Here is a 143,143-nt window from a genome sequence, read left to right as displayed (position 1 = left end):
AAAAATTCTTTATCCAGCAAAACCGTACTTCAAAAATGGGGCAGGGGTGTGGGGTGGGGGTACAACAATGGCTCAGTAGCAGAATTCTCACCTGTTGTGCCAGAGACCCTGGCTTAATTCCCGGTGCCTGCCCATGCCAAAAAGAAAAAGAAAAAGAAAAAAGAGAGAGAGGGAATTTTAAATATTCCCAAATAAACAGAAACTGAGAGAGTTCATCGACAAAATACCTGCCCTACAAGAATTATTGAAGGGAGTTGAAAGTAAAAGACAGAAGAGAGTGGCTTGGAGTAGTGTGAAGAAGTGAGGCTCTTCAGTAAAGGTAACTAAATGAGTAAATGCTAAACACAGTAGTACTGTATGCTCAATATACAACTTGTGCTGGTTTGAAAGGTTATGTCCCCTAGAGAGGTCATGCTTTAATCCTGATCCACCTTGAAGAGACAGCCATTTCTTGCAATCCCTATTCAGTACTGTAGGCTGGAAACCTGATGTGGCATCCCCAATTGTGGGTCTTAACCTTTGATTTGAAGGAGTTGTGACTCCACCCATTCCAGGTGGGTCTTGATTAGTTTACTGGAATCCTTTAAAAGAGGAAATATTTTGGAGAAAGAGAGAGAGAGTCACAAGAACCACAAGAGCCCATAGAGCCAGAGACCTTTGGAGATGAAGAAGGAAAACACCCCTGGGGGAGCTTCATGAAACGAGAAGCCTGGAGAGAAAGCTAGCAGATGTTGCCATGTGCCCTTCCAGATGAGAGAGAAACCCTGAATGTCATCAGCCTTCTTAAACAAAGGTATCTTTCCCCGGATACCTTAGATTGGACATTTCTATAGCCTTGCTTTAATTTGGACTTCTTCACAGTCTTAGAATTGTAAACTAGAAATTTGTTAAATTCCATTTTTTAAAAGCCATTCCATTTCTGGTATATTGCATTCTGGTAGCTAGCAAACTAGAACACAACTCTAGTCTTTAATTCCTAAAAGAGTCAGAATACAATCGAAAAGTAAAAAGTCATAGTTTCTGATAAAAGACACACAAAATATAAAGAAGGAACAAAAACAACATAAAAAGGGGGAAATGGAAGGATAAGGGAGCAGAGATCATGTATGCTATTGAACTTAAATTAGTATCTTCCAAATTAGTAGGTTATAGACATAGGTTATGTAATAAAAACCTCAGGCTAACCACAAATAAAGTACTTTTAAAGTATACAGAAACAGAAATGAGAAAGAGATAAGATCATCTATACAGAAAATGAGTCTGCAATAAAGGAAAAGAGAGACAAAAAAAAATATGACATATAAAAACCGAAGGACAAAATCATTGAAGTAAGTACTGCCTTTACTGTAATAATACTGATTATTAGTGGATTAAACTTCCCATTCAAAAGACAGATTGGTGGAACAGATTAACAAAAAGAGCGCACGACAACTGTGTGGTTACTGGGGACTCACAAACACAAACTAGTAATATGATAAGTGAGCTAGACAATTTTACAATAAAAAATAAAATAATAAAAACAAAAGAAATAAAATAAGAGGAGCTAAAATCAAAGACCTAACTAACTGCACACCTGTAGGAACTAGAAAAAGAACATTACATTAAAACCGAAGCAAGCAGAAATAAATGAAATAGAGAATTAAAAACAATAGGGAGCATTAACAAAAAACAAAAGTTGGTTCTTTGAAAAGATCAATAAATTGACAAACCTTTAGCTAGACTGACAAAAAAGAGGAAAAATGCAAACAACAAAAATCAGAAATGAAAGAAGATATTACTACTAACCCCACAGAAACAAAAAGGGTCATACTATGAACAACTGTATGCCAACAAATTAGACAATCCCAATGAAATGGCAAATTCCTAGAAACACATAAACAACCTACACCGACTCTAGAATAAAAAAAAAAGACTACCAGACCAATTACAAGTGAAGAGATTGAATCAAGCATTAAAACCCCCCAACAAGAAAGATCAAGGGTGATGGTGGAGCTCCACAGAGAAGGTAGGGTTTAGCAAACGAGTACGAATGCTGAATCATTATATTGATATTTCTTTTTCCTTTTAGTCTCCAATATCTTAGCACAACTAGAAGTAAAACCCTAAAATTGTGGAGTCGATCATTATATTGATATTTCTTTTAGTCTCCAATATCTTAGCGCAGCTAGAATGAAAGCCTAAACTTGTGGAATTGTAGCCCATACCAAACTCTGAAATCTATTCTACAACTAATTGTTGGGCTGCGCTTTGAATTTTATTGCTTTTTTGTATATATGTTATTTTTGTTTTTTTCACACACAAAAAGAAAAAAGTAATGATAAAAAAATATATATGTATATATATATATTCCTACCAGATGCAACCTTTCAGGCGCCCCTTAGCTTCTGCTGGGTCAGCGCGGTGAGGGACCCACCACGGTGCTTCATCGCAGCCACGCGGCCACTTGTGCCCGCGAGTGGCCTGAGCTCCCTTCAGTGTCCTCTGGTTGGAAGCGTCCAGGCACTGCCCAGACAGCGGACCCCACCTGACACGCGGATGGGGCCATACCCGCTCCTCAAGCAAATGGCATCATGAGGCATCTACTCCACTTCCGCCGCGGCCACTGATGTGGGCTACTGGTCATGGCTCCAAGCAGCTGGGCATCCCTACTGCTAACTTTCCGAACAGTAGTTGATAATCTTCCAATTGATCTATCCACTGGCATTTATTACGGTTGGGCCAGGGTTGGAAGTGGAGATGTCCATAGGTGGTGGTGAATACAGGATGGAGCCCATACTACAAGGATATGAAAACGTCCATGGAAACTCACATCACACGTACCTTCAAAGAGGACTTCCATGGGGAACTGCTCAAAGTGGCCATCGTTGGCTACCTCAGACCAGAAAATAACTTTGATTCTTTAGAATCACTTATTTCAGCAATTCAAGGTGATATTGAAAAAGCTAAGAAACTACTAGAATTGCCAAAACACTTGAAAGTAAGAGAAGGCAATTTCTTCCAGGTTCCTAAAAGCAAAATAATGAATGTTCACTGCTGAGAAAACATCTTGTTTATTCATTTACTGTTTTCTTGTATTTCACTGCTCATAATATCTCATGCTGGTGATATTTTAAAAATCAATCATTTTCCTGTAGCTGTAATTAAACAATGCAATGTAATTACTATATTTATGCTTCAGCTGTTAAATTAAACCCATCATACCATAGTGAGAAAAAGATTTCATTTAAAAATCAAGATTGCTTTTATGTAACATGTTAATTAACTCTTTCAAAGCGTTCTAAAATGTACTACTTAAAAAGGTCTTAAGTTTCTTATGATGGAAATAAAACATATATAATGGGTAAAAAAGTTTGAGATGAGACATGATTCTTAAAATACCAGTATGTCTGCAGGTACTTGTATAGCATGTGCTGCTAAACAGAGAGGCTTGAGAAGTAAATGCATTAAGCAGAGGCTTAGTAGTCTATTATAAACCTAAGAGGAAAAAATCCAGACTTCATATTTTTGATCATTGTGCATTGATTTTTTTATATTAATATGGTTTATTATAGGCATAAAGACTTGTGAAGTTTCATTTCAGTCATTTCCTTTATAAAATGAAATCATTGTACTCTCTGCTTCATTTATACACAAATCTTCCTCAATTCTAAATGGTTTTGACTTCCTCCTTCCACTATTTTTTTGTTGTATTTTAAATCAAAGAAAAATCTGTAGTTTTCAAATCTGTAGTTCTCATTTTTGTGTTGATAACATTTTTTTCCTTAAGAAGAGATACTCTTTTTTCTTCAGCATCTTTTTTGAACAGGTTCTTTTTTTCTTTAAACAGTTGTCAGTGTCAAAAGTTTTCATTTTGTTTTTTCCATTTAGATTAGCTTACAGCTGAACACTCACAGGAAATTGAATCTATCTTTACCATTCCATCCTTTCATCATATGAACAGTGATGATCATGCATTTCTGTATTGTACTTTTAGGAAAAAAAAAAACTTCTGTAGGTTTCTTCAAGATTTAGCCGAACATATAGCAGTTCATTTATATACCTATATACCAGTCTCTTAAAGAACACAAAATTCTTGGGACTCCTCTCCCCTGAAAATATTTTAGAGCCAGTTCAACTATGAACGAGCTTGAAAGTTATTCATTTTTCATTTAATTGCATGCCTGAAAAAGTCAAAGCTCTGTGGTTTTATATGTTCAGTGCCAGACTAAAGAGTGCCTGTAGCTTGGGGGGAAAGCATAAATAATAAAGTTCTAGTTAAATAATCTTTATCTCATACACTTTCTTTCCTGGTAACTATGTGGCCTTTGGTTGTTTGAATCTTTGTTTGTGTGGGCAGAAATTTGAAATTGATATTTGGGAAATTAAGATTACAAATTGCTTTGGGCCTCTGAAATACTACATTGTATCATTTTTCACTTTAGCCCTGGATTTGCTGGAAAGCAAAAGCAGTATATAGAAGGTAATTTTAAAGATGAAAACAACTCATTAGAAATCATTTTCCCTAATCTGCAAAAATGAATTAGAATAAAGTATATAGAAAAACATCTAATGTCATGTTGGATTATTGGGAAACATGGATAAATTCAGTTGGCTGTATTTTACTTTATGGTATATGACTTTGTGGCAAACAGCAGTATGTGTCATTTTTCATTTCTTTATAAAAATATTTAGAAAACATAATTTAATGTTAGAAATAAAATACTTGAACAAATATATATGCTCATTCTAGCCTCCAATGTTCTGGAGCAGCTAGAAAGAAACATCTGAGAGGATGGTATGGTAGCCCATGACAAACTCTGGGATCTGTCTTGTAACTACCCGTTGAAGAGTGCTTTGAAAACTATTACTTTTTTCTTTCTTTGCTTTGTATATATGTTATATTTTACAATTTTTAAAAGTTAAAAAAATAAAATAAAATAAAAGTAAATAAAAGCTCCCATCAAAAAATCCACAGGACCAGATGGCTTCACAGATGAAGTATTTTACCAAACACTCCAAGAATTAATACCAATCCTGCTCAAACTCTTCCAAAAAATTGAAGAGGAGAGAACCCTATCTAATTCATTCTTTGAGGCCATCCTCACCCTAATTTCAAAGCCATATAAAGATACTACAAGAAAAGAAAATTACAGATCAATTTATCTTATGAATATGGATGCAAAAATCCTCAACAAAACGCTAGTAAACTAAATCCAACAATATATTATACAAATTATACACTATGAATGTTTTAGGTTGTAAAATCTTCCAGAATGCAATATACCAGAAACAGAATGGCCTTTAAAAAGGGGAATTTATTAAGTTGCAATTTACAGTTCTAAGGTCATGAAAATGTTAAGGCAGGGTTATAAAAATGTTCAAACTAAGACATCCAGAAAAAGATACCTTGGTTTAAGAAGGCCAATGACCTTTGGGGTTTCTCTCTCAGCTGGAAAGGCACCTGGAGTCTGTTATCTTTCTCTCAAAGCTTCTTTAACAGTCTCCATGGTGGGGGTGGGGTCATTTCTTCATGCTTCTCGAGATGTCTCTGGGTATGTAGGCTCTGTTTGTTCTAAAACTTTTTCCAAAATGGATCCCTCTTAAAGGGCTCCTGTAAGCAACTCCACTTTGAATAGGTGGAGACATATCTCCATGGAAACCATTTAATAAAAAGTTACCACCCACAATTGTATGGGTCACATTTCCATGGAAACAACAAAAAAGATCCCACCCAGCAATATTGAACGAGGATTAAAGGACATTGCTTTTCTGGGGTACATATCTTCAAACTGGCACAGTGTTGAAGTGGGATTTATCCCAGGTATGAAAGGGTGGTTCAACATAAGAAAATTGATTAATGTGATACACCCTGTTAACAAAATTAAGTGGAAAAGCCACGTGATCATGTCAATTGATGCAGAAAAGTCATTTGACAAAACCCAGCATCCTTTCTTTATAAAAACACTTAGAAAAATATAAATAAGGGGAGTGCAAAGATATTTCAGTAGTAGAATTCTTACCTGCCATGCAGGAGACCAACGTTTGATTCCTGGCCCGTGCACTTCCCAAAAGCAAACAAACAAGCTAGCAAAAGAAAGAAAAACAAAGAAACAAAAATTCAACAAATGGGTGCTGAAATAACAGGATACTCATACAGAAAAAGAGTGAAATGTGACCTCCACCATAGATCATACAAATGTATAGTAAATAGAATTACCTCAATAAGATAAAGGTCATATATGAAAAACCCACTGCCAAAATCATATTCAGTGGTGAGAGACTAAAAGCTTATCCTATAAGACAAGGATGCCCACTGTCCTGCTGTTATTCAATATTGTACTGGAAGGTTTTGCCAGAGCAACTAGGCAAGAAAAAGAAGTAAAATGCATCCAAAATGCATTTACTTGGAAATGGAAAAAGATGATATGATCCTATATAGAGAAAGTCCTAAAAAATCTGCAACAAAGCTACTAGAGCTAATAAATGAATTCATAAAAGTAGCAGAGTACAAGATCAATATACAAAAATCAGTAGTATTTCTATTCACTAGTAGTGAGCAATCTGAGAAGGAAATCAACAAAAAAATTCCATTTACAATAGCAACTAAAAGATTCAGATTTCTCAGGATAAATTTAACCGAGGATATAAAGGATTTATACATGGAAAACTACCAAAACTTTACTAAAAGAAATCAAAGAGGATCCAAATAAATGGAAGGTCATTCCATACTCATGGATTGGAAGACTAAAGATTGTCAAGATGTCAATTCTAGCCAAAATGATTTGCAGATTCAATGCAATCCCAATCAATGTTCCAACAGCCTACTTTGTGAAATGGAAAAACCAATCATCTCATTTATCTGGAAGGGTTAGAGACACCAAATAGACAAAACTCTTGGAAAAGAAGAACAAAAATTGGAGGACTCACACTTGCTGACTTTAAAACTTATTACAGAGCTACAGTGGTCAAAACTGCATGGTACTGGCACAAGGATAAATGCATTGACCAATGCAATCTGATTGAGTATTCAGAAATAGACCCTCACTTCTATGGCCAATTGATTTTTGCAGTGCTGCCAGGTCCATTCAAGTGGGAAAGAATAATCTATTCAAAAAATGGTCCTGGTGCATACAACAGAATATTGAGTAGCTGAAAGACGGAAGTTGTGAGGCATAATGAGCCTTAAGGACTGTATGTTGAATGAAATGTCAGAAACAAAAAGACAAATATTATGTTTCACGCATATGGACTAACTATAACATAAAAACTCAGTGAAATGAAGTCAAGAGCATTGGTTATCAGGTTGGGGTCTACTGTAAAGGGCATTAAATTGTAAGCTGTTATAACAGGCACATATATTCAGGAGTTGTAACTATTATTTCTGAATTTGGAGATACTGAGCTGTTTGTACATAACCTGGACATTCTCAGAAACTTTGGGTATTTATGTGACACCTAAAACTCAGAGTTAGAGCTCTGAAACTGTAGAAGTCAGCAGTACCCCATTCAGGAACTGTTTAAAAGGTTGAAAAAAGGATCCAACTTTGATCAGATATAGGAATGAGGCTGATCTGGATAGGACTGGGGTAGATCAGAATACAGGATAAAGGATGATATCATCCATATTTTAGAACTTCAACTTCTGTGTGAGACCAAAGGGAGAGATGCTTATTTGGTGCAAAGCTTGTATTTTGGGTGGCTCATTACCTAATTCAACTTGTATGGTCAGTTTAGTTGAATGCCATAAGTACATGGAATCTTGAATAAGGCATGAGATCCTGTTGGTTTGTCCAGGTTAGTGTGATGCTCCAATATATCCCATAGTAATTTGGGCAGTGAATAAAGAAATAATTGCAAAGTCCCCTCGAGGGACTGGGGAGAAAGGAGGAAATATTCAACTTTCCCACTTGGAAAATTTCTGATATTCTCACAAGCAGTGGGGACAACCAAATTAATAGGCTGAGCCCTCAATCTTAGGGTTCACCCCCATGAAACCTATTACTGCAAAGGATAGTGTAAGCCTATTTAAAATTATACCTAAGAGTCACCCCCAGGAACCTCTTTTGCTGCTCAGATATGGCCTCCCTCTCTAAGCCAACTTGGTAGGTGAACTCACTGCCCTTCCCTCTTCATGGGATATTAATCCCAAGGATGTAAATCTCACTGGCAACATGGGACAGAACTCCCAGGATGAGCCAAGCCCCAGCATCATGGGATTGAGAAAGCCTTCTTGACTAAAAGAGTGAAGAGAGAAATAAGCAAAATAAAGTTTCAGTGGCTGAGAGATTTCAAATGGAGTGGAGAGGTTATCCTGGAGGTTATTCTTATGTATTATATTGATATCCCTCCCTTTTTAGTTTATAGTGTATTGGAGTGGCTAAAAGGAAGTTCCTGAAACTGTTGAGCTGTATTTCAGTAGTCTTGATTCTTGAAGATGACTGTATAACAATGGAACTTTTACAGTGTAACTGTGTGATTGTGAAAACCTTGTGTCTGATGCTCCTTTTGTCCATGGACACATCAGTAAAAATATATGGGTAAAGTGATAGGCAGTGGGTAGCTGAAGAGGCTTGAAGATATCTGCTTGTGAGGGAAAAGTGTCTACAAAACTATGAATAATATAAGAACTTTACTCAAAATTAATGAGTACCCTTGCGAAGCTTATGCAGGTAATGGAGAAGTTTAGACTGCCTGTAGGCATGCCTAAGAATTACTTCTGGAGGACATTTTTGTTGTTCCTCACTCTCTCTAAGCCCAACTCTGCTAGTGAAATCACTGCCCTCCCCCTACATGGGACATGACATCCAGGGGTGAAAGTCTCCTTGGCAACATGGGAGATGACTCCCAGGAATGAATCTGGCCCTGGCACCATGAGATCAACAACTCCATCCTGACCAAAAGGGGGAAAAGAAGTGTAACTAATAAAGTATCAGTGGCAGAGAGAGTTCAAATACAGCTGAGAGGCTACCCTGGAGGTTGCTCTTATGCAAGCTTCAGGTAGACCTTGTTACCTATCATAACCTGCCAAACCCCAACCAGGACCATTCCAGCTAATCCTAAAGAACACCTAGGGCAATATATAAGATTCCACAAGGGTTCCAGGCACTAGAGTAACTTTCCAGAAACCTACAACCTCCAGATGGGTCCCTGGTCCAGATAAGTCCTGAAACTTAGCTCAGTGTGCTGGTTTGAAAGGACGTATGTTCCCCAGAAAAGCCATGTTTTGATCAAAATCCTATTTCATAAAGGTAGAATAATCCCTATTCAATACTATATGTTTGAAACTGTAATCACATCATCTCCTGGATGATGTGATTTAGTCAAGAGTGGTTGTTAAACTGGATTAGGTGACAGCATGTCTCCACCCATTTGGGTGGGTCTTGATTGGTTTACTGGAGTCCTATAAAAGAGAAAACATTTTGGGGAATGGCGGATTCAGAGAGAGCAGAGAATGCTGCAGCACCATGAAGCAGAGAGTCCATCAGCCAGCGCTTTGGAGATTAAGAAGGAAGATGCCTACCAGGGAGCTTCATGAAATAGGAAGCCAGGAGAAGAAGCTAGCAGATGATGCCAAGTTCACCATGTGCCCTTCCAGATGAGAGAGAAACTCTGCCTGTGTTCACCATGTGCCTTTCCAGATGAGAAACTCTGAACTTCATCAGCCTTCTTGAATAAAGGTATCTTTCCCTGGATGCCTGAGATTGGACATGTCTATAGACTTGTTTTAACTGGGGCATTTCCTCAGCCTTAGAACTGTAAACTATTAACTTATTAAATTCCCCTTTTTAAAAGCCATTCTGTTTCTGGTATGTCGTATTCTGGCAACTAGCAAACTAGAACATCCAGCTTCTCCAGAACATCAGAGAGTTCCATCTCCCTACCCCATATCAGTGACAGACCCTTCCAATATGAAAAATTTAGACTTGCCATAGCCCACACACCCTTAAAGAGAGGGATGGAAAGATTAAAGGTGAAGGTGGAGTTACACAGTGCAGATAGGATTTAACAAATTAATATGAACGCTGAATCATTAAATTGATGTCTCTTATATCTCCAGTATCTTAGCACAGCTAGAAGTGAAAACCTAAAATTGTGGAATTGTAACCCAGGTCAAACTCTGAAATTTGTCCTACAACTAATTGTTGTGCTGTGTTTAAAATGTGTTGCTTTTTCTACATATGTTATTTTCACACACAAAAAAAAAGAAGGAAAAAAGTCAGTTGTGATGATAGAAAAAAATATTTAAGGCCTCTAGCCTCCTATTTTCTGGAGCACCTAGAAGGAAACCCTGAGATGATAGTATGGTACCCCATGACAAACTCTGGGATCTGTCCTGTAACTACTTGTTGAAGAGTGCTTTGAAAACTATTGCTTCTTTATTTCTTTGCTTTGTGTATACGTTATACTATACAATAAAAAAGGTTTTTTTTAATTAATAAGTGCCCAATAATGAGGCACAGAAAAACTGAGTACTAACTCTGGATGAATAGCAAGTAAGGTGGGTGAGCTGCAACATTTCATTTCATCAAGAACAAGGACACCAGTTATTAAAGAAGCATTTGGATACATTTCTTAATGACAAGAGTGGCCTCAGAATATTTTTTTCCTCTCTGTGGAAAAAGAGGTTGAGATGAGATGGTTTGCAGACCAGGGACACAGCGTAGGTGGTGTGGAGATCAGTGAACTTGGCATTTGAGAATTTTTTACAGAGCAGAACTTTTCTTAGAACCAATCTTTCAGTAGAACCAATTGGCAAAATTCCTGGAGCCAAAGTATTTAAGAGTTCTTCAGGCAGGGGCCAAGATGGCAGCTTAGTGAAGTATGGGATTTAGTTCATCCTCCAGAGCAGCTAGTAAATAGCCAGGAACAGTAGTACATAACAACTGCTGTGGCCACATCATGACCAGGTACACAGTGTACCCCAGTATGGACAAGTTGGATCAGCTGCAATCTGACCCAGAACTGTGAGTTCCCCAAGCTGCAGAGGCCAGCGCCCCTCCACCACAGGCTGGTTCCCAGAGGGGAAAGGAAAGAGACTTTACTAGCAACAGAGGCTGAGCAAAACTAAGCTTCAGTTTGTGGAATTAATTAACTAATTCTGACTACTAAAATAGGCCCCCAGCTCAGCTGCACCTCAAGTCAAAACTGAGGTTGCTGGTTTTTGCCCGGGCACAGAGGGGGCAGGGCTGTCAGAAAAAGAAAGAAAGGAAAAAAAAACAGGTTTTTTTGGATCAGACAGCTCAAAATACTTGAAAGGATCTCAGCCCTGAAAGAAAGGGGGGGGGGGGGGGAATGTAGGACCTAGAGATACAGAGCAACGTACCAATGTAAGCTCTTGATTGACAAACCCAAAGAATGAGGGTCTTGCTCTGAAAAGGATTTTTTTTTCCTTTTCTTTTTTGTGGCTGTGTTTCTATGGCTTGACTGCTCTTTGGATGCAACTGCAAGGTCTCTCAGGTTCCAACTGCCCCAGGCAAGGACAGAATTAAGCTTGTCAGAGAGCTTGTCTGGGAGGCTGTGCCTTCCCTTGAGGTGGGGGGGGGGGGTGCTCAGCTCAGGTGGAATCCCTCCCTCAAGGAATTCAGACCCCAGGGTCTGGAAAACTGAAGCTATTAAACCAGTCTACAACCTCTCCTCTGTCTCAACCACAATCCCAGCAGGGAGAGTTTGCTGAAGTTAAAGATACCACATCACCTTTTGCTGGTGGGACCCAAAGGGAGACAAGCACCACATACTGGGCAGGAGAAGAACCACATAAACTCTAGAGGCTTTATAGGAAAGTCTTTCAAAGTGCTGGATTTCACCCTCAGGGAAAACTGATGCAGGTGACTCTTTCCTCCCGAGAGCAGGCCAGTCTGGTCTGGGAAAATCTGACCGAGGTCTATAATACCTAAGTAGACCCTCCTAAGGGGGGAGAAAAGGCACCCTACAGGCAGGGCAAGAAACAAGAAAACAAGAACTGAAAATTTCTGATCTGTTAAATGAAACCTAAGTTAGATGTCTAGAATAAGCTGAACTGAATGTCAAAGAACAGATAGATAACAAAGTCATGCAGCAAAAAAATCCTAGGTAAAATAAAAAGTGAAAACAATCTCCAGAATAAGCTAATTAAGGAAAATAAATGCAGAGACACCAGCAAAAAATAACAAATCATACTAGGAAAATTGAAGATATGGCCCAATCAAAGGAACAAACCAACAATTCAAATGAGATACAGGAGTTGAAACAATTAATTTAGAATGTTCAAACAGACATGGAGAACCTCATCAAAAATCAAATCAATGAATTGAGGGAGGATATAAAGAAGGCAAGAGATGAACAAAAAAGAGAGATTGAAAGTCTGAAAAAACAAATCACAGAACTTATGGGAATGGAAGGCACAGTAGAAAAGATTAAAAAAAAAATAGAAACCTGCAGTGTTAGATTTCAAGATACAGAAGTTAAGATTAGTGAATTGGAGGACAGAACATCTGAAATCTGACAATTGAAAGTTAATATAGGGGAAAGAATGGAAAAATATGAGCAGAGACTCAGGAAATTGAATGGCAACTTGAAGTGCATAAATATACATGTTCTAGTTTTCTAGCTGCCAGAATGCACACACTAGAGACGGATTGGTCCTCCTTTGTCTGTTGGCAGCAAATAACTTGTTATGAGTTTTCAAAGGTCCAGAGCAAATGGAGAGAATTTAGCCTTAGGACAGACCATGCCTGTAACTGACTTGATGAAATTTTATACTGTCTTTAATTTTGTACTTCATTTGTATTGTTACTGAAAGGTTTAAGGTTCCTGATGTTGTTATGAAATTAATGTATTTTGCATATGGAAAAAACATCTCTTTTTTGGGGGCCAGAGGGTGGAATGTGCTGGTTTGGAAGGAAGTATGCTCCCTAGAAAAACCATGTTTTAATCAAAATATCATTTCGTAAAGGTAGAATAATCTCTATTCAATACTGTATGTTTGAAACTGTGATCAGATCATCTCCCTGGATGATGTGATTTAGTCAAGAGTGGTTGTTAAACTGGATTAAGGGACAACATGTCTCCATCCATTTGGGTGGGTCTTGATTGGTTTATTGGAGTCCTATAAAAGAGGAAATATTTTGGAGAATGAGAGATTCAGAGAGAGCAACAGTACGAAGCAGAGTCCACCAGCCAGTGACCTTTGGAGATGAAGAAGGAAAACATCTCCCAGGGAGCTTCATGAAACCTGAAGCCAGGAGAGAAAGCTAGCAGATGATGCCGTATTCGCTATGTGCCCTTCCAGCTGAGAGAGAAGCCCTGACTGTGTTCGCCATGTGCCTTCTCACTTGAGAGAGAAACCCTGAACTTCATCGGCCTTCTTGAACTAAGGTATCTTTCCCTGGATGTCTTTGATTGGACATTTCTATAGACTTGTTTTAATTGGGACATTTTCTCAGCCTTAGAACTGTAAACTAGCAAATCATTAAATTCCCCTTTTTAAAAGCCATTCTGTTTCTGGTATATTGCATTCCAGCAGCTAACAAACTAGAACAGATTTTGGTATCAGGAGTGGGGTGCTGCTGTGGTTTTCAAATACCAGATATGTTGGAATGATGTTTTGGATGGCTAAGGGGAAGATTTTGGAGGAAGTGAAAGAGAATAATGGAGAAGTCCTGGAGTGCTTGAAGAGACTATTGGTATAAATGGAACCACTGCCAATCTTGACAAAGGAGGACACAAAGCGGAGAGATTGGAGTTTGCAGAGTGAGAACAATGGAAGGTTGGGTCTGAAGCCAAGAAACCTTGGCCAGGAGAGTGGACCCACCCATATACATGGAGAGGGTGAGTTTACCATGAAGGGTAGGGTGAGTCTCCCCTCTCATTGCAGTGGAAGAGTTGTGCAGCCTCAGACCTTGGAAAAGGTGTAGCACACTCCTTGGGGGAGCTGCCAACCACATGGAGGGGTTGAGCGTGTGCCCTGGAAATGGCAGAGAGCCCAGGGGTGGCCCTGATACCTGGAAAGAGTGGAGCCAAAAGGTGGTCTCCTCCATGTTCCCCGAGGTTGATGTGGAAAGAGGCGGGCCTCTGCATAGGCCTTCGGAAAGGTTGGGACTGCCACTTTCTAAAGCCAAAAGATAAATGACTTTCAGACTTCGAAATCTAATGGCACTTGCCCTGCAGGTTTTACATCTGTGTTTCTTCCAATTTCTCCCTATGGAAATGAAAACCTGTATCCTGTGAATATCTTCCTTTGCATATTGGCACCAGACAACTTTTTTGGAGATTCACAAGTCCGGCAGCTGGAAGAGAATTTTTTTTGCACCTTAATATTGTTTAATGTGATGTGTGTAGTTGCCAAGTTGACAAGGGGTAGATGTGTGGTAGTTAGATTCAGTTGTCAACTTGGCCAGGTGAAGGCACCTAGTTCTGTTGCTGTGGTCTTGAGCCAATGGTACCTGAACCTCATCTGCTGCTAATTACATCTGCAGTCAGCTAGGAGGCATACCTGCTGCAATGAATGATGTTTGACTTAATTGGCTGGTGCTTAAATGAGAGAGCACAATGTAGCACAGCCTAAGCAGCTTGACATTCCTCATCTCAGCACTCGCAGCTCAGCCCAGGCCTTTGGAAATGCAGAAAGAAGTCACCCCAGGGAAAGTTGTTGGAACCCAGGGGCCTGGAGATAAGGCCAGCAGAGACTATCCTGTGCCTTCCTACATAAGAAAGAACCTCAGTGGAAAGTTAGCTGCCTTTCCTCTGAAGAACTAACAAAATAAATCCCCTTTTATTAAAAAGCCAATCCATCTCTGGTGTGTTGCATTCCAGCAGCTAGCAAACTAGAACAGTACAAGCTGTGGGTGTCCCAAAAGAAGAGAAGGGAAAAGGAGGAGAAAAACTAATGGAGGAAATTATCACTGAAAATTTCCCAACTCTTATGAAAGACTTAAAATTACAGATCCAAGAAATGTAGCATGTCCCAAAGAGAATGGATCCAAATAGACATACTCCAAGACACTTACTAATCAGAATGTCAGATGTCAAAGAGAAAGAGATAATCTTGAAAGCAGCAAGAGAAAAAACAATCCATCACATAAAAGGAGAGGCCAGTAAGTTTATGCACAGATTTCTCAACAGAAATCATGGAGGTGAGAAGATAGTTGGATGATATATTTGATACTAAAAGAAAAAAACTGCCAACCAAGAATTTTATTTCTAGAAAAACTGAACTTCAAAAATGAGGGGGAATTAAAACATTTTCAGACAAAAAAAATCACTGAGAGAATTTGTGACAAAGAGAGTGGGTCTGCAAGAAATACTAAAGGGAGCACTAGAGACAGATAAGAAAAGAGAGGAGAGAGAGGTATGGAGAAGAGTGTTGAAATGAAAACTATCAATAAAGGTAAAAAGAAGAAAAGTTAAATATGACATATAAAATCCAAAAGGCAAAATGGTAGAAGATAGTACTGCCCTTACAGTAATAACACTAAATACCAATAGATTAAACTCCCCAATCAAAAAACATAGACTGGCAGAATAGATAAAAAAAAAGGGGGGGGGGGCCTCTATATGCTGTCTACAGGAGACATATTTTAGACCCAAGGATAAACATAGGTTGAAAGCAAAAGGCTGGGAAAAGATATTTCATGCAAATAACAATCAGAAAAGAGCAGGAGTAGCTATACTAATATTCAACAAATTAGACTTCAAATGTAAAACAGTTAAAGGAGACAAAGAAGGACACTATGTGCTAATAAAAGGAGCAATTCCACAAGAAAACATAATAATTAATCATAAATATTTACACACTGAGCCAGAATGCTCCAAAATATATGAGGCAAAAACTGAAAAGAGAAACAGACACATCTACCATAAATAGCTGGAGACTTCAATTCCCCACTCTCATCAATGGACAGACTATCTAGACAGAGGATCAATAAAGAAACAGAGAAGTTGAATAATACAATAAATGAGCTAGACTTAACAGACATTTATAGAACATTATACCCCTCAACAGCAGGATATACTTTTTTCTCAAGTGCTCATGGATCATTCTCAAGGATAGACCATATGCTGGGTCACAAAGCAAGTCTCAAAAAATTTAAAAATATTGAAATCATACAAAACACTTTCTCAGATCATAAAGGAATGAAGTTGGAAATCAATAATAGGCAGAGTGCCAGAAAATTCACAAATATGTAGAGGCTAAACAACACACTCTTAAACAACCAGTGGGTCAAAGAAGAAATTAAAGAGAAATCAGTAAATATCTCGAGGCAAATGAAAATGAAAACACGACATATCAAAATGTATGGGATGCCACAAAGGCAGTGCTAAGAGGGAAATTTATTGCCTTAATGCCTATTTCAAAAAAGAAGAAAGAGCAAAAATCAAGGAATTAACTGTCCACTAGAAAGAACTAGAGAAAGAACAAAAACTAACCCCAAAGCAAGAAAAATGAAACAAATAATGAAGATTAGAGCAAAAATAAATGAAATTGAGAACATGAAAACAATCGAGAAAATCAACAAAACCAGAAGTTGGTTCTATGAGAAAATCAATAAGATTGATGGACCCTTAGCGAGGTTGACAAAAAAAGAAGAAGAGAGAGGATGCAAATAAATAAAATCAGAAGTGGAATAGAAGACATAACCACTGACCCCACAGAAATAAAGGAAGTAATGAGAGGATACTGTGAACAACTTTATGCTAATAAACTCGACAATATAGATGAAATGGACAACTTCCCAGAAAGGCATGAACAACCAACATTGACATGAGAAGAAATAGACAACCTCAACAAACCAATCACAAGTAAAGAAATTGAATCAGTCATTAAGAAGCTCCCCAAAAGAAAAGCCCAGGACCAGATGGTTTCACATGTGAATTCTACCAAACATTCTAAAAAGAATTAGTGTGAATCCAGCTCAAACTCTTAAAAAAAACTGAAGAGGAGGGAAAGCTACCTAACTCATTCTATGAGCCAGTATCACCCTCATACCAAAGCCAGATAAAGATATTACAAAAAGAGAAAACTACAGACCAATCTTTCTCATGAATATAGATGCAAAAATCCTTTACAAAATTTTTTCAAATTGAATCCAGCAACATACTAAAAGAATTATACACCACGATCAAGTAGGAATCATACCGAGTATGCAAGGATGGTTCAACATAAGAAAATGAATTAATGTAATACACCATATCAACAAATCAAAGCAAAAAAATCGCATGATCATCTCGATTAATGCAGAGAAGGAACTTGACAAAATTCAACATCCTTTCCTGTTGAAAACACTTCAAAGGATAGGAATAGAAGGGAACTTCCTCAACAATATAAACGGAATATATGAAAAACGCACAGCTAATGTCATCCTCAATGGGGAAAAACTGAAAACTTTCCCCCTAAGATCAGGAACAAGACAAGGATGTCCACTATCACCACTGTTATTCAACATTGTGTTGAAAGTTCTAGTCAGAGCAATTAGACAAGAAAGAGAAATACAAGGCAGAGAATTGGAAAGGAAGAAGTAAAACTCTTACTGTTTGCAGATGATATGATCCTATATGTCGAAAGCCCCAAAAAATCCACAGCAGAACTACTAGAGCTAATAAATGAGTACAGCAAAGTGGCAGGTTACAAGAGCAACACTCAAAAATCTGTAGTGTTTCTATACACTAGTAATGAACAATCTGAGGTGGAATCAAGAAAATAATTCCATTTACAATTGCAACCAAAAGAATAAAATATTTAGGAATAAATTTAACTAAACAGATGAAAGACATATACAAAGAAAACTATAAGAAATTGTTAAAAGAAATCACAGAAGACCTAAATAGATGGAAGGGCATACCATGTTCACGGACGGGAAGACTAAATGTACTTAAGATGTCAATTCTACCTAAATTGATTTTCAGATTCAATGCAATACCAATTAAAGTCCCAAAAACTTACTTTTCAGAAATAGAAAAACCAACAACCGAATTTATCTGGAAGGGCAGGGTGCCCTGAATAGCTAAAAGTATCCTGAGGGGAAAAAAAATGAAGTCAGAGGTCTCACGCTACCTGACTTTAAGTTTTATTATGAAGCTACAGTGGTCAAAACAGCATGATACTGGCATAAAGATAGATATACTGACCAATGGAATTGAATAGAGTGTTCAGATATAGACTCTCTCATCTATGGACAGTTGATCTTTCATAAGGCAGTCAAACCAACTCACCTGGGACAGAATAGTCTCTTCAATAAATGGTGTCTAGAGAACTGAATATCCATATGCAAAAGAATGAAAGAGGATCCATATCTCACACCCTATACAAAAATTAACTCAAAGTAGATCAAAGACCTAAACATTAGATCTAAGAACATAAAACTTTTAGAAGAAAATGTAGGGAAATATCTTATAAATCTTATAATAGGAGGTGGCTTCCTAGACCTTACACCCAAAGCAAGAGCACTGAAGAAAGAAAGAAAGAAATGGGAACTCCTCAAAATTAAACACTTTTGCACATCAAAAAACTTTGTCAAGAAAGTAAAAAGACAGCCTACACATGGGAAACAATATGTGGAAACAATATATCAGATAAAGGTCTAGTATCCAGAATTTATAAAGAGATTGTTCAACTCAACAACACAAAGACAGACAACCCAATTACAAAATGGGCAAAAGACTTGAACAGACACTTCTCAGAAGAGGAAATACAAATGGCCAAAAGGCACATGAAGAGATGCTCGACTTCCCCGGCTATTAGGGAAATGCAAATCAAAACCAAAATGAGACATCATCTCACACCCACCAGAATGGCCATTATCAATAAAACAGAACATGACAAGTGCTGGAGAGAATGTGGAGAAAGAGGCACACTTATCCACTGTTGGTGGGAATGTCAAATGGTGCAACCACTGTGGAAGGCAGTTTGGTGGTTCCTCAAAAAGCTAAATATAGAATTGCCATACGACCCAGCCATACCATTGCTCAGTATCTACTCAGAGGAAATGAGGGCAAGAACACAAATGGACATTTGCACACCGATGTTTATAGTAGCATTATTTACAATTGCGAAGAGATGGGAACATCCAAAATGTCCATCAACGACGAGTGACTAAACAAACTGTGGTATATTCATATGATGGAATATTATGCAGCTGTAAGACAGAATAAACTTATGAAGTATGTAACAACATGGATGAACCTTAAGGACATTATGCTGAGTGAGATTAGCCAGAAACAAAAGGACAAATACTGTATGGTCTCACTGATATGAACTGACATTAGTGAATAAACTTGGAGAATTTCATTGGTAACAGAGAGCATCAGGAGATGGAAATAGGGTAAGATATTGGGTAACTGGAGCTGAAGGGATACAGATTGTACAATAGGACAGAATGTAAAAACAGTAATGTAAATAATGTAAATACTACTTAACTGTAATACAATTATGTTAAAACACTGAATAAAGCTGAATGTGAGAATGATAGAGAGAGGAGGGCTGGGGGCACAAATGAAATCAGAAAGAAAGATAGACGATAAAGACTGAGATGGTATAATCTGGGAATGCTCAGAGTGTATAATGATAGTGACTAAATGTACAAAATTAAAAAATGTTTTTACATGAGGAAGAACAAAGAAATGTCATTTCTGCAGGGTGCTGAAAATAGATGGTAATTAATATTTTTAAATTTTACTTTATGTGTGAGACTAAAGCAAAAAATATTTATTTGGTACAAAATTTGTATTTTGGCTAGTGCATTTCCTAATATAACTTATGTAGACAGATTAACTGAACACCATAAGTACATGGAACCTTCAGTAGGACATGAGATTTTGTTGGTTTGTCCAGAGTGATACTCCAGTAAATCCCAGAGTGATTTGAACAGTGAATAAAAAAGTATTTGCAAAGTCTCCTTCAGGGAATGGTGAGAAAGGGGGAAAATTCAAGATCCCCAAGTTGAATTCTTGATATTCTCACAAGCAGTGCAGGCAACCAAAGCTACAGACTGAGCCCCCAGTCTTGGGGTTTGTTCATATGAAACTTAATCCCGCAAAGGATAGGCTAAGCCTACTTAAAATTAGACCTAAGAGTCACCCCCAAGAGAGCCTCTTCTGTTGCTCAGATGTGGCCTCTCTCTCTCTCAGACAACATGACAAAAAAACTCACTGTCCTCCCCCTCTCTATGTGGGACATGACTCCCAGGGGTGTGGACCTTCCTGGCAAGGTGGGACAGAAATCCTAGAATGAGCTGGGACTCAGCATCAAGGGATTGAGAAAAACCCTAGAATGAGCTGAGAATCGGCATCAAGGGATTGAGAAAATCTTCTTGACCAAAAGGGGGAAGAGCGAAAAGAGACAAAGTGTCAATGGCTGAGAGATTTCAAACACAGTCAAGAGGTTATCCTGGAAGTTTTTCTTACGCGTTATATACCCTTTTAGTTAAGGTATAACGGAGAGGCTGGAGGGAACTGCCTGAAAATGCAGAGCTGTATTCCAGTAGCCATGTTTCTTGAAGATGATTGTATAATGATATAGCTTTTGCAATGTGACTGTTAAAAGAATAAAAATAAAATAATAAGTCAGTCCACTCGAGGAGGGGCTGTCAGCTCTGCCGGAGAATCAGCCCCACAGAACGGCCTTCGGAGGCAAGTGGCCTAGGAAGCATGACTGAGACGTGCTCCCCCAAGCATCCACTGTCCATGGAGAGAAGTCACTTCCCTGGAAGTCCCCAGCAGTCTTTCCCTTCCATGTCATTGGCCAGAAGCACAGCTCAAGATTGGCTGTGGGGTGCCTGAGAATGAAGTCTGCAGGGTGGGAGGTCTCAAGGGCTGAGGGGAAGCCAACACCTGAGATTTAAGTTTCAGAAGCTCCCTCTGGCTGCTGAGTGGAGAAAGAACAGGACCGCGGGGTTGCGACTGGCAAGGGGCGAACAGGAGGAGGGTGATGAGTCAACAACGGGGATGGAAAGGGGGGGGGGGTGCAGTGGAAACGCAGTTTCCCGGGCCCTGGGAAGTGCTGGCGGTAGGGTCAGCCCTGAGCAGCAAAGGACTCAGGCTCTTCTTGCCCAGACTCCATCCAGGCGCCTGGTACTTGTCCCAGCTGTCGTGGCTAGAAATTGTTGCATGCCTGCCCTGCATCTCACTGATCCCAGCAACCCAGGGTTCGAGCTGTCGTGTGCCTGTGATGCTTTATCTTCCATAGGGGCTGGCCAGTGAGGGCTCGCCAAAAAGCAGCCCCTTCTTGCCTCGGGTCTCACTGCTCCTGCCACCATACCCCCACTCCCCAGCCATGCATTTAGCCTGACCACCTCCTCCAAGCCACGCCTGGATTCCCCACCCACAGAAAGAAGCTGTGGGATAATAGCTGTTCCTTCTTTTAAGTCACTGGTTTTGGGGAATAACTTGTTACATGGCAAAAGATAACTGACAAAAAAAAATTAAAAAAAAAAAAAAGATAACTGACACAGGGGGTGGGGGGGAGGTCCTGGCCTGTGCATGACTTGGAGGGACAGGAGGGCAAGCAGGGTGCACAGAAGAGCAGGTCCGGGGAGTTAAATGACCTGGCACTGGGCCTTCCCCACCCCACCCCTCACCCCCCAGGGCATAGACCCGCTTCCTTCAGGCTGGGCTGGGTTGCCAGGGAAACAGATTCCTCACCGGGTTTCTAAGCAACTCTGCCCTCCCTTCAGTGCACGTGGGCTGGCTTCACCCTATCAGGGCTTTTGAAAACAAGAATTCCAGTTCTGGTCAAGATGTGCAAAAGGAAGGGCTTTCTCAGGCTAAGGAAGTGAGTGCAGCCCCTGCCCTTTGATCCTCTAGGTGTGGGGGCTTCCTGCCCAGAGCTGCTGACAGCCGGCTGTGGCTCCCTCCCCCAGCCTACCCTGGCCCTGGGGCGTGGGACACGAGGGGACACTGGGGCCTCACCCTGCCTGGTCAGCCAGTGCTGCAGCCCAGCTAAAAGCTGAGAGGGTTCCTGCTCCCCAAAAGCACGGGGCCCTGGGAGGTAAATGAGCCTCACCCCTGTGGGGGCCAGCAATGCCCTCAGCAGACACCCAGGCGAACAGAAGTGTGTGCACACCCACCCGGGGCCAAGGGGTGGTCCCGCATGCCAGCAGGGGCATCACCTCCAAAGTCCGAGGGGGGCCCCAAAGCAGAAGCACAGAAAGGCAGAAGTCATCCTGGGAGGGGGGCCATGTCAGGGGGGCATTCTGTGAGGAGTCTGGCCACTCCATCCTCCCCAGGTCACCACCTGGGACCCTGCATCCACCACTGCCCATCCAGTCCATTCTCCCATGGCAGCCAGAGGGAACTCGGCAGACTACAGGTCACCAGGTCCCTCCCCTGTTAAAACCCACTGGGGGCTTCGCTCTGTTCTGAGAACTAAGTCAAGACCCCCATGAGGCCCCCAGGTGGCTGCAGGCCAAGCCCTGCCCCTCACCTGCCTCACCCCCCTCACCCTCAGCTCCATCCACTGTCCTCCTCCCAGTTTTTCAGACTCACCAGATTCCTTCCTGCCTCAGGACCTTTGCACAAGCCATTTCCTGAGACTGGAACAGCCTCCCCCCATTTTCCATCTCCTGGGCAACTCCTATTCATCCTGAGGTCCCACCTTCAATGTCCCTTCCTCAGGGAAGCCCTCGGGTTTATGCTCTCACAGCACTTCTGTTTTCTTCTGTAGACTCTATGGCCTCTATAGTTAAACACAGGGATGTGCTTGTTTGTTTTGGATCTGCTTCTTTTATTGGACCCCGAACTCCACAGAGCTGGGGGCTGTGTCTACTTGTCCATGGCTGTATCCCTGACCCAGGCAGAGATGCTCTATGAGGATTTCTTCTGTGAGTGAGGGTGTGGGGTGGAATGGATGGGACATGTCGGCCAGTCGCTCAAGGCTGAGAAAGGAGGGGAGTAGGACAACAGGGCAGATGGGGTGAGGGGGGGTGGAGGAAGTAGAGGAAGGGAGGGGGAGGGGGGAGGGGAAGGGAAGGACTCAGGGATGAAGTGCTTGGCAGCAGCCAGTGGTACCGGCTCGGTGCTCCGAGAAAGTATGTGCCCAGATCCAGAAGTGTCCGCCTGGGGAGGCCATTAAGGCCGCGGGAAATGTCAGGGTCATGGCGAGTGGAGGGAGAGTCAGGAATGAGGCACGCCCAAGCCAGAGACCGGAGGGAAAGGCCAGAGCCAGGTGCAGGCAGGATGAGAAGGGGAGCTGGAGGCAGGGAGCCCCGGCCTGGCAGGCTCCCGAGAAGCCCAGGAGGCTGAGGACGGAGAGATTGCCCTGGACTGGGCAGAATGGGGAGGCATGACAGGCGTGGCGCTGGGGAGGCTGGAGGGAGAAGCAGGAGTGGGGAGAAAGGTCCAGGTCCCCGAGGGGAAGGGAGGGACTGAGGGTGCTGGAGGGACAGGTCTTTGAGAAGGCACATGAGGATGGGTCGGCCTGGTCCTTGCTAGAGCAGGACAGCATCTCCATGGCAGCAGGATAAAGAGGCAGCGCTGGGGCAGGGCAGACAGGTGGGGGAGTGGGGTCCCAGGCCGAAGGTGGGTCTCCCGGCAGGTGGCTCCGGGTCACATGTGAACTGGAGTGAGGATGCAGACCCACCCCCTCAGCCAGGGGCTGTGACCAGTGTGGCAGGGGGCAAAGGGGACCTGGAAGCAGAGGTGGCAGCAGGTCTGTGCAATCAGAGTAAGAAAGATCGGGAAGTGGCATCACAGAGCAGGGATGTGATTTGAGGATTTAAACCCGACTTGATCAACCATGACATTATGTGTAAAAGGATGAAATGCTACAAAGACAAAAGGGTCCAGTGGGAAAGAAAGCCAGCCTCACAGTGTTTCCAAGAGAATTGAGTAAAATGATGTGGAAAACACACAGACAGCAAGCCGGTGTGGCTGTGTCCAGGCTTGTGGCAAGTAGAGGTCACCCCACAAGGGTCAGGAAGATGCTGCCTTACCTGCAGATGCCAGGAAGGCAGGTTGGAAATCCCAGCAGCTCCACAGCCCTAAGCCATCCCGGGAGGTGATGCACGTTTCAGGATTCGTATTTCTCAAACGTTATTACTCCTCCACAATCCCCTTCCACCTTTCCATGCAGAGTTTCTCTCTACCCCTGCTCTGACCCTGGGGCTCCTGGAAAGTAATGCCCACATGGAAAGCTGCGCTTAGCAGTGGGGGAAGTTGCCCCAGCTAGCACCCCACCACCCCCACCACACACACGGGCGTGCACTCACGCTGTGCAGGTGAGACCCCCACCTCGGCTGCGCGGGGCACCTCTCTTTCCGGCACAGCCCGGCTGCCCCCAGGTCCTTCCACTCCCCGCCCCCACCAGGTGCCTCGGGTGGACCTCCAACCACCCACCACGCTACGCCCCCTCTTAGGCCGCCTCCCCGGGACCTGGGGGTCCCCATAGAGCCCGAAAACCACCTCCCGCATCCTGCATGCCCCACCCGAAGGGCAGTAGCACAGCACCCCTCCCCACCCCACCCCACGCAGGCGTTGTTCAAGCCAGATAGTGTGAGCCGGCGGCCGCCCCTGCTCTCCACCGGAGTCTCTGGGCTGCGCACCGCGCTCTCCCGGCCTGGGGACCTTCTTTCTCAAGCCCCGGTCCCGGTGCTACCAGCTCAGGCTCCCACGGCGCAGCACCCCCCGGCCGGGAGCTGCTCTGTGACCCAGCAAGAGGCCACGCTGGTGGGAGCACGGGTGACACAGCGTCACCTTCCCCCAGGGATTAGGTCCTCCCTTGGTTCACCCCACCCGCCCCTCCATGGAAGGGGCAGTGACACCAAGGCCTCGGTGCCAGGGAGGACGTGGTGTGGCCCGTTCATTCCATGACAGTCACCAGCCCCAGCTGTCCACCCCCACCCTGACATTCTGTCTGCAAGGGAGAAACCCGGGCTCAGAGCGCAGGATGCTGACCCTTCTCAGGCCTGCCCAGGAGCCCCCGTGCCGCCCAGAGCAGCTTTCCCACTCAGACACTGGGAACGAGGTGGCGGGGGGGGGGGGGGGTAAGGGCATCAAATGCAAAGCCCAGGGCTGGGGGCACGGTGGAACCAGGGACGCTTTGCCACCTGGGAAGATGCTGCAGGCTGCAGACCTGGGCCAAAGCTGCCCCAGCTCCCAGTTCCAACCAACGCAGGGGAGGAGGGCAGGTGCAGGGAAAGGAGTCTAGGGTCCCAGGAGGGGGCCAGGAGGGGAACAGTAGCCCCTGCCCAGCCCTGGGACCAGGCCAGCCACCCACCGAGCCAGCCAGACCCCCTCCTTGGTAGAGGAGCCTGTGGCCTGGGGATCAGCAGACCATCCCCTGCTCTGAGAGGCCCCTCTGGCAGGCATGCAGGTGAGAGCTCTCTGCACGCAGATGGAGCCACCCAGCAACTGGACGTGGGCACTGGTGGCTTTTCAGGCCCAGAATGAAGGTAGAGAGAGTGAGAGGTGACAGCTGATGACAGGGCTCAGGCCTCGCTGACCTCAGCCCTTCTTCCCCCACATCCACTGTGGGCTGAGGTCATGAGATCCAGAGGTTGTCATGAGACCCCCTCCCAGGCTCTTTGGGGCAGTGAGGAGGGGTGAGGGGCCAGGCCCCTCCCCGATGGCAGGGCACAGATGGTTTTGGGGCCTGGGAGACCTGGAGACTCCGCCAGATGGCACGCAAATGCACCTCCATGCACACACACACACACACAGCTCCCGCTGCGACAATGTCAACCAACATAATGACATGGACTGAAAAGCAAAGCTGCCTCAGGCAAGGGAGTTGTGCCGGATGGGGAGCATCTGGGGGGTCCTTATGGGCTACCGTGAACAAGCCTCAGCCAGCAGGCAGGGCCTGGGAGAGGCTGCCACCAGGGTAGCCTAAGGGGAGAGAGGGGAGGGCAGGGGACTCCAAAGGGGAAGCCAAGCCAGGTGCAAAACCTCCCTCCCCAAGCCCGGAGTCCCCATCCTCCCTGCCTGAGCTCGGGAAGCTCGGGAGGCAGAACTGCATCCACAGACCAGGGACTCCCCTTTAATCCACCTACTTTCCCTGGGGGTCCCCAGCCCCCACTCTGCTTACTGTCCCCTCCAAACAGTTTATCATGTTGGTCAATAAACTGCACAGAAAAGAAAATTATTCCAGCAGCCTCAGAACATGGCATGGGATGAACGCTAGGACAAGAGGAGCCACAAAGAATCGTGTATTCATTCATAATCTTCTTATTGGTAATAAGGTGGTATTTCTACTTTTTTTCCTATTCTACATATATAATCAGAATTCAAAATATCATCACATTGTTGCATATTTGTCATCATGATCATTTTGTAGAACGTTTGCATCAATTCAGAAAAAAAAATAAAAAGTCATCAGAGAAAGAAACAAAACAAAAACAGAAAAAAAAGAAATTATACATACCATACCCCTTACTCTTCCTTTTCACTGATCACTGGCATTTCAAGCTAAATTTATTTTAACATTTGTTTCCCCTATTATTTGTTTATTTTTGCTCCATATGTTCTACTCATCTGTTGACAAGGTAGATAAAGGGAGCATCAGACACAAGGTTTTCACAATCACACAGTCACATTGTGAAAGCTGTATCATTGTTCAATCATCCTCAAGAAACATGGCTACTGCAACACAGCTCTACATTTTCAGGCAGTTCCCTCCAGCCTCTCCACTACATCTTGAATAACAAGGTGATATCTACTTAATGCATAAGAATAACCTCCAGGATAACCTCTCACTCTGTTTGGAATCTCTCAGACATTGACACTGTCTCATTTCACACTTCCCCCTTTTAGTCAAGAAGGTTTTCTCAATCCCTTGATGCTGAGTTTCAGCTCATTCAAGGATTTCTGTCCACGCTGCCAGGAAGGTCCACACCCCTGGGAGTCATGTCCCAGGTAGACAGGGGGAGGGTGGTGAGATTGCTTGTTGTGTTGGCTGGAGACAGACCTGCCCATTTTGGGGGGAAGGAAATGAAGAAGAGAGCCCACTCTACCCTTCTCTGCAGGAAGAAGAAGGGGCTCAAATGGTCAAGGGGCTGCTTCTAAGTGGCCCTGATGCCTGTCGGCCTTAGTGTCACCCTGTCTGTCTCCAGCTGGTCAGGTGGCTTAGCCATCCCCAGGGAGACTAGGCCAGTCCAGGCAGCCACTTCCCTCCCACCAGTGACCCGGAGCCTCCCAGCCCCAGGCAAGTTCCAGCCCTCAGCCTTTCCTCCTGCCTGGCATGACCCTGCCCCTTGACAGGCTCACCTGCACTCCAGATCTTATACTGACCCCTTGCCCCTCGAAATAAAAGATGTAATTTGAGATGGATTTTGAAGTGCATGATAGTATTTTGTTTTCCCCACTTGTGTCAAAACCTTCCGGGGCATGTTAGCCTGCAGTGTAGGGGGGTCTTCCCACTAGTATAAGGCACTGAGTTAGAGTAAAGCCAGGACTAGCTCACAATTTTGCATCCTAGCTATCAAAGTAGAGAAGTTGACAGGGGTTCCTAATGCCTTTGCCCTCCTTTATGCTCATTCTTTTAATGGAATCATAAGGGAATTTCCTTAGCAGGTGTGGAAATTGTAGGCACATACAGGCCAAAATGTCTAATTCTTGGCTATTAGAAGAAGTTGTTCCCAACTTAATGAATTTCCCAGCAGAATATTCCTTTACAATGATAGTTTCACTTGCTGGCTAAGTAGGGCTCTTAGACAGGTTTTGCATGGGTTTGTCTGTTTGACCTTTTGCTAATACTTTAATTGCATTGGTTATTTCTCAATGTTCTTCCAGGGATTTCAGGATTTTGGATCCTGATCTTTTATTTATTTGTTCATTTTTTAGCTAACATAGCTGTCACATTTGGTTTGGCCTCTGTCTCCCCCCACCTCTCACATTTCTTTAGTTCATAATTTTCAGAACTGGCAGCCTACCACCTCTATTGTTTTATCTGTCTTATTTAGTGTTCCTACAAGCTTGTTATTAAACAGGAGGTGGAAATCTGCACACTCCTTCTTCACTGCACCTTCAAGTCTTTTGTTTTTGTAACATGTGCTCCATTTCCACCACCATTTCCAGTAGTTCAGTTACATACACACTTAAAAGGAGGTCTACACAGTTAATCATCCAGTGTTCTCTCCTGACAGCAAAGAAGCAGGCCTCCCCAGGATTACTCCTGCTGGACCCTACTCTCTCTAATGCTGTGGACCCAAGAAACAAAGGAGTACTGAGCATCTGTGATTCTGTGCTGTTCTTAGTTTCAGTTCCCTTAGATTTGATTTTCAGGTCAGGGAAGATATTGGGGCTGGGTCCGATGGGCTAATATTTAAAGGATAGGGGGGCTGGGCTGGAGGTTGAGCTTGAGGAAGGGAGGAGAGAAGGCAGAAAGGGATTTTAGCAGCACTTTCAGAAACAGAGAAAAGCAGTCAGCACAGTCAAGGGGAGAAAACTGAAGCAGCCAGTGGAAGCACAAGCTTTTTTTTTTCATTTTACTGAACTAGGAGTGTTCTAGTTTGCTAGCTGCTGGAATGCAATATATTAGAAATGGAGTGGCTTTTCAAAAGGGGAATTTAATGAGTTGCTAGTTTACAGTTCTAAGGCCGAGAAAATGTCCCAATTAAAACAAGTCTATAGAAATGTCCAATCAAAGGCATCCAGGGAAAGATACCTTGGTTCAAGAAGGCCGATGAAGTTCAGTGTTTCTCTCTCATCTGGAAAGGCACACGGTGAACACAGTCAGGGCTCCTCTCTCAGCTGGAAGGGCACATGGCAAATACAGCATCATCTGCTAGCTTTCTCTCCCGGCTTCCTATTTCATGAAGCTCCCCGGGAGGCACTTTCCTTCTTCATCTCCAAAGGTTGCTGGCTCATGGACTCTGTTTCATGGTGCTGCAGCATTCTCTGCTCTCTCTGAGTCTCTCATTCTCCAAAATGTTTCCTCTTTTATAGGACTTCAGAAACTGATCAAGACCCACTCAGATGGGTGGAGACATGTCATCCCCTAATCCAGTTTAACAACCGTCCTTAACTAAATCTCATCAACCAGGGAGATGATCCCATCACAGTCCCAAATACACAGCATTGAATAGAGACTATTCTACCTTTAAGAAATGGGATCCATCTTAAAACATGGCTTTTCTTAGGGGGCATACTTCCTTTCAAACCAACACATTCCACCCTCTGGCCCCTAAAAAAGACATGTTTTTCCCATATAAAATACATTAATTTCATAACAATATCAGATATCCTTAAACCTTTCAGTAGCAATACAAACAAAGTATCAAATTAGAGACACTATAAAATCTCATCAAATCAGTTACAGGCATGGTCTGTCCTAAGGCAAAATTTTCTCCATTTGCTTTGGACCTTTGAAAACTCATGACAAGTTATTTGCTGCCAACATACAAAGAAGGAACATTCAGAGGATACACAGACACATTTCCATAGGGAGGAAGGAACACAGGGGTCACTGGACCCATACAGTTTTGAAAACCCGCAGGGCAAAGTCCATTAGATTTCAAAGTCTGAGACTCATTTATCCTCAGGGCTTCTGTCTAAGGCCTCATCAGAAGTGTCTTTAGAGTCCACATTTCTACCAACAGTCTCTTCAAAACATTCTAGGCCTTCTCTATCAAGCTTTTCACAACTCTTCCAGAATCTTCCCCATATCCATTTAAAAAGCCGTTCCAACATGTTTGGTATTTGCAAACTGCAGCAGCAGCACTCCACTCTCCGGTACCAAAATCTGTTCTAGTTTGCTAGCTGCTGGAATGCAATATATTAGAAATGGAGTGGCTTTTCAAAAGGGGAATTTAATGAGTTGCTAGTTTACAGTTCTAAGGCCGAGAAAATGTCCCAATTAAAACAAGTCTATAGAAATGTCCAATCAAAGGCATCCAGGGAAAGATACCTTGGTTCAAGAAGGCCGATGAAGTTCAGTGTTTCTCTCTCATCTGGAAAGGCACACGGTGAACACAGTCAGGGCTCCTCTCTCAGCTGGAAGGGCACATGGCAAATACAGCATCATCTGCTAGCTTTCTCTCCCGGCTTCCTATTTCATGAAGCTCCCCGGGAGGCACTTTCCTTCTTCATCTCCAAAGGTTGCTGGCTCATGGACTCTGTTTCATGGTGCTGCAGCATTCTCTGCTCTCTCTGAGTCTCTCATTCTCCAAAATGTTTCCTCTTTTATAGGACTTCAGAAACTGATCAAGACCCACTCAGATGGGTGGAGACATGTCATCCCCTAATCCAGTTTAACAACCGTCCTTAACTAAATCTCATCAACCAGGGAGATGATCCCATCACAGTCCCAAATACACAGCATTGAATAGAGACTATTCTACCTTTAAGAAATGGGATCCATCTTAAAACATGGCTTTTCTTAGGGGGCATACTTCCTTTCAAACCAACACAAGGAGCAATTTGTCAAAATATCTCATTTAGCAAATAATTTTAATTTGAGGGCTGTTAATGTTTCTCCTTGAGGTAATTCAATTTAACTTGACCAAAACATCCCCACAGGGGCTAAGTAATTTGGGGTTATTAGAGTGCACCCCTTGATTAAATAAGAAGAAACTTGCTATTGAATGAAGATACTAACAAGTAATGTTCTTCATATTTTGCCTAGTTTTAGTACTTTCAAATTTAATTTTCACAATCTATGAATCCAATTTCTTTTACCTACAGCATAATTTGTGCCTATCATTTTGTTTATTTTCTCTGAACTTTTTGGCAATCCCTGAAGACAGAAAATTACTACTCTATGAAAATCTGTTCCTGGCCTCAAGGAGCTTCTTCTCCCAGCCTCAGGGAGCCAATGGAGGGGCCCCTAGAAGTGGGTAGGGATCAGGAGCCAATGCTTCATCTTCAGGGTAAGGCTCAGGTGTCAGGGCTGGGCTGTTGCCTGGATCTGGCCCCTTGACCTTGAGCAAAGAGCTTCAAACGTTTGCCTGCTAACTCGTTTTGTAACTATTGAGTGCTTATTGTACAGAGGCATGGCCCTTGGTGCTGAGCGGTGAACAGTCTATGGGGCAGATAGCCAGACAGACAATGATTGCATGGAAAATGGAAGAATGAATGATTAAATGACTATCAGATGGTGCTGGATGCTAAGAGAAAGAGAATCAGTTGAGGAGACAGTGAGTGCTTAGGGTGCAGATTGCTGGGAGTTGATCTGGGAAGTCCTGATTGACAAGTTCACTCTTCGTGGGGCGACTGAATGACTTGAGGAAAGGAGCCCTATGGCTGCTGGGGAATGAGCTGACCAGGCTGAAAGAACAGCAGGCACAAAGGTCCTGGGGCAGGAACATGCTTGGAAACTCTCTGGGGATAATAGCTTTCAGGTCAAAGGGTCAATGTGCTTACCACTTAGTAAGTGCTCAGTAAATAACAGGAGTTATTGTTCCTCTTAACAGTTCCCAGCTGGGTGACAATCTCTGTACTCTGTGACTTTGGGCCAATGGCTTCATCTCTCTGGGCCTGGTTTCCCAAAGTTTAAGTTGCAGAGTGGGGGGTGGTTAACGGAAATGATCTCTGAGGGCCCGTTATTTAGAGCTGGATGATCTGATGGTTATGAATCACTAACCACACAGGAAAGTCAGTCACTGCAGTAGAGGTCTCGCTCAGGGGGTTCCTGAGCCAGGGTGGCCGGGGCCAGGCCTCCTCTGGGATCCTGAACCAGGGTGGGCTCTGCACATGCACCCCAGCACCACGCTCCCACCCAGCCTGCTCTTTGTCTCTCCCTCTTATCTCGGTCTGGGGTGACTTTCTCAGCAGTGATGTGGTTGACTTGATGGCTGGGTTCTGTCTCATCTCCTGTGCTCACCTCCAGAGCCACCCATGGGAGATTTGCTCAGACTCTCCTGAGAGCCTCACAGAGAGCTCAACCCTGACCCTCTGCAGACAAGGACACCGAGGCTCGGAGACATGAATGGCTTGGCCACGATCCTGTGGCTTCTGAGCATCAGGGCTAGCTAACTGCTCAGCCAGAATGTTCAGCTCCTGCCTCAGAGGGGAGCAGGACCCAGGCTCATCACCACTGCACCGCCTCGTAACCATGACAGAAAGTGCGAAACTTCTCTGAACGGGTTTCCTCCTCTGTGAAATCGGACTGAGAACAGTGACCCCCTCAGAGGTTTGGAGGAGATTAGATGAGTGAGTGCAACATAGATAGCATCAGGACATGCATCTGTTGCAGTGAACTCGGGGCCCCGACGGCCAGGGTTCAAATGGTGCTCTGCTGCTTCCTACCTCTGTGGCCCTCCCTGCACAGTGACTTTCCTCTTAGTGCCCTGATTTTCTGATCTGTAAAATGGGGTTAATAGCAGTGCATTACTTATTGTTGCCATATAACAAAACTTAGTGTCTTAAAGCAATTTATGATCTAGCAGTTTCTTTAGAGTCAGACATTTGGGTCTTGCTTAGCTATTGGGTTCTGGTTCAGGGTCTCTCGGGAAGTTTGCTGTTGAGTAATTGGCTGGGTCTGAAGCCATCTGAATGTTCACCCTGGGCCATGGTGGCTGCCTCTTACGTTGCTCCCTCACGTGACTATTGGCAGGAGCCCCTGGGCTGCTCAAGTTGCCTCAGACGTGGTGGCTGGCGTCACCCAGAGAGAGAAAGAGGCAAAGCTGCAATGCCTTTTGTGACTTACCCTGTAAAGTCACTGTCACTGCTGGTGTTCCATTGGTCACATAGACCCCGACACGTTGTGTCGAGGGTAGGCATCACAAGGTGGGGTCTATGGGGGCGTCCAGAGGGCACTGCCACAGACAGTGACTTCCTGATAGGACTCCTCTGGGGATTAAATGAAATTGTACGTGGAGAACCTGGAAGGCTGTAAATGCTCAGTAATCGGGGACTGTTAGGATATACTTGCTCCTCTCCTTGAAAACTTTAGGACCTGAGACCATAGAATGTTTTGTCAGATGTTGGGATTTTGACTTTGGGAAGAATACAGATTGAAACACAGAGTTCGAGAAGAGCCCCAACCGGGGGGTCAGGAGACCCAAATTCTAACACCACCCCCACCGCTCATTTGCTAGGTGGCCTCAGGCAAGTGTCTTTCCACCCTGGGCCTCAGTTTCCTCATTCCTGTGAGGAAAGGTGGGTCTTGCCTTAGGTTCTTGATACCTGTGAGAAGTGGGGGCACTCAGCTGTTTCCTGAAGGCCCTCCCCTGCCCAGCTTGTTTCTCCCAAACCCACCCCTGCCCTGGCTGAGGGGACAGTTCTCAGCAGACCCCAAAATCAATGACATTCTTCAGGCCTGCGCCATCCTCGCTACCTGGAGGTTTGCTCTGTCACTCAAGTCACGTGTGCCCTTCCTGGCCATGTTGGTTCCTCCTCCATGGAGGCCAAACAGGGCAAGACCTGTGGAACCCAGAGCATGGCCTGGCTTCTTCTCCAATCTGACAATCAAGGAATGCCTCTGAGCCTGCCTTGTACCTCAGCCGACATGCTTCCTGAGGGGCCTTTAGGGCCATTCCCTTGTTGCCAGCACTGCTGCCCCCTTGCTCCCTCTGGTGGGGTTGGGTGCTTCTGCCATGAATGTTTTTTCCTCGTCAAAGCCTTGGGCCGGGAGATTTCTAGGCACTTGGTAACAAGAGGAAACATCAGGAGAATGAGCTGTATTCTCTCATTCTGGACCACAGCTGGCTTCATTTCTGGCAGCAAAATGATACTTTTGCTGTAGTCGATCTCTCCCCAGTAGGCAAAACCTCGGGCCCATACCTGCAGCCCTGTATCCAGCTTGGAAGGTGGGTGTGTGAGAAACTTTTTGCTGGCTGATTTGTGAAGGAGGCAGTGGAGGTCAGAGGTTAGGGAATAGCAAACCTGTGGAGCTTAGTAATAATGTGTTGGATGGACAAGATAAGCAAACATAGCCCAGAGATGGGAGGTTCTTACCCAGTGTCATACAGAAAATTGGTGGCAGAGTCAGGTTCAGGACCCTTGCTTACTAGTACAGCGTGCTTTCTATATCCCTCTCTCTGTGTTCACATCTGCAGCTTTCTAAAGGAAAGACCAGTTCATGGTCTCACCTATATATTTGCCAATATGCTTCTCACATGGTGCATTTTGGCTTTAAATTCAAGACTCTTTCCATTCTTCCACCTCCCAGTTGCCTGCTCATATCTCCTGCTAGAAAGAGAGATGTGTTGTGGTTTCCTGATGAAAGATCTGGATAGAAGATGCTGTAAACTTGACTGGAGCTCCCAGAGGGGTTTCTCCTCAGCTGTGCTGGTGTGTTTGGGACACAGCTCAGTGTCAATTGCAGCTGAAGGCTATGGTTTGCCTCCCAGTCATGGAGCTGTCCCAGGGGCTGGGAAGATACTGCAGTGAATCCTCCTGTCTTATGCTCAAAAAATCCACTCCCAAGCCCTCTGCAGTCCCTGGCAGGGCTAGTCACCACTTGCAGCCAGTCCTGTGGCCCCAGCCAGGCTACAAGGATAATCCTGTGCAGCGAGGCAGGCAGGCAAACTTGAAAGCTTTGAACTAAAAGGCAACCCCCTTGGTGTCCAGCTCAGGTAGGATTGGGACTGGCCCAAGGCCACACAGCCCAGCCATAATTGAACAGTACTTTTAATATGGTGCATTTAGGCTTTAGGAGCAGGGAGCAAAACCAAGTGAGGAAACTGAGGCCTTAGCTGTAGTTGTTCTTAGCTTTGGTGAACTCTTAGCTGACAGTGTGGTTCCCAGATCCCCAGCCTTGAACCAGAGCTGTCCCAGGGCTTTGGGTGACTCTCGGATCCTTGTGGGGCCTCTGCCTATCCATTTTCTTCTTGCTTCCTGAGATGACTTGAGTGGATTTCCTAGCAGATTTCAAATGGGCAGGGTGAAAACATATTCAGTATTGTGAAAAAAGGGAGCAGAGGAACCTCAAGAACTTGGACTGTTTCAAGTACAGTACGGAAGAGGCAGGTTAGACTTGTGCAGAAACTTCATGACTCAGGAGAATTTAAACTTCATAAGGAAGTTTCCCAGATTCTTCTGTCGGCTCTTCCCAGAGATCATTAAAGATTCCCATGTTGGTTCCTAACTAGTGTAGCAATGGCACATTAAAACTTACCAGGTAAATATTATAAACATCTAATGTCTTCTTCAGCCTAGCTCTTTAAGGAGGATTAGGCAGGGATAATCATTTTGCAGGCCAGGGAACTGAGTCAGAGTTTATCGTGATATGTCTTCCAGATGCTCCATTCTTACCCTGCCCCAGTATCACCTCCTCTGGGGCAGAGACTACCTGGAGACAGGGGGCTGGATCCGATAGTCTTCAGAGGCCTCTTCTGGTTCTGGGGATCCTGCCATGGATGCAGTGACAAGGACCAGCCTTGTCTGCAGCTCTGCTCTGAATTGCTTTAGGCAAGAGAGTAGTGGAGTCTCATCCCTGGGCCATGTTCTACCTCCTCCTGGTCCTTGTTCAAAGCATGAGGCATTCAGTTCCCCAGAGAGGCCTGACCTGGTGATGTGGAGAAACCACGTGGCTGGGGCCCCGGCAGGGAGTGGAGCTCATTCCTCAGCCGGGCCTCAGGCCAGGCTGCTGCAGCCCAGAGCACAGGCTTGCAGAGGAGGGCCTCTGTTCCCAGCCCAACTGGCTGGGTGGGCATGCATATGCTAGAAACAGATGCAGCCAGACAGATGGGAGCAGATGGGGCACAAGCAGGGGCCACGTGTCCAGCTCAGTGCCTGTCTCTCAGAGATCCAGAAGGGCAAGCACTGGGGGCCCTGGTGTGAGCAGAACAGCTTGGTGGTGGAGGGAGGGGCAAACTGGTGGGACAATGGGGCCTTGGGTGTGAAGGCCAGGAGGAGCTCCTAGGGTCTTTCTGGCTCAGCCCATCTATGATTGTTCCAATCATAGGCCTGTTCCAGCACTTTCAAATCTCCTATCTTTTTTCCTAACCATTGTGCACTTAATTCTAAACCCTAGCTTCCCAGAGTTCATCTCCTGTAGCCCTCCAGAGGAAGGAAGACTGAAGCCAGTGACTGGGGGCCAGGGCCTGAGGTGGACCCAGTCCTCAGCATCAGTAATACGATCCCCTTTTGTGTAGTACAGGGCTCTGATGAACACTTGGGGCACTACAGCTTGCTCAGGTTCACTCTGTTTATTTGGTGTCCAGTCACAGCTAAGGAAGCAGGGTTAGGAGTCAGACTGCCTAGGTTCCAATCCCAACTCTGTTGTTCAACATCTGTGTGACTTTCGACAATTTCCCTAACCTCTCTGGACCTCAGTTTCCGCATCTCTAAAATGGATCCAATAATGGTGGGACCGTTCCATGACCCACTGGCCTACCTTTGGCTGCATTTTGTTCTGTATGAGTGAATCCTTTCGGATTTTGACCATTCTGCTGGGGTCTCCCTTGCCTATATCTCATTGGTGCCATCACATTGCTGCTGCTGGCTCTGTGCCAACAAGGGCTTAACTTCCCTGTATTCTCTCATTTCATGCTCATGGCATGCCCACTGTGCAGCAGAGAGAACTGAGGCTTAGAGAGACATCAGGTTGCTCTGGTTCCAAAGTCTCATAGGGTAGGCAGGCCTGGCAGCTGGGTCCTCAAACCAGCCTGGAGTGGCCTCTGATGCAGACCCAGGTGGTCGATACCTGTGTAGGGGCTTCTGGGTCTGAATGGGCATTGCTACCAGGGTGGGTGTCTAGACGGCACTGTCAAGGTTTCCATCATCTTGCCAAGGCTAGATGGAGTTCCTGGGCTGAGGCAGAAGCCCTCTATTACCAGGACTTTTCTAGGGCATGGGCTGAGCTGAAAGAGTTCTCTGAGATCTCCCAAACTCAACATGAGCAGGACAGAGGATCAAGTGGAGCCTGGGGTACCAGGCCTGCCCAAGTCACTAGAAATGACCTTCATTAGAAATGGGAAATTTTCTGTGATAATTTTCTCCACTAATCCTTCTCCTCCTCTTCCCTTCTCTTCTCCTTCTCAGATGCCCACCACGTGTATGTTCTGGGCTTCATGTTGTCATTCCATTCCCTGAGACGCAGCTCATATTTCTCCACCGTATTCCTGTGTTTTCTTTTGTATGAACTATTTCAGATATCCAATCCTCTAGTTCACTAATCCTTTCTTCTACCTCTTCAAATCTATTCCTGTAGGTTTCCTTTCTTTTTCTCCATCTCTTTCTTGTGCCTTTCATTCCCATAAGTTCCATGACTTGTTTTCCCAAACTCTTGATTTCTTCTTTATTTTGGCCAATGCCTTCTTTATATCCTCCCTCAACTTATTGATTTGATTGTTGATAAGATTTTTAAAGTCTGCTTGAATGTCCTCAGGTAGTTGTTTCCACTCATGCATCATATTTCACTTGTTGGTATGTTCCTTTGACTGGGCCATATCTTCAGTTTTCTTAGAACGACACGTTATTTTTGGCTGTCATCTAGGCAGTTGATTTCCTTAATTAGTGTATTGTGGAGATTGTTTTTTCCTCTTTTAATAAGATTTTCTTGCTGGGTGGCTTTATTCTCTGTCTGTTCTTTGACATTCAATTCAGCTTATTCTAAATGTCTAGCTTAGATTTCCTTGAGGGAGGAATTCCAGTTGATGTGGGCACCACCTTTCTGTTGGGGAAGGTGCAGCTTTCAGGGAATTAATTCCTTTCACCTGACTAGTTATTTTGTCTTTCTGAGGAGCTTAATTTTGCCCTCGCATGAGGAGCTGGAGGCTGAGAAACTGCCTCTGCCTTGATGTGTACTTTGTGTTTTCGAATCCCGTGGAACTGCAGACCTTGGAAAACTTCTGCCATAACTTGTCATCAGTACTCTCATGAACTCATATATCTTTCAAATCTTTGTAGCACTCATTTGGGGGTACAGAACTTCTTTGTGGATGGGTCCTCCTACTGGCATATGAGCAGCATGGGCAGCTTAACCAGGGGCTGTCACATGGTTATCCTAGCAAAACAAGTAATCACCCAAAGGCTCTTTGACAAGAAGAAACCCCCCGACCTCCCCTTCATCACTCTCAAGCCTTCAAAGAACTGTCCATGAATATCCCTTGGGGAAACAAGAGCCCCTTCCATACTTGTCTGAAGCTGATGGGCTTTTCCACACTGGTGAAGTATGTCTGCTATCTATGGAGGTGACGGGAGAGTTGGGGCTTCCAAGTGCCTGGACCAAGATACTTGCTGCCAGGAAACCCCAGCAGAGCCAAAGTATTCCAAGGATTCTCTTCTCAAAGCTTTAGGTGGGGAGGAGACCTGGCATGTTGGCCTCAGACCCAGCATGGGTGAAGGCATTGTAAACTGTAAAAAGCTGAGTACGATGGAGATGAACAAAAGGATCCGAGAATGTGAAGCCCCATTCATGGTCAGTCAGTAGGAGGGAAGACCAGAAGTGAAAGCTACCAGGGCCATAGCACACGTCCTCAAGAGCCCATGGGTTTGAGGCCAGGAACTTTAGGAACATCTCCACAGTCCACAGCATGATAGAAATTCCACTTGAGTCACCACTCTTGTTGCACATTAATCTCGCAGGCAAACTTGAACATGGGTCTCTGAAAGGGGGCCAGACCCCTTCCTGTAACTAGAGGCCTCCAAACAGTGAGGCCTTGGGCCACAAGTGTCCAATTCTTTCCCCAGGGGCCAGGAATCACCATTGAAGAAGGCAAGATCTGGGGTTTCCCCAGATCTGAGTTCTACCTGCACCCCAAGTGGAGCCAGAGGTCCTTGCTCTGACCACTGCCTGTGGAAGGGCATCTCAGCAGGATTCCAGATGAGTTCTTGGGCTAGGTCACTAAGCAGGGCTTTGTCCACCTCACATTAGAAGGTCTTCTATGACAGGCAGTGGTGATACAGATTGCCTGTCTTTAAAGACACCACCCTGCAGGGGGCTGCACGTTCAATAGTTACACAACCCTGATCTCAACAGCAGCCTGGGGAATTGACTACTGTTTTTATGGGCAGACTGGGTGATGTGGAAACATCCTGACTCTACTCACGTCTTGTAAGTGAAAAGAATGAAAACCCATCATCTTGAGCGCCCTGAGGATTTGGTCACCCCCTCCCTGAGTACATAGTCAATGTGCATGGAGGTTAACCTCAGTTCTGTGAGGCCACTGGCTGGCAAGACCGTCAGGAGGAGATGAGAGCTTAGGATAGAGGAGCTGGAGCTGAGGAAAACTTGATGGCACATTGTCTCATCTGCACTGAGTTGAGGAAATCAGCATTGAGTCCTATCCACTCCTCATCCAACTTCCTCTTCCCACTCTAATCCAGAAATTGGCAGGAGCCTTTGGTTCAGGAAACCAACTACAGTGAGACAGCTCCCCTGCCCTGCACTGATCTGTCTGACAGACACCCCCCCCAGGCATAATCCATGGGGAAAGAGGAAACAGGAGCAGAAACAGGGATTTATCCATGTGTCATTTGATTTAAAGAACAGACTTCGGGCCATGGTGGCTCAGCAGGTAAGAGTGCTTGCCTGCCATGCACAAGGACCCGGGTTTTATTCCCAGTGCCTGCCCATGTAAAAAAAAAAGAAAAAAAAAAAGAGCATAAAGAACAGACTTCATTATTTGGCTGTTAATACGTTTTAAATTGTCTTAAACATGTATTTCAACAGCTTTGATGAATTTTATCAGCTCAACCTTGCTCTGGTCATAGGGAAGACATAAAAGTCCTTGCCATGCATTGAGGGCTCTGAAAAGAAGAGGTGAGCTAAGAGATGGGAGTGGATGGGGCAGAATCCAAGGTAGGGGACCTCCATCCTGCCCCTGGAGGAGCATGGCAGAAGCTCATAAAACACAGGTGTCAATGGAACCAGGGCAGGTCAATGTTTTGTAGTACCTGAAGCTTTCATCACTTGGAAGGTACCACTTTGTTGAATGTAATGCAAAATTACTCCTGAAATCTTCCTGCAGCACCCTCTGGCAGTGGGTCACTGCATCTTAATCTTCATGTCATTTCTTTAGGTTCAGTTGTCTCCCTTCCTGGCTTTGCAGTCAAATATCATCGCATGAACTCTAAGGTCTGTTGCAGAACACATGTGCTTACACTGACCACGTATCAGTCGTATTCCCTCGATGTCTCTTGTCATCTCTGGGACAATACCCAGTCCCTCTTTTCTATAATCACCTCCAGGAAGCCTGCTTGGATTTTTGCACTCTCTGGAGAAGAAGCCTTTCTGTGTCCTCAGAATAAGTCCTCCTCATCTCTAGGTCAGCGTTTAGCATGTGGATATGCCACCTCTTCTCCCTCCCAGCTACAAGCTCAAAGAAGTCCAAAACCTGCCCCAAGGCCTCTCCATGTTGTTGGACCTGCAGAAAGTGTTCCAAAATTTTTAGTCGAATGACTGCATAAATGTGAGGCAGCTGAAAGGAAAGAGTTTTAAGTATCATTCCCATTATCTCCACTGAGCTGTTGGACATCGGGCAGCTCAAGTCACCCGTCTTAACCCAGGTGTCAGGATTAAGTGATTTAGAGCTGCGAGGTCTGTCTGGGTATGATGTTTCCTGAGCAGCAGTTTTGACAAGTAGTTCAACTGTGAGCATTCCAGTTAGCATTCCCATATAGGAAGAAGGCCACGGGCCGTCCTAGTCCATGCCTTGTGCAAATGAAGACATTGAGGTATGCCTCCTCTCCCATGGGTGAATGTCAAGGATGTGGGCTTCAATGGGATGGACATGTGCCCTCTAGAATTCCTTCAGGTCTGATTTGCTGAGGCTGTCATGAGACCACCTGGACCTTGGTCCTGTTTTTCATCCTCTTCTCCTCCTGTCTGACACAACCTGAATCCTGCACACCATACTCTGCGTTCTTCTCATAACATACTCCCTAGCCTGCTTCCTCCATGGCAAGCCTCACTGGCAGCATTTTCATTCTGGGAAAAGGACAAGAGTTTGCCTATCTGAAAGACACCCCTCCTGGAAACCACATTTCCTTGTGTGATTTCTCTTTGAGGCTGTGCCTTGAGAACATGTCCTTGTATTGTTCAACAAAGCTCATACTTTCGCTTCAGCTTGCCATAGGCTGTCCATAGCTGAAGCCCTTTTGCCCACTTGTGTCTGATTCTAATTATAGTGTAAAACCATGAGAAGATGTCATGCCACAGAGCCATCCTATGTAAATTCCAGTTAATTTCAACTTGTTCATGGTGCTGACCCAGAAAGGAATCTACCTTTCCAAGGATGACACAGCCACAGCCAGCCCTTATGAGTGAGGCATTCCATATTTTGGGGTGCTGTTGCTTCTGCATGTTAACTACTCAAAGACCAGCCATGGCTTTTACACTAATGATCTCCAATCCTCAATATGACCCAGGAAGTAGATGGTAGAATGACCCCATTGTGTAGGTGTGGAGACTGGGTGTGGAGATGAGAGTTACAATGACTGCACCATGGTCACAAGATTTCTAAGAAAGTTCATCTGTGTTAGAATTGAGTTCTCCCTCCTTGTGCATGGGGCCCAGTCTGCACCCAGGCCTTCCCAAGTAGCTGTGGGGAGTGATGTGTTGAGGAAACTTGGTCCAGTCAATAGGATAACATGTTTAAGGAGGATGAGCATCAGGAGGCATGAGGGCCTTCCTGGAGGACGTAACGGTTGAGAAGTTTCAGTTAAGGGGCTTCAGGAGATGACCTCACTTCCTTTGAGCTGCAGTCTAACAGAATGTAGAACCTTGGTAACCAGGCACCTAGATTCCACAACAGTCCCCCTACCAGGCTCACTGAGCTAGAGACGATCAACAGATCAACATGTTCTCGTGTTGCATTTGTAGAGCAGTAGGATCTGGCATGAGAAAACCTAGGAAGGAGACAGTTTTCAATAGATGTAGGCATTGGCTGAACCCTCCACCTCACCGCCGCAGTCTGTTGGTCAGGGTGTTCACGAAGGTAATTCGAAGTGGCTCAAGGTCAGAGAATTCAGAAAATGCCAGCATTGTTATCTTGCCTCTGTAGCCCCTTAATACTCCTCCTTTCAGTGTGAGGAGACATGAGGAACGGGGGGTCATCCATGGCCACGTTGGGAAACTTCATGTGCACTTTGTGTTCAAACGTGAAGTCATGGATGGCTGTTGGGAAGGCAAGTGGTGATGGTGAAGTAATCCCCATGCAGCATGTTAATCCTGGGCCCAAAAGTTGTCATCTCCTATCGATGTGGACTGGGGAAGTGTGCAGACACCTATTCATCTGATCAGGGTGGCAGAGGTAGCATGGGGTGCCCCCCTACTGTACGGCCAGGAAGCTTCTTGACCTGGGCCAGCAGTATGATCAAAGTGAGAGTAGTGTGGTGGTTTCTCCGACCCTGAGTCCTGAGGCAGCTGGGACATGTGAGAAGGAACAGATCTAAATGTGCTCTCCTCCCTGGGTGCCCACCCATGGATTTTCCATCTGATTTGCACAAAGTCTCACTGCCAAAGCCAGGTGGGCCTCCACCCCTCACCCACGCCAGCAGCTTCTATGGGCCTGCCCTTGGCTTTCTTTTGTTATACCATCTGAGAAGGGATGACGATATTCTTTTCACTTCTGGTAAGACCACGAGCTCCTTCACATTTGTTTGCTTTTTCTATTGTTACTTGTGGAAACCTGCTGTGCCCTTTGAGCAGTCAGCTGGATGGTACTTCCACACCTTCTCTACATCTTAACCATCTTGATGTTTTTGAGGGTGATTTTGACTCAAAAGGGGTTCATGCTATGACAAGAGTTCTGGTGGAAATTGTACACTGCCATAGCACACTCCCTTAATCTTCCAGGGTAGGAGCTATGGCCTTATCTCTACATCTTATTCCATAAGGGAAGCTGCCTAGAGGATAGGGCCTTTCCCTGCTCACAGGTCTTGAAGGGATTCCATTCTAGGTCCATTTAAGCCATGCAGTAGGGGACATCGTCTGAGTGTCCTAATGGATGGGTCACCCATTCCATCCCCCTGGAGAGAATCCACAGAATGGGATGGATGTGTCACGCACATACAGACAATGTTTAATAGTTGGAGAAACTGAGCCTCTGTAAGGCGGTAGCAATTCAGTGGCCACCAACAGCCTCTGACCGTGGCTACTTCCCTGCATCCTCCCGGTTCAGTTGTGAACATTCTCTAATTTTGGCTACTCTGGTGTTAGGGCTCAAAACAAAATCACTTCAGTGATTTGATTTCCAACTTCCCCATGCAAATGTAGCCCCACCCAGTTGTCAGGCTGCCTTTTGGATTTGCTCTTTTCGGAGGCTTCAATTGAAGTCCCCAGTCTGTGGGAGTATTTCTCACACCTGGATCCTCTCACACTTCATCTTTGGTCTGAGCAGGGATCACCATAGCTGCAGGATCTCAGAACTCCCTTTAAGGTAAAAGGCATTCAAGTCTTGTTATCAGCATGAAAACAAAGGTGTTCTCACCATCTTGGTGTCCTTGATGCACTGCCTCCACAGTAGGGAAGAATGAGATGTGAGCAGGCTCTTCCCCTCCATGTCTGGTGTAGACCCCTCTTCCACAAGATGGAGGAAAGATCATAAAGCTCCAGAGTGAATGCTTCTGGCTTCTTTCCTGCAAGAAGTTGAGTCCCACTTAAGGTTTCCTCATCTCATGAATGGGGGTGATTTGTGAGGAATCATGTGGATGAAGTGGTTTCCACGCATGGACAACTCCACATGACTTCATAATTCCCCCACCTGAGTTCTACTTTGGAGTGTGGGACCTTTTTCTGCTAGATGCATTCCTGCCCTACTTCTTGCCCCAAGGCACGTAGGGACAGGGAAAAGCAGGTCTTCATACACACCCAGCCCCAGCCCTCTCTTGGTTTCCAGCCCAGTGGCTAACCACCTGCTTCCGCTATTCCAGTCTCAGGGTGCAAAAGTGTCACCATTCCACAGTGACCTGGAGTACACCGGCAAGGTGGGAGCCTGGGATAAGTTCATGGAGTGCATGGTGGCAGCTGTTGCAGAGGGCGACCAGGCCTACATATCCCTCCTTGTGTTAAATTACCGGGGCTTCTTTTCCATACAGCAGGTCCTGGACAGGGTATCCAACAGGTGAGCACGGGTTCCTCCTCAATCTCATGATTGATCTGGCATGCCTGAGCTGAATGTCTGGGGAAGGTCATTGCAGCATCTAAACTCAGTTTCCTCCTCTTGCTAGTGGGGTTATAGGAGGACCAACCTGCTGAGGTCAGAGTCAGGATTGAATGATTCTGGGCCATGGAAAGTGTTTACCCATGCCAGGCTTTCTGGAGAGGGAGCTCGGTGGAGAGGGCTTGTCAACGTTGATAAATTTCCTTTCCACGTGAAGAGGCTCTGCCCCAAAGTGACCTTTGGGATCCTATATTCCCATTCAGAGGAGGTTTGAGATTGCATCCAACTGGATTCTGTCCTCAGTATGGCCTGAGTTGTCACTCATGCTGGGGGCTGGCAGAGGAGCCCCAGGCCTCACCAGTTATCTGTGAAAGAGCAGCTCAGGGATCATTCGTTCATCTAGGATATATGAAGAGTAATCTACGTGCAGGCTCTTTTAAAGGCACTTAGCCTACTTCATTGAACAAAACTGCAGAATTGCCTGTGTCCTTTTGCTTGCCAAATCATAGGGGGTCAGATAGCAGAACTAGATATCATTAGTAGGGGCACACCGAAGAAGTTACATATGACACCCCCATGCACCCTCTAGGTACGGAAATAGCTGCAATTTGAGACACAGGGATGGAGGAGGCCAGGAGTTCCTGAAAAAGTAAGTGAGTTCTGGGTGAGGAGAGAGGGGCTCCTTCCTCACAGCCCAAGATGGGAAGTGGGGGCCGGTGCCAGGAGAGATTGGGCAGGTCCCTGCATCCATCTCATGATTCTCACTGGAGTTCAGAGGTCTGGGCTCCATCCCCTGCAGGGTGTCAGGACTCTCAGAGACCCATGTGAGAGTTCCTGGGACACTGGGTGCAGAGTGCACCCGGAGGCTCAGAGCACACTCTACACGCATCCAACTCTGCAGCCCCTCCACCACGCCAGTAGCATATAGACACCGTTCAGGAGACGTGGGGAGAATGCAGCTCACACATCCAACCTCACTACCCAGTCCTGTGAGCCTGGCTGCGGGTGGCTGCAGTGGGGTGTGCCCGTGCCCTTTAGGGACCATGACAGTGGGAAGAGGAGAGCCTCACATGGCTCACAGAGAAGGAGGCATGACCTCAGGGCATGAACTCCAGACTGAGGTGACACGATGGCCCTGGGTAGGCTGAGGCGGGGTCATGCTCTGTTCCCTCGTCAGGCAATATATGCAGTACCTACTGTGTGCAAGTGCAGTGCCATTGGCTGAGCAGACACAACCCCTCCTTGTCTTCATGCTGTTTCTGTTCCAGTGGGAAGTTGCCCAGCAGATACAGACAGAAATAGTCTGGCTGGTCTTGCCCAGGAGCCCGCACCCAGGATGGTGGTCACCAGAGGGCAGTGTGGCAAGAACAGCCATTCCTCACTCTGCAACCCTGTCCACCCCCAGCACCTTCTCCTGCCTCCTGCTGACCTGGCTCCAGGAGTTTCCTGATGATTTCTGTGAGGCCCTGGACTTTTACAGCCTCAAGGAGCTGGTGTCCTTTGCGCAGGTGGCGTTGCCTGGGTCTACCCTGGAGAAGCAGTCTCAGGTCCTCCTATCTTGGTTGGAACCCTCAGTGCCCAGCGAGACCCAGACACAGGGTGAGGAGCATGGAGGTGGGGATGGGTGGGATGTACGGGAGGAGATGGGGGTCACGGGACCAAAATCTATTTTTGCCTTTGGGCAGGGAGTAAAGAGGGGCCTCAGCCCACACCCCTGAGCACTTGCAGTCTGGAAGACTTTGTGAGGGTGGTGTCCCTCGGGGAGGCACTGCAGTCATTTCTTTGTTGAGAAAGGTCCATAGAAAGCCTGTTCTGTTGTTGCATCTTTCACCTCTTGGGGCTCATATGTGAGACCCAGCATTGCAAACCACAGTGCTCCTTCCTCCAGGGTTAGTTCCATCGATGGCAGCAGAAATCTTGTCAGCTGCAGACCTGAAGACACCTGTGGCAGCACCTGCAATGCCACCTGCTGATGTGGAGCCACCGTGGCCTCCAGAGCTCCTTCTGCCTACTCCAACAATCCTCACTCCAGCTCCAGAGAGGGAGGCAACTCCGATGCCACCTGCCTTGCCACCTTCGGAGGCTGCATCATCCCCAGATCACGAGCCGAAGCTGGAGACATCACCTACTTTACCAGCAGAGCTGGTGGTGGCTCTGATACCACCTCAGCTGCCACCTTCAGGCCCAAAGCCTGTGGCATCTCTGGATCTGGCACCTGCTGCCTCACCACCTGAGGTACCCACTGAGCAGCAGGAAGCAGACCAGGTGCCACCTGCAATGCCATCTGTTGAGCTGCAGTCAGCGCCAGCTGTCACTCCACCAGAAGATCATTCTTGCTCCTCATGTGGGAACGGAGAGCAGGGGCTGAGGGAGGGGAAGGCCCCCCTCTTGGTGTTCCCTCCCAGGCTGCTGGCAGAGCAGCTCACCCAAATCAATGTGGTGAGCATCTGGGATCCTTAGTGGGGAATGTGGTGGATCTTTTCTGGCATCTGCTGTCCCTGATATGCTATTCCTAGACCTGGGGTCCAAAATCTGGGTACAAAACCCAGCTCCACCATTTTCCAGCCTGGTGACATGGGGAAGTCCTAATTCCTAAGGCATCATGTTCCCAGCCACAGAAGACATCACAGGACACTGCCCTGACCATGTGTGTCGCAGTGCAGGAGTGCTGAGAATAAACGTTTTAGGATCAAGGAGAGATGGACAGGGTCTAGCTTGTTGGGGGGCAGAGGGAAACATCAGGTGTGCAGCAGAGTCCAGGGCTAGCCCAGCCATCTGTCCCAGAGGCCACCACAGCCTCCACATACATTAGACGTGATGTGTCCTGAACATGAGGACAGGCTCCACACGAAGGTCCTGATGTAGCAACAGGGGACGTGCATGTGATTTAGATTAGAGGGAGTCCCACAGCTGTCAGGAGGTGCAGAACGTGCTGCCTGGGCTGTGTCCTCAGCATGTGGGGTTGGAGTCCCCGTGTTGTGCTTGGAGGTGGTGAGGAAGGGTTTGATGGAAATGCAGCTCTCTCCTTCTTGCCAGCATAAAGGTCCTGGGTTTTGCAAAAGCTGGGCGCCCTCAAGGAGCAGAGAACCAAAGCCAGAGGCCCCTTCATGGCCCAAACCACAATGTCCACCTGCAAAGCTGCTGCTTAGAACACTGGCAGTGGCCTGTGGATGGTGGGCTCTGCGTTGGGTGGCGCAAGGCAGCGTGACACTCCTGCTCTCCCCAAGAGCTGTCCAGGAAAGTGGTAGCTTTCTATTGTGTGCCTGCCATCTCGACCCTGCATTCAGAGAAGGGTGAGGAGTGCCTGGCACCCACCATCCATGCCACCATCACCCAGATGCACCTTGTCTGCAACTGGGTAATAACCACCTGCCTCGGCGACCAGAGCATGAAGGCCTCGGACAGGGCCAGGATCCTGGAGCACTGGGTAGAGGTGGGCAGGGTACGCTGTGGGCGAGCAGGTCCTCCCAGCTTCCTGGGTCCTGGGTGTCACTCTTGGCTTTGATCGGCTCTCAGGATTGGAATCTGTGGTCCAAGTCACTCCCTGGGCCCCAGCCCTGAGTGTCTTCTGGCACAGTCTTTACCTTGCCTGTCCCAGGAGTGGGGCACTCACTTTCTACCTCTTCTCCTTCCTCAGTTGGAGCTAATGCCCTCCTCCCTGAGTTGTGTCACGGGCTGGGCACAGGCTGTACCCTTGGGGTCTTTCTGCATGTCAGGGTCATCCAGAAGTGGAGATGCCACCTCATTCCCCCTTCTCAACTCACTCCTTTCTCCTTCCCCAGGAGTGCCGAGTGCTCCAGAACTTTGCATCCCTTCATGAAATCCTGTCTGTTCTGTGGAGCAACTCCATCCAGCAACCGACGCAGACATGGAAGGAAGCTTCCAGGTGGGCTGGCCCTCTCCACAGCAGCTGCTGGGGGAACCAGGGATCATGCCAAGGACAGTGCATTGTCCACCAAGTGTCCTTAGCCCTACTGGATGGTAGCATCTCCTGTGGCTGACAACGGCATGGGTGCAGGGTCTGAGTCTCCATGTGACCTCAGCAGTCCTACCTGCAATAGAGTGGCTGACCTGTCAAGTAATAGGCAAAACTTGGGGAAACCTTTTGAGGGTTTTCTCCAAGGCACTGCACTGCTTTGTCTAACCAAAATCAAAAGGAGGTAGGAAGGCATCTCATTTGACATGGGAAATGGGTCCCATATGCTATGGAGGTTTATCATCACTCAGTTTCCAACCCATTTGTCCAGGCCCCTGGGATCCCTGAAGTCTAAAATCAAATGGATTTCCACTCACACCCAGTCTTACCGCCCCCCAAATATTCTGTTCTTTCTCCTCCCCAAAGGGACAGCATTTGTCATTTGCAAATGATGAGTAAAACCTCCCTGAAAAAGAGAAATGCCAGGCCAGGTAAAGTGGAGGCAGGTGGTAGTGCCATGGTGGGAATATTCCTTGAAAAATTTCGGGCCTGTCTTGTCTGGACTAAGAGGGAGAGGGACTTGTTTGGCTGGGCACTGCTCAGGGGCAGTTCGCGGACAGGAGGCACTGCTCCTTAGGTATGGCAGAAGTAGCTGGGCCATTTCAGGAACAGATGGTAAACGGAAGGGTTTAGCAGGTGCCCTTCTTAGCAGTAGGACTATTCTCCTGTTGCCACAGGGGCAGTGACATATGCCCCAGTTTGGGATGAGAATTGTTTGGAAGATTTCTGAAATTATGTCCATTGCTGTGTGGACATAGAGAGTTCTGGCCAAAGGGAATTTCCTAAGGGGCTCCTTGGTGAGGACAGGCATCTGGCATGGCATTGGGCAGTGATGGGGGTCAGAGACTCCAGTGGGCTCAGGATGGCAGGCCTGGCCAACCACAGCTGCAGAGTCACCTCCTCCTCCTCCCTGCTTGGCTCACCCCACTGGGTTGTCAGCCAGAAAGCATGAGGGTGGTAAATCCACCCTGGGCAGTGGTGATGAGTGTGGGTTGACTGCAGCTCGGACCAGCTTGGCAGGGCCAACCACTCCTCGGACTCCCAGCAGGACCAGGGGCAAGTGACAACCCTGTGGGGCCTCTGTTCCTCATGTGGAAATGCTGTGAGACCACACTGTGCTGCCTTCCTCACAAGGGAGCCCATGGAGGTTCGAGAGAGTACAGGAATGTGGTTGAGCTTTCCTCTGGTTCTGATAGGAGAAGGCTCTGGAGAGAACCCTGACAACATTATGGAACACTCAGTTGTCTGGGGCACATTTCATGCCTGCACTTTGCACATGACACAGGAAATTCTGCGTGCCCAGCCCACTTGTTCAATGTCACACCACAGGGAGTGCTGCTGCTCGGTTACATCCCAGTCAGGGCTGGCAATTGGTGACAGCAGCATTTCTGTCTATTGACATCTCCAGGCGGTCCAAACCCCAGTCAGGCAAGTGGGCCGATGGGGTGAGGGGAGGATGGCTTCGCTGACCTTTTCCACCTGGGGAGGAGAGGATCTCTAAGGAGTCCACCAGGGAGGTGATACCAAAGAGAGAGCAAGAGAGGCCAATGTGGGAGAGAGTGAGGGTGCCTGAGGACACCAAGGGTCAGGGTGGGGTTGGCATCCATGACTGTACAGGGCTCACTCCTTCTTGCACCACTGGTTTCTGTGCCCCTAAGCCTGGGAAGCCTCCATTAGATGTGCCATCATCTGGGCCCTGAGATGGAGACTTGACCAGGTAGTATATAGGAGACCCTGATTGTTCGCAGTCAAAGGAAGGCGTTGGCAGAGCCCAATTGAAGGTGGATCTGGGTGAGATCGTTGAGCAACCTCATACTGTTTTGTGATGTGCCAAGAGCCATCGCTGGGAGGTGACTAGCAGTGCTCTTGCGGTCCAAGGGGTTGGAGGGGAACTCAGTAGGAGGTGGCTGAGAGCCCCAGATGTTGGCAGGGTGAGGTCTGGGTGGGGGAAGGGTGCTGAGGGAAAGAATTTTCAGGGTGGGGGCCTTGGGTGGGTTCCAGCAGGCTTCAGCACTCCATCCCACACCTGATGCCACTGTTTTTCCCCAGCCCACCGTTCCCCACCTGTGGACGCTCCTGTCAGAACTGGCCTCCCTTCAGTTAGCTCCCACAGACTATCAGGAAGTGAGTACGACTTGGGGCCAGGAAGAGGGTGGCGAGTTTCATCAGCATAGGGGAGAGAGCCCCTCACTGAGCCCTGCGCTCTCAGCCCAGGGCCCAGCTCATCCATAGGAGCCCTGGAGCTGAGGCATCATGGCCCATTTCCAGCCGCGGAAGCAAAGGGTAGGCAGAAGCCATAGGCCTTGTCCCTCTCCCACATCCCCTCCTGGCTGAGCTGGGCACAGACTGTCCCTCAGGTGTGGGCATGGGGGGAGAGTGGAGTCGGCTCCTCCATGGTGAGACTGCTGCTGAGTCCCCTCCTGCCTGACCCTCAGTCTCCCCATCTGCATTCAGAGAGGGTTAGGCTGGGACATCCCTACACCTCTGCCCAGGGCCCCCTGTTCTGGCGCCCAGATTCCTGAATAGGTCTGAGCCCTGTGAGGGCTGGCCTGGCCCTGGTGGCTCCTCCCAATAGTGCACAGGAGAGGGTGAGGGGGCTGGTCAGGGCCTTTTGGAGCCTCTGCTGATGGACCTGGCTTTGTGTCTTGCAGGGGAGATGGATAACTTACCAAATAAGACTGAAGGTGAGGAGCTGGGGGCATCACTGCAGGGTTGAGGTGCAAGAGGGAGGGTCTGAGACTCACAGGGCATGATGTCCTATTGCTCTGTTCACCTTTAGTTTCTCACCAGGAGAGTTTGTTTCACAGAAACGAGGTAGAACTTCCCCCACGAGGGTTGGGGAGGTGCTGGCATCCAGGACATTTCCCTGCAGGAGGGTCTGTGAGAATCCTGCGCTAAGTCAAGAGGACTTGGATGAGAGTACAGGGAAGGAGGCGGCTCCTGTGACCAAATCCACAGACCCCATCTCCAGCCCCTATCCCAGCCAGCAAGGCCACCCTGGCCTCTTCATCTTCTTCTTCCCTCTGCCCCAGGAATACAAGGTCATTTCCAGGATCGAGCGCCTCCACAAGGGATGAACCTACATCCACTTTTGGCCCATGGAGGAATTTAAGGCCTGGTTTGGGGCTGTGGATCAGCTCAGCGAGTCTGAGTGGTACGACCAAGGCAGAAGGTAGCAGCAGCAGGGCCCCGCCATGAGCTGTGGCTTTCTGTAGCCTCATAGCAGCCCTCTGCCCTGTAGCTACCATCTGTCTTGTGAGCAGGAGCCCCCGGCCCTGTTGGCCAGCAACACACTCGATGCCCCAAACCTCCCATGTTGTCAAGCCTCGGAGCGTGAGTTCCCTTTCCAGGCCGGCAGTTGCAGGTGCCTCGGGGCTCAGTGTCTTTTTGCACTCAGCATTGCCTCAGGGTGTCTACACTTTAGTACCGAGGACCTTTCTCCGCTCTTGACCAGCCCTGTGACAGCATCATGCCCCCATCGTTCTGGGCCTGGGTGTCCCACGATGGAAGTAGGAGATGCTGAGTGATCTGTCTGGTGCCTGGGGTTCAGGTCTCCCGTGGCCTGCAGGAGCCCTTGGCCGGGTGGCCCAAGCGCTGAGGGCAGTATGCACAGAAGGGAGCAGATGGGTCCCTGGCACTGGCCCCAGCTTAGGCACCCTTCTATCCAGCTCCCAGGAGCTCAGCACTGAGCCCAGCTGCAGCGGGGCCTCCCTGCCCAGTGTCCGGCTCCAGCTTGGGCGTGACCTCAACACTGGAGTCGCAGCTGTCTCACTCCCCGGACGTGAGGCTGATGCCTCCCAGTCTCACTTGGAAATGAGTGTGGGCCTCATCTCCAAATGCCCTGATGGCCAGAAGAAGCAGGTGTCTGCCCATTTTTTTTCAAATTTATGTTTATTTTTTTGTTTTATTTTTATTTTCTTTCCATTTATTTATTAATTTAAAAAATTAACACAGGAAATAAACATTAACATGGATAATCAGTAATTCACAATATCATCATTTAGTTGCATGTTCATCTTTTCTTAGAACATTTGCATCCATTCAGAAAAAGTAATAAAAAGACAATACAAAAAGAAATAAAATGAAAACAGAAAAAATAAGATTATACCTACCATAGCCTTTACCCCTCGCTTTCACTGATCACCAGCATTTCAAACTAAATATTTTAACATTTGTTCCCCCTATTATTTCTTTTTATTCCGTATGTTCTACTACATACTACAAGAGGAGCCACAAAGAATCGTGTATTCATTCATAATCTTCTTATTGGTAATAAGGTGGTATTTCTACTTTTTTTCTCATTCTACATATATAATCAGAATACAAAATATCATCACATAGTTGCATATTTGTCATCATGATCATTTTGTAGAACGTTTGCATCAATTCAGAAAAAGAAATAAAAAGTCATCAGAAAAAGAAACAAAACAAAAGCAGAAAAAAAAAGATTATACATACCATACGCCTTACTCTTCCCTTTCACTGATCACTGGCATTTCAAACTAAATTTATTTTAACATTTGTTTCCCCTATTATTTATTTTTGTTCCATATGTTCTACTCATCTGTTGACAAGGTAGATAAAAGGAGCATCAGACACGAGGTTTTCACAATCACACAGTGACATTGTGAAAGCTGTATCATTATTCAATCATCCTCAAGAAACATGGCTACTGCAACACAGCTCTACATTTTCAGGCAGTTCCCTCCAGCCTCTTGACTACATCTTGAATAACAAGGTGATATCTACTTAATGCATAAGAATAACCTCCAGGATAACCTCTCACTCTGTTTGGAATCTCTCAGACATTGACACTGTCTCATTTCACACTTCCCCCTTTAAGTCAAGAAGGTTTTCTCAATCCCTTGATGCTCAGTTTCAGCTCATCCTAGGGTTTTTCTCAATCCCTTGGTGCTGAGTCTCAGCTCATTCAAGGATTTTGGTCCACACTGCCAGGAAGGTCCACACCCCTGGGAGTCATGTCCCACGTAGACAGGGGGAGGGTGGTGAGATTGCTTGTTGTGTTGGCTGGAGACAGACCTGCCCATTTTGGGGGGAAGGAAATGAAGAAGAGAGCCCACTCCACCCTTCTTTGCAGGAAGAAGAAGGGGCTCAAATGGTCAAGGGGCTGCTTCTAAGTGGCCCTGATGCCTATCGGCCTTAGTGTCACCTTGTCTGTCTCCAGCTGGTCAGGTGGCTTAGCCGTCCCCAGGGAGACTAGGCCAGTCCAGGCAGCCACTTCCTTCCCACCAGTGACCTGGAGCCTCCCAGCCCCAGGCAAGTTCCAGCCCTCAGCCTTTCCTCCTGCCTGGCATGACCCTGCCCCTTGACAGGCTCACCTGCACTCCAGATCTTATACTGCCCCCTTGCCCCCAAAAATAAAAGATGTAATTTGAGATGGATTTTGAAGTGCATGATAGTATTTTTTTTCCCCACTTCTGTCAAAACCTTCCGGGGCATGTTAGCCTGCAGTGTAGGGGTGTCTTCTCACTAGTATAAGGCACTGAGTTAGAGTAAAGCCAGGACTAGCTCACAATTTTGCATCCTAGTTATCAAAGTAGAGAAGTGGACAGGGGTTCCTAATGCCTTTGCCCTCCTTTATGCTCATTCTTTTAATGGAATCATAAGGGAATTTCCTTAGCAGGTGAGGAAATTGTAGGCACATACAGGCCAAAATGTCTAAATCTTGGCTATAAGAGGAAGTTGTTCCCAACTTAATGAATTCCCCAGCAGAATATTCCTTTACAATGATAGTTTCACTTGCTGGCTAAGTAGGGCTCTTAGACAGGTTTTGCACGGGTTTGACTGTTTGATCTTTTGCTAATACTTTAATTGCATTGGTTATTTCTCAATGTTCTTCCAGGGATTTCAGGATTTTGGATCCTGATCTTTTATTTATTCATTTTTTAGCTAACATAGCTGTCACATTTGGTTTGGCCTCTGTCTCCCCCCACCTCTCACATTTCTTTAGTTCATAATTTTCAGAACTGGCAGCCTACCACCTCTATTGTTTTATCTGTCTTATTTAGTGTTCCTACAAGCTTGTTATCAAACAGGAGGTGAAAATCTGCACACTCCTTCTTCACTGCACCTCAATTCTTTTGTTTTTATAACATGTGCTCCATTTCCACCACCATTTCCAGTAGTTCAGTACATACACACTTAAAAGGAGGTCTACACAGTTAATCACGCCAGTGTTCTCTCCTGACAGCAAAGAAGCAGGCCTCCCCAGGATTACTCCTGCTGGACCCTACTCTCTCTAATGCTGTGGACCCAAGAAACAAAGGAGTACTGAGCATCTGTGATTCTGTGCTGTTCTTAGTTTCAGTTCCCTTAGATTTGATTTTCAGGTCAGGGAAGATATTGGGGCTGGGTCCGATGGGCTAATATTTAAAGGATAGGGGGGCTGGGCTGGAGGTTGAGCTTGAGGAAGGGAGGAGAGAAGGCAGAAAGGGATTTTAGCAGCACTTTCAGAAACAGAGAAAAGCAGTCAGCACAGTCAAGGGGAGAAAACTGAAGCAGCCAGTGGAAGCACAAGCTTTTTTTTTTTCATTTTGCTGAACTAGGAGCAATTTGTCAAAATATCTCATTTAGCAAATAATTTTAATTTGGGGGCTGTTAATGTTTCTCCTTGAGGTAATTCAATTTAACTTGACCAAAACATCTCCACAGGGGCTAAGTAATTGGGGGTTATTAGAGTGCACCCCTTTCTTTTAGAAAGGAACAAGAACTAGGACCAAAATCAGAAAACATCAAGTGAGAAGTCATCCTTTGCACATGTGCTTCCCCAGACTTGACTGCCTGATTATTTTTCATCATAGCACCAGAAGAACTGGAGAGAAATAATAGTGAATTCTTTTACATGATGGCAAGAAAACTCCATACCAGTGGGCCCGGCAAGATTTCAGCTTCACAAACAGATTTGACATTACCCACAACTCGGCGGGAGTTCAAAGATCCCAGAGGGGCTAGCCAAGGTGGTTGGACGTTAAACAGGAGAAGATGGAACACAAAGAATCCCTGCTAGTTCCAAGCCCTTCCCCGAGCTGCCATCCTGGCATCATCCCGGTGTTCACCTTTGAGACGCACTCTTCACATGCCCACTAAGTCCTTAGTGTTGGAGTTAATTTTTGATTGCTGGGTAAGAAATTACCACCACATTTCAAACAACACAAACTGATGACCTCAGGGTTTCTGCAGGTCAGAAGTCTGAGCACAGTGGTCACCTACTCTGCTCAGGGTGTCACGAAACAGATCAAAGTGTTGGCTGGCTGAGAGCTAATGGGAGTCTTTAGAAGGGAAGCTCCCACACCTTCTCTGGCTGTTGGTAGACACATTTCTTGGTGGTTAGACAACTGACTTCTTCCTTGTGTTGCCACTTGTTGACCAAATTCTGCTTTCAGCCCTAGAGGCCACTCTCAGAGCCTTGCCATTTGGTCCTCTCTATATGACCTCTCATATCTCCAAGCTGTGACCTCATGAAGGATCCAGTCCCCTTTCCAGGCTCATCTGATCAGGTCAAGCCTACCCCAGACATTCTGCAAACTGATGAACTCCATGTCAACCAAGTAGACACCTACTCATGGTAGTGACATCCCATCCAGTCATAAGCTTCTCATGCAGTAAAGGGTAGAAGACCATACAAGGATCAATCACCAAAGGATGGAAATAATGATGCCATATTAGATTTCTGTCTCCAACAGTATTTATAAGGAATACACTCTGGTGTGCCGAAAAGTGGATGTCAGGAGACTGGGGCAAAGCATTGCTGGGATTATTTAAGGAAAATGGGACAAATGTATTTTGCTGAACAGAAAAGTTGTTAGAAGAACAACAAAAAAGCAGTAATAAGATCATTAGGCTAAACTTCATCTGATGAGAGGCATCTGCAGAGTGTTTCTTAGGAGCTCACTGAAGAAGCCTTCAGGATTGGATTCAGACACAAATTGAAAGGGCAGGTGAAACCTCCAATTACCAACCGCCCTTAGCACCGAGGTGACCCCTCTCTTACCAGTTTGGAAAAGTTTTCATTTCTTTTGGGTGAACTCTCACCTCCTCATGTTTATTCAGAAAAGCTTGCTTCACAGCAAGAAAAGTGGGTTTCCTATGACTCTGCAGTTCCTGCCTTGGCCAGTCCTGGTGGGTTCTAGCCACACTGAGCGTTCTAAGCCTCTATTTAAGACCAAGCATTTTTGGCCGCGCAGATGCTCTGCTTAACACTCCCCCTTAGGCCTGCCTTCCCCCAGACTGATTAGGCCACAGCCTCTCCCCCAATCTGTCACCACCTCTTTTGCTGGCCTTCTCCAGGCAGTAGAAAAGCCCAGATTCTATTTTGTCCATGGAGCTGATCTAAGGTTTCCTCCAATCTCCTTATTAGTCAACGAAGCAATAAACCCTTTCTCTTCTCAAAATACAGATAGACTAGAAGTGGTTTCAGTGCACATCAGGCTGATGAGCTCACTTTTGGCAACAGCACAGGTCCAGAAAGTGCAATCATGGCTGGCTGAGAGCATTAGGGAGTATTTACCTACGTGAAAGGTGCAAAGGGTCAAGAGGAGCCATAGATTTGGGATCACTTCACCACCCCTTCTGCCCCAAGGGCAATTCCTCAAGGGCAAGTCAGTGTCCCCACTCTCTCCCTAAGACCCACCACATCACAGTTCTTAGTCTGCACAAAGTAAAATCTCAACAAATAACTGTTTAATGAATAATAATATGTGTACCTGAAATAGCACGTTGAGACATTATTTCGATTTCAATTGTTTTATGATTTGGACAAAACATCAAAGCTAGGTGCTTTCTGAGGAGTGATGTGTTCATGAACCTACTCCTTCAATTTTCTCATTGTTCTTATACTGCCAAAAAAAAAGGATTTGTCATGTATTTCAAAGGTTAAAGGCCTCCCCTTTCAAAGGATGGTTTCTACCGGATCCGTGCTTTCCTCCTTTCTCTCTCCGAGTTCGCTTATTGTCCCAGCCCTCTAAGACTGTGCATGAGAATTCCCGAGTACAGAGCACCTGGAGGCCTGAGTTAGAGATTCTGGGTCAGCAGTGTTCATGGTCCAACTGCCAGGACCAGGGACAGGGCGGCAGGCGCGGGGCCCTCCTGCACTGACTGAACTGAGCCCGCATCTGTGAACTGCCATCTCACCAGCCCAGGACCCTCTCAGGCCCCCACCGCAGCCCGCTCCCCGTCCCGCCCGGCCCCTCCCCACGCCCCCAGAGTCCCCCGCGTCTCCCCTGCAGGGGGCGCCATTGTCAAGATGGCCGCAGCCGGGAGCTCCGCAGAGGCGCCGCCATCGCAGCCGCGGGACCCGCTCAGGCCGCGCTCCTGGCGGTTGCCCAGGGGGCCTCCCACTGGGGCCCGACGAAGCAGAGACCGGGCACCGGAGCAGGAGGCGGGCAGCGCCGGGGAGGCCGGGGTCCCCGCGCCATGGCGGGAGCCTGGGGGCAGCGCCGTGGTGAGGCCACAGCGGGCCAGGGGCGGTTTGGGGGTCAGAGCTGGTCCCCCAGGGCTCAGGGGCTGGGGGCGGCTGGGGGCGGCACTTTCGGAGTCGGTGGGGTCCCTGCTGTGGGCTTTTTGGGTTGAGAAAGTGTTTTCTAATTGGGGTGTTTTTGTGGGCCCCATTGTTTTAAAAAGCAAAGCTTACACATTCCTAGTTTCTAACAGTCTGTTACAAATTTATCAGAGAAGGATGAACATATCAATGAAAAACAGAAACTTGACAGAAGGAAACCTATCAGTAAAGAAGAATTTGCCCTAACCAGTAAGTCCCAAAGAATGCATAAATGATCCAGGGACCAGTGAAAGCCAAATGAGGTAACATGATTTTACTGGCTGATTGAAGTAAAAAAAAAAAAAAAAAAATCAATGATCACTGGGGATGTTGTGAGTACAGTAAAAAAGATGCTCCCAGGTACATAGGTCTGTGATATATGCTTTTGGTAGCCCCTTGAGGGAAAGCAGCTGAGTGCCTCAATCAAACAGGTTTACTACCTCTTCTAATGGAAAATGTCCTCACAGATACATCCCTAAATATTCCATGTCGCTGTTCATTTCAGTATTGCTTTAAATTAACACAAAAGGATTGGAAACCTAAATACAAACTAGGGAGGAAATTTGTATATAAGTTTTCTTAAGATGGAATATTGTGGAAGTATATTCAAAAGAGATGTCTTTCTCAAACTATTTTAATGTGTAAGAACATACACAGAGTTTTAATATTTAGGGTAATATCATGCCATATAGAGACTGATCAAAATTATAAATCTTTCATGTTTTGAATGTCATATATAGTAAATACTATGTCTGCATGTAAATGTATCTTATTTATTAACCAAAATGTATTGAAAATAGGAACTAAATATTCGTAGTAGATGTATTCAATATTGGGAACATGGGTTGCTTTTAGTTTCTGCTTTTTGTTTCATAGATATCTTAAAGTATCTGTAGGGCTCATAGGATGCATTGGTGGAGTCAAAAAGATCCATCTTTAGAAACATAATTCAGTAAAATTGGCATTAGTTTTAACCCCAAACTACCACACTACCCTGTCTGGAATTTATTTTTCTTGGCATATGAAATATCTAAAACCCATTGTCCTTTTTTTCTTGTACCAAATAAACATTTTGCTTTAGTCTCACACGTAAGGTAAAATTTTAAAATATGAATTACCATCTATTTTCAGCACCCTGCAGTAATAACATTCCTTTGTTCTTCCTCATGAAAAATCATTTTTTAAATTTGTACATTTAGTCACTATCATTATACACTCTCGGCATTCCTAGATTATACCATCTCAGTCTTTATCGTCTATCTTTCTTTCTGATTTCATTTGTACCCCCAGCCCTCCTCCCTCTATCATTCTCACATTCAGTTTCATTCAGTGTTTTAACATAATTGGATTACACTTAGATAGTATTGTGCTGTCCATTTCTGAATTTTTACATTCCGTCCTATTGCACAATCTGTGTCCCTTCAGATCCAAATACCCAATATCTTACCCTACTTCTACCTCTTGATGGTCTCTGTTACCAGTGAAATTCCCCCAAGTTTATTCACTCATGTCAGTTCATTTCAGTGAGACCATACAGTATTTGCCCTTTTGTTTCTGGCTAATCTCACTCAGCATAATGTCCTCAATTTATTATGTTTTACAACTGTATAATATTCCATCATATGTATATACCAAAGTTTGTTTAGCCACTCATCTGTTGATGGACAGTTTGGCTTTTTCCATCTCTTTGCAATTGTAAATAATGCTGCTGTAAACATTGGTGTACAAATGTCTCTTTGTGTCCTTGCTCTCATGTCCTCTCAGAAGATACCTAGCACTGGTATTGCCGGATCATATGGCAATTCTCTGTTTAGCTTTTTGAGGAACCGCCAAACTGCCTTCCATAGCGGTTGTACCATTTGACATTCCCACCAAAAGTGGCTAAGTGTGCCTCTTTCTCCACATCCTCTCCAGCATTTGTCATTTTCTGCTTTATTGATAATGGCCATTCTGGTGCATGTGAGATGATATCTCATTTTGGTTTTGATTTGCATTTCCCTAATAGCCAGGGAAGTTGAGCATCTCTTCATGTGCCTTTTGGCCATTTGTATTTCCTCCTCAGAGAAGTGTCTGTTCAAGTCTTTTGCCTATTTTGTAATTGGGTTGGCTGTCTTTGTGTTGTTGAGTTGAACAATCTCTTTATAAATTCTGGATACTAGACCTTTGTCTGATATGTCATTTCCAAATACTGTTTCCCATTGTGCAGGCTGTCTTTTGACTTTCTTGACAAAATTGTTTGATGTGCAAAAGTGTTTAATTTTGAACAGTTCCCATTTATTCATTTCTTTCTTCAATGCTTTTGCTTTGGGTGTAAGTCTAGGAAACTGCCTCCTAGTATAAGATTTATAAGGTATTTCCTTACATTTACTTTTAACAGTTTTATTGCCTTAGATCTAATGTTTAGGTCTTTTATGCATTTTGAATTAACTTTTGTATAGGGTGTGAGATATGGGTCTTCTTTCTTGTGCATATGGATATCCAGTTCTCTAGGCACCATTTATTTATTTTTTTTGTAAAAAAAGTTTTTTATTATTATGTAACATATATACAAAACAAAGAAAAAAATAAAGAAAGAATTTTTAAAGCACACTTCAACAAGGAGTTACAGAACAGATCTCAGAGTAGGCACCATTTATTGAAGCGACTGTTCTGTCCCAGGTGAGTTGGCTTGACCACTGTATCAAAGATCAATTGTCCATAGATGATAGTCTATATCTGAAAACTCTATTGTATTCCATTGGTCAGTATATCTCTCTTTATGCCAGTACCATGCTGTTTTGACCACTGTAGCTTCATCATATGCCTAAAAGTCAGGTAGCATGAGACCTCCGAGTTCATTTTTTTTCTCAGGGTACTTTTAGCTATTTGGGGCACCCTACCCTTCCAGATAAATTTGGTTGTTGGTTTTTCTATTTCTGAAAAGTATGTTGTTGTGAGTTTAATTTGTATTGCATTGAATCTGTAAATCAATTTCGGTAGAATTGACATCTTAACTACATGTAGTCTACAAATCCATGAACACGGTATGCCCTTCCATCTGTTGAGGTCTTCTGTGTTTTCTTTTAACCATTTCTTGTAATTTTCTTTGTATAGGTCTTCTGTCTCCTAAGTTCAATTTATTCCTAAATATTTTCTTCTTTTGGTTGCAATTATAAATAGAATTATTTTCTTGATTTCCCCCTCACATTGTTCATTATAGAAACACTGCAGATTTTTGAGTGTTGATCTTGTAACCTACCACTTTGCTGTATTCATGTATTAGCTGCAATAGATTTGCTGTGGATTTTTCAGGGTTTTCAACATATGGTATCATATCATCTGCAAACACTGAGAGTTTTACTTCTTCCTTTCCAATTTTGATGCCTTGTATTTCTTTTTCTTGTCTAATTGCTCTGGCTGGGACTTCCAACACAGTGTTGAATTAACAGCAGTGATAGTGGACATCATTGTCTTGTCCCTGATCTTAGGGAGAAAGTTTTCAGTTTTTCCCCATTGAGGATGATGTTAGCTGTGGGTTTTTCATCTATTCCCTTTATCATTTTGAGAAAATTCCCTTCTATTCCTATCCTTTGAAGTTTTTCCAACAGGAAATGATGTTGAATTTTGTCAAATGCCTTTTCTGCATCAATCGAGATGATAATGTGGTTTTTCTGCTTAGATTTGTTGTTATGGTGTATTGCATGAATTGATTTTCTTATGTTGAACCATCCTTGCATACCTGGGAATAGTCCTACTTGGTCGTGATGTATAATTCTTTGAACATGTTGGTGGATTCGATTTGCTGGAATTGTGCTGAGGATTTTTGCATCTGTTCATAGAGAGATTGGTCTGTAGTTTTCTTTTTTTTGTAATATCTTTGTCTGGCTTTGCTATGAGGGTGATGTTGGCTTCATAGAATGAGTTAGGTAGCTTTCCCTTCTCTTCAATTTTTTTGAGGTGTTTGAGCAGAATTGGTACTAATTCTTTCTGGGATGTATGGTAGAATTCACCTGTGAAGCCATCTGGTCATGGACTTCTCTTTTGGGGGAGCTTCTTAATGACAGATTTAATTACTTTACTTGTGATTGGTTTGTTGAGGTCATCTATTTCTTCTCAAGTCAAAGTTGGTTGTTCATACCTTTCCAGAAAGTTGTCCATTTCCTCTACATTGTCATGTTTATTAGCATGAAGTTGTTCATAGTATCCTTTCATGACTTCCTTTATTTCTGTGGAGTCAGTGGTTATGTCTCCTCTTCTGTTTCTGATCTTCTTTATTTGCAGCCTCTCCCTTCTTCTTTTTGTCAATCTTGCTAAGGGTCCATCAATCTTATTGATTTTCTTATACAACTAGCATCTGGTTCTGTTGATTTTCTCAACTGTTTTCATGTTCTGAATTTCATGCATTTCTGCTCTAATCTTCATTAGTTCTTTCCTTTTGCTTGCTTTGGGGTTACTTTGCTGTTCTTGCTCTACTTCTTCCAAGTGGACAGTTAATTCCTTGATTTTTGCCCTTTCTTCTTTTTTGATATAAGCATTTTGGGCAATAAAGTTCCCTATTAGCACTGCCTTTGCTGCATCCCATAAGTTTTGCTGTGTTGCGTTTTCATTTTCATTTGCCTCACGATATGTACTGATTTCTCTTGTAATTTCTTCCTTGATCCACTGGTTGTTTCAGAGTGTGTTGTTGAGCCTCCACATATTTGTGAATTCTCTGGCACTCTGATTATTATTGATTTCCAACTTCATTCCTTTCTGATCTGAGAAAGTGTTTTGTATGATTTCCACCCTTTTAAATTCATGGAGACTTGCTTTGTGAACCAGCATATGATCTATCCTTGTGAATGATCCATGAGCACTTGAGAAAAAGGTGTATCCTGCTGTTGTGGGTTGTAGTGTTCCATAAATGTGTATTAAGTCTAGTCCATTTATTGTATTATTCAAATTCTCTGTTTCTTTATTGATCCTCTGTCTAGATGTTCTGTCCAGTGATGAGAATGTGGAATTGAAGTCTCCAACTATTATGGTAGATGTGTGTATTTCTCTTTTCAGTGTTTCCAGTGTTTGCCTCATGTATTTTGGAGCATTCTGGCTTGGTACCTAAATATTTATGATTGTTATATCTTCTTGTTGAATTGTTCCTTTTACTAATACATAGTGTCTGAAACCCATTGTACCTTTAAGATAAAAACAGATGTACCACCTGAATATTTTGGCCCTAACTCTCTATTTTAGTCCAATATTGCATTATGAGTGAGGCTATGTAAGTGAATTAAGTCAATGTGTCTTTAGAAGCTGAGAAAAAGGAACAAGTGATACAGTCTGACAGAGTCAGAATAAACACTGTTTCTTAATTCAACATCTTGCATTGAAAAAAATCAAATCACTCAGGAGCATAGTCCCAGGAAGTTCGAACAGAGAAGCTGCATTCATCTGATGCACTTGCTTTCCCCAGTCACACCAACAAGTTATCACTGAAACACACTTATAACAAGAGATGTTTTGTTCTTCCTCTTCATTAGAAATGAAATGATTCTCCTCTGGTTCTTGCATCCTTTATTATGTTCTATTATAATAACCTGTGCTTTTTTTCCTTTCTAAAGCTTTTCATCAGAAATTGTTGAATTCTTATCTTTTTTATTTGCTCATTTATTTATTGCTATTTCTGTCTTCTAGGTCCCATGAGATCTATAATAGCAGAAATTTGAGTTTTCTTGTTGACCGTCAATGCCAAGATCACAGCATAATGCTTGGCCTATAGAAGACACTGAATAAATAAGAAGAAACTTGCTACTGAATGAAGATACTAACAAGTAATGCTCTTCATATTTTGCCTGGTTCTAGTACTTTCAAATTTAATTTTCACAATCTATGAATCCAATTTCTTTTACCTACAGCATAATTTGTGCCTATCATTTTCTTTATTTTCTCTAAATTTTTTGGCAATCCCTGAAGATAGAAAATTACTACTCTATGAAAATCTGCTCCTGGCCTCAAGGAGCTTCTTCTCCTGGCCTCAGGGAGCCAATAGAGGGACCCCGAGAAGTGGGTAGGGATCAGGAGCCAATGCTTCATCTTCAGGGTAAGGCTCAGGTGTCAGGGCTGGGCTGCTGCCTGGATCTGGCCCCTTGACCTTGAGCAAAGAGCTTCAAACGTTTGCCTGCTAACTCGTTTTGTAACTATTGAGTGCTTACTGTACACAGGCATGGCCCTTGGTGCTGAGCGGTGAACAGTCTATGGGGCAGATAGCCAGACAGACCATGATTGCATGGAAAATGGAAGAATGAATGATTAAATGACTATCAGATGGTGCTGGATGCTAAGAGAAAGAGAATCAGTTGAGGAGACAGTGAGTGCTTAGGGTGCAGATTGCTGGGAGTTGATCTGGGAAGTCCTGATTGACAAGTTCACTCTTCGTGGGGCAACTGAATGACGTGAGGAAAGGAGCCCTTATGGCTGCTGGGGAATGAGCCGACCTGACTGAAAGAACAGCAGGCACAAAGGTCCTGGGGCAGGAACATACTTGGAAACTCTCTGGGGATAATAGTTTTCAGCTCAAAGGGTCAATGTGCTTGCCACTTAGTAAGTGCTCAATAAATAACAGGAGTCGTTGTTCCTCTCTGCAGTTCCTGTCTGGGTGAGGCTGTCTGTACTCTGTGACTTTGGGCCAATGGCTTCATCTCTCTGGGCCTGGTTTCCCAAAGTATACATTGCAGAATGGGGGGTGGTAAACATAAATGATCTCTGAGGGCCCGTTATTTAGTACTGGATGATTTGATGGTTATGAATCACTAACCACACAGGAAAGTGCAGCCACTGCAGTAGAGGTCTTGCTCATGGGGGTTCCTGAGCCAGGGTGGCCGGGGCCAGGCCTCCTCTGGGATCCTGAACCAGGATGGGCTCTGCACATGCACCCCAGGCACCGCGCTCCCACTCAGCCTGCTCTTTGTCTCTCCCTCTTATCTCGGTCTGGGGTGACTTTCTCAGCAGTGATGTGGTTGACTTGATGGCTGGGTTCTGTCTCATCTCCTGCACTCACCTCCAGAGCCACCCATGGGAGATTTGCTCAGACTCTCCTGAGAGCCTCACAGAGAGCTCAACCCTGACCCTCTGCAGACAAGGACACCGAGGCTCGGAGACATGAATGGCTTGGCCACGATCCTGTGGCTTCTGAGCATCAGGGCTAGCTACCTGCTCAGCCAGAATGCTCAGCTCCTGCCCCAGAGGGGAGCAGGACCCAGGCCCATCACCACTGCACCTCCTCGTAGCCATGACAGAAAGTGAGAAACTTCTCTGAACGGGTTTCCTCCTCTGTGAAATCGGACTAAGAACAGTGACCCCCTCAGAGGTTTGGGGGAGATTAGATGAGTCAGTGCAACATAGCATCAGGACATGCATCTGTTGCAGTGAACTCGGGGCCCCGACGGCCAGGGTTCATATGGTGCTCTGCTCTTTCCTACCTCTGTGGCCCTCCCTGCACAGTGACTTTCCTCTTAGTGCCCTGATTTTCTGATCTGTAAAATGGGGTTAATAGCAGTGCATTACTTATTGTTGCCATATAACAAAACTTAGTGTCTTAAAGCAATTTATGATCTAGCAGTTTCTTTAGAGTCAGACATCTGGGTCTGGCTTAGCTATTGCGTTCTGGTTCAGGGTCTCTCAGGAAGTTTGCAGTTGAGTTATCAGCTGGGTCTGAAGCCATCTGAATGTTCGCTCTGGGCCACGGGTCTGCGTCTAACGTTCCGCCCTCACGTGGCCATTGGCAGGAGCCCCTGGGCTGCTCAAGTCACCTCAGACGTAAGTGGCTGGCGTCACCCAGAGAGAGAGAGAGGTAAAGCTGCAATGCCTTTTGTGACTTAGCCTGTAAAGTCGTTGTCACCGCTGCGGTTCCATTGGTCACATAGACCCCGATACAACATGTCGGGTGTAGGCACCACAAGGCGGGGTCTGTGGGGGCGTCCAGAGGGCGCCGCCACAGACAGTGACTTCCTGATAGGACTCCTCTGGGGATTCAATGAAATTATACGTGGGGAACCTGGAAGGCTGTAAATGCTCAGTAATCAGGGGCTGTTAGGATATACTTGCTCCTCTCCTTAAAAGCTTTAGGACCTGAGACCATAGAATGTTTTATCAGATGTTGGGATTTTGACTTTGGGAAGAATACAGATTGAAACACAGAGTTCGAGAAGAGCCCCAACCTGGGGGTCAGGAGACCCAAATTCTAACACCACCCCCACCGCTCATTTGCTAGGTGGCCTCAGGCAAGTGCCTTTCCACTCTGGGCCTCAGTTTCCTCATTCCTGTGAGGAAAAGTGGGTCTTGCCTTAGGTTCTTGACATCTGTGAGAAGGGGGGCACTCAGCTGTTTCCTGAAGGCCCTCCCCTCCCCAGCCTGTTCCTTCCAAACCCACCCCTGCCCTGGCTGAGGGGGCAGCTCTCGGGAGACCGCAAAATCAATGACATTCTTCAGGCCTGCGCCATTCTCACTACCTGGAGGTTTGCTCTGTCACTCAAGTCACGTGTGCCCTTCCTGGCCATATTGGGTTCCTCCTCCATGTGCCCAAACAGGGCAAGACCCGTGGAACCCTGGGCATGGCCTGGCTTCTTCTCCAATCTGACAATCAAGGAATGCCTCTGAGTCTGCCTTGGCCCTTAGCCGACATGCTTGCTGAGAGGTATTTAGGGCCATTCCCCTGTTGCCAGCACTGCTGCCCCCTTGCTCCCTCTGGTGGGGTTGGGTGCTCCTGCCATGAATGTTTTTTCCTCCTTGTCAAAGCCTTGGGCCGGGAGATTTCTAGGCACTTGGTAACAAGAGGAAACATCAGGAGAATGAGCTGTATTCTCTCATTCTGGATCACAACTGGTCTCATTTCTGGCAGCAAAATGATAATTTTGTTGTAGTTGATCTCTCCCCAGTAGGCAAAACCTATGACCCATGCCTGCAGCCCTGTATCCAGCTTGGAAGGTGGGTGTGTGAGAATCTTTTTGCTGGCAGGACCTGTGAAGGAGACAGTGGAGGTCAGAGGTTTGGAATAGCAAACCAGTGGAGCTTAGTAATTGCATGTCAGATGGAAAAGATAAACAAACATAGCCCAGAGCGGGCAGGTTCTTACCCAGTGTCATATAGAATATTGGTGGCAGAGTCAGATTCAGGACCCTTGCTTACTAGTACAAGGTGCTTTCCACATCCCTCTCTCTGTATTCACATCTTCAGCTTTCTAAAGGAAAGACCAGTTCATGGTCTCACCTATATATTTGCCAATATGTTTCTCACATAGTGCATTTTGGTTTAAACTCAAGACTCTTTCCATTGTTCCACCTCACAGATGCCTGCTCATATCTCCTGCTAGAAAGAGAGATGTGTTGTGGTTTCCTGATGAAAGATCTGGATAGAAGATGCTGTAAACTTGACTGGAGCTCCCGGAGGTATTTCTCCTCAGCTGTGCTGGTGTGTTTGGGGCACAGCTCAGGGTCAATTGTAGCTGAAGGCTACGCTTTGCCTCCCAGCCATGGAGCTGTCCCAGGGGCTGGGAAGATACTGTAGTGAATCCTCCTGTCTTGTGCTCAGAAAATCCACTCTCAAGCCCTCTGCAGTCCCTGGCAGGGCAAGCCACCACTTGCAGCCTGTCTTGTGGCCCCAGCCAGGCTACAAGGATAATCCTGTGCAGCGAGGCAGGCAGGCAAACTTGAAAGCTTTGAACTAAAAGGCAACCCCCTTGGTGTCCAGCTCAGGTAGGATTGGGACTGGCCTAAGGCCACACAGACCAGCCATAATTGAACAGTACTTCTAATATGATGCATTTAGGCTTTAGGAGCAGGGAGCAAAACCAAGTGAGGAAACTGAGGCCTTAGCTGTGGTGGTTCTTAGCTGTGGTGAGCTCTTAGCTGGCAGTGTGGTTCCCAGCTCCCTAGCCTTGAACTAGAGCTGTCCCAGGACTTTGGGTGACTCTCGGATCCTTGTGGGGCCTCTGCCTATCCATTTTCTCCTTGCTTCCCGAGGTGACTTGAGTGGATTTCCTAGTGAATTTCAAACGGGCAGGGTGAAAACATACTCGGTATTGTGAGAAAAGGGGGCTGAGGAACCTCAAGAATTTGGGCTGTTTCAAGTGCACTACGGAAGAGGGAGGTTAGACTTGTGCAGAAACTTCCTGACTCAGGAGAATTTAAGCATCATAAGGAAGTCTCCCAGATTCTTCTGTCAGCTCTTTCCAGAGACCATTGAAGATTCCCACATTGGTTCCTAACTAGTGTAGTAATGGCACATTGAAACTTATCAGGTAAATATTGTAAACATCTAATGTCTTCTTCAGTCTAGCTCCTTAAGGAGGATTAGGCAGGGATAATCATTTTGCAGGCCAGAGAACTGAGTCAGAGTTTCTTGTGGTATGTGTTCCAGATCCTCCATGCTTCCCCTGCCCCAGTATAACATCCTCTGGGCCAGGGATGACCTGGAGGCAGGGGGCTGGATCCAATGGTCTTCAGAGGCCTCTTCTGGTTCTGGGGATCCTGCCATGGATGCAGTGACAAGGACCAGCCTTGTCTGCAGCTCTGCTCTGAATTGCTTTAGCCAAGAGAGTAGTGGAGTCTCATTCCTTTGCCATGTTCTGCCTCCTCCTGTTCCTTGTTCCAAGTATGAGGTGTTCAGTTCCCCAGAGGGGCCCGACCTGGGGAAGTGGAGCAACCATGTGGCTGGGGCCCTGGCAGGCAGTGGAGCTCATTCCTTGGGCCTCAGGCCAGGCTGCTGCAGCTCAGAGATCAGGCCTGCAGAGGAGGGCCCCTGTTCCCAGCCCGACTAGCTGGATGGGCATGTGTGTGATACAAGCAGATGCAGCGAGACGGATGGGAGCAGATGTCCAGCTCAGTGCCTGTCTCTCTGATTCTTCTGTCGGCTCTTCCCAGAGATCATTAAAGATTCCCATGTTGGTTCCTAACTAGTGTAGCAATAGCACATTAAAACTTACCCGGTAAATATTATAAACATCTAATGTCTTCTTCAGTCTAGCTCTTTAAGGAGGATTAGGCAGGGATAATCATTTTGCAGGCCAGGGTACTGAGTCAGAGTTTATCGTGGTATGTCTTCCAGATGCTCCATGCTTCCCCTGCCCCAGTATCACCTCCTCTGGGGCAGGGACTCCCTGGATACAGGGCGCTGGATCCGATAGTCTTCAGGGGCCTCTTCTGGTTCTGGGGATCCTGCCATGGATGCAGTAACAAGGACCAGCCTTGTCTGCAGCTGTGCTCTGAATTACTTTAGGCAAGAGAGTAGTGGAGTCTCATCCCTGGGCCATGTTCTACCTCCTCCTGGTCCTTGTTCAAAGCATGAGGCATTCAGTTCCCCAGAGAGGCCTGACCTGGTGATGTGGAGAAACCACGTGGCTGGGGCCCCGGCAGGGAGTGGAGCTCATTCCTCAGCCGGGCCTCAGGCCAGGCTGCTGCAGCCCAGAGCACAGGCTTGCAGAGGAGGGCCTCCGTTCCCAGCCCAACTGGCTGGGTGGGCATGCATATGCTAGAAGCAGATGCAGCCAGACTGATGGGAGCAGATGGGGCACAAGCAGGGGCCACGTGTCCAGCTCAGTGCCTGTCTCTCAGAGATCCAGAAGGGCAAGCACTGGGGGTCCTGGTGTGAGCAGAGCCGCTTGGTGGTGGAGGGAGGGGCAAACTGGTGGGGCAATGGGGCCTTGGGTGTGAAGGCCAGGAGGAGCTCCTAGGGTCTTTCTGGCTCAGCCCATCTATGATTGTTCCAATCATAGGCCTGTTCCAGCACTTTCAAATCTCCTATCTTTTTTCCTAACCATTGTGCACTTAATTCTAAACCCTAGCTTCCCAGAGTTCGTCTCCTGTAGCCCTCCAGAGAAAGGAAGACTGAAGCCAGTGACTGGGGGCCAGGGCCTGAGGTGGACCCAGTCCTCAGCATCAGTAATACCATTCCCTTTCGTGTAGTACAGGGCTCTGATGAACACTTGGGGCACTACAGCTTGCTCAGGTTCACTCTGTTTATTTGGTGTCCAGTCACAGCTAAGGGAGCAGGGTTAGGAGTCAGACTGCCTAGGTTCAAATCCCAACTCTGTTGTTCAACAGCTGTGTGACTTTTGACAATTTCCCTAACCTCTCTGGACCTCAGTTTCCGCATCTCTAAAATGGATCCAATAATGGTGGGACCGTTCCATGACCCACTGGCCTACCTTTGGCTGCATTTTGTTCTGTATGAGTGAATCCTTTGGGATTTTGACCATTCTGCTGGGGTCTCCCTTGCCTATATCTCATTGGTGCCATCACACTGCTGCTGCTGGCCCTGTGCCAACAAGGGCTTAACTTCCCTGTATTCTCTCATTTCGTGCTCATGGCATGCCCACTGTGCAGCAGAGAGAACTGAGGCTTAGAGAGACATCAGGTTGCTCTGGTTCCAAAGTCTCATACGGTAGGCAGGCCTGGCAGCTGGGTCCTCAAGCCAGCCTGGTGTGGCCTCTGATGCAGACCCAGGTGGTCGATACCTGTGTAGGGGCTTCTGGGTCTGAATGGGCATTGCTACCAGGGTGGGTGTCTAGACGGCACTGTCAAGGTTTCCATCATCTTGCCAAGGCTGGATGGAGTTCTTGGGCTGAGGCAGAGGCCCTCTATTACCAGGACTTTTCTAGGGCTTGGGCTGAGCTGAAGCAGTTCTTGGAGATCTCCCAACCTCAACCAGAGCAGGACAGAGGGTCAAGTGGAGCCTGGGGTACCAGGCCTGCCCAAGTCACTAGAAATGACCTTCATTAGAAATGGGAAATTTTCTGTGATAATTTTCTCCACTAATCCTTCTCTTCCTTTTCCCTTCTCTTCTCCTTCTCAGATGCCCACCACGTGTATGTTCTGGGCTTCATATTGTCATTCCATTCCCTGAGACGCAGCTCGTATTTCTCCACCGTATTCCTGTGTTTTCTTTTGTATGAACTATTTCAGATATCCAGTCCTCTAGTTCACTAATCCTTTCTTCTACCTCTTCAAATCTATTCCTGTAGGTTTCCTTTCTTTTTCTCCATCTCTTCTCTTGTGCCTTTCATTCCCATAAGTTCCATGACTTGTTTTCCCAAACTCTTGATTTCTTCTTTATTTTGGCCAATGCCTTCTTTATATCCTCCCTCAACTTATTGATTTGATTGTTGATGAGATTTTTCAAGTCTGTTTGAATGTCCTGAGGTAGTTGTTTCCACTCATGCATCATATTTCAGTTGTTGATATGTTTCTTTGACTGGGCCATATCTTCAGTTTTCTTAGTACGACATGATATTTTTGGCTGTCATCTAGGCAGTTGATTTCCTTAATTAGTGTATTGTGGAGATTGCTTTTCCCTCTTTTAATAAGAATTTTCTTGCTGAATGGCTTTGTCCTCTATCTGTTCTTTGACATTCAATTCAGCTTATTCTAAACCTCTAGCCTTGAATTCCTTGAGGGAGGGATTCCACTTGACGTGGGCACCACCTTTCTGTTGGGGAAGGGCAACTTTCAGAGAATTAACTGCTTTCACCTGAATAGTTATTTTGTCTTTCTAAGAAGCTTAATTTTGCCCTTGCTTGAGCACTTGGAGGCTGAGAAACTGCTTCTGCCTTGATGTGTACTTTGTGTTTTTGAATCCCATGGAACTGGAGACCTTGGGAAATCTCTGCTATAACTTGTCATCAGTTCCCTCATGAACTCATATGTCTTTCAAATCTTTGTAGCACTCATTTGGGGGGACAGAACTTCTTTGTGGTTGGGTTCTCCTACTGGCATGTGAGCAGCATGGGCAGCTTAACCAGGGGCTGTTGCATGGTTATCCTGGCAGAACAAGTAATCACCGAAAGGCTCCTTGACAGGAACAGACCCCCTGACCTCCTCTTAATCACTCTCAAGCCTCCAAAGTCCCATCAATGAATACCCCTTGGGGAAACAAGAGCCCCTTCCCTACTTGATGACACTGATGGGCTTTTCCACAGTGGTGAAGTATGTCCACTATCTATGAAGGTGACGGGAGAGTAGGGGCTTCCAAGTGCCTGGACCAAGATACCTGCTGCTAGGAAACCCCAGCAGAGCCAAAGTATTCCAAGGATTCTCTTCTCAAAGCCTTAGGTGGGGACGAGACCTGGCATGTTTGCCTCAGACCCAGCAGGGGTGAAGGCATTGTAAACTGTTAAAGGCTGAGTACGATGGAGATGAACAAAAAGATCTGAGAATGTGAAGCCCCATTCATGGTCTGTCAGTAGAAGGGGAGACCAGAAGTGAAAGCTACCAGGGCCATAGCACACGTCCTCAAGGGCCCCTGGGTTTGAGGCCAGGAATTTTAGGACCATCTCCACAGTCTGCAACATGATAGAAATTCCACTTGAGTCCCCACTCTTGTTGCACATTAATCTCCCAGGCAAACTTGAACATGGATCTCTGAAAGGGCTCCAGACTCCTTCCTGTAACTAGAGGGTTCCAAAAAACCGTGAAGCCTTGGGCCACAAGTGGCCAACTCTTTCCCCAGGGGCCAGGAATCACCACTGAAAAGGGCAAGATCTGGGGTTTCTCCATGTCTGAGTCCTACCTGCACCCCAAGTGGAGCCAGAGGCCTTTGCTCTGACCACTGCCTGTGGAAGGGCATCTCAGCAGGATTCCAGATGAGTTCTTGGTCTAGGTCACTAAGCAGGGCTTTGTCCACCTCACATTAGAAGGTCTGCTATGACAGGCAGTGGTGATTCAGATTGCCTGTCTTTGAAGACACAACCCTGCAGAGGGCTGAAGGTTTGATAGTTACACAACCCTGATATCAACAGCAGCCTGCGGAATTGATAACTGTTCCTCTGGGCAGACTGGGTGATGTGGAAACATCCTGACTCTACTCACATCTTGTAAGTGAAAAGAAGCAAAGCCCATCATCTGGAGCGCCCTGAGGATTTGATCTCCCACTCCCTGAGTGCGTAGTCAATGTGCATGGGGGTTAACCTCAGTCCTGTGAGGCCACTGGCTGGCAAGACCGTCAGGAGATGAGAGCTTAGGATAGAGGAGCTGGAGCTGAGGAAAACTTGATGGCACATTGTCTCATCTGCACTCAGTTGAGGAAATCAGCATTCAGTCCTGTCCACTCCTCATCCATCTTCCTCTTCCCACTCTAATCCAGAAATTGGCAGGAGCCTTTGGTTCAGGGAACCAACTACAGTGAGACAGCTCCCCTGCCCTGCACTGATCTGTCTGACGGACCCCCCACCAGGCATAATCCATGGGGAAAGAGGAGCAGAAACAGGGATTTATCCATTTATCGTCTGATTTAAAGAATGGACTTCATGATTTGGCTGTTAATAACTTTTTAAATTGTCTTAATCGTGTATTTCAACAGCTCTGATGAATTTTATCACATCAACCTTGCTCTTGTTGTACGGAAGACATAAAAGTCCTTTCCATGGATTGAGGGCTCTGAAAAGAAGAGGTGAGCAAAAAGATGGGAGTGGATGGGGCAGAATCAAAGGTAGGAGACCTCCAGCATGCCCCTGGAGGAGCACGGCAGAAGCTCATAAAACACAGGTGTCAATGGAACCAGGGCAGGTCAATGTTTTGTAGTACCTGAAGCTTTCATCACTTGGAAGGTACCATTTTGTTGAATGTAATGCAAAATTACTCCTCAAATCTTCCTGTAGCACCCTCTGGCAGTGGGTCACTGCATTTTAATCTTCATGTCATTTCTTTAGGTTCAGTTGTCTTCCTTCCTGCCTTTGCAGTCTAATATCATCACGTGAACTCTAAGGCCTGTTGCAGAACACATGTGCTTACACTGACCAACTATCAGTCATATTCCCTCGATGTCTCCACCATCTCCTGGACAAGATCCAGTCCCTCTTTTCTATAATCACCTCCAGGAAGCCTGCTTGGATTTTTGCACTCTCTGGAGAAGAAGCCTTTCTGTGTCCTCAGAATAAGTCCTCCTCATCTCTAGGTCAGGGTTTAGCATGTGGATATGCCACCTCTTCTCCCTCCCAGCTACAAGCTCAAAGAAGTCCAAAACCTGCCCCAAGGTCTTTCCATGCTGTTGGACACGCAGAAAGTGTTCCAAAATTTTTAGTCGAATGACTGCATAAATGTGAGGCAGCTGAAAGGAAAGAGTTTTAAGTATCATTCCCATTATCTCCACTGAGCTCTTGGACATCGGGCAGCTCAAGTCACCCGTCTTAACCCAGGTGTCAGGATTAAGTGATTTAGAGCTGCGAGGTCTGTCTGGGTATGATGTTTCCTGAGCAGCAGTTTTGACAAGTAGTTCAACTGTGAGCATTCCAGTTAGCATTCCCATATAGGAAGAAGGCTACTGGCCATCCTAGTCCATGCCTTGTGCAAATGAAGACATTGAGGTATGCCTCCTCTCCCACGGGTGAATGTCAAGGATGTGGGCTTCAATGGAATGGACTTGCGCCCTCTAGAATTCCTTCAGGTTTGATTTGCTGAGGCTGTCATGAGACCACCTGGACCTTGTCCTGCTTTTCATCCTCTTCTCCTGTCTGACACATCCTGAATCCTGCACACCATACTCTTTGCGTTCTTCTCATAACATACTCCCTAGCCTGCTTCCTCCATGGCCAGCCTCACTGGCAGCATTTTCACTCTGGGAAAAGGACAAGAGTTTTGCCTATCTGAAAGACACCCATCCCGAAAACCATGTTTCCTTGTTTGATTTCTTTTTGAGGCTGTGCCTTGAGAACATGTCCTTGGACTCTTCTACAAAGCTCATACTTTAGCTTCAGCTTGACATAGGCTGTCCATAGCCAAAGCCCTTTTGTCCACTTGTGTCTGATTTTAATTATAATGTAAAACCATGAGAAGATGTCATGCTACAGAGCCACCCTATCTAAATTCCATTTTATTTCAACTTGTTCATGGTGCTGACCCAGAAAGGAATCTACCTTTCCAAGGATGGCACAGCCACAGCCAGCCCTTCTGAGGGAGGCATTCCATGTCTTGGAATGCTGTTGCCTCTGCATGTTAGCTACTCAAAGACCAGCCATGGCTTTTACGCTAATGACCTCCAATCCTCATGATGACCCAGGAAGCAGATGGTAGAATGACCCCATTGTGTAGGTGTGGAGACTGGGGAGACCCTGAGATGAGAGTTACAATGACTGCACCATGGTCACAAGATTTCTAAGAAAGTTCATCTGTGCTAGAATTGAGTTCTCCCTCCTTGTGCATGGGGCCCAGTCTGCACCCAGGCCTTCCCAAGTAGCTGTGGGGAATGATGTGTTGAGGAAACTTGGTCCAGTCAACAGGATAACATGTTTAAGGAGGATGAGCATCAGAAGGTAAGAGGGCCTTTCCAGGAGGACGTAACGGTTGAGAAGTCTCAGTTAAGGGGCTTCAGGAGATGACCTCACTTCCTTTGAGCTGCAGTCTAACAGAATGTAGAACCTTGGTAACCAGGCACCTAGATTCCACAACAGTCCCCCTACCAGGCTCACTGAGCCAGAGACGATCAACAGATCAACATGTTCTCATGTTGCATTTGTAGAGCAGTAGGATCTGACATGAGAAAAACTAGGAAGGAGACATTTTTCAATAGATGTAGGTGTTGGCTGAACCCTCCACCTCACCGCCGTGTCTGTTGGTCAGGGTGTTCACGAAGGTAAGCCAAAGTGGCCCAAGGTCAGAAATTCAGGAAATGCCAGCATTGTTATCTTGCCTCTGTAGCCCCTTAATACTCCTTATTTCAGCGTGAGGAGACATGAGGAACGGGGTCATCCATGGCCACGTTGGGAAACTTCATGTGCACTTTGTGTTCAAACGTGAAGTCATGGATGGCTGTTGGGAAGGCAAGTGGTGATGGTGAAGTAATCCCCATGCAGCATGTTAATCCTGGGCCCAAAAGTTGTCATCTCCTATCGATGTGGACTGGGAAGTGTGCAGGCACCTGTTCACCTAATCAGGTTGGCAGAGATATCATGGGGTGCCCCCTTGCTGTATGGCCAGGTAGCCTCTTGACCTGGGCCAGTAGTATGATCAAGTGAGAGCAGTGTGGTGGTTTCTCCGACCCTGAGTCCTGAGATAGCTGGGACATGTGAGAAGGAACAGATCTAAATGTGCTCTCCTCCCTGGGTGCCCACCCATGGATTTTCCATCTCATTTGCACAAAGTCTCACTGCCAAAGCCAGGTGGGCCTCCAACCCTCACCCACGCCAGCAACTTCTGCAGGCCTGCCCTTGGCTTTCTTTTGTTATACCATCTGAGAAGGGATGATGATATTCTTTTCACTTCTGGTAAGACCATGAGCTCCTTCACATTTGTTTGCTTTTTCTATTGTTACTTGAGGAAACCTGCTGTGCCCTTGAGCAGTCAGTTGGATGGTACTTCCACACCTTTTCTGACCTTAACAGTCTTCATGTTTTCAGGGTGATTTTGACTCAAAAGGGGTTCATGCTATGACAAGAGTTCTGGTGGAAATTGTACCCTGCCATAGCACACTCCCTTATTCTTCCAGGGTAGGAGCTGTGGCCTGAGTCTCTACATCTTATTCCATAAGGAAGCTGCCTAGAGGATAGGGCCTCTCCCCGCTCACAGGTCTTGAAGGGATTCCATTCTAGGTCCATTTAAGCCATGCAGTAGGGGACATCTTCTGAGTGTCCTAATGGATGGGGCACCCATTCCATCCCCCCGGAGAGAAACCACAGAGTGGGATGGATGTGTCACGCACATACAGACAATGTTTAATAGTTGGAGAAACTGAGCCTCTGTAAGGCTGTAGCAGTTCAGTGGCCACCAACAGCCTCTGACCACGGCTACTTCCCTGCATCCTCCCGGTTCAATTGTGAACATTCTCTAATTTTGGCTAGTCTGGTGTCAGGGTGCCAAAAGGAATCACTTCGGTGATTTGATTTCCAACTTCCCCATGCAAATGTTGCCCCACCCAGTTGTCAGGCTGCCTTTTGGATTTGGTCTTTTCAGAGGCTTCTATTGAAGTCCTCAGTCTGTGGGGATATGTCTCACACCTGGATCCTCCCAGCACTTGATCTTTGGTCTGAGCAGGAATCACCATGGCTGCAGGTTCTCAGAACTCCCTTTAATGTAAAAGACATTCAAGTCTTGTTATCGGTATGAAAACGCAGGTGTTCTCGCCATCTTGGTGTTCTTGATGCACTGCCTCCACAGTAGGGAAGAATGAGGTGTGAGCAGGCTCTTCCCCTCCATGTCTGGTGTAGACCCCTCTTCCACAAGATGAAGGAAAGATCATAAAGCTCCAGTGTGAATGCTTCTGGCTTCTTTCCTGCAAGAAGTTGAGTCCCACTTAAGGTTTCCTCATCTCATGAATGGGGGTGATTTGTGAGGAATCATGTAGATAAAGTGGTTTCCACGCATTGATGCACAACTCCTCATGACTTCATAATTCCACCACCTGAGTTCTACTTTAGAGTGTGGGACCTTTTCCTGCTAGATGCATTCCTGCCCCACTTCTTGCCCCAAGGCACGGAGGGACAGGGAAAGGCAGGTCTTCATACACCCCCAGCCTTGGCCCTCTCCTGGTTCCCAGCCCAGTGGCTAACCACCTACTTCTGCTATTCCAGTCTCAGGGTGCAAAATTGTCACCACTCCACAGTGACCTGGAGTATACCAGCAAGGTGGGAGCCTGGAATAAGTTCGTGGAGCGCATGGTGGCAGCTGTTGCAGAGGGCGACCAGGCCTACATATCCCTCCTCGTGTTAAATTACCGGGGCTTCTTTTCCATACAGCAGGTCCTGGACAGGGTGTCCAACAGGTGAGCACGGGTTCCTCCTCAATCTCATAATCGATCTGGCATGCCTGAGCTGAATGTCTGGGGAAGGTCATTGCAGCATCTAAACTCAGTATCCTCCTCTTGCTAGTGGGGTCATAGGATCAACCTGCTGAGGTCAGAGTCAGGATTGAATGATTCTGGGCCATGGATAGTGTTTCCCCATGCCAGGCTTTCTGGAGAGGGAGCTCGGTGGAGAGGGCTTGTCAACGTTGATAAATTTCCTTTCCACGTGAAGAGGCTCTGCTCCAAAGTGACCTTTGGAATCCTATATTCCCATTCAGAGAAGGTTTGAGATTGCATCCAACTGGATTCTGTCCTCAGTGTGGCCTGAGTTGCCACTCAGGCTGGGCGCTGGCAGAGGAGCCCCAGGCCTCACCATTTATCTGTGAAAGAGCAGCTCAGGGATCATTCGTTCATCTAGGATATATGAAGAATAATCTATGTGCAGGCTCTTTTAAAGGCACTTAGCCTACTTCATTGAACAAAACTGCAGAATTGTCTGTGGCCTTCTGCTTGCCAGATCATAGGGGGTCAGATACCAGCACTAGATACCATTAGTAGGAGCGCGCCGAAGAAGTTACATGTAATACCCCATGCACCCTCTAGGTACAGAAATAGCTGCAATTTGAGAAACAGGGATGGAGGAGGCCAGGAGTGCCTGAAAAAGTAAGTGTGCTCTGGGTGAGGAGAGAGGGGCTCCTTCCTCACAGCCCAAGATGGGAGTGGGGGCCGGTGCCAGGAGGGACTGGGCAGGTCCCTGAATCCATCTCATGATTCTCACTGGAGTTCAGCGATCTGGGTTCCATCCCCTGCAGGGTGTCAGGACTCTCGGAGACCCATGTGAGAGTTCCTGGGATACTGGGTGCAGAGTGCACCCGGAGGCTCAGAGCACACTCCACATGCACCCAACTCTGCTGATCCTCCACCACACCAGCAGCACACAGACACCGTTCAGGAGATGTGGGGAGAATGCAGCTCACACATCCAACCTCACTACCCAGTCCTGTGAGCCTGGCTGCGGGTGGCTGCAGTGGGGTGTGCCCGTGCCCTTTAGGGACCATGACAGTGGGAAGAGGAGAGCCTCACATGGCTCGCAGAGAAGGAGGCATGACCTCAGGGCATGAACTCCAGACTGAGGTGACACGATGTCCCTGGGTAGGCTGAGGCGGGGTCATGCTCTGTTCCCTCATCAGGCAATTTATGCAGTTCCTACTGTGTGCAAGTGCAGTGCCATTGGCTGAGCAGACACAACCCCTCCCTGTCCTCATGCTGTTTCTGTTCCAGTGGGAGGTTGCCCAGCAGATACAGACAGAAATAGTCTGGCTGGTCTTGCCCAGGAGCCCCCCACCCGGGATGGTGGTCACCAGAGGGCAGTGTGGCAAGAACATCCATTCCTCACTCTGCAACATTGTCCACCCCCAGCACCTTCTCCTGCCTCCTGCTACCTGGCTCCAGGAGTTTCCTGATGATTTCTGTGAGGCCCTGGACTTTTCCAGCCTCAAGGAGCTGGTGTCCTTTGCGCAGGTGGTGTTGCCTGGGTCTACCCTGGAGAAGCAGGCTCAGGTCCTCCTCTCTTGGCTGGACCCCTCAGTGCCCAGTGAGACCCAGACACAGGGTGAGGAGCACGGAGGTGGGGATGGGTGGGATGTACGGGAGGAGATGGGGGTCACGGGACCAAAATCTATTTTTGCCTCTGGGCAGGGAGTAAAGATGGGACTCAGCCCACACCCCTGAGCACTTGCAGTCTGGAAGACTTTGTGAAGGTGGTGTCCCTCGGGGAGGTACTGCAATCATTTCTTTGTCGAGAAAGGTCCATAGAAAGCCAGTTCTGTTGTTGCATCTTTCACCTTTGGGGCTCGTATGTGAGACCCAGCATTGCAAACCACAGTACTGCTTCCTCCAGGGCTACTTCCATCGATGGCAGCAGAAATCCTGTCAGCTGCAGACCTGAAGGCACCTGTGGCAGCACCTGCAATGCCACCTGCTGATGTGGAGCCACCGTGGCCTCCAGAGCTCCTTCTGCCTACTCTGACAATCCTCACTCCAGCTCCAGAGAGGGAGGCAACTCCAATGTCACCTGCCTTGCCACCTTTGGAGGCTGCATCATCCCCAGATCACGAGCCGAAGCTGGAGACATCACCTGCTTTACCAGCAGAGCTGGTGGTGGCTCTGATGCCACCTCAGCTACCACCCTCAGGCCCAAAGCCTGTGGCTTCTCTGGATCTGACACCTGCTGCCTCAGCACCTGAGGCACCCACTGAGCAGCAGGAAGCAGATCAGGTGCCACCTGCAATGCCATCTGTTGAGCTGCAGTCAGCACCAGCTGTCGCTCCACCAGAAGATCATTCTTGATCTTCACGTGGGAACGGAGAGCAGGGGCTGAGGGAGGAGAAGGCCCCCCTCTAGGTGTTACCACCCATGCTGCTGGCCGAGCAGCTCTCCCAGATCGATGTGGTGAACATCTGGGCTCCTTAGCGGGGAATGTGGTGGGTCTTTTCTGGCATCTGCTGTCCCTGAATTGCCATTCCCAGACCTGGGGTCCAATGATCTGGGTCCAAAACCCAGCTCCACCATTTTCCAGACTGGTGAAATGGGGAAGTTCCTAATTTCTAAGGCCTCATGTTCCTAGCTAGAGAGGACATCACAGAACACTGCCCTGACCATGTGTTTCGCAGTACGGGAGTGCTGAGAATAAATGTTTTAGGATAAAGGAGAGATGGACAGGGTCTAGCTTGTTGGGGGACAGAGGGAAACATCAGGTGTGCAGCAGAGTCCAGGGCTAGCCCAGCCATCTGTCCCAGAGGCCTCCACAGCCTCCACAGCCTCCACATACATTAGACGTGATGTGTCCTGAACATGAGGACAAGCTCCACACGAAGGTCCTGGATGTAGCAGCAGCAGGGGACATGCATGTGAATGAGATTAGAAGGAGTCCCACAGCTGTCAGGAGGTGCAGAATGTCCTCCCTGGGCTGTGTCCTCGGCATGTGGGGTTGGAGTCCCCGTCCTGTGCTTGGCGGCAGTGAGGAAGGATTTGAGGGAAATGCAGGTCTCTCCTTCCTGCCAGCATAAGGGTCCTGGGTTTTGCAAAAACTGGGCACCCTCAAGGAGCAGAGAACCAAAGCCAGAGGCCCCTTCATGGCCCAAACCACAATGTCCACCTGCAAAGCTGCTGCTTAGAACACTGGCAGTGGCCTGTGGATGGTGAGCTCTGCGTTGGGTGGCGCAAGGCAGCGTGACACTCCTCCTCTCCCCAGGAGCTGTCCAGGAAGGTGGTATGTTTCGATTGTGTGCCTGACATCTCGACCCTGCATTCAGAGAAGGGTAAGGAGTGCCTGGCACCCACCATCCGTTCCACCATCACCCAGATGCACCTGTCTGCAACTGCGTAATAACCACCTGCCTCGAAGACCAGAACATGAAGGCCTCGGACAGGGCCAGGATCCTGGAGCACTGGATAGAGGTGGCCACGGTACGCTGTGGGCGAGCAGGCCCTCCCAGCTTCCTGGGCCCTGGGTGTCACTCTTGGTTTTGATCGGCTCTCAGGATTGGAATCTGTGGTCCAAGTCACTCCCTGGGCCCCAGCCCTGAGTGTCTTCTGGCACAGTCCTTACCTTGCCTATCCCAGGAGTGGGGCACTCACGTTCTACCTCTTCTCCTTCCTCAGTTGGAGCTAATGCCCTCCTCCCTGAGTTGTGTCACGGGCTGGGCACAGGCTGTACCCTTGGGGTATCTTTGCATGTCAGAGTCATCCAGAAGTGGAGATGCCACCTCACTCCCCCTTCTCAACTCATTCCGTTCTCATCCCCATGAGTGCCAAGTGCTCCAGAACTTTGCATCCCTGTGTGAAATCCTGCCTGCTCTATGGAGCAACTCCATCCAGCAACCGACGCAGACATGGAAGGAAGCTTCCAGGTGGGTTGGCCCTTTCCACAGCAGCTGCTGGGGGAACCAGGGATCTTGCCAATGACAGGATATTGTCCCCCAAGTGTCCTTAGCCCTACTGGATGGTAGCACCTCCTGTGGCTGACAACGGCGTGGGAGCGGGGTCTGAGTCCCCATGTGACCTCAGCAGTCCTACCTGCATATAGAGTGGTTGACCTGTCAAGTAATAGGCAAAACTTGGGGAAATCTTTTGAGGGTTTTTCCAAGGCACTGCACTGCTTTGTCCAACCAAAATCAAAAGGAGGTAGGAAGCCATCTCATTTGACATGGGAAATGGGTCCCATATGCTATGGGGAGTATGTCGTCACTCAGTTTCCAACCCATTCGTTCAGGCCCCTGGGATCCCTGAAGTCTAAAATCAAACGGATTTCCATTCACACCCAGTCTAACCATCCCCCAAATATTCTGTTCTTTCTCCTCCCCAAAGGGACAGCATTTGTCATTTGCAAATGATGAGTAAAACCTCCCTGAAAAAGAGAAATGCCAGGCCAGGTAAAGTGGAGGCAGGTGGTAGTGCCATGGTGGGAATATTCCTTGAAAAATTTCAGGCTTGTCTTGTCTGGACTAAGAGGGAGAAGGATTTGTTTGGCTGGGCACTGCTCAGGGGCAGTTCGCGGACAGGAGGCACTGGTCCTTGGGTATGGCAGAAGTAGCTGGGCCATTTCAGGAACAGATGATAAACAGAAGGGTTTAGCAGGTGCCCTTCTCAGCAGTAGGACTATCCTCCTGTTGCCACATGGGCAGTGATATATGCCCCAGTTTGGGATGAGAATTGTTTGGAGGATTTCTGAAATTATGTCCATTGCTGTGTGGACATAGAGAGTTCTGGCCAGAGGGAATTTCCAAATGGGCTCCTTGGCTAGAACAGGCATCTGGCATGGCATTGGGCAGCGATGGGGGTCAGAGACTCCAGTGAGCTCAGGATGGCAGGACTGGACATCCACAGCTCCAGAGCCACCTCCTCCTCCTCCCTGCTTGGCTCACCCCACTGGGTTGTCGGCCAGAAAGCATGAGGGTGGTAAATCCACCCTGGGCAGTGGTGATGAGTGTGGGTTGACTGCAGCTCGGACCAGCTTGGCAGGGCCAACCACTCCTCGGACTCCCAGCAGGACCAGGGGCAAGTGACAACCCTGTGGGGCCCCTGTTCCTCATGTGGAAATGCTGTGAGACCACACTGTGCTGCCTTCCTCACAAGGGAGCCCATGGGGGTTCAAGAGAGTACAGGAATGTGGTTGAGCTTTCCTCTAGTTCTGATGGGAGAAGGCTCTGGAGAGAACCCTGACAACATTATGGAACACTCAGTTGTCTGGGGCACATTTCATGCCTGCACTTTGCACATGACACAGGAAATTCTGGGTGCCCAGCCCACTTGTTCAATGTCACACCACAGGGAGTGCTGCTCCTCAGTTGCATCCCAGTCAGCACTGGTGATTGGTGACAGCAGCATTTCTGTCTATTGACATCTCCAGGGGGTCCAAACCCCAGTCAGGCAGGTGGGCTGATGGGGTGAGGGGAGGATGGCTTCGCTGACCTTTTCCACCCGGGCAGGAGAGGATCTCTAAGGAGTCCACCAGGGAGGTGATACCAAGGAGAGAGCAAGAGAGGCCAATGTGGGAGAGAGTGAGGGTGCCTGAGGACACCAAGGGTCAGTGTGAGGTTGGCATCCATGACTGTACAGGGCTCACTCCTTCTTGCACCCCTGGTTTCTGTGCCCCTAAGACTGGGAAACCTCCATTAGATGTGCCATCATCTGGACCCTGAGATGGAGGCTTGACCAGGTAGTATATAGGAGACCCTGATTGTTCGCAGTCAAAGGAAGGCCTTGGCAGAGCCCAGTTGAAGTTGGATCTGGGCGAGATGGTTGAGCAACCTCATACTGTTTTGTGATGTGCCAAGAGCCATCGCTGGGAGGTGACTAGCAGTGCTCTTGCGGTCCAAGGGGTTGGAGGGGAACTCAGTAGGAGGTGGCTGAGAGCCCCAGATGTTGGCAGGGTGAGGTCTGGGTGGGGGAAGGGTGCTGAGGGAAAGAGTCTTCAGGGTGGGGGCCTTGGGTGGGTTCCAGCAGGCTTCAGCACTCCATCCCACACCTGATGCCACTGTTTTTCCCCAGCCCACCGTTCCCCACCTGTGGACGCTCCTGTCAGAACTGGCCTCCCTTCAGTTAGCTCCCACAGACTCTTGGAAAGTGAGTACGACTTGGGGCCAGGAAGAGAGTGGTGAGTTCCATCAGCATAGGGGAGAGAGCCCCTCCCTGAGCCCTGCACTCTCAGCCCAGGGCCCAGCTCATCCATAGGAGCCCTGGGAGCTGAGGCATCATGGCCCACTTCCAGCCGCGGAAGCAAAGGGTAGGCAGAAGCCATAGGCCTTGTCCCTCTCCCACATCCCCTCCTGGCTGAGCTGGGCACAGACTGTCCCTCAGGTGTGGGCATGGGGGGAGAGTGGAGTCGGCTCCTCCATGGTGAGACTGCTGCTGAGTCCCTTCCTGCCTGACCCTCAGTCTCCCCATCTGCATTCAGAGAGGGTTAGGCTGGGACATCCCTACACCTCTGCCCAGGGCCCCCTGATCTGGCGCCCAGATTCCTGAATAGGTCTGAGCCCTGTGAGGGCTGACCTGGCCCTGGTGACCCCTCCCAATACTGCACAGCAGAGGGTGAGGGGGCAGGTCAGAGCCTTTTGGAGCCTCTGCTGATGGACCTGGCTTTGTGTCTTGCAGGGGAGATGGATAACTTACCCAATAGGACTGAAGGTGAGGAGCTGGGGGCATCACTGCAGGGTTGAGGTGCAGAAGGGAGGGTCTGAGACTCACAGGGTATGATGTCCTATTGCTCCGTCCACCTTTAGTTTCTCACCAGGAGAGTTTGTTTCACAGAAACGAGGTAGAACTTCCCCCACAAGGGTTGGGGAGGTGCTGGCATCCAGGGCATTTCCCTGCAGGAGGGTCTGTGAGAATCCTGGGCTGAGTCAAGGGAGGCCTTGGATGAGAGTGCAGGGAAGGAGGCGGCTCCTGTGACCAAATCCACAGACCCCAGCTCCAGCCCCTATCCCAGCCAGCAAGGCCACCCTGGCCTCTTCATCTTCTTCTTCCCTCTGCCCCAGGAATACAAGGTCATTTCCAGGATCGAGCACCTCCATGAGGGATGCACCTATATCCACTTTTGGCCCATGGAGGAATTTAAGGTCTGGTTTGGGGCTGTGGATCAGCTCAACGAGTCTGAGTGGTAAGACCAAGGCAGAAGATAGCAGCAGCAGGGCCCCGCCTTGAGCTGTGGCTTTCTGTAGCCTCACAACAGCCCTCTGCCCTGTAGCTACCATCTGTCTTGTGAGCAGGAGCCCCCGGCCCTGTTGGCCAGCAACACACTCGATGCCCCAAACCTCCCAGATGTTGTCAAGCCTCGGAGCGCAAGGTGAGTTCCCTTTCCAGGCCGGCAGTTGCAGCTGCCTCGGGGCTCAGTGTCTTTTTGCACTCAGCATTGCCTCAGGGTGTCTACACTTTAGTATTGGGGACCCTTCTCCTCTCCTGACCAGCCCTGTGACAGCATCATGCCCCCATCGTTCTGGGCCTGGGTGTCCCACGATGGAAATAGGAGATGCTGAGTGATCTGTCTGGTGCCTGGGGTTCAGGTCTCCTGTGGCCTGCAGGAGCCCTTGGCCGGGTGGCCCAAGCGCTGAGGGCAGTATGCACAGGAGGGAGCGGATGGATCCCTGGCACCGGCCCCAGCTTAGGCGCCCTTCTATCCAGCCCCCAGGAGCTCAGCACTGAGCCCAGCTGCAGCGGGGCCTCCCTGCCCAGTGTCCGGCTCCAGCTTGGGCGTGACCTCAACACTGGAGTCGCAGCTGTCTCACTCCCGGACGTGAGGCTGATGCCTCCCACTCTCACTTGGAAATGAGTGTGGGCCTCATCTCCAAATGCCCTGATGGCCAGAAGAAACAGCTGTCTGCTCTTTTTTTTCAAATTTATTTTTATTTATTTTATTTTTTTGTTTTATTTTTATTTTCTTTCCATTTACTTATTAATTTAAAAAAAATAACACAAGAAATAAAGATTAACATGGATAATCAGTAATTCACAATATCATCATTTAGTTGCATATTCATCTTTTCTTAGAACATTTGCATCCATTCAGAAAAAGAAATAAACAGACAATACAAGAAGAAATAAAACAAAAACAGAACAAAAAAAGATTATACCTACCATACCCCTTACCCCTCACTTTCACTGATCACTAGCATTTCAAACTAAATATATTTTCACATTTTTCCCCCTGTTATTTTTATTCCATATGTTCTACTCATTTGTTGACAAGGTAGATAAAAGGAGCATCAGACACTAGGTTTTCACAATCACACAGTCACATTGTGAAAGCTGTATCATTATTCAATCATCCTCAAGAAACATGGCTACTGCAACACAGCTCTACATTTTCAGGCAGTTCCCTCCAGCCTCTCCACTACATCTTGAATAACAAGGTGATACCTACTCAATGCGTAAGAATAACCTCCAGGATAACCTCTCACTCTGTTTGGAATCTCTCAGACATTGACACTGTCTCATTTCACACTTTCCCCTTTTAGTCAAGAAGTTTTCCTCAATCCCTTGATGCTCAGTTTCAGCTCATCCTAGGGTTTTTTTCAATCCCTTGGTGCTGAGTCTCAGCTCATTCAAGGATTTCTGTCCCACGTTGCCAGGAAGGTCCACACCCCTGGGAGTCATGTCCCACGTAGACAGGGGGAGGGTGGTGAGATTGCTTGTTGTGTTGGCTGGAGACAGACCTGCCCATTTTGGGGGGAAGGAAATGAAGAAGAGATCCCACTCCACCCTTCTACGCAGGAAGAAGAAAGGGCTGAAATGGTCAAGGGGCTGCTTCTAAAGTGGCCCTGAAGCCCTTCGGCCTTAGGGTCACCCTGCCTATCTCCAGCTGGTCACGTGGCTTATCCATCCCCAGGGAGACTAGGTCAGTCCAGGCAGCCACTTCCCTCCCACCAGTGACCCAGAGCCTCCCAGCCCCAGGCAAGTTCCAGCCCTGAGCTTTTCCTCCTGCCTGGCATGACCCTGCCTCTTGACAGGCTCACCTGCACTCCAGATCTTATACTGCCCCCTTGCCCCCCAAAATAAAAGATGTAATTTGAGATGGATTTTGAAGTGCATCATGGTATTTTGTTTTCACACTTTTCTCAAAACCTTCCGGGGCATGTTAGCCTGCAGTGTAGGGGGGTCTTCTCACTAGTATAAGGCACTGAGTTAGAGTAAAGCCAGGACTAGCTCACAATTTTGCATCCTAGTTATCAAAGTAGAGAAGTGAACAGGGGTTCCTAATGCCTTTGCCCTCCTTTATGCTCATTCTTTTAATGGAATCATAAGGGAATTTCCTTAGCAGGTGAGGAAATTGTAGGCACATACAGGCCAAAATGTCTAAATCTTGGCTATAAGAGGAAGTTGTTCCCAACTTAATGAATTCCCCAGCAGAATATTCCTTTACAATGATAGTTTCACTTGCTGGCTAAGTAGGGCTCTTAGACAGGTTTTGCACGGGTTTGACTGTTTGATCTTTTGCTAATACTTTAATTGCATTGGTTATTTCTCAATGTTCTTCCAGGGATTTCAGGATTTTGGATCCTGATCTTTTATTTATTTATTCATTTTTTAGCTAACATAGCTGTCACAATTGGTTTGGCCTCTGTCTCCCCCCACCTCTCACATTTATTTATTCATTTTTTAGCTAACATAGCTGTCACATTTGGTTTGGCCTCTGTCTCCCCTCACCTCTCACATTTCTTTAGTTCATAATTTTCAGAACTGACAGCCTACCACCTCTATTGTATTATCTGTCTTATTTAGTGTTCCTACAAGCTTGTTATTAAACAGGAGGTGGAAATCTGCACACTCCTTCTTCACTGCACCTTCAAGTCTTTTGTTTTTGTAACATGTGCTCCATTTCCACCACCATTTCCAGTAGTTCAGTTACATACACACTTAAAAGGAGGTCTACACAGTTAATCATCCAGTGTTCTCTCCTGACAGCAAAGAAGCAGGCCTCCCCAGGATTACTCCTGCTGGACCCTACCCTCTCTAATACTCTGGACCCAAGAAACAAAGGAGCACTGAGCATCTGTGATTCTGTGCTGTTCTTAGTTTCAGTTCCCTTAGATTTGATTTTGAGGTCAGGGAGGATATTAGGGCTGGGTCCGATGGGCAAAGATTAAAAGATAGGGGGGCTGGGCCAGAGGTCGAGATTGAAGAGGGGAGGAGAGAAGGCAGAAAGGGATTTTAGCAGCACTTTCAGAAACAGAGAAAAGCAGCCAGCACAGTCAAGGGGAGAATACCAAAGCAGCCAGTGGAAGCACAAGCTTTTTTTTTTTTTTTTTTTTTGCATTTTGCTGAACTAGGAGGTATTTGTCAAAATATCTCCTTTAGCAAATAATTCTAATTTGGGGGCTGTTAATGTTTCTTCTTGAGATAATTCACTTTAACTTGACCAAAACATCCCCCACGGAAGCTAAGGAATTTGGGATGATTAGAGTGCACCCCTTTCTTTTAGATAGAAATGAGAACTAGGACCAAAATCAGACAACATCAAAATGAGAAGCCATCCTTTGCACATGCACTTCCCCAGGCTTGACTGCCTGATTATTTTTCATAACAACACCAGAAGAACTGGGGATAAGTAGTAGTGAATTCTTTTAGCTGATGGCCAGAAAACTCCATACCAGTGGGCCCAGCAAGATTTTAGCTTCCCAAACAGATTTGACATTACCCGCAACTTGATGGGAGTTCAAAGATCCGAGAGGGGGTAGCCAAGGCGGTCAGACATTAAACAGGAGAAGATGGAACACAAAGAATCCCTGCTGGCACCAAGCCCTTCCCCGAGCTGCCATCCTGGCATCATCCCGGTGTTCACCTTTGAGACCCTCTCTTCACATGCCCACACAGTCCTTAGTGTTGGGGTTAGTTTCTGATCACTGTATAAGAAATTACGATCACATTTCAAACAACACAAACTGATGACCTCACGGTTTCTGCAGGTCAGAAGTCTGAGCACATTACTCTGCTCAGGGTGTCACGAAACAGATCAAAGTGTTGGCTGGCTGAGAGCTAACTGGAGTCTTTATTGGGGAAGCTCTGACACCTTCTCAGGCTGTTGGTAGACACGTTTCTTGGTAGTTAGACAATTGACGTCTTCCTTGTGTTGCCACTTGTTGACCAAATTCTGCTTTCAGCCCCTAGAGGCCACTCTCAGAGCCTTGCCATTTGGTCCTCTCTATATGACCTCTCATATCTCCAGACTGTGGCCTCACAAAGGATCCAGTCCCCTTTGCAGGTTCACCTGATCAGGTCAAGCCTACCCCAGACATTCTGCAAACTGATGAACTCCATGTCAACCAAGTAGACACCTACTCATGGTAGTGACATCCCATCCAGTCATAAGTTTCTCATGCAGTAAACGGTAGGATGCCATACAAGGATCAATCACCAAAGGATGGAAATAACGATGCCATATTAGATTTCTGTCTCCAACAGTCTTTATAAGGAATACACTCTGGTGTGCTGAAAAGTGGATGCCAGGAGACGGGGGCAAAGCATTGCTGGGATTATTTAAGGAAAATGGGACAAATGTATTTTGCTGAACAAGAAAGTTGTTAGAAGAACAACAAAAAAGCAGTAATAAGATCATTAGGCTAAACTTAATCTGATGAGAGGCACTCTGAGGAGTGTTTCTTAGGAGCTCGTTGAAGAAGCTTTCAGGATTGGATTCAGACACAAACTGAAAGGGCAGGTGAAATCTTCAATTACCAGCCCCCTTTAGCACCGAGGTGACCCCTCTCTTACCAGTTTGGAACAGTTTTCATTTCTTTTGCGTGAACTCTCACCTCCTCATGTTTATTCAGAAAAAGCTTGCTTCACAGCAAGAAAAGTGGGTTTCCTATGACTCTGCAGTTCCTGCCTTGGCCATTCCTGGTGGGTTCTAGCCTCACTGAGCGTTCTAAGCCTCTATTTAAGACCAAGCATTTTTGGCCGCACAGATGCTCTGCTTAACACTCCCCCTTAGGCCTGCCTTCCCCCAGATTGATTAGGTCACAGCCTCTCCCCCAATCTGTCACCACCTCTTTGGCCGGCCTTCTCCAGGCAGTAGAAAAGCCCAGATTTTATTTTGTCCATGGAGCTGATCTAAGGTTTCCTCCAATCTCCTTATTAGTCAACGAAGCAATAAACCCTTTCTCTTCTCAAAATACATAGAGTCTAAAAGTGACTTCAGTGCACATCAGGCTGATGAGCTCACTTTCGGCTACAGTACAGGTCCAGAAAGTGCAATCATGGCTGGCTGAGAGCATTAGGGAGTATTTACCTACGTGAAAGGTGCAAAGGGTCAAGAGGAGCCATAGATTTGGGATCACTTCACCACCTCTTCTGCCCCAAGGTAAATTCCTCAAGGGCAAGTCAGTGTCCCCACTCTCTCCCTAGGACCCACCACACCACAGTTCTTAGTCTGCACAAAGTAAAATCTCAACAAATAACTGTTTAATGAATAATAATATGTGTACCTGAAATAGCACGTTGAGACATTATTTCAGCTTCAATTGCTTTATGATTTGGACAAAACATCAAAGCTAGGTGCTTTCTGAGGAGTGGTGTGTTCATGAACCTGCTCCTTCAATTTTCTCATTGTTCTTATACTGCCAAAAAAAAGGATTTGTCATGTATTTCAAAGGTTAAAGGCCTTCCCTTTCAAAGGATGGTTTCTACCCGATCCGTGCTTTCCTCCTTTCTCTCTCCGAGTTCGCTTATTGTCCCAGCCCTCTAAGACTGTGCATGAGAATTCCCGAGTACAGAGCACCTGGAGGCCTGAGTTAGAGATTCTGGGTCAGCAGTGTTCATGGTCCAACTGCCAGGACCAGGGACAGGGCGGCAGGCGCGGGGCCCTCCTGCACTGACTGACTGAGCCCGCATCTGTGAACTGCCATCTCACCAGCCCAGGACCCTCTCAGGCCCCCACCGCAGCCCGCTCCCCGTCCCGCCCGGCCCCTCCCCACGCCCCCAGAGTCCCCCGCGTCTCCCCTGCAGGGGGCGCCATTGTCAAGATGGCCGCAGCCGGGAGCTCCGCAAAGGCGCCGCCATCGCAGCCGCGGGACCCGCTCAGGCCGCGCTCCTGGCGGTTGCCCAGGGGGCCTCCCACTGGGGCCCGACGAAGCAGAGACCGGGCACCGGAGCAGGAGGCGGGCAGCGCCGGGGAGGCCGGGGTCCCCGCGCCATGGCGGGAGCCTGGGGGCAGCGCCGTGGTGAGGCCACAGCGGGCCAGGGGCGGTTTGGGGGTCAGAGCTGGTCCCCCAGGGCTCAGGGGCTGGGGGCGGCTGGGGGCGGCACTTTCGGAGTCGGTGGGGTCCCTGCTGTGGGCTTTTTGGGTTGAGAAAGTGTTTTCTAATTGGGGTGTTTTTGTGGGCCCCATTGTTTTAAAAAGCAAAGCTTACACATTCCTAGTTTCTAACAGTCTGTTACAAATTTATCAGAGAAGGATGAACATATCAATGAAAAACAGAAACTTGACAGAAGGAAACCTATCAGTAAAGAAGAATTTGCCCTAACCAGTAAGTCCCAAAGAATGCATAAATGATCCAGGGACCAGTGAAAGCCAAATGAGGTAACATGATTTTACTGGCTGATTGAAGTAAAAAAAAAAAAAAAAAAATCAATGATCACTGGGGATGTTGTGAGTACAGTAAAAAAGATGCTCCCAGGTACATAGGTCTGTGATATATGCTTTTGGTAGCCCCTTGAGGGAAAGCAGCTGAGTGCCTCAATCAAACAGGTTTACTACCTCTTCTAATGGAAAATGTCCTCACAGATACATCCCTAAATATTCCATGTCGCTGTTCATTTCAGTATTGCTTTAAATTAACAAAAGGATTGGAAACCTAAAAACAAACTAGGGAGGAAATTTGCATATAAGTTTTCTTAAGATGGAATATTATGGAAGTATATTCAAAAGAAATGTCTTTCTCAAACTATTTTAATTTGTAAGAACATACACAGAGTTTTAATATTTAGGGAAATATCATGCCGTATAGAGACTGATCAAAATTATAAATCTTTCATGTTTTGAATGTCATATATAGTAAATACTATGTCTGCATGTAAAATATCTTATTTATTAATCAAAATGTATTGAAAATAGGAAACTAAATATTCATAGTAGATGTATTCAATGATGGGATTGTGGGTTGCTTTTAGTTTCTGCTTTTTGTTTCATAGATATCTTAAAGTATCTGTAGAGCTCATAGGATGTATTGGTGGAGTGAAAAAGATCCATCTTTAGAAACACAATTCAGTAAAATAGGCATTAGTTTTAACCCCAGACTACCACACTATCCTGGCTTGAATTTATTTTTCTTTGCATTGAAATATCCAAAACCCATTGTACCTTTTTCTTGTACCAAAGAAGCATTTTGCTTTAGTCTCACACATAAGGTAAAATTTTAAAATATGAATTACCATCTATTTTCAGCACCCTGCAGTGATAACATTCCTTTGTTCTTCCTCCTGAAAAATCATTTTTTAAATTTGTACATTTAGTCACTATCATTATACACTCTCAACATTCCTAGATCATGCCATCTCAGTCTATTGTCTATCTTTCTTTCTGATTTCATTTGTACCCCCAGCCCTCCTTCCTCTATCATTCTCACATTCAGCTTCATTCAGTGTTTTAACATAATTGGATTACACTTAGGTAGTATTATGCTGTCCATTTCTGAGTTTTTACATTCAGTCCTATTGCACAATCTGTATACCTTCAGATCCAAATACCCAATATCTTACCCTACTTCTACCTCTTGATGGTCTCTGTTACCAGTGAAATTCTCCAAGTTTATTCACTCATGTCAGTTCATTTCAGTGAGACCATACAGTATTTGCCCTTTTGTTTCTGGCTAATCTCACTCAGCATAATGTCCTCAATTTATTATGTTTTACAACTGCATAATATTCCATCATATGTATATACCAAAGTTTGTTTAGCCACTCATCTGTTGATGGACATTTTGGCTTTTTCCATCTCTTTGCAATTGTAAATAATGCTGCTGTAAACATTGGTGTACAAATGTCTCCTTGTGTCCTTGCTCTCATGTCCTCTTAGAAGATACTTAGCACTGGTATTACCGGGTCATATGGCAATTCTCTGTTTAGCTTTTTGAGGAACCGCCAAACTGCCTTCCATAGCGGTTGTACCATTTGACATTCCCACCAAAAGTGGCTAAGTGTGCCTCTTTCTCCACATCCTCTCCAGCATTTGTCATTTTCTGCTTTATTGATAATGGCCATTCTGGTGCATGTGAGATGATATCTCATTTTGGTTTTGATTTGTATTTCCCTAATAGCCAGGGAAGTTGAGCATCTCTTCATGTGCCTTTTGGCCATTTGTATTTCCTCCTCAGAGAAGTGTCTGTTCAAGTCTTTTGCCTATTTTGTAATTAGGTTGGCTGTCTTTGTGTTGTTGAGTTGAACAATCTCTTTATAAATTCTGGATACTAGACCTTTGTCTGATATGTTGTTTCCAAATACTGTTTCCCATTGTGCAGGCTGTCTTTTGACTTTCTTGACAAAATTGTTTGATGTGCAAAAGTGTTTAATTTTGAATAGTTCCCATTTATTCATTTCTTTCTTCAATGCTCTTACTTTGGGTATAAGTCTAGGAAACTGCTTCCTAGTATAAGATTTATAAGACATTTCCTTACATTTGCTTCTAACAGTTTTATTGCCTTAGATCTAATGTTTAGGTCTTTGATGCATTTTGAATTAACTTTTGTACAGGGTGTGAGATATGGGTCTTCTTTTTTGTGCATATGGATATCCAGTTCTCTAGGCACCATTTATTTATTTTTTTGTAAAAAAGTTTTTTATTTTAAAATGTAACATATATACAAAGCAAAGAAAAAAATGAAGAAAGAATTTTTAAAGCACACTTCAACAAGGAGTTACAGAACAGATCTCAGAGTAGGCACCATTTATTGAAGAGGCTGTTCTGTCCCAGGTGAGTTGGCTTGACCACTGTATCAAAGATCAATTGTCCGTAGATGATAGGGTCTATATCTGAACACTCTATTCTATTCCATTGGTCAGTATATCTCTCTTTATGCCAGTACCATGCTGTTTTGACCACTGTAGCTTCATCATATGCCTAAAAGTCAGGTAGCATGAGACCTCCGAGTTCATTTTTTTTTTCTCAGGATACTTTTAGCTATTTGGGGCACCCTGCCCTTCCAGATGAATTAGGTTGTTGGTTTTTCTATTTCTGAAAAATATGTTGTTGGGAGTTTAATTTATATTGCATTGAATCTGTAAATCAATTTCAGTAGAATTGACATCTTAAGTACATGTAGTCTACCGATCCATGAACACAGTATGCCCTTCCACCTATTGAGATCTTCTGTGATTTCTTTTAACCATTTCTTGTAATTTTCTTTGTGTAGGTCTTCTGTCCCTTAAGTTCAATTTATTCCTAAATATTTTCTTCTTTTGGTTACAATTGTAAATAGAATTATTTTCTTCATTTCCCCCTCACATTGTTCATTACTAATGTATAGAAACACTGCAAATTTTTGAGTGTTGATCTTGTAACCTACCACTTTGCTGTATTCATGTATTAGCTGTAATAGTTTTGCTGTGGATTTTTCAGGGTTTTCAATATATAGTATCATATCATCTGCAAACAGTGAGAGTTTTAGTTCTTCCTTTCCAATTTTTTTTTCTCATTAAACTTTGTTTTAATGGGTCTCAAAATTGTGTGACAGATTTTTGGTCGTTGTTTCCATTTAAAAAGTACTGATTTTAAAAACTAATGACTTAAAACTGCCACACGAAAACAAATGGTCCACAAAACATTCCTTTCCTTCTGAAGGTTTTACGATGCATTGTTATCATTAACCAGTCTTTTACTATTAAACTTAAATGGCCAATTGAGACAAACAGTTCTGAGACCGTTCTTCCACCACTGATTAAGACTGGGGTGGCAGGTGTTATGGGTAATATTCATTTAGCTTTCTGAGCTTTCTGGGCAGACTTGGTGACCTTGCCAGCTCCAGCAGCCTTCTTGTCCACTGCCTTGATCACACCCACAGCAACTGTCTGTCTCATATCACGAACAGCAAAATGTCCCAGAGGAGGATAGTCAGAGAAACTCTCAACACACATGGGCTTGCCAGGAACCATATCAACGATGGCAGCATCACCAGACTTGAGGAATTTGGGACCATCTTCCAACTTCTTGCCAGAACGGCGATCAATCTTCTCCTTCAGCTCTGCAAACTTGCAAGCAATATGAGCTGTGTGACAATCCAGCACAGGTGCATAGCCAGCACTGATTTGACCTGGATGGTTCAGGATAATCACCTGAGCAGTGAAGCCAGCTGCTTCCCTTGGTGGGTCATTTTTGCTGTCACCAGCCACATTGTCACGACGAACATCTTTTACAGACACGTTCTTGACATTGAAGCCCACATTGTCCCCAGAAAGAGCTTCACTCAAAGCTTCATGGTGCATTTCAACAGACTTGACTTCAGTTGTAATGTTTACTGGAGCAAAGGTGACCACCATGCCTGGTTTGAGAACACCAGTCTCCACTCGGCCCACAGGCACAGTACCAATACCACCAATTTTGTAGACATCCTGAAGAGGCAGACACAAGGGCTTGTCAGTTGGACAAATGGGTGGCAGGATGCAATCCAGAGCTTCAAGCAGTGTGGTTCCACTGGCATTGCCATCCTTACGGGTGACTTTCCATCCCTTGAACCAAGGCATATTAGCACTTGGCTCCAGCATGTTGTCACCATTCCAACCAGAAATTGGCACAAATGCTACTGTGTCAGGGTTGTAGCCAATTTTCTTAATGTAGGTGCTGACTTCTTTAACAATTTCCTCGTATCTCTTCTGACTGTAAGGTGGTTCGGTGGAATCCATTTTGTTAACATCAACTATTAGTTGTTTCACACCCAGAGTGTAAGCCAGAAGGGCATGCTCTCGTGTCTGCCTGTTCTTAGATATACCAGCTTCAAATTCACCAACACCAGCAGCAACAATCAGGACAGCACAGTCAGCCTGAGATGTGCCTGTAATCATGTTTTTAATAAAGTCTCTGTGTCCTGGGGCATCAATGATGGTCACATAGTACTTGCTGGTCTCAAACTTCCACAGGGAGATATCAATGGTGATACGACGCTCACGTTCAGCTTTTAGTTTATCCAAGACCCAGGCATACTTGAAGGACCCCTTTCCCATCTCAGCAGCCTCCTTTTCAAATTTTTCAATGGTTCTTTTGTCGATTCCACCACATTTGTAGATCAGATGGCCAGTTGTGGTGGACTTGCCCGAATCTACATGTCCAATAACGACAATGTTGATATGAGTCTTTTCCTTTCCCGTTTTGGCTTAAGATATAGTGATGGCTTTCATGACACCTGTGTTCTGGTGGCAAACCCGTTGCGAAAAAGCCCTTTCCAATTTTGATGCCTTGTATTTCTTTTTCTTGTCTAATTGCTCTGGCTGGGACTTCCAACACAGTGTTGAATAACAGCGGTGATAGTGGACATCGTTGTCTTGTCCCTGATCTTAGGGAGAAAGTTGTCAGTTTTTCCCCATTGAGGATGATGTTAGCTGTGGGTTTTTCATCTATTCCTTTTATCATTTTGAGAAAGTTCCCTTCTATTCCTATCCTTTGAAGTGTTTCCAACAGGAAATGATGTTGAATTTTGTCAAATGCCTTTTCTGCCTCAATCGAGATGATCATGTGGTTTTTCTGCTTAGATTTGTTGTTATGGTGTATTACATGAATTGATTTTCTTATGTTGAACCATCCTTGCATACCTGGGATGAGTCCTACTTGGTCATGATATATAATTCTTTTAATGTGTTAGTAGATTCGATTTGCTGGAATTTTGCTGAGGATTTTTGCTTCTGTATTCATAGAGAGATTGGTCTGTACTTTTCTTTTTTTGTAATATCTTTCTCTGGTTTTGGTATGAGAGTGATGTTGGCTTCATAGAATGAATTAGGTAGCTTTCCCTCGTCTTCAATTTTTTTGAAGCATTTGAGCAGGATTGGTACTAATTCTTTCTGGAATGTTTGGTAGAATTCACATGTGAAACCATCTGGTCCTGGACTTTTCTTTTTGGGAAGCTTCTTAATAACTGATTCAATTTCTTTACTTGCAATTGGTTTGTTGAGGTGGTCTATTTCTTCTCAAGTCAAAGTTGGTTGTTCATGCCTTTCTAGGAAGTTGTCCGTTTCATCTACATTGTTGTATTTATTAGCATAAAGTTGTTCATAGAATCCTGTCATGACTTCCTTTATTTCTGTGGGGTCAATGGTTATTTCTCCTCTTCCATTTCTGATCTTATTTATTTTCGTCCTCTCTCTTCTTCTTTTTGTCAGTCTTGCTAAGGGTCCATCAATTTTATTGATTTTCTCATAGAACCAGCTTCTGGTTTTATTGATTTTCTCAATTTCATTTAGTTCTGCTCTAATCTTTGTTATTTCATTCCTTTTCCTTGCTTTGGGGTTAGTTTGCTGTTCTTTCTCTAGTTCTTCCAAGTGAGCAGTTAATTCCTTGATTTTTGCCCTTTCTTCTTTTTTGATATAGGCATTTAGTGCAATAAATTTCCCTCTTATCATTGCCTTTGCTGCATCCTGTAAATTTTGATATGTTGTGTTTTCATTTTCATTTTCCTTTAGATATTTACTGATTTCTCTTGTAATTTCTTCCTTGACCCACTAGTTGTTTAAGTGTTTGTTGTTGAGTCTCCATGTATTTGTGAATTTTCTGGCACTCTGCCTATTATTGATTTCCAACTTCATTACTTTATGATCTTAGAAAGTGTTTTGTATGATTTCAATCTTTTTAAATTTGTTGAGACTTGCTTTGTGACCCAGGATATGGTCTATCTTTGAGAATTATCCATGAGCACTTGAGAAAAAGGTGTATCCTGCTGTTATGGGGTGTAATGTTCTATAAATGTCTGTTAAGTCTAGCTCATTTATTGTATTATTCAGCTTCTCTGTTTCTTTATTGATCCTCTGTCTAGATGTTTTGTCCATTGATGAGAGTGGGGAATTGAAGTCTCCAACTATTATGGTAGCTGTGTCTATTTCTCTTTTCAGTGTTTTCAGTGTTTGCCACGTGTATTTTGGAGCATTCTGCTTTGGTGCATAAATATTGATGATTGTTATGTCTTCATGCTGAATTGTTTCTTTTATTAATACATAGTATCCTTCTTTGTCTCTTTTCATTGTTTTATATTTGAAGTCTAATTTGTTGGATATTAGTATAGCTACTTCTGCTCTTTTCCGATTGTTATTTGCATGAAATATCTTTTCCCAACCTTTCACTTTCAACCTATGTTCATCCTTGGGTCTAAGATGTGTTTCCTGTAGATAGCATATAGATGTGTCCTGTTTTTTAATCTGTTCTGCCATTCTATATCTTTTGATTGGGGAGTTTAATCCATTAACATTTAGTGTAATTACTGTATGGATAATACTTTCTTCTACCATTTTGCCTTTTGGATTTTTTATGTCATTTCTAATTTTCCTTCTTTTTACCTTTACTCATAGTCTTCCTTTCTACACTCTTCTCCACACCTCTCTCTTCTGTCTTTTCCTATCTGCTTCTAGTGCTCCCTTTAGTATTTCTTGCAAAGCTGGTCTCTTGGTCACAAATTCTCTCAGTGATTTTTTGTCTGAAAATGTTTCAATTTCTCCCTCATTTTTGAAGGACAATTTTGCTGGATATAGAATCTTGGTTGGCAGTCTTTCTCTTTTAGTAATTTAAATATATCATCCCACTGTCATCTTGCCTCCATGGTTTCTGCTGAAAAATCTATGCATAGTCTTATTGGGTTTCCCTTGTATGTGATGGATTGCTTTTCTCTTGCTGCTTTCAACAGTCTCTCTCTCTCTTTGACCTCTGACATTCTGATTAGTAAGTGTCTTGGAGTACATCTATTTGGATCTATTCTCTTTGGGGTGCACTGCACTTCTTGGATCTGTAACTTTAAGTCTTTCATAAGAGTTGGGAAATGTTCAGTGATAATTTCCTCCATTAGTTTTTCTCCTCCTTTTCCCTTCTCCTTCTGGGACACCCACAACATGTATATTCATGCACTTTGTATTGTCATTCAATTCCCTGAGTCCCTGCTCATATTTTTCCATTTTTTCCCCTATATTTTCTTTTTCTTGTTGGATTTCAGATATTCTGTCCTCCAGTTCACTAATCCTATCTTCTGCCTCTCGAAATCTACCGTTGTAGTTTTCCACTGTTTTTTTTTTCATCTCTTCTACCGTGCTTTTCATTCCCATAAGTTCTGTGATTTTTTTTTTCAGACTTTCAATTTCTTCTTATTGTTCATTCCTGGCTTTCTTTATATCCTCCCTCAATTCATTGATTTGGTTTTTGATGAGGTTTTCCATGTCTGTTCATATATTCTGAATTAATTGTTTCAACTCTTGTATCTCATTTGAATTGTTGGTTTGTTCTTTTGACTGGGCCATAGCTTCAATTTTCTTGGTGTGATTTGTTATTTTTTGCTGTCATCTAGGCATTTAATTACCCTATTAATTTATTCTGGAGATTGCTTTCACTTCTTTTACCTAGGGTTTTCTTGCTGGATGAATTTGTTGTCTGTCTGTTCTTTGAAAATTAGTTCAGCTTTTTCTGGACCTCTACCTTAAGTTTTGTTTAACAGAGGAGAATGTTTCAGTTCTTGTTTTCTTGTTTCTTGCCCTGCCTGTATGGTGCCTTTTTCCCCTCATCCTTGGGAGGGTCTACTTAGGTATTATAGACCCCAGCCAGATTTTCCCAGACCAAACTGGCCTCCTATCAGGAGGGAAGAGTCACCTGCGTCAGTTTTCCCAGAGGGTGAGACCTAGAAGATTGAAAGTCTTTCCTGTGAAGTCTCTGGACTCTGTTTTTCTTATTCTGCCCAGTATGTGGTGCTTGTTTGCCTGCAGGTTCCACCAGCATAAGATGATGCAGTACCTTTAACTTTGGCAGACTCTCCCTGCTGGGGGTATGGTGGAGACAGGGGAGAGGTTGTAAGCTGGTTTTAATGGCTTCAAATTACCAAACCCTGGTGTCTGAATTCCTTATGGGAGGGATTCCACCTGAGTTGGGCTTCACCCCTCCCTTGGGGATGGCACAGGCTCCAGACAAGCCCTCAAATGAGCTTGTTTCTGCCTATGCCTGGGGCAGTTGCAGCCTGAGAAGCCCTGCCACTGTATCCAAAGGCAGTCAAGCCTTTGTGGAAACACAGCCACAGAAACCTCTGCTTCTTTTTTTTTTTTTTTCTCTTTTTCTGTCAGCCCTGCCCCTTTGATGCCAGGGCAAAAATGAGTGACCTCCACTTTGACCAGGTTCATCTGAGCTGAGGGGCCTATTGTTAGTTGTCAGAATTTGTTAAGTAATTCCACAATTGGCATTTGGTTGGGCTCAGCCCCTGCTGCTGGTAAAGTTCCTTTCCTTTCCCCTCTGGGAAGCAGCCTGTGGGGGAGGGGCACCAGCCACCATGGTTTGGGGGACTCACAGTTCTGGGGGAGCTCGCAGCCAGTCCAGCTGGTCCAGATTGGGGTACACTGTGTGTCCAGTCACTGACGTGGCCCCAGGAGCTGTTCTGTACTGTTTCTGGTTATTTAATAGTTGTTCTGGAGTACGAACTAAAACACACACGTTGCTAAGCCTCCATCTTGGCCCAGAACCTCTCTGGAGTTGGTTGGTATTTCTACTTTTGAAACCTGATTATAGTAATATAAAATAAAATACTAATGTTGTTAAGAACGAAGATTTTTTTCAGCATAAAATTAGAAATACAAGTTATAAGAAATTCAGAAAGGAAAAATTAGAGCCCGGTAGCCTTAAATTTGAATTGAAAGGCATGTGAACTGTGATTCTCTTTTTCTTTTTAGAAAAAGCCCCCTATATTAGTTTGCAAGCTGCTGGAATGCAATCCACCAGAACTAGAACGGCTTTTAAAAGGGGAAATTTAGTAAGTTACAAGTTTACAGTTCTAAACTATACTGAGGCATCCAGGGAAAGTGAGGCATCCAGGGAAAGATGCCTTCATTCAAGGAAGGCCAATGGGTCAGGAGCACTTCCATCAGCAAGGTAGACACGTGGCTGGCATCTGCTGGTCCCTTGCTCCTGAGCTCCATGCTTTTGGTTTCTGTTCCTGTGGGGGTTCCTCACTTTGCTTCTCCTGGGCTGGCTTTCATCTCTTGGCTTCCCTTGGCTCTCTCCAGCTTCTGGCTTGCTTATCTCATGGCAACTTCTGTTGGGCTCCAAGCAACTCCAGACATCCATGTCTCTGTCCTCCAAATGTTGGCGTCTGTGTCAGCTCTGCTCTGAAATTTCTGTTGGCTCTCTCTCTGTCAACTATGAGCTCTCTCCAATTATTTCCTCTTTTACACAGATAATAATGACAGCAATTTATTAAAGCACACCAGACACTTTACAGGCATGAGTGCAGAAGGACACGGGAGGGAAATAACCAAAACCTACCTAACAGGATGGCGCAGCCAGTGGGGCAGTGGGGCCAGAGAAACCAGAGGTGCAGGACGGTCCTGGAGTGCCCTTGGGAAGGATGGAGGATCCAGCAGGGGAGACGCTGCTCTGTGAGGCCGGCAGAGTTCACCCTGTGCCAAGTGGAGCTCTCCCCTGTGTGTCCCTGCCCCTGGGTCTCCCCTCCCTTCTTATAAGTATTAGGGACCCCCCAACCCAGTACAACCACATCTTAACCCAGTCCATCTACAGCGACCCAATTTCCAAACAAGACCACATTCGGAAGTCCAGGGCGGTTAGAATTTGAGTCTAACCTTTGGGGGAGACACAATTTAACCCCCAGCAGATGGTAAAGCCACCAGGTGCCAAGCCTCCTCCCTGTGGCTCCCTCAGACTGAGGCCAGACTCCCCAGGCCCTCTGATGGGACATACGTGAGAGGAAGAAGGAAGCATTCCTATAAAATACCATCTCCAAGAATATTAAGCAAGGGCCAAATGACGTCATAAGTGGTGTAGAGTCAGTGGCTCATAATATCATCACATAGTTGTATATTCATCATGATCATTTTTTTTTGAATATTTGCATCACTCCAGAAAAAGAAAGAAAAAAGAAAAAACTCATATATACCATAACCCTTGCCCCTCTCTCTCGCTGATCCTTAGTATTTCCCTCTACCCAATTTATTGTAACCTTTGTTCTCCCCATTATTTGTTTATTTTTATCCATATTTTTCACTCATCTGTCCATACCCTAGATACAAAGACCATCAGACACAAGGTTTTCACAATCCCACAATCGCACTGTAAAAGCTGTATCATTTTACATTCATCTCAGGAAACAAGGCTACTGGAGCACAGCTGTACAGTTCCAGGCACTTCCCTCCAGTCACTCTGATCCACCATAAACTAAAAAGGGGATATCTATATAATGTGTAAGAATAACCTCCAGGATATAACCTGTCTTTTACAAGAAGAAATTTAACAGGGACAAGTAAAGAGTCTTACGTGCAGGTCCCCAAATCACCAACTGTATATTTAGAAAATGGAACATTCTAGAGGAAAATTGACCCCATTTCCTCAAAAAGCCAATGTCATGAGAAAAAATAAAAAGTGGGTAGCTGCTTTAGCTAAAAGAGAGACGTAGAAACCCTAAAACACATAGGACTGTGATTCAGTCAAATGAGAAAGAAGAGCTGTGCTGGCTCGAAACTGTTATGTACCCCAGAAAAGCCACGTTCTTTAATCCTGATTCAGTATTGTAGGGTTGTTTCCATGGAGATGTGACACATTCAATTGGGGACCTTTTGATTAGAGGGAATGGGTGACTCCGCCCATTCGAGGTGGGTCTTGATTCGTTTACCGGAGTCCTTAAAAGAGCCAACACGGGAATGTTTCTGGAGGAAGCTGAGACAAAGTTTTGTCCCAGAGCAGCTAAGTCAGGAGTGAATGGGTGCTACGCACTTGCCTCAGACGAGTCGCTGCTCAGCTCTGTGGTCCCCGAGCATAGGCCCATGGCACAGCCTAAGGGAAGAGGCAGGTACAAATCCCAGGAAGATGCCTGGTTCCATAAATGCTAACCATGACTTCTTCCTACTACCCCCAACACCTGATTTGTGTGGCACTCAGGGTAAATTCACCTGCACACCCTCCCAGGTGCCCAGGGTGCATGGCCAGCACCTCTCCCACTCGCCTGTGCTAACGCAGCTCTTTGTTCTGAATATCAGCCCACCTTGTGGCCCATACCAACAGCTTCCCCAGCTCCCACCTCCCCTTCTTCCTTGTGGGTAGAACCCCCATATTTCACCTTACAGTGAAGGTGAGCCCAGCCAACCCAGGTACAAATCCTCACTGGTCTAAGCCAGGTGTGCAGAGACCCTCCCCTTTATCAGTAATTGGTTTAGTCAAGGGCTTAGAAAGTAGTTCTGGCCAAAAAAGGGCGTCTACTGGAAAGGGTTATGGCAAAGGCACCCTCATGCCACAAAATATGCCAGGTAGACTTCCACCCCCAGAAGGGGAAATTATTTTCAGCTGGACTGTGCACCCCCACCCCTCCCCAAGGTCAGGAAAAGCCAGATAAATGACGGAAATCACATTTTTTAAGACAGTGGACAACTGCAGAGGCGATGAGGACAAGATGGACAAAAATGTGAGAGAAGGGAGAACTGCCCAAAATTGATCAGAAAACCTGGAGTCACTTTTCCTTGGGGAATTTGCTGGTTTGGGTCTCACCTAGAGGCTGAGAATTTTTCTTTGGTTGAGGCAGAGGCTGCTGGTAGGGGACAGAGAAACAAGCAAAGCCTTTGGCAATTATCCAGGGCTGGAATGACAAAATTAGATAATTGAGAAGCCTTAAACACTTAGTTGATTCCATATAAATTTTAGAATCTGCTTGTCAGTTTCTACACACAAAGTATTAAAAGTACAATGCAGTGCCTGGACATACCCACCAGAATGGTTAAAACTAATACTGCCAGAATGCAATATACCAGAAATGGGTTGGCTTTTATAAAAGGAATTCAGTAGGTTACAAGTTTACACTTCTAAGGCCACAAAAATATCCAAATTAAGACACCCATCAAGAGATATCTTGACTCAAGAAAGGTCAGTGACCCCCAGAGAGCCTCTTTTGTTGCTCAGATGTGTCCCATCTCTCTCTCAGCCAACACGGCAAGCAAACTCACTGCCCTGCCCTCCCCCCCCAAGTGGAACCTGATTCCCAGGTGTGTGGACCTCTTTGGCAACATGGGACAGAAATCCTAGAATGAGCTGGGATCCAGCATCAAGGGATTGAGAAAACCTCCTCAACTGAAAGGGGGAAGAGAGAAATGAGACGAAATAAAGTGTCAATGGCTGAGAGATTTCAAACAGAGTCGAGATGTTATCCTGGAGGTTATTCTTACACATTATATAGATAACCCCTTTTTAGTTTGAGGTGTATTAGAGAGGCTAGAAGGAAGTGCCTGAAAAATGTAGAGCTGTGTTCCAGTAGCCATGTTTCTTGAAGATGATTGTATAGTGATATAGCTTTCACAATGCGACTGTGTGATTGTGAGAACCTTGTGTCTGATGCTCCTTTTATCTATGGTATGGACAGATGACTAAAAAATATGGATTAAAAATAAATAAATAGTAAGGGGAACAAATGTTAAATTGCATAGATTGAAGTACTAGTGATCAGTGAAAGGGAATGGTAAGGGGTATAGAAAAAATTTAGGGGGAACAAAGGTTAAAATATATTGGGTAGATGGAATTACTAGTGGCCAATGAGAGGGAGGGTGTTCTAGTTTTCTAGCTGCCTGAATGCAATATACCAGAAATGGAATGGCTTTTAAAAATGGGAACTTAATAAGTTGCTAGTTTACAGTTCTAAGGCTGAGAAAATGTCCCAATTAAACCTAGTCTGTAGAAATGTCCAATTTAAGGTATCCAGGGAAATATACCTTGGTTCAAAAAGGCCGATGCAGAACGACATAGCCACGAGAAGCAGAGTCCACCAGACAGTGACTTTTGGAGATGAAGAAGGAAAACGCCTCCCAGGGAGCTTCATGAAACCAGAAGCCAGGAGAGAAAGCTAGCAGATGACGCCATGTTTGCCATGTGCCCTTCCAGCTGAGAGAGAAACCCTGACTGTGTTCACCATGTGCCTTCTCACTTGAGAGAGAAACCCTGAACTTCATCGGCCTCCTTGAACCAAGGTATCTTTCCCTGGATGCCTGTGAATGGACATTTCTATAGACTTGCTTTAATTGGGACATTTTCTCGGCCTTAGAACTATAAACTAGCAACTTATTCAATTCCCCTTTTTAAAAGCCATTCTGTTTCTGGTATATTGCATTCTGGCAGCTAGCAAACTGGAACAGTGAGTATTGCTATTGCTGCTCCTGGTGCAAACTGAACATGAAATGTCCTTCTTGCTTTTAGTCTTTTAGGCTTTCTGTGGGTATTTGATCAGGAATAGGTGATGGGAAGGATATTACCCATTGGACAAGGAAAGGTTGGAGTGCAAGAGATCCCCACTGATACTCAGAGTCCTCAGTCAGTTCATTATCCAGGCTTCAGGGCCATTAATGCTGGTCAAATAACTAAACGTTTCCAGGAGCAAAAAGGTAATTCTGTTTCTCTGACATGTTGAAAGCAAAAACTGCAGGTGGACCATGTTGACTTCCACACCGGCAGCTGGACCAGTTTCAACGTGTGCCTTCCTTCCAGGATAAGGCATTTGATGACATTTAAAAATATTGGTATAGAAGTTGTATCTGTACATTACAAAAATAAAATTCAAATATGACAGATGACTCTAAGATGAAAAGTAAACTAAATACATTTTTTTTAAGTTTTGAGGTTACTTTTTTAAATGTGAATACCTTAACTCCATGAGGTAATATCCTCCTCCCACAGTTAAAAAGGAACAAGCTTTCTGATACCTTGTAACTCAAAGTGTGGTCTGGGGTACACCAATATTGGCCTCACCTGGGAGCTTGTTGGAAATACAGAATCTCAGGCCCTACCCCAGACCCTCTGAATCAGAATTTGCTTTTTAACAAGCTCTCCAGGTGGTTTGTTAAAGTATGAGAAGCTCTGGGCTACCAGACTGAGGGGACAGTATTTTCATGAATGTTAGCCCTTTGGAAAGCATTGGAGTTGTTAAAAAAAAATTTGAAAGTAAGAAATGGAAAAAAATGATAAGCAGAAAAATCAACTCATTCATCCTACAGGATTATGTGTGAAAAGAACCCAGTTTTGGAGTGCACCGCTAGAGAATCAAACTGTGGAGTGAGTGACCTGTTAAAGAGGTGTCACTCACAAATACGTCATCTCCCCTTAGTCCTGTTAGTAATTACAAATTAATAGGAAAATCATAGAACCAGAGATTTGAGAACTGAGAACTACAGAACTTTTCGTAGTTAGCGCATGATGAGTCTTAAGCCTCAGACTGATTTTGTTCTCCAAAAACTGAGGTATGAAGTCGAAAATAAATATGAAACTAGTGCAATGAGGGCCTCACACTCATAAGCTGTGGAAATCTGAGCAAATTTCTTAACTTCTTGGAGTCTCAGTCCATGATCTGTAGAATCTGCCCACACACTTCATAGGGCTATTATGAAACTCAAACAGCGTAAGGGATGTGGAAGTACTTAGAAAATTGTATGAGACCAAAAATACTTAAAAGAAAATTGGAGCCTAGATTGTAAACCCTCATAGCAGTCACAAGTTACAAGTGTATTTCTAGACTGTGAGACACTGAGCTATGTGTGTATTTCCCTGGAACTTGTGAGCAACTCTGTGACACCTAACACTCAGAGACACGGTGCTGCACCCTGAAAGTTAGTTTAGCTGCATACAATAACAGTTAAATTAACTGAAAAAGAGATCAAGCCTCAATTAGACATAAAAACCAAGCCAATCTGTCTGGGACTAAGGTAAATCAAAATACAGTGTAAAAGTTGATAGTGTATGTTCTCTAGACCTTCACCTACTGTATGAGACCAAAGGAAGAGAGGTTTATTGTGTTTAGAACCTAAAGTTTTTGTAACACACAATCTAAGTCAACCTATCTGGATAGCTCATTTAAACAAAACAAACTCCTGGAGTTCAGGATGGGAATGAGGCCTTGTAATTCTGCATCGCTTAATGTACTACCTGGATACATCTCAGACTATAGTGGGCTGATAATTAAAAAGAATTGGTAGATGACTTTAGAGCATATTACGAAGCTACAGTAGTCAAAACAACATGGTACTGGTGTAAACATAGATATACTAAGCAATGGAATTGAATTGAATGTTCACAAATAGACCCTTTCATCTATGGACAATGGATCTTTGATAAGGCAGTCAAGCCAACCCACCTGGGACAGAGCAGTCACTTCAATAAAAGGTGTTTGGAGAATGGGATAGTCATAAAAAAAAAAAAAAAAAAAAAAAAAGGCCGATGACGTTCAACCTTTCTCTCTCAGCTGGAAGGGCACATGGCAAACATGGCAGCATCTGCTGCCTTTCTCATGGCTCTACAAAAAGGGACTCTCCCCAGAATGCTTCCTCTTTTATAGGATTCCAATAAGCAACTCCACCTTCTATGGGAGGAGACACACCTCCATGGAAATCATCTAATCAAAAGTTACCACCCACAATTGGGTGGGTCACAACTCCATGGGAAAAATCAAAATGCTCCCACCCAGCAATATTAAATGAGGATTAAAGAACATGGCTTTTCTGGGGTCCACCATACATTCAAACCAGCACAGAGAGGTAAGGCGTATGTTATGTATGAGTTTTTTCTTTTTTTTTTTTTTTTATTTATTTTTCTGGAGTGATACAAATGTTCTAAGAAATGATCATGGTGATGAATATACAACTATGTGATGATATTGTGAGCCATTGATTGTACACCATGTATGGAATGTTTGTGTGTTAAGAATGTTCATGTTTCCATAAGTACATGGGACCTTGAGTAGGGCATAAGATTTTGTAGGTTTGTCCAGAGTGATCCCCCAATAAATCCCAGTGTGATTTGAACAGTGAGTAAAAAAGTATTTCAAAAAACTTCCCCTTGGGGGAATGGTGAGAAGGGGGGAAAATTCAACTTTCCCAAGTGGAGAATTCTTGATATTCTCACAAGCAGTGGGGACAACCAAAGCAATAGGCTGAGCCCCCAATCTTGGGATTTGTTCATATGAAATTTAACCACACAAAGGATAAGTCAAGCCTACTTAAAATTAGGTCTAAGAGTCACCTCCAAGAAAACCTCTTTTGTTGCTCAGATGTGGCCTCTCTCAGCCAACATGACAAGCAACTCACCACCCTCCCCCTGTCTACGTGGGACATGATTCCCAGGGGTGTGGACCTTCCTGGCAATGTGGGACAGAAATCCTAGAATGAGCTAAGACTCAGCATCAAGAGATTGAGAAAACATTCTCGACCAAAAGGGGGAAGAGTGAGATGAGACAAAATAAAGTATCAATGACTGAGAGATTCCAAACAGAGTCGCGAGGTTATCCTGGAGGTTATGCTTATGCATTAAATAGATATCACCTGTTTAGTTAAGGCATAATGGAGAGGCTGGAGGGAACTGCCTGAAAATGTGGAGCTGTGTTCCAGTAGCCATGTTTCTTGAAGATGATTGTATAATGATATAGCTTTCACAATGTGACTGTGTGATTGTGAAAACCTTGTGTCTGATGCTCCTTTTATCTACCTTATCAACAGACAAGTAAAGCATATGGAATAAAAATAAATAATAGGGGGAACAAATGATAAAATAAATTTAGTAGATTAAAATGCTAGTGATCAATGAAGGGGAGGGGTAAGGGGTATGGTATGTATGAATTTTTTTCTGTTGCCTTTTTATTTCTTTTTCTGAATTGATGCAAAAATTCTAAGAAATGATCATGATGATGACTATGCAACTATGTGATAATATTGTGAATTACTGATTATATATGTAGAACAGAATGATCATATAAGAATGTTTGTGTTTATTTTTTTAATTTTAAAAATCAATAAAAAATGTGAAAAGAATGTTCGTGTTTGCATGTTGTGTGGGTTTGTCAATTAAAAAAGAAAAGAAGAAAGAAAGGCCGGTGACATCTGGAACACCTCTGTCAGCTGGAAAGGAATGTAGCTGGCATCTGCTGGTCCGTTGGCTTCTGGTTTCAAGCACCTTCCCTGGTGATGTTTTCTTTCTGCATCTCCAAAGGTCTTGGGCTGTGTGGGCTCTGAAGCTTTTTCCAAAATCGTTCCCCCATAATAGGCTCCATTAAGCAACTCTACCTTGAATCGGGGAAGGGGGCACATCTCCATGGAAACCACCTAATGAAAAGATCCTACCCACAAGCTGGGTCGGTCACATCTCCATGGAAATACCCTAATCAAAAGGTCCCACCCTAAACAACAGATCTGCCCCCACAAGACTTGGTAAGGAAAAAGAACATGGCTTTTTCAGGTTACACGACAGTCCAAACCAGCGCAACTGCCAACACCAAGTGCCGGCGAGGCTGGGGGGCAAATGGGACTCTGGTGGAAAGCTAAACTGATACCAGCACTTTGGAGAAATGTTTGGCAGTCCCTACTAAAGCTGACCATGCATATTCCATCTCTAGAGTACACCCAACAGAAATGAGGATTTGTCCTCCAAAATATATGCACAGAATGTGCAGGGGGGGCTTTCTGCATAAAAATCAAAACTGGGAACAAACCACAGGCAATGACAGTGGAAGAGGCAAGGGAACACTGCACACTGCAAAAATGAGCAGCCCTCTGGCACACGCTGCAGCATGGGGCTCTCCCAAGCAAAGGAACTGAAGCTCAAAACCACTCACACTCTATGTTCCCGCTGATACAAAGTTTAAAAACAGACAAACTAATACGTGGTACTAGAAGCCAGAAGAGTGGTTACCTCTGGATGAAGGAGCTCAAGGGGGCTCTGTGGGGTGCTGGAACACTCTGTTTCTTGTTCTGAGCAGTCATTACCTATGTACACACATTAACAAAAATTCACCAAGCTGTACACTTAAGATGTGCACCGTCCGCGGCATATAAATCATGCTTCAAATTTTTTAGTGAAAGAAAAAGATATATATCAGAATGAAACAGCCAAAACCTGAAAACCCTCTGTGGTAGTTTGAAGCTGTTCTGTACCCCCAGAAAAATTCATTCCGGTGGGTGCAAACCTATTATGGGTGGGACCTTTGGTTCGGATATTTCAATTGAGTGTGACCCACCCCATTCAAGGTGGGTCTTGATCCTTTTACTAGCATCCTTTATAAGTGAATAAAACACACACAGAAGCTAAGAGATGAAATTAAGAGACGCTTACAGGAAAAAACCCCAGAAGGAACGATGTGAATTAACCTGTGGGACATTTGTTGAGGCAAAATAAGCCAGAAACAAAAGAGCAATGATATGGTCACCTTTAGAAAATGCTTACAGGAGAACAGGGGCCTAGATTGTTACACACATATAACTTGATGTTTGGAGATAAGAACAAGACTGATCAGGTTGGGGTTAAAGTAATTCAGAACACATGGATAAGGAAGACAATATCTATGTTTTAGAACCACACATACTCTTTGAGACCAAAGGAAGAAAGGTTTATTTGATGTGGAACTAAAAAGTTCTGTAGCACATAATCTAACTCAACCTATCTGTACAGCTCATTTGAACAACTGAAACACAGGGACCTCAGAATAAGAAAGAAGTCCTGTAATCCTGTATAGATTATTGTAATGCCTGGATACATCCTAGAGTATATTAAGCAGATAATCAAAAAGTATTGGCAAAGTCCCTTGAGGGATGGGAGAAAAAATATGGGACTTAAACTTTACCATCAGGGAATCCCATGATACTGTGTCATTTTTTAGGGACACCCAAATCTATAGGCCATGTCCTCGATCTTGAGGCTTACTCTTGTGAAGCTTATGTAGATAGTGGAGAAGCTTAGACTACCTATAGGCATGCCTAAGAGTTACTCCTGGAGGACCTCTGTTGTTGCTCAGATGTGGCCTCAGTCTCTCTAAGCTCAACTCTGCAAATGAAATCATTGCCCTCCTCCCTACATGGGACATGACATCCAGGGGTGAAAGTCTCCCTGGTGACATGGGAGATGACCCCCAGGGATGAGTATGGCCCTGGCACTGTGGGATCAACAATTCCATCCTGACCAAAAGGGGAAAAGAAGTATAATTATTAAAGTATCAGTGGCAAAGAGAGTTCAAATAGAGTTGAAAGGCTACTCCAGAGGTTGCTCTTACACAAGCTTCAGGTAGACATTGCTACCTACCATAACCTGCCAACCCCCCAACCAGGACCATTTCAGCCAATTCTGAAGAACATCTAGAGCAATATATAACATTTCACAAAGGTTCCAGGCACTATAGTAACTTTCCAGAAACCTACAAACTCCAGATGTGTCCCTGGTCCAGATAAATCCTGAAACCTAGCCCAGCCTCTCCAGAACATCAGATAATCCCATCTCCCTACTCTATATTAGTGATAGACCCTTCCAGTATAAGAAATTTAGAATTGCCATAGCCCAGACACCCTTAAAGAGAGGGGTGGAAAGATCAAAGATGATGGTGGAGTTATACATAGAAGATAGGATTTAACAAATGAATATGAATGCTGAATCATTAAATTGATATCTCTTTTAGTCTCCAGTATTTTAGAGAAGCTAGAAGTAAAAACCTAAAATTATGAAATTGTAACCCATGTCAAACTCTGAAATATGTTCTACAACTAATTATGGTGCTATGCTTTGAAATTTAAAGCTTTTTTGTATATATGTTATTTTTCACAAAAAAAAAGAAGGAAAAAAGTCGATTGTGATGATTGAAAAATACTTAAGCCTTCTAGCCTTCTATATTCTAGAGCAGCTAGAATGAAAAATCTGAGAGGATCATATGGCAACCCATAACAAACTCTGGGATCTGTCCTATAACTACTTGTTGAAGAGTGTTTTTAAAACTATTGCTTTTTTATTTCTTTACTTTGGTATATATGTTATACAACCTCCAGATGGGTCCCTGGACCAGATAAGTCCTGAAACCTAGAGGGCCCAGCCTCTCTAGAACTTCAGATATTTCCATCTCCCTACCCCATATTAGTGACAGACCCTTTCAACATGAAAATGTTAGAATGGCCATAGCCCAAACACCCCTAAAGAGAGGGAAGGAAAGATCAAAGATGATGGTGGAATTATTCAGTGAAGATAGGATTTAACAAATGAATATGAATGGTGAATCATTACATTGTTATCTCTTTTAGTCTCCAGTATCTTAGAGAAGCTAGAAGTAAAAATCTAAAATTGTGGAATTGTAACCCATGTCAAATTCTGAAATATGTTCTACAACTAATTGGGGTGGTGTGCTTTGAAATTTACTGCTTCTTTGTGTATATGTTATTTTTCACAATAAAAGAAGGAAAAAAGTTGATTGTGGTGATAAAAAAATATGTATTCCTTCTAGCCTCCTATATTCTGGAGCAGCTAGAAGGAAAAATATGAGAGGATTGTATGGTAGCCCATGACAAACTCTGGGATCTGTCTTGTAACTACTTGTTGAACAGTGCTTTGAAAACTATTGCTTTTTTATTTCTTTCCTTTGTGTATATGTTATACCATATAATAAAAAAGTTCAGAAAAAAAAAAACCCAGAGAAGCTAGGAGAGGACCCACAGGAAACGGAGAGGAAGCCACTGAAGCCAGAAGCTGAAAGCAATGGAACCCCGGAGTGAAGCACCAGCAGAAGCCACCACGTGCCTTCCCAGGTAACAGAGGTGTTCCAAATGCCAGCAGCCTGTCTCCAGAGTCCAGCTATCATCCTGTTGATGCCTTGAGTTGGCCATTTTCACAGCCCAAGAACCATAAATTGTAAGTTAATAAAAGCCCATTGTAAAAGCCTACCCATTTCTGGCATTTTGCATTGTGGCAACTTTAGTGAACCAAAGCCCCCTCGAAAGCTCATCTGCTGTAGGATGGATAAATAAATTGTGGTATATTCCCAGGATGTAATATCATGTAGCACTTTAAAAGGAACAGTCATCTATCCTCAACAACACAGGTGACTCTTACGAGCATTATTGCACGTAAAAGTCAGACAGAGAAGAGTCGCTGCTTGTGCTGGTTTGAAAGGAAGTATGCCCCCTAAGAAAAGCCATGTTTTAATATAAATCCCATTTCATAAAGTTAGAATAATCTCTATTCAATACTGTATGTTTGAAACTGTAATGAGATTATCTCCCTGGATGATGTGATTTAGTCAAGAGTGGTTGTTAAACTGGATTAGGGGATGACATGTCTCCACCCATTTGAGTGGGTCTTGATTAGTTTCTGAAGTCCTATAAAAGGAGAATGAGATTCAGAGAGATTCAGAGAGAGTGACACTACAAAGCAGAGAGTCCACCAGCCAGCGACCTTTGAAGATGAAGAAGGAAGACGCCTCCCGGGGAGCTTCATGAAACAGGAAGCCAGGAGAGAAAGGCTAGCAAATGACACACCATGTTCGCCATGTGCCCTTCCAGCTGAGAGAGAAGCCCTGACTGTGTTCGCCATGTACCTTCTCACTTGAGAGAGAAACCCTGAACTTCATCGGCCTTGAACCAAGGTATCTTTCCCTAGATGTCTTTGATTGGACATTTCTTTTAGACTTGTATTAATTGGGACATTTTCTCGGCCTTAGAACTGTAAACTAGCAACTCATTAAATTCCCCTTTTTAAAAGCCATTCCGTTTCTGGTATATTGCATTCCAGCAGCTAGCAAACTAGAACACTGCTGAATGACTCCTACTGTATAAACAGGAACAACTGATCTATGACATAAAAGTCAGGACAGTGGTTACCTATGGGGGTGGCAGTGACAAAGGAATGGGGCATGACAGGTCCTCCTGGGGGATTGCTAATGCACTGTTTCTTGGTCTAGAAGCTGTATACAAGGATATATTTAGATCACAAATAGTCACCAAACTGCATTTATGATTTGTGCTTTTTTTCAGTATGCATGTTGCACCAAAAAAACAAACAAGCAAAAAGTATGGCACAGGAAAATTGGGCCCCCTTCCTCCCCTAGACTGCCATGTTTGGATGTGATGTCTGGAGCTGCAGCAGCCATCTGTGGCCATGAGGGGAGTCACCATGAGGACTGAGTGAAAAGATGGGAAAAACTTGTGTCCTTGTGCTGATGAGTGACTGAATTAACCATCCCTGGAGTTGCCGAACCTCAAGACTTCTTGCTATTTTCTATTATAAAATTTTCCTGTTATTAATATTTCTTTTGAGTCAAGTTGTCTCTAATTTGCATCCAAAAACATAATAACCCGTCTTATCTACTGTGAGGGAAAGGCTCACAGAGGAAGAGAAATTCAAAGATAATGTAGGTAATCTAGAACACAGCAGGTGTGAATGAAAAAAAGCCAGGTTGTTATTACCAAATTTCAATTCTCCCCGTCCCACACTGTCAGATATTTTGCTACCCACAGGACCGTTTCCTCGAATGTAACTTGACATAAAAGTTCACAACATATCTTGATAAATGCACAGCTACTCTTTAAATAGAACTTGGGGAGTCCAGATCCCTTTGTCCTCATCTCCAACCCCTGCGGGGAGCCCAGAGCTTTAGAAGAAGTGTGAAAAACCACTGCTTCACCAACAGCACAGAGCAGGAGCACGAGAAGCAGCAGGGGACACCAACCTGCAGCCCAGCACAAGCCCAGCTCGGGGTTCTCAGCCAGGAGGGCGCAGCAGAATCACCCGGGGAGCTCTAGGGGTTGAATCCTGTCCTGATTCCCAGTCCTGTGACTGTGACCTTATTAGGGAATCGTGTCTTTGAGGGTGTGATCAGCTAAGATGAGACCTGACCTAAAATGACTGGAGTCCTTCATAAGAGGACATTTGGACACAGAGATAGACAGACATGAGAGGGGAAAAGGCCGCAGGATGGAGACAGAGACTGATGTGCTGCCAGGGAGGGCTGGCAGAGCACACAGAGCTGGAAGAGGTCAGGAAGCACCTCACCCTCACACCCTCACCCAGAGGCTTCCGAGGGAGCCAGTGCCGTGATTCTGTACTCTGACCTCCAGGACAGACACAGGACATTTCTGTACTTCTAAATCACCCAGCCTGTGATGCTTTGTCACTGCGGCCCTGGGAACTCAGGAGGCTTCCTTACCTGCCCACGTCCTAGCTCTGGAAACACCAACTCAGCTCTTTCCCTTCTCAGCACCCAGTGCTGCAGGCTGTGGAGGGGGCAGATCAGGCCAGTGGGAGCTGGGCCAAGCAGCCGGGGTGCCAGGAGGGGGCCCGGTTCAGCAGACCCGCAGCAATGGACTGGCCGAATCGGGACTAGTTGGGGTGTTAACACCCAGAATCCACAACTCCGTCCTGCTAGGAAATTTCCCAGGTTCCCAGCCCACCTGCAGCTCCCACCCTGGGGTCTGCACAGGAACTGAGGAACTTCCCAGGAGCAGAGTGGGCTTAAGATGCAGGCGGTGGGCTGACTCGGCCAGCTAGCATGGGGCCACGAGTGAAGTGGGGCCCAGGTCTGTGGGGCCCTTGTGTGTGTGTGGTGGGGGGGGCGACAGTGGCTGGAGGATTTTCCTAGAAGGAATGCTGCAGGATAGGGAAGCGGTGGGAAGTTGGTGTCGTGCAGCAACTACCCATGGAGGTATGACAGTGACAATTCCCTGCCTCCCTGCCCACAGCAGCTGACGGTGCTTCTGGGAGTGCCCCTCCTGTGGCCACAGGTGACAGATGGAGAACAGAGGCTGGCAGTGGAAGTCATGCAGGTGGGAAGGGGAGTTGCCCTTTGTTCCCTGGAGGCCGGCACTGGCCCAGAGTGTGGCCGGATAGAGCAAACAGGAAAAGCTCCAATGGAGGGGCCCCAGGGGCTGTTTGTCCGGAGGATGAGCAAGGTACCCTGCAGCACCCACAACCCACCCCACCCAGACCACAGGCCCCCGGGCCTCGCCAGGGTGCAGGGAACCCTATCACTACCACCACCACCAAGCATTGTCAACGCTTCGGGGCTGGGCTACAGGGAAAGAGTGGGGCAGTTCTGGGCCACCTTGGCACCCCCCTGCAGGCATCCGGGACCAACGTCCCAAAGGCACCCAGCAGGCCCACCCAGAGGGTGCTCGGGCATGGCCCAGGACCATGCCATGCCAGCCCCTGGCTGTGAGGGCCAGTGCATACCGAACACCTGCCCATCAGACTCCTGGCCTTTTCTGGGATGCTGCTGCCACCAGAGTCTTCCATTAAGTCCCATTTCTGCTTCGAGGTGGGCACCGCCTCTGCCGCGGGCAGTAAGAGCCCTGGTTGAATGGAAACAGGCCTTGGGGTGGGGGTGGAGGGGGTACTAGAACCTAGGGGGAGCCAGAGGGAGCTGGGGCTGGCTGCTGACCAAAGAACCAAGCCAGCCAGTACTGGTGGAAGAGATGCGGGGGTTAAGAATCCAAAATCCCAGGTGGGCCATGGTGGTTCAGTGTCAGAATTCTAGCCTGCCATGCTGGAGATTTGATTTCCTGTGCCTGCCCATGTAAAAAAAAAAAAAATCCAAAATCCCAAAGTAAATGATTCCTTGTGGTCACCTGGGTAAGGCTGAAGTTGAGTCTGAGGGCCTGGGTGGCCCCTGACGTGGAAATCAACCAGTGGCGGCCCCTCCTGAGGAATCCATAGCAGTGCAGCCAGGGGGCTTCCCATAGCACTGGAAACTTAGAGAAAGAATGGCAAACTCAGCATCTTAAATGTTTGGCTCATGGTGCAGCCTGGAAACCAGGGAATTTCTGTGCTTCAGCTAACAACCTCTGACCAGTCCAGCCTCCCCGGTATTGACTGTGAAATCCAAGAGACCCGTCAGGAAAGGGCAAAACCCAGAGCTGGAAGGAGAGCACGGGAAGATTCCAGGAGTTTCCAGAAGTCTCGACTCTCCTGAGCCTTCCTTCCAGGCAAAACAGCCCACCCACCCCACCCATGGGACAACCTCGGCCTGCTTGGAGCCTCTGTGTTGAAGGCACCTTGGGGTGGCTGTCGCACGAAAGGCAACATAATATTTGTGGCCTCTTAATTTATAGGTTCGGATTCGCAGACAACACAGACTTCAGTAATATAAAAACAGAATTTATTAAGAAAATAACTAAAAGAGCTTTCAAAAATAAGGCATAGTTCCATTACCAGATAAGATGGCACCAACACCTGAAGAGAAGTGCTGGGAAGTCTCAGAAGCAGCACTCCAAGTTTAATTAGTAAAACTCCACAGCAGGGCACTCTTTTCCAGGATAAGATTCTAATGAGATGCTCTCTCTCATAAGATTCTCCTCTCCTTCTTCCTCGTTCCTCTAACTGCCTGCATGCAACTTCTATGATCATTTTACACGAATCGTGGCCCAATTCCAATTAGCTTTTGCGACTGGCCGAGTTTGGCCCTCTGGGAACTGGCTAGGGACCTAGAGGAGCTTCCTGGGATTTAGATATCTTTATCAAAGAATGTCTCCTTCTTGGAGGATAACCAATCCTCCCAGCTTGAGTGCACATTTCCAGAGTTTCTTACCAATGTCACGCACTCGCAACATCGGTTGCAGGCAAGAGCAGCATCAGTTGAACCAGACTCCACCAATTTATCTTTCCCTTACAATGGCCAGAAGCCAGTGCCCCCGACCCTCTCCAAACCGCGTTCAAGCACGTGGCAAAGGAGACACCAGGTTTCGTTACTTTACATCAGCAACAACCAGATGTGCATGCGTGGGAATTGGGGAGAAGGCGGTTTCAGATTGGGGTGCGTTTGTTGGTCTGAGCCCTCTGCAGGGAATTTGAGCTCAAGGGGACTCTCCAGCAGCTGGGGTGGTTCTAGCTCTTTGCTGGGCTGGCCAATGACAACCCGGAGTCAGCAGCGGACACCCAGCATGAGACGCAGAGATTCTGCAGCACGTGAGGGAAGGGCCTCTACAGCAGGCTGGCCTGCCACGGAGACGGCCGCTGCCCAGCTGCCCTGGGATGCCCACTGAGAACCTTCCTCTCTGGCTCCCCAACACGCTGCCGCCACAGTCTGTGCATCAGGAAAGGACCATTCCTGGATCCCTTGGGGGGGGACCTGGGCACAGGCTCTGGGGTCAGCACGGCCTTCCCAAGGGAGGCTGAGGTGACACAAGGAAGCATCACCCAACTGCGCCCGGGCTCAGTGGGACTGAGGTCGCCCCTTGGTGAACTCCCCAGTCTTCGGGTTGCAGTAGATACAACCCCAGCCTTTGAGATGCCTCCCAGTCTTTGGGATTAGGGTGACAGGAAGCCCCTCAGACCCCCTTCCCTTTCACAAATGTGACCCCACAGCAGCACAGCATCCTAGGGGCTCATGGCAGCTGGCATAAGACCAGAAGCTAGGGGTGCAGGACGGAGATTAACTCAGTGTCTGGACGTTGGAAGTGTGGAGGGCCAGGAGCAATCGATCAGGCCCGAGCAGGGAAAGTCCCCACAACATTGGGGCGGAAAGTCCCCGAGAGTTAAACAATAACCAATGTTAGGGAACTGAGAGAACGGGATGTGTTTTGGCAACAGCTAACGGCATTTTCTTGCTTCTACGATACACTTGCTTGCTAGCAACTGCAAACCCACAACATGATGCTCGCCTTTATAAGCTCACCTTGAAAACCTCTGGGGGCTGCTCTCTGAATCTTCCTTCTTGGAAGTTTCTGAGGCAGTTGCCGGCCGGCTAATAAGGACTCCCAACTGGCTTGCGGTTTTGAATTGTGTGGTCTCTCTTTCGGTGCGCCCCACAACAGAAGGACAGGTGGCCTTTGGAGAATGACAACCGATTATCAGATGGAAATTCCATCTGTGGTGTCCTTCCAGGATGAAGCAAACAACCCATGACGCCACAAAGGCTAGCCTGTGAGAACGATGTTTTTCTCTCTCTTCAAATGAGGAGCAAGAGCCTAAATCAGCGACGTTCACCTGAGGGGGACGACGGCGTTCTTATGCAGTCTTGTCCAGGGTTTTGAGGTCTGGTGCTGTGCCTCAGTGTACACAGAGGGGCCTGGATCACCTGCCACAGGTCCCCTGCGCAGATGGCCCTGCTCGACGGGTCTGGGGAAATGGGAGTTGCTGCTCCAAAGGCGGGATGGACCCCCTGGAAATTCAGGGGCCCAGCAGCACTGAATTACTTTACACCTACCCAGGAACTCCAGAGACACGTCAGCCCCACACATACAGCCTCCTCTGTCCCTGCCTCCCAGCTCCCCCACAGCCCACCCCACCCTGTCCAGCTCTCCAGCAGGGGTGCTGGTGAAGATGCTGGACCCGCCCCTCCCCCCAGCATGGCTCCCCTGCTCTCACAGACCTGCAGACACACTGCAGCCACCGTGCAACCACAGGGCCTTGAGAGTCACCGAGGCAGGTAGGAGGGACCAGCCCAGGTTGGGGTTCCTGCTCACCCCGGGGGCCCATGCTGCTCTGGCTCCTGCAGCTAACCCCCACCCATACCTAAGTATTCCCGGCATTGCATTCTCTCTTTCTGCACCTCTCCTGCGCAGGCTTCGGCCAGGCTGTGAGCTAGTACAGGGGCGGGAGCGGGACAGGGGCAGGACAGAGACAGGGCGGGCAGGAGTGGAGCGGGCAGGCTGCTCTGCAGACCTGAGAGAGACCCACGTAAGCACAGGAGGGAGGTTGGAGCACGGCGTCAGGAGGCTGCCCCAGGTCCTTCGGCACCTGCGTGGCTGGGTGCCAGCCAGGTGCCCGAGTGGCCGGGGCAGTGGCCTCCAGAAGGAGCAGCAACAGCTGGAGCACTGGGGAGCTCATGTGCACTCTGGGACTCCCAACAGCGCCAGCAGTAGGAGCATCGGCAGCAAGGATGCTAGCTGTGTCTGCCCGGCCCCCTCCACCATGTCCAAGGCTCGCAGCCGCGTGGCCATGGAGAGTTACGCAGACGTAAAGCAGGTGCTACAGTTGTCAGTGCCAAGCTGCGACTCACTGAAGGAGTGAAGCAAGAGAATCGAACCTCCCCATATTCCCATCCCTTCATCCCACTCCCTGCAACGTGGCTCAACCCCCAGTGACCTGGGCAGCAGCCAGAGCCTGGCCTCCCTCAGTGTGTGGAAGCAGGAGTGCTGGCCCTCTCAGCCAGCCGTGGCAGCTGGTGTGGGGAGCATCAGCCTGGGAAGGACTCCAAGGATCCTGGGGACCAAGCGGGCTCCAGAATGGCCATCCCCAGGGCAGGGCCCCTGGGACCTGTGCAGCGGCCTGGAGGTGTGACCAGGTGCACAGGGAGCAGGAGCCCAGCTGTGAGAGGGGTCCGCGTGGGACAGGACAGCTCGGGACACAGAGGCCGGAGCACCCACAGCCTGTAGGTGTGTCCGGCCACAGCCCCGGTGGGCAAGCTTCTCCTAGGGCCTCAGCTTCATGTCAGGTAGGCAGCTGGTGGCGGGGTGGGGGGCGGGTGCTGGGGGCAAGATCCGGACTTGTGAAGCAATATTATTAAATGTCTCTTTGATTATTATTGATAATTGTCTCTTTAAAAGAAAAGCACAGACTTCCGGAGAAGATGGCGGCTTAGTAAGACGCGCGGGTCTTAGTTCCTCCTCCAGAACAGCAACTAAAGAAACAGAAACAATACGAAACAGCTCCCGGAGCCACGACAGAGACCAAAAAGACAGCGTACCCCATTCTGGAACGGCTGAACGGGCAGGGAGAATCCGCTGCGGTGAGATACCCGAGGGGCGCGCGTTTTCCCGGCCAGAGCGGCTGGCGACTGGGGTCCCCTCCACGCATTTGGCTCCCCGGTCTGACTGGGAACGTTGGATAGCGGGGCCCTTCCGCCACGCTTGGCGTCTCGGGCCAGCTGGGCAATTTGGACCGGCACTCCCCCAAGCCACTGCGGCCGGCGACACCCCCCCTTCTCCACGCGCGGTTTCCCGGCCGACTGCGAGATTCGGATTGGCAAGTTAAAGGAGCCACAGCATCTTTTACTGGTGGGACCCGCAGACAGACGAGCGCCACGAGCGCCACCTACTGGGCAGGAAAAGAAAAACAGAGCCCAGAGATTTCACAGAAAAACCTTTCAACCAGCCGGGTCCCACACCCAGGGAAATCTGATCAAATGCCCAGACACCAGCAGAAAATAATGGATGACGCTCGGAAAATTGAAGATATGGCCCAGTCAAAGGAACAAACCAATAGTTCAAATGAGATACAGGAGCTGAGACAACAAATGCTGAATATACGAACAGAAATGGAAAAACTCTTCAAAAACCAAATCAATAAATTGAGGGAGGACATGAAGAAGACATGGGCTGAAAAAAAAGAAGAAATAGAAAATCTGAAAAAACAAATCACAGAACTTATGGTGGTGAAGGACAAAGAAGAAAAAATGGAAAAAACAATGGATACCTACAATGGTAGATCTAAAGAGACAGAAGCTACAATTAGTGAACTGGAGGATGGAACATCTGAATTCCAAAAAGAAACAGAAACTACAGGGAAAAGAATGGAAAAACTTGAGCAGGGGATCAGGGAACTGAATGACAATATGAAGTGCACAAATATACATGTTGTGGGTGTCCCAGAAGGAGAAAAGAAGGGAAAAGGAGGAGAAAAACTAATGGAAGAAATTATCACTGAAAATTTCCCAACTCTTATGAAAGACCTAAATTTACAGATCCAAGAAGTGCAGCGTACCCCAAAGAGAATAGACCCAAATAGGCATTCTCCAAGACACTTACTAGTTAGAATGTCAGAGGTCAAAGAGAAAGAGAGGATCTTGAAAGCAGCAAGAGAAAAACAATCTGTCACATACAAGGGAAACCCAATAAGACTATGTGTAGATTTCTCAGCAGAAACCATGGAAGCTAGAAGACAGTGGGATGATATATTTAAATTACTAAAAGAGAAAAACTGCCAACCAAGACTTTTATATCCAGCAAAATTGTCCTTCAAAAATGAAGGAGAAATTAAAACATTTATAGACAAAAAGTCACTGAGAGAATTTGTGACCAAGAGACCAGCTCTGCAAGAAATACTAAAGGGAGCACTAGAGTCAGATACGAAAAGACAGAAGAGAGAGGTATGGAGTAAAGTGTAGAAAGAAGGAAAATCAGATATGATATATATAATACAAAAGCCAAAATGGTAGAGGAAAATATTATCCAAACAGTAGTAACACTAAAAGTTAATGGACTGAATTTCCCAATCAAAAGACATAGACTGGCAGAATGGATTACGACCCAGCAATACCACTGCTAGGTATCTACTCAAAGGACTTAAGGGCAAAGACACAGACGGACATTTGCACACCAGTGTTTATAGCAGCATTATCTACAATTGCAAAGAGATGGAAACAGCCAAAATGTCCATCAACAGACGAGTGGCTAAACAAACTGTGGCGTATACCTACGATGGAATATTATGCAGCTTTAAGACAGACTAAACTTATGAAGCATGTAATAACATGGATGGACCTAGAGAACATTATGCTGAGTGAGTCTAGCCAAAAACTAAAGGACAAATACTGTATGGTCCCACTGATGTGAACCGACATTTGAGAATCAGCTTGGAATATGTCATTGGTAACAGAGACCAGCAGGAGTTAGAAACAGGGTAAGATAATGGGTAATTGGAGCTGAAGGGATACAGACTGTGCAACAGGACTAGATACAAAAACTCAAAAATGAACAGCACAATAATACCTAAATGTAATGTAACTATGTTGGAACACTGAATGAAACTGCACCTGAAATATAGTTTTTTGTTTGTTTGTTTGTTTGTTTGTATCTTTTGTTTTTGTTTTTTTCTTTTTCCTTTTTTATATATATATATTTTTTTATTAGTATTATTATTTTAATTCTCTTCTCTATATTAACATTCTATATCTTTTTCTGCTGTTTTGCTAGTTCTTTTCCTAAATCGATGCAAATGTACTAAGAAATGATGATCATACATCTATGTGATGATACTAAGAATTACTGAGTGCATGTGTAGAATGGAATGATTTCTAAATGTTATGTTAATTTCTTTTCTTTTTTTGATTAACAAAAAAATTTAAAAAAAAGAAAAGCACAAACATATATACATATATTTCACTACTAAACATACTCAGCCTTGTTTTTGCATGTGAAGCAGAACCTGATTCCATGTTTTATGTGTTCCCATTTTTTTTTTTTTCATGGGCAGGTTCCAGGAATTGAACCTAGGTCTCTGGCACGGCAGGCAAGAACTCTGCCACTGAGCCACTGTTGCTCCAACCCTGATCTCATGCTTCAGATGAAACACTCACCAACAGTGGGGCGAAGGACTGTCTTTAAAATGGCTAACTGGATAGCCTTGATTCTTGAAGATGATTGTAGAGAGATATAACTTTTACGATGTGACCATGGAATTGTGAAAACCTTTTGTCTCATGCTCCTTTTATTCATGGTATGGATAGATGAGTTTAAAAAAAATATGGACCCTGGACATCCCAAAGTAAATAAATAAATAATAATAGGGAGGACCAAGGGTGAAATAAATTGGGTAGATGGAAATACTAGTGGTCCATAAGAGGGAGGGGTGAGGAGTATGTGATTTATGAATTCTTTTCTTTTAACTTTTTCTGGAGTGATGCAAATGTTCTAAAAAGAATGCTCATGGTGATGAATATACAACTATGTGAGGATATTGTGAGCCATTGATTGTACACCCTGTATGGAATGTCTGTGTATAAAGATTTGTCAATAAAAATATTTGTAAAAATTAAGTGAAAAATCAAATGTGCATAATGTCATACTGTCAGCTTCTGCACTTGCTTTTTTTTTTTTTTACATGGGCAGGCACGGGGAACCGAACCCAGGTCCTTGGGCATGGCAGGCAGGCATTCTTACCTGCTGAGCCACCGTGGCCCACCCAATGCACTTGCTTTTTTACTCAAAATGATATGAGTGAGATTCATCCATTTTGACTCATTTTTTTTGTACTGTAGCATATTTCTTTCTATGAATGAACCACGGTGTATTATTAATCAGTTTCCCAACTGATATTCATTTAGATGCTCTCCAGCTTTCTGCTACTACAAATAAAACTGTTATCAACAATTGAAAAAAGAGAGAGACCGGAGCCGCCGGCGGAGCCTCTGAGTGCTGGGTTGGCTGAGAAATCCCAATCAGAACTTGACTTTTAGGTTGGTAAAGAGAAGGGCTGGGACCAGCAGCGACTCCCGGCGCGCTCCTGGAAAGCTGGTCCCGGTTCTCATGGCTGCTGCGAGCGCACACGGCACCGGCTGCCTTCCCAGGTCAGCGACAAAGTCTGCAGCCCGGCGCAGCACAGTGACTCGGCGTGTGGACTCTCAGAAGACGTGGCTGCTCTTTGCCAGAGTTGGGGGGTAAGCTCCAAGCACTGTCCTGCCAATATTGCCCAAGCACCCCCTTGGACATGAGTTTTAACGATTTTTCCTTTGGTTGTTAGTATTTTTTTCTGTTCCTTTCTTACTACTTGCACGGATCGGCATCAGAAGCTGTCACCTCCTTGTGTTCTTTGAGGGTTGAAATAAAACAGTGTGGTGCCACACACACACTACAGGAAGCCAGCCCAGCGGTGGCAGAGTCCCTTTATGAAGACACAACATGAATGCAGTCCTTACTTCCTGCCTTTTCACGCATCTCCACACCCTTGTGCCCTGTGCATTACCCACTTAAGGTTTCTCTGATTCAGGACTGACAGCTTTGTTCTCTCATGCAGCTGCACACGGCGTTTCACTTCACCGTTTTTAAAGTGTTTCTAACCTGCAGCCCACACCTGCCCTCCAGGAGCCAAAAGGCCCCAGCTGCCACTGCCTGCGTCCCGCCAGGTGGGAGGGCGGCCTATCCTCACTCACAGCCGCCCCCTCCCCACAAGCCAATACCATTCACCATATCCCAGGACCCACGCGCCCTCCTCCAGGAAGCCCCCCCGATACCCCATCCCCCACCCACCCCCAGGCATAAGCTACCTCCTCAGGGATGGCAGAGCAAAGTCCAGGTCCCAGTCACCTTGCTGTCCCCAGAGGCCAACACAGGGTGGGAGCAGGGTAATAGGGGAAGAGATGGAAGCCCTGATGGGACCTTATATTCCCAGCATCCCGGCCCAGCCTTGTCAGGACACCAACCCTGCCCGCCACAGGGGCAGGAGGGAGTGTGGACAGCAGCGGCCCTTGTCCACAGCTGGCACCGAGCTCTAAGCCCAAGGCCACGGCTGCCAGAAAGAGTAGCATGACTCACGCCGGTGCCCGAGGTCGGGGAGCCAGGCCCGGTGGTGGACACAGCAGCCCAAAGGCCACCCCCGGGAGCCAGCCCGGCCAGCTGGGCTGAGCAGGTAAGCTTGAGGTCACAGCGGCCCAGGGGTCTGCAGGGCAGAGAGCCGGGGCTACCAGGCTGCCCTTTAAGGGAGCTAAGAGCCAAGCCTGCCAGCAGGGCTTATAAGGTAGATAGCCCGACTGCTGGGGTTCTGGGGGTACACGGGCCTGCCCTGGGGGCTTTATGTCCCCCTGAAGCCCTGCCCTGAGAGTTGAGGGGGTCTCTGGACTGCTGTGTCCAGAAGCCTGGGGGCAGAGAGGCACCACCAGGGGACAGCCCTGTGACCAGAAGCCTCTAAGAGGACGCCCAGGTACCTGCATGGGGAAGGGGCAGGGGGCCTACACACAGTCAGGCATTTCTGCTATGGGTCAGGAGAGGCAGACCAGGGGACTGTCATCAGAGTCTCCCGCAGCCTGCCCCCATGGGTGAGTCACCAGCCCTGGTCTAGCCAGACCCCCACGGCCTGTCCTGGGTGGGCCTGCACCAGGTGAGGCAGGGGTAACAGTGGACACCATGCAGAAGGGTGACCCAGGGGCCGTGAGTACACAGCCATGGGGGTGAGGGTGGGTCCCAGGGTGGGTGGCTCAGCCCATGGTCTGGAAGGCAGTGATAAGAGAGACCACCCATCCTCAGAGCTATGGAGAATCAATGCAAACCATTTTAATTAATGAATTAAATATTGCCATTATTATTTCTAGATTTTCACAGGCCCCGGGGTAGGCCGGGCAGTGTGCACCTGAGACAAGGCAGCTCCCGCAGGACCACTGGCTTGCGGAGCTGGGCCCAGGACTAGCGGCAATAGACTCACCCCACACCCACCCCTGCTCCCCCAGGGTTCCGGGGAGCCCAGACGGTCAGTGCAATCTGGGGAGCTGGGGGTTCCTGAGAGGTGCTCCTGTGCTCATGGGTCTAAGCACCTGTAGGAGGGGCCGGGGGTCTGCTAGGATTGGGCCAGGAGGAATGAAGATGTGGGGGGTGGAAGAACTTGAGACAAGGGCTGGGCAAGCGACTTTGGCCACCAGGACAGGAAATGGCTGGGCAGCCGGGTGGCCACGGGGTGCAGAGCCTGGACAGATCTGAGAAGCATGGAGGAGGGATAGGAGACTCACGGCTTGCCAAGATTTCTGAGAGGTGTCATCCCATCCTGAAGGACCCCAAGCCCTTGCTGGGACTGCCACAGTGGTCATGGCCCTGGGAGAAGCTGAGGTCTGGAAAACCCCAGGCTGGTCTTGCACCCAGAGTTAGAGAGAGGAGACCCGGGTGAAAGCCAGGCAGCCTCGCTCTTCAGTCCAGCTCAGCCTCTTCTCCACGGGGAAGCATGGGGGAAACTGAGGCCTGGGAGGTTCAAGGGAGGCCCAAGCCATGAGGCCTGCACACAGCAACCGGGCTTAAACCTCTGCTTCCAGGCTCCAGCACACTGCCCTTGGGGAATCGGCAGGGGGCATCTCGGGGCTTTGGAGGCCGGGGTACCCGCAGGAGAGAACTGGGGAGCTGTCAACCCAGGCCTCCCACACAACACACTGCTCAGAGCCAGAAGGGTGGGGTTAACAGTGCCTTCACAGGCCCACACCCTACACCCCGGCCCCTCCCCCTTGCTGTCCCCCAGCCAACCTTCATCCAGAAGGCAGAGGCAGATGCGGGGCAGCAGGAGGAGGGAGCAGCGACACGGGGTGGGGCTGCCCTGGACAACCTCGACAGGCCAGCAGGGACAGAGCTCCCTGGCAGGTACCCAACAGGCGCTGGGCAAATCCCTGCTCCTCATGGCCTCGGTTTCCCCCACGTGAAATAGGGCTAAGTGATAGGTCTGCAGTGAGGGGCACAGGGGGGATTTGGGAATGGCGGATGGTGCATTCATGTCCTCCACCCACGGGAGCCGGTGGGGGTCAGCTCCAGGCCCTAGGGCTGTAAGGAGAAATGGGTGAGCGCCACCATGCAGCCTCTAGACTGGTGCGTACATGTCAGCCCCCGGAGGGATCGGCCTTTCTGAGAAAGGGACCACGGGACAGACCATGTGGCCAATTGCGGAAAGGGCATCCCAGGCGTAGGGGACAGCCAGGACCCGGCACCACGAGGTGAGCAGGGCAGCTGGGAGGCAGGCAGCAGACGGGAGAGGCACAGTGGCAAGGACAGACTAAGCAGTTTCTGCATTTTTATTTAAAATGCTCTTAAAACACACCCTGAAATGCTGACATGCTGACTCCAAGCTTGCAAGGCACCTGGGTCCATTCTCTGTGCCCAGAGCATCTGCGACCGGGCACTCCTGAGGCATGGGAGCCTGGCCCCATGGGGGGCCATGTGTCCAGAGCTTTGACCAGACCTTAGGACAGGGTCTCACAGGTGGACAGGATACCCCAAGGCCATCACAACAACTTCCCCTTCCCCTCAGGCGCCCCTGGGGTCCAGGAGGGAAACAGCCCCTGGCCTGGTGCCTGGAGCTGGGGCCAGAGGGAGGCCCATTGTCTGAAGCCTGAGCCAGCAGGGCCCTGCAGGGCGGGGTGGGGGCGCCGGGAAGCTGGTCTCAGGCAATGCCCTTCGTCCCACTCCCCCAGGACCCAGAGCCCCTGGCGAAAGCCCAGCCAGTGGCCGGGAAGCCGTGTTCCAGCAACTATGAAGGTGTTCGCGGCTGTGCTGCTCGCCCTGATTTTGTGCGCAGAGCCAGGTGCGTGGGGCGGGGACCCCCGGCCTGGAGAGAGCCCCCATCGGAAAAGAGGAGGTTGAAGCTGGGCTCCCCCGGGTAGAGGGTGGTAGATGGGGGCTCTCTTGTCCGCTCTCCAAACCTCCCAGACCCTTGGGGGTCCAGGGCGCCCGCTCCCTCCCACCCCCACCCGCCCTAGCTCCAGGGAACTGGCGGGTTGCGTGGCAGGACCCAGGTGCGGCCTCTCCTGGCTGCGGAGCTTTGGGAGGGAAGGGGGGGTTCCCCTCAGCCCTCCGGGCCTGGATTTTCTATTCTATTCCGTAGGAGGCCGCAGCCACGCAAGGCGCGCGGGGGCGCAGGAGTCGGTACCGGGTGTGGCGGCTACGCCGGAGCGCGGGAAGCGCGCAGGGGGCCTAGGGGGCCAGGAGCGGGACGGGCGGAGGGCGCAGGGGGCCGGAGGGGGCGGTTGTAGGGCGCAGGGGGACGGAGGGGCCAAGGCCGGGGCCCCGGGGGCGCGGCGCTCGGGCGGCCAGAGCTTGTGTTCCCTGTACCGGGGTAGCCAAGGTTTACAGACGTCCCTGCACACGGTCAGGGAAAGGGCAGGAGCAGGACGAGGACGAGGACGACGGCGGGCTGAACGGCTACGACGACGACGACGACGACGACGAGGCCAACGAGATCCCGGGCGCCAGGGACCGAGGTAGCCCGTCCGCCCCGAGCCAAGGGCGCCGGACGCCCTCCAGGCCGGATGCTTTCGGCTCAGCCCCTAGTCCCGCCCCGCCTGAACCCCGCCCACTTCGCGTCCAGGCCCCGCCCCGCCTGAGCTCCGCCCCGCCCGCTCTGACCCCAGCCCCGCCCCTCTTGAGACCCACCGCGCCCCGCCCCCCAGCCCAGTTGCAGTGCTATTCCTGCCAGTCCCTACGGGAGGGAGAGGCCTGCGATCAGGTCCGCAACTGCCTCCTCGGCCAGACCTTCTGCAAAACCTTCCTGTCCCGCGGGGACACCGGTGAGTGAGCCGCCCGGGTCCCTCTTCTCCTCTTTGAGGGACTCAAGTCGGTCCTGGTCGTGCAGCTACCTCGGCCCTCCCGGCCCCCTAGCACTCATCTCCATCCCTCTCGCCCAGAGTCGGGTCTCCTGACCACCTACTCGGGGTGGTGTGCAGACACGTGCCTTGCTGTCACCAAGACCATAGCGGAGACCCGGCTGACCATGGCCTGCTGCCAGTCCGCACTGTGCAACGTCCCACCCTGGCACAGCCCGCAAGCCCGGAACCCGCTGGGCAGCGGGGCTGGGGGCCCAAAGGGCAGCCTCTCCGCCGTGGGCACAGCCCTCCTGCTCGGTTTCCTCGCGGCCCTGCGGGCGTTGGGGTCCTGAAGACCCGCCCCAGCGGCGCCTTGCTCCCCTCACCGCCTCTTTGCTCCCATCCTGGCCTGGCCAAGGGCTCCTTCCCTGCGGTCCCGCCCCCACCAGCTTCGCAGAATAAACTTGCAGCTCCTTTAATGATCCGACCAGTACTGGTTCCTCCCCACCCCCGTTCTACATTTCCTCAGTTTCCCCATCTGTCAAGTCCAGCGACACAGGCTGGGGGACCCTGCCCCAGGGTCTCTCCCTGGACCTCCTGCCAAAGAAATTCCCCTCTCCACAACTGGAGAGCCTGGCGAAGTTTTGCTCTTTCCCAAATGTGGGAACTATGTTTACCTCCAAGTGGTCAGGGGAGAAGTGGCTTTATTCTGCACCCCTCCTCCAGGAGGGAGAGGCCCAGGGCAGCCTGAGGGGCGAGGAAGAGGGTGGGGAAGTTAATGGAGGGAGAGGGGGCAGGCAGAAGCTTCCTGTGCTGGGTGAGGAGCCTGTGGATTCCACTGGCCTGGGCTGGTGTGCTTGGTTCCTGGGCATGTGCCTTTCCTGGCTGCACCAGTCACTGCTTTCACCAGCAGCAGCTGCGGGGCATAGCCCCAGTGGGAGGCCAAGATCCGGCCACAGCTCAGCCTCTGACATGGGCCCCAGTTTTCTCATCTGAGCAATGAGAAACACTTAGAGGACCCTTAGATTCCCATTAGCTCAGCATGCTGTGGGCTGGGGAGTCCAGAGTCCTATCCTGCCGGCCAGGTTCTTCCCAGTTGGCCCATGTGAGCCAGGGACGCATCTGACTGCTCTCCTCTATGGCAGAGGCAATGAGCCGCCTTCTGCTATCCATTCTCCCCTCTTCCTTATTAATAAAAATCCAAAGCCTGGCGGGGGGGGGGGGACGCATTCCTTAAATGGAGGCGGCATACCTTTCTTCTTCCCCTTTCTCCTTCCTGCTGGCTGAACAGTGGCTGGAGCTCAGCAGCTATTTTTGGGCCATGAGGTAGCACACTAAAAGTGGTAGGGCAGCGTGGAGGAAGGAGCCTGGATGGCTGATGATTGGGTGTGTTGTACCAGCCCTGCCCTGCCTACCTCAGGACGTCTACTGCATTGAAACCAATGTTATCTGGGGTTTGTCTGTTATTTACATCTTCACAGACCCTCACACACACACACATGCATATCTACACAAACTCACCAAACCCACACACACTCGAGCACAGCTGCCTGGATTGAAATCTGAGCCCCACAACTCCCCCACTTCCGCATACCACTTCCCCCTCTGTTGAAGGGGAGTCATAGGAGCCCCTCCCTGGAAGCCTGCAGTGAGAAAGGCCTCATGCTCCAGGCCTGGCACTCAGTGCCCAATATACAGACACTCGTGTAGCCCAGAGCTGTGACGGCCCCGCTCACCAGCACATGTACCTGTGTTTAAAGCAAGTACCTCCTGTGCAGCCTGGGTTCCTCACCAGTAGAGGAAGCCTGGTGACAGCCATACTGCATGCTGTCATTCACCTGCACAAAAACACCCTCCAAACACCTGCCTGCAGCCCTGCATAGGTCTCAGCAGACAGATCCACACCCTCCACACCCCTGGAAGCCAGAGGAGTCCACCAAGCCTGGCCTCTAACAACGGCCCTCCCTCTTTGAGGCTCTTTGTATGGAGCATACCTTAGCCGGGGTACAGCCTACCCTGGGGCTTCTGCTTCAGTGCCACCCTCTTTTCCCAGCATCCTGGGGCCCCCTCATGCATCCTGACTGGGCATCACCCAGACATCCAAGAGTGGGGCCAGTTCACCACCCATCCTGTGGTGTTAAAACTGCTCCAGTGGAGCCTCGTGCAGTTCTGGAGGTCAGAGGCATGGGCAGGGCCTTCCTTCAGCTAGTCTCGTGGGCCCAGGGATACCCCAGTCCTCCTCCTTCAGCCTCTGGAGCTGCCACGTGGCTCCTCCTTCCAAGGGCGCTGCTCCAAGCCTCACCTTCCATGGTCAAATACCCCCGTCCTGTGGTTGCCCTGGGGTCCCCCTGATAACCCAGGCCATCTCCCCCCCCCCTCCAAGGTCCCCTACCTAATTACATAGACACAGACCCTACATGAAGGGTTCATCTCAGCCCCCACAGCCCCCATGGACCCCACTCAAGTCCATTGCCAGAGCTTGAAGGGGCATGGGACATGGCGAAAGGGATGCACCTGGGCACAGGTGGCCACGGTCCAGAAGCACTGCGGTGGGGGGCTTCACAGAGGAGGTGGGGGGACAGATCTCAGGGGATGATTGGCCAGGCTGGGAGTCTGCCAGGCAGAGGGAACCCAGCAGCTGGGGCATGGGGAGACAGGTGATGCCGGTAGGATGGGGTTGGGAGAGGGGGTCACAAGGAAGGGTGAGGCTGGCTTGTGAGCGTGCTCACCCAAATGACCAGGCATCAGGGAGGAGGGGGCACACAGGCGGGATGCTCGAGCAGGCAGGGGGACTCACAGAGGGACCACCTCCCCTGTCCTGGCGTTCAGCATCCCCAGGGTCCCCACTGCCCCCTGCTGTCTGGAGCCTGCTGTGGCCACGCGAACTCCCTCTGCCCGCTGCTGTCCCCAGCCTGGGTACAGGGCAGCCCTAGGCAGAAGGGCTCTGGGGGGCTGTACCGAGGACACAGCCATGTGCCTGTCCACTGGCGTTGGGGAGCCCCTGACATGTCGCAAAGCGGCTGCTTGCCCACAGCCATGGCCGCACCCACCCTGCAGCAGCCACTTACTTTGCTGCTCCCTTTGCAACTGGGCCACCACCTGGTCCTGGGCCAGTGAAGGTTGTCCGCGAGAGGCACACAGGGAAAGATTTTCCTCCCTTCTATGAAGAGACACTTGGAGAGGGGGTGCCCGCATCGTGGATTGGCTTGTGCCTGCAAGAAGACACGTTGAAGTCCTAACGCCAGCCCTATGGACTGACCTTATGTATAAATGGAATCCTTGAAAATGTTATGAGTTAAGAAGGGGCCAAACTGGATGAGGGTGGTGCCTTTATAAGCAGAGGAAATGTGGACACGGTAAGTAAAGAGACAGAGAGACAGAGTGGGGGGAGAGAGACAGAGTAGGGGGAGAGAGACAAAGGGGAGAGGAAGGGAGGAGGAGGGAAAGAGACGGGGGGAGGGAGGGAGAGAGATTGAGGTGGGGGAGAGACAGAGTGGGGAGGAAGGGACAGAAGGGGAAAAGAGAGGGGGAAGAGAGACAGAGTCAGGGAGAGGGAGAGAGAGAGATGGGGGGGGGGGGGACGGACACAGGCAGTGACTGAGTTAAGTAACAAGCCTAGGAGAAGCCAGGGCAGAGGCAGGAAGCGGCCCCTTCCCCTGAGAGGGTACCTTGATTTAGGACATCTACATTTCAGAAGCACAGGAAGGTGAACTCTGCCCTCTCAGCCTGCTGGTGGGTGGTGCTGGTGGTACAGGGGGAGCCTCTTCCTTGGCCCAGTTCCTAATACACAATTGCTCAAAACAATAGAAAAAGAATCATTTTTGGATCCCTGATTTTTTTTTTATGATAATTGACTTTTAAATCTAAGAAGTCAAATGTTATCGCCAAGAGCATTTCTTGGTTTGCAGTTGTTTTGGGTTCTTGGCCTGATGGAGTTAAATAATTTATTTCATCAGAATTTTTAAAAAACGAACCTGCGTAGGCTGGTACACACAAGGAGCATTAAGAAAGGAGACATTTTGGAGGGTGCACGGATAGTCCAGTGGTAAGAATGCCCACCTTTCACCTGGGACACCCGGGTTCGATCCCCAGACCATGCACCCCTCCCCCAAAAAAAGAAACAAGATATTTTGCAATTTGGAAATTTTTTCTTAGTTCTTGTATCCACAAATAAAATTACTTTTTGCTGGAAGGAGAAGCTCAAGCACCATTCGGATATGTGTATGTGCTGAGGAAATTTGTCCACATGAAGAAGTACATAAAAATGAAAATACTTTGTTGGAGAACCATTGCTCAGCTCTTTGTGCCCTGATGAGGCATGTGACAGGACTCAGATAATGGTTTTGGACTCTGGAATGAAGTTGCTTACTGTCTCGGTCTATCATGCCCCCCCCCCCGGCACTGGAAGGACACATGCGGGGTGCTTTGGAGCTGTGCGCCCTGGAAAAACGTGTTCTTGTTCTGAATCCATTCCCTTGAGCGTGAACCTTTGTAAACGGGACCTTTTTGAGATGTCATCTTCGTGATGGTATGGCCAGCTGAGTCAGTGTGGGTTTTAATCTGGGTCACTGGGGTCCTTTAGAAGCAGAATGAAATCCAGAGAGGAAGCTCCGGTGCAGCGGGAAGCTGGGAGGGGAAGGAGAGGCGGACGTGCGCACCGTCAGGGGTGGGAGGCCCAGGGCCCCCACAGATGTTGGGCAGCTGGAAGGCGGCGACCCGGGAGGAAGACGCTGTCCCTCCTCTGAGACCATGCATCAACAAATCCCTGGTGTTGAGCCAAGCCCTGGAAGTGTTTGAGCTGCAGAGGGATGAATAGAGTGCCCGTGGCCATGGGACCTTGATGCGCCTATCACATGGGGGTCGCTAGGCAATCGGGGCCCCCAGAGTCACCTGTCCCCGCTGTGAGGAGCGCTATGGGTGGCTCTGGCCCAGCCTCTGGCTGGCACCGAGGTTGGTGGGACCCCCTCCCCTCAGACTGCGACCCTGGCAGAGCGCCCTCCTCACAAGCCCCTGTGGGATGGGGGCTTCTGCTGCCCAGATGGCCGTGCCATACTTGCGGTGGCACCCTGTGTGGACTCAGGGCCCAGGGATCCTCTCAGCATTGAGAACAGGTCACTGCCCGTGGCCCCTGCGTGGCCAGGATGGGCTTTGCAGGTCACCAGTCCTCCTTGAGGGGTTGCACAGATGGCATCACCAGTAGGGCACGAGCACGGAGATCCTTCCCTGACCACTGCTGATTGCAAGCCTCCGCCCCTGTGTCACAACACTGTGTCACAAGCCCTGTGTCACGACCCTGTGTCACGAACCCTGTGTAGAAGCCTGTGTCACACTGTCACAATTCTGTCAGGAGCCCCTACTGGAACTCTGTCCTCATACCCTATGGAATGTCCTTGTCCTGAACCTCTACAAGCCGCCCTCTGGAACCCCTGCCTTGGTGGCCGCTCGCCTTCACTTTCCACGGCCTGCCGCCACGTGGACAACCCTCTCCTGTCCTTAAGTCCTAATAAAATCCACACCTAAGTCTGTGCCGGATGTGGCCTCTGGTCTCTGGCTGCCCCGACCCGGACCTCCAGAACTTGGCTTGGAACATGCTGTCCTGGCAGTTCCATAGACTCTCCTTGGGTTATGATGAAAACAAATCATTTCCCCTTCCTTCAAAGGTTCCCCCCACACACACACCAAGGGCAAGAGTGAGCTGTGTGGTGGTGGGCAGTGGGTGGGTGGTGGGCTTTCCTCAGGGGACCTGGAGGAGGGGAAAGGCCACAAGCCACCTTCAGGCGGAAGAGTCATAGGAGGGAGCAAAAATAGAAGTTGAAGACTGGAAAACGATTTCCTTAAAATTTTCCTTACCAGTAAAATAAATTGGGTAAATGGAAATACAAGTGGTCAATGGGAGGGAGGGGAAAGGGGTATGGGATGCATGAGTTTTTTCTTATTTTTTTTTCCTATTTTTGGCATGTGCCTTTCTATTTTTGGCATGTGCATTTCTATTTTTGGCATGTTCATCTTTTTTCCTTTTTTCTTTCTTTTTCTGGAGTGATACAAATGTTCTAAAAAGGATCATGGTGATGAATACACTACTATGTGGTGATAGTGTGAGCCACTGATTGTGCACCATGCATGTACTGTATGTGTGTGAAGATATCGCAATAAAAATATATGTAATAATATTCTTGAATTTCAGACAGGATGCTGCAGGTTGGATGGGCTGACAGTGTGGACTGGGTTGGATCCAGGCTTTGCCCCATGTGCCTCGTTCTCCTCTTCTATAAGGTGGGGTAACAGCAATAGGACCTGTTCCACAGGGTTGCTCAGGGAATTAATGAAACAATGTATGTAAATGTTTTGTTTCGTGTTTTGGTAAGCCCAATTTAAGTGTGTGTTTGTGATTAACCATGGAGTGGAAGGTGATTAGGATTTGTTTCTTTGCAAAAAGTAAGGTAGGCATGTCTGGATAGCTTATTTAAAAATCAAAACACAGGGAGCCCAGAATAAAAAAGAGGTTCTTTAGTCCTGTATAGCTTAATGTAATGCCAGGATACATCCTAGAATATATTAAAGAGATAATCAAAAAGTATTGGCAAAGTCCCTTAAGGGATGGGAGAAAAAATATGGAACATATTTCCAAAGTAAGGAAACCCCTGATACTGAGTCAACATTAGGGACACCCAAATCAATAGGCCAAACCCTTGATCTTGAGGCTTGCTCTAGTGAAGCTTATGTTTGTAGCAGAGGAGCTTAGCCTACCCATAAATATGCCTAAGAGTCACTTCTGGAGGACCTCTTTTGTTGCTCAGATGTGGCCTCAGTCTCTCTAAGCCCAACTCTGCAAGTGAAGTCATAGTCCTCCCCCTACATGGGACATGACATCCAAGGGTGAGAGTCCCCCTGGTAGTGTGGGAGATGATGAGTCTGGCCCTGGCACCATGGGATCAACAATGCCATCCTGACCAAAAGGGGGGAAAGAAGTGTAACAAATAAGGTATCAGTGGCTGAGAGAGTTCAAATAGAGTCGAGAGGCTATTCTGGAGGTTGCTCTTATGCAAGCTTCAGTTAGACACTGCTACCTATCATCACCTGCCAACCAAAACCATTCCAGCCAAACCTAAAGAATACCTAGGGCAATATATAAGATTCTACAAAGGTCCGTGCACTAGGATGACTTTCCAGAAACCTACAACCTCCAGTTGGGTCCCTGGACAAAATAAGTCCTGAAACCTAGAGAGGCCAGCCTCTCCAGCTAGATCTATCTCCCTACCCCATATTATTGACAGCCCCTTCCAACATGAAAAGTCAGAATGGGCATAGCCCAAATACCCCTAAAAAGTGGGAGAAAGATAAAAAGGTGATGGCGGAATTCTACAGAGAAGGTAGGATTTAACAAATGGGTACAATTGCTAAATCATTATATTGATATTTCTTTTAGCCTCCGGTATCTTAGAGCAGCTAGAAGTAAAAACGTAAAAATGTGGAAGTGTAACCCATACCAAATTCTGAAATGTATCCTACAACTAATTGTTACGATGTGCTTTGAAATTTATTGCTTTTTTAAAAATAGACGTTATTTTTTCACAAAGAAAAAGAAAAAAGTTCATTGTGATGATAAAAAAAATTTTTATTCCTTCCAACCTCCAATGTTCTGGAGCAGCTAGAAGAAAAAATCTGAGCTGATGGTATATGGTAGCCCATGACAAACTCTGGGATCTGTCCTGTAAGTACTTGTTGAAGAGTACTTTGAAAACTATTGTTTTCTTTCTTTGCTTTGTATGTATGTTATATTGTACAATTTTTTTTTTTTAAGTAAGGTAAGCAGGAGAGGGAAAAGGAGAAGACTGCAGATGTGCTCTGACTGACGGCTTGGAGCTGGGGGGCTGGAGGGAGGCTGAGTAACCGTGGGTGTCCTGTGTGGCTGGTTGGGGGAGCGCATGTGGCTTCATCCTGTTGGCCCTAAACTGGAAGATGGGGCAAAAATTAGGAAACCTGTCAGTTACCGATCAAGTCGGGATTGTGATTTAACTTCTTGGAATGTTTGCTGTAAATAATGCCCAGCATCCTGGACCACCTGTTGCAGTCGGTGGGCCAGGCTTTCATGTTTGGTTGCTGTTGACAGTAGGTCCTGGTCAGTGCCCATTTAAATACATAGTCTCTCACTGCCCAGATATGGGGCAAGCAAGGCATGGAAAGCCTGAGAAGGTGGCACTAGAATTGCCCGGCTCAACCAGAGCCCACCTCTGGCTGCGAAGCTCACTGGTCTCCCCAATCAGCTTATTCATCGCTCCCTAATGGAGGAGCTAGTGAGGGCACAGCGGGCATCAGGAAGGGAGGGGGTCATGAGGCGCACGGGGCGGGCCTTCTTCCAGGCCTGGGGTTAGGGGCGACCCCTCAGGGACCGGGCTGCAGAGGAGATGCGGGTTCAGCGGTGAGGGCAACGGTGACTGCTACCTGCCCCGACTAAGCCGGACGTCCCCCTTCTGTAAAATACAGCGTCGTCTCAGGGGCTCCTGGAAGGCCTGGGGATGGGGATGACCATGAGCCACCTGGTAAGACTGGACAGCGCCGAGGATGCGGACCTGAGACCAGAAGCATGGCTAGGGATCAGTCCTTCCGCTGGACACCACTCTGGGGAGCGTGGCCTTCTCCTCTGGGGAACGTGGCCTTCTCCCGGGGGTCATGGCAGAGCTCCGGGCAAACAGGAGTGAGGTCAGAGTGCTTGAGGGTGGGCGACCAGGAGCTGAGGGCCAGGACGCTCACCTGGGCCAGGGGTCACGGCCCCCAGCAGGTGCGAGAGCCCCGCCTTCCGCCAGCGCATGCCACCAAGAGCCAGCCCTCTTGGGCGCCTACAGCGTCCCCGGAAGCGCCCGTATGCCTTCGAGAACCAGTCCTCCCGAATAGCTAGGGCGTCCCCGGGAGCGCCTGCATGCCACCGAGAACCAGTTCTTCTCGGCAGCTAGAGCGACCCCGGAAGGGGCCTTGTGCCACAGAGAGCCAGTTCTCCTGGGCGTTTCGGCTGTCAGTCGTTGAGGCGATGGAGTGAGGTGTTCTGGGGAAGCCCCACGCTTGGAGTTGAGGAGGAGGAGGAAGGCGCTAATCTCGGGGGCCGCCCTTGGCTGTAAAACGGGACCATAATGCCCCACCCGGCTTTCCAGAGTCACAGGGCCCGAACAAGCGCCGACCGCCAGGGCCATTCCGGCGGGGTTGTGGAGGGCGAGACCCAGAGCCGTCGCCCTAGCCGGTTGTCTTGTTGCACTGGTGCTGTCTCCCCCTAGAAGTGGCCCCCAGGCTCCCACACTCGGAACCCCGCTCCCAAACCTGTGAGCCCGGGTGGGAGCACCCGCAGCTGCTGTGGGGTCTCACTATCCACGCGCCGCGCGCGGGGACGGTCTCGAGCGGGAGCAGCGCGCCCGGGCCCCACAGCAAGCGCGCGCGTGGTTTGCTTTTTCATATGTTCAGGCACATCTGCTTAAGAACAGTAAAGGGTCTGGACGAACATATAACAAGTTCCTGTTGACGGTTGCTTTCCGAGAGAGGGGAGTGGAGACATGGCGTTGGTTTTATACTTCATATTATTCTCTTTCTTTGGGGATTTTCCATGGGCAACTGTCAGGCTATATGTGGTCCGCTCAGTGCAAAGCTGGGAAAGCTCTGCAGTCAGGTGGAAAAGAAAGGGAAGGCAATCCCCAGGCAAAGGGGAAGGGGTGTAGAATTCCCTGGTGGCGTCCGGGAGCCCCCACAACCGAGTCTGGTCCCACATTTCTGTGCCCAGGACCGTGCACGCCAACACCCATCCTCTGACCCCTCAACAGCCCCTGGTCACCGTCCAGGAGGCTCACCTGGCCGACAGGTGGCTAATTGCTGTCCCCCACCTCACCCCCAAGCCGCTGTGCTTCATTTCACTGCAGACCCCTAACTGCTCACAGGTTCCACCCATCTTCACTTCGCCAGTGGGGAGCTAACCCCGGTTGCCCTCACCTCCTCTCTCCTTGGCCCTGTTCCTCTCTGGCAGCAGCCTTGGCCCTCCCTCTCTCTCCTTTCCTACCTCCCCCTCCTCCTCCCCCTTCCCCTCTTCCCCCTTGACCCCAATCCCAGTGCCAAGCCCCTCTCTGGCTGGAAGTCCTGAGGCCTCTTGCTCCCACATGCAGGGATGCCACACGCTCCCCCTTCCAGGCCATGTGTCAGAGGCTGAGAAGCAGCTGCTGGTTCCAGACCCTTATCCCAGGCATGCTCCCCAGGGCGCTGGTCAGCAGTCCCAGCACTTCTGCAGGGGCTTGGCTGGACAGAAGGGACGGACCCCTTTTCCTAGGGGATGAAGCAGGGGTCCCCAGGGTGTGGCTCTGGTGAACCCTGGGGCTCAACCTGAAGGAGACACTCAGGCCCCAGGCAGCAACTGGGAACTAGCCCTGCAGACAGACCCTCTGTGAGCTGCCTGAGTGACACTGTATTCGCATGGGAGGAGTAGGACAAGGGCAGGCCAGTGGGGGGCCACGCAGGTGGCTTGAACCAGGCTGGCCACTGACCAGCTGTGTAGCCTTGCTGCCATGCAGACAGGCTGCCAGGTGCAGGCTTGTGGGGAGGCCCCTGGGCCCATCTCCTTGGCTCCTGGACTCGGGTCTCAGAGTTCCATCTGGTCACTGCACACTTGCCTGTTGGGGAAGTAAGGAGCTCACAGGGTCTGTGCCCCCTAAACCCTTCCAGAGCTAACTTACCCCTACCCCACCTCTTGCAACAGCAGAGAGCAGAGAGCAATGTTTCCGGAGTGCTCTGGCCCTGTGTGACCCGCCAACTGGACAAGGAGCCTGGGGCAGGCCCCAGGGGGTCAGAGAACAGAATGTCCTCAAATAGAGAACCACTAGGTTTCCTCCCTGAGTGGACCCTCCCCCAGCCTCATCCCTCCTCTGCACAGACACCTAGGCCCCTCCCACCCATAGCTTTACCCACCACACCCCGACTCCTGACCAGGAGTGGCCCGTGGGAGCTCTGTCCTCCTGCACTTTGAGCCTCCTGCCCAGGCCACACCCTTCTTCTGGGTTGCCCTGCCCTCCCCTCTCCCAGACTTGACCCCTTTGAGAGGGAGCCGTGCACTGCGCCTTGTTCCAGTGGGATGTTTTTTCCAGGGATTTCCTTTCTCCTGGGACAGGAAACAGTTGCCCTCAGCTGTGCTTTCTCTTTCACCCTGGACTGTGAGAACTGGGCTGAGAGCGAGGCTTATGTCCCAGCACAGGGAACTCCAGGAAGGAGGCTGGGCACAACAGGGGGCACAGACTGTGAGTAGAGCCCCCACGACCGGCCACAGATCCTTTTATTTGTTTAGATATAATTTACATGCCATAAATTTCACCCTTTTAAAATGTACAATGCGGTGACTTTTGGTGTATTCACTAGATTGTGTGACCGCCACCCCTACGTCATTCCAGAACATTCTTATCACCCCAGGGAGAAATCCCCACCACTAGCAGTCACAGCCACAGTCTATTTGCTGTTCTGTGGATTTGCCACGAGGTCTTCTGTGCCCGGCCACGCTTAACAATATTTCATTTCAAGGTTCACGCACGTGGTGGCATTCATTGGGACTCTTTTCTGTGGCTGAAAACTGCTGCATTCGTCAGCTGATAGACACGTGGGTAGGTTCCATTCTCCTGGATAATGCCATTCTGAACTCCCCTGTACAAATCTTTGAACACCTATTTTCAATTATTTGGGATACAAACCTAGAACTGAAATATCTGGACCATATGTTTAACTGTGTTTAACTTTTCACTCTAATGGCAGGAGAAAATCTTTGCAGCCCAGGCAGATGGGTGGTCTCCTGGGGCACCCAGGTCTGGGCCCTGTTTTCAGGAGGCCTCGCCTATCCCCCTGAGCACACCCTTTTCCCTCCTGCTCTGAGTGAGGAGAGCTTCCAGGGGTGCCCAGTCTTTCTCACCCACAACCATCAGCCTGGAAGCCATGCAGTCCCCCAGGCCTGTTGTATTAGTTTGCAAGCTGCTGGAATGTGATATACCAGAACTGGAACGGCTTTTAAAAAGGGGGAATTTAATGCCAGAGACCCAGGTTTGATTCCTGGTACCTGCCCACGCAAAAAAAAAAAGGGGGGGGGGGATTTATTAAGTCGCAAGATAACAATTCTAAGGCCGTGAAAATGTCCAGATTAAGGCAAGGCTATGCAAATGTCCAAATTAAGGCATCCAGGGAAAGATACCTTGGTTCAAGGAGGCCAATGATGTTCGGGGTTGCTCTCTCAGCTGGAAAGCACGTGGTGATGACTGCTAGCTTTCTCTCCAGGCTTCTTCAACAGCTTCCCCAGGGCTTTGTCTGTTCTGTTGACTCTGTCTGTTCTGGTGGCTCCAAACCTTCTTCCAAAAATGGTTCCCTCTTAAAGGACTCAAGTAACCAACTTCACTTTGAATGGGTGGAGATGCATCTCCATGGAAACCATCTAATCAAAAGTTACTACCCACTACTGGGTGGGTCACATCACCATGGAAACAATCAGAAAGATCTCATCCAGCAATATTGAATGAGGGTTAAAGGATATGGCTTTTCTGTGGTACATAATCACTTCAAATAGGCACGCCACCTGTGTTCTTGGTTACAGACTGACAGAAGGTGGGTACATAGCAGGCTGAGGTTAGGCGGTGCAGGTGGGAGGTGATGTGACACCCCACAGCAAGAAAGCAGGGCCGAATGTGGCAGAAAGAATGGGAACAGACACTAAGCAGCCAAATAAAAAAGCAATACTGAAATCTTCCAAGAGGCATAAAGACAAAGTAGCAGCACAAGAAAATCTTAACACCTAAAAGAAATTTTTTAAATGAAAGTGCAAAGAAAACACATAAAGAAGCAAATATAACATAATTCACATAATTATATCAGCATTATAAATGAATTACCTTTTAAAACACTTTCAGTTTGGTTCAAAAAAGCAGGACCCAACTACCTGTTTTATTCAAGACACAGCTAAAGCAAAGTGACTGGGAAAAGCTAAAGATACAGGCCTAATCATGGGATTGAGAAAGCCTTATTGACCACAAGAGAGAAATAAGACAAAGTGTCAGTGGCTAAGAGATTTCAGAGTCGAGAGGTTATCCTGGAGGTTATTCTTATGCATTATATAGATGCCCCTTTTTAGTTTATGGTGTATTGGAGAGGCTGGAGGAAAGTACCTAAAACTGTTGAGCTGTATTCCAGTAGCCTTGATTCTTGAAGACAACTGTGTAAAGATATAATAACATTTACAATGTGACTGTGGGATTGTGAAAACCTTGTGTCTGATGGTCCTTTTATCCACAGTATGGACAGATGAGTAAAAAAATATATGGATAATAAATAAATAAATAATAGGGGCGACAAAGGGTAAAATAAGGTGGGCAGATTGAAATACTAGTGGTCAGTGAGAGGGAGGGGAAGGGGTGTGGGACATATGGGTTTTTTTTTCTTTTTGTTTCTTTTTCTGGAGTGATGCAGACGTTCTAAAAATGATCATGGTGATAAATACACAACTGTGTGATGATATTGTGAGCCATTGATTGTATACTGTGTATGGACTGTATGTGTGTGAAGATTTGTTTATACACACACACACACACACACACACACACACATATATATATATATATATATATTTTTTTTTTTTTAATGCAGGCCTGGGGAAGGCACACCAGGCAAGTGGGAGCAGTAGGGAAACAGGCACTCAGGGAGCTGCTGGGGGAAAGTGGAGTTCGAGCCCAGACCCCGGTACAGGATGAGCAAAGATACCATTCACAATGAAGAGAGAACAGTTAAGACCTTCTGTACCCCGAGGAACATGGCACACTTCGGAAAGTGAAGACCATAAGAAATGCATGAAGATAGAACCACACTAAAAATCATTCACTGTAACCAAAAATTAATATATACACATTTTTCCCAGAGGTCAGGTCTCTTTGTTACCTTGTTTTGTAATTCATTTTTAGTTTTACTGACTTGTGATGAGACCATTATACCAGTTTTACTTTGTAGGAACTTGAGAGCTTTTCTTATTGGGGTGGGAGGTACCTTTTTTTTTTTTTAAATTTTTAATTACAAATACTCTATACCCAGGCGGGTCATGTTGGCTCAGCAGTCAGAGTTCTCGCCTACCGAACCGGAGACCCAGGTTCGATTCCCAGTGCCTGCCTATGCAAAAAAAAATAATCAGAATACTCTATACCCACCTTCTCCCGGCCAAGTCATGTGTATGAACCACAATTTGTTGACCCACTCATCTGTTGATGGATACTTGCATTGTTTCCACCTTTTGGCTCTGGTGACTAATGCGGCATACAAGTACCTGTTGAAGAGTCTGTTTATACTCTCTTTGGATTTATCCCTCATACTGGGATTGCTGGGTCACATGCACAACTCTTTGAGGACCACCCTATTGCTCTCCACAGTGGCTGTACCATTTTACATTCCCGAATGAGCTTTTCTCCGTGTTTGCCTTTCGTGACTGTTCTTTGGGCAACTGAAATAAAGTGTATTCTCTGTTTTCAGGGTATGGAGTTTTACATACAGATATCAAATTATGTAGTAATTGATAATTACGTGGTTGAATAGCCTATATCCTTGTTTATTTTTACTTGATCTGTTATAAAGTGAGAAAAGAGGATGAAAGTCTTCCACTGAGTTTTTGTGTTTCCTGGTAGTTTTATGTAGATTTTACTTCTAAGTGTTGATATGTTTTTTAATATGTTTATTGAGAAACATTACACACATACAGTCCAGCCATAGTATAAAATCAGTGGCTCAAAACATCATCACATAGTTGTGTATTCATTATCATGATTATTTTTAGGACATTTGTTATCACTCAGAAAAAGAAATTTAAAGAAAGAAAAAACTCATACATACCATACCCCTTACCCCCACTTTCATTAACCACTGGTATTTCAATCTACTTTATTTTTTTACACCTTATCTACCCCATTATTTATTTATTTTTGTCCTTATTTTTATACTCATCTGTGTATACCCTGAATAAAAGGAGCGTCAGACACAAGGTTTTCATAATCACATAGTCATGTTGTAAAAGCTATATCATTATACAATCATCTTGAAAAATCAAGGCTCCCGGAACACAGCTCAACAGTTTCAGGTACTTCCCT

The 143,143-nt window shown here is 47.1% G+C and overlaps 2 protein-coding genes, 1 long non-coding RNA gene and 1 pseudogene across 17 annotated transcripts; 3 read left to right on the top strand and 1 right to left on the bottom strand.

Moving 5' to 3' along the window:
* Nucleotides 1–41,380: 41,380 nt before the first annotated feature.
* Nucleotides 41,381–85,111, top strand: LOC143688551 (ral guanine nucleotide dissociation stimulator-like). Of its 15 annotated transcripts, none has more exons than XM_077166623.1 (13): nucleotides 57,400–57,668; nucleotides 63,058–63,194; nucleotides 72,712–72,801; nucleotides 76,913–77,103; nucleotides 77,728–77,787; nucleotides 78,544–78,736; nucleotides 79,025–80,592; nucleotides 80,788–81,035; nucleotides 83,176–83,250; nucleotides 83,779–83,811; nucleotides 84,162–84,283; nucleotides 84,371–84,469; nucleotides 84,805–85,111. In XM_077166623.1, the coding sequence occupies exons 8-13, from the start codon at nucleotides 80,985–80,987 to the stop codon at nucleotides 84,950–84,952; spliced, it is 528 nt and encodes a 175-aa protein (XP_077022738.1). In that variant the 5' UTR covers nucleotides 57,400–57,668; nucleotides 63,058–63,194; nucleotides 72,712–72,801; nucleotides 76,913–77,103; nucleotides 77,728–77,787; nucleotides 78,544–78,736; nucleotides 79,025–80,592; nucleotides 80,788–80,984; the 3' UTR covers nucleotides 84,953–85,111. The 15 variants fall into 15 exon arrangements, 7 of the variants coding, with proteins under 7 accessions (XP_077022739.1, XP_077022738.1, XP_077022736.1 ...); XM_077166621.1 differs by having other exon boundaries at nucleotides 72,712–74,979; XM_077166627.1 differs by adding an exon at nucleotides 81,493–81,557 and having other exon boundaries at nucleotides 72,712–77,103.
* A 5,097-nt stretch (nucleotides 85,112–90,208) lies between these two features.
* LOC143686185 (uncharacterized) lies at nucleotides 90,209–113,338 on the top strand. The gene is made up of 3 exons (XR_013176956.1): nucleotides 90,209–90,338; nucleotides 90,567–90,697; nucleotides 113,083–113,338. It is a non-coding gene; the product is annotated as an uncharacterized LOC143686185 (long non-coding RNA).
* LOC143688550 (elongation factor 1-alpha 1 pseudogene) lies at nucleotides 93,881–95,459 on the bottom strand (annotated as a pseudogene).
* Nucleotides 113,339–126,038: 12,700 nt separating the features above from the next.
* Nucleotides 126,039–128,503, top strand: GPIHBP1 (glycosylphosphatidylinositol anchored high density lipoprotein binding protein 1). Its single transcript, XM_077163174.1, has 5 exons — nucleotides 126,039–126,440; nucleotides 126,918–127,027; nucleotides 127,596–127,703; nucleotides 127,893–128,009; nucleotides 128,127–128,503. The coding sequence occupies exons 1-5, from the start codon at nucleotides 126,283–126,285 to the stop codon at nucleotides 128,375–128,377; spliced, it is 744 nt and encodes a 247-aa protein (XP_077019289.1). The 5' UTR covers nucleotides 126,039–126,282; the 3' UTR covers nucleotides 128,378–128,503.
* The last annotated feature ends 14,640 nt before the right edge of the window (nucleotides 128,504–143,143 follow it).

Source organism: Tamandua tetradactyla, chromosome 6, assembly GCF_023851605.1.
Source record: "Tamandua tetradactyla isolate mTamTet1 chromosome 6, mTamTet1.pri, whole genome shotgun sequence".
Taxonomy (NCBI): Eukaryota; Metazoa; Chordata; class Mammalia; order Pilosa; family Myrmecophagidae; genus Tamandua; species Tamandua tetradactyla.
Note: the sequence above shows the minus strand (reverse complement) of the source record. Positions and strands in the feature narration are given on the sequence as shown.

Excerpts from the sequence above, each read along its gene's own strand:
- LOC143688551 (XM_077166624.1), top strand. The coding sequence starts at position 80,985 with ATGGAGCAACTCCATCCAGCAACCGACGCAGACATGGAAGGAAGCTTC. Across the intron at positions 83,251-83,778 it reads CTCCCACAGACTCTTGGAAA|GGGAGATGGATAACTTACCC; the intron begins GTGAGTACGACT and ends TGTGTCTTGCAG. Across the intron at positions 83,812-84,161 it reads CTTACCCAATAGGACTGAAG|GAATACAAGGTCATTTCCAG; the intron begins GTGAGGAGCTGG and ends CCTCTGCCCCAG.
- GPIHBP1 (XM_077163174.1), top strand. The coding sequence starts at position 126,283 with ATGGGTGAGCGCCACCATGCAGCCTCTAGACTGGTGCGTACATGTCAG. Across the intron at positions 127,704-127,892 it reads CCCGGGCGCCAGGGACCGAG|CCCAGTTGCAGTGCTATTCC; the intron begins GTAGCCCGTCCG and ends CCCGCCCCCCAG. Across the intron at positions 128,010-128,126 it reads CCTGTCCCGCGGGGACACCG|AGTCGGGTCTCCTGACCACC; the intron begins GTGAGTGAGCCG and ends CCTCTCGCCCAG.